Genomic DNA, 144,179 nt, shown 5'->3' with positions numbered 1-144,179 from the left:
GTACCCCTCAGAACCGGCGGCTGTAATAACTGAAACTCTTTCATCTTTTCTTCTAGCTGAGTTTCTGATGCATCTATCTGTTCAGACGAAGTACTACCCCTTTCTGGAAATCTCCGAGGCGGTATATCTGAATATCAAACAAATCAATGTACAATATGTATAATCTGTCTCAGCCATCCTCTGATCATATACCTCTGATTCAGACGCGGTTCTGATCCAGGCTTAGTAATTACATGCTGCAATCAACTCAGATACAAACATGTAATAGGGAAAACAGTAAATCATGCTAGCACCCATAATGTAATTCAACATTATAATAAATCTCATGCTAGCAATCACATGCAAGGAAGAAAATTCAATCTACCCCGCTCATTCTCTACTATCTCAGTCTAAAAGATCTATCAATTCTGACTATCTCAATCTAAAGGATCTATAGCTCTGATACCACCTGTTGTGGGGACCCGGACGCTAATCTTTTCTTAATCATCTTTTGGGATTTAATTATCAGTTCTGATAAACAGGGTCTAAAAATTTTTCTTTTTAAAATATAACTGCGGAAGGTAATGGAATCTAAATCATATACATGTCTGTATAACAACTATAATTCATTAGAAAAGTACAATACTGTACAACCTAAGTCTAAGGTTCGGTTACTAATTCAGTTAATAAACCAAGTCTGCTACAAGTCCGGAATCACCACGCTAACTCGTCTTCTCTCATCGTCATCTCGACCCTGATCCAGCCCCACCTGTTGTCATGCACACATACAAAACAAGACAACAGCCGGATAACTCCGGTGAGAATAAATCCCAGTATAAAACATGGTAAACATGCATATACACATAATAATTCATGAAACATGCTGTCATGAAGAAATTAAAACAATAGTAATAGATTCCATAATCTATGACATCTAATCTAACTAAACATGCATCTCAAATCAGATAAACATGCACATACACCATCTAAATCATAAAACATGCTATCATGACTGAAGGCAATAACAATGGGTTCCATAATCTATGAATCCCATTCATATAAGCATGCAGTTCTAGTCAAATCATGTCTAGACTCGACTCAACTATAACTCTAGGGATCCCGGTGTGAATAAGACGTCAATGGCTGTCACCTACTCTCCCAATCGGGGTGACTGTACGTCTTATTCCTAGACTTCGGTCTGAGCTGTATCAACGGCTGGCAATAGGAGTAATGGCTACTCCTAAGTTGAGATACACCGAACGTCTAGAAGTCTGACAATGGCTGTCAAGACTTTCCTATCTTAAATGCAATGAATAACAATCTGTAAACAAAGCATAAACATCTTAACATGCAATGTATAACCATCTGTAAACAAAGCATAATCATATTCATATCTGAATATGGCAATAATCTTATACATTTGAATACGATGCTAAAATCAAAGCATAAACATATCAAAGTATAAAGAGCAGTATAGTATGTGATTTTGTTGGGAAACTCAAATGAAATCTGGTTTGAGTTGTAGCTTCCCGAATATCACATGAATTATACCTTTGTCTTCCTGGTCTGACGAAGACGAAGTCTCGAATCTGTCCATATCAAATGTCCAGTTGTAGTCTGCGTTGATAGGAACACAGTACTGTAGTCGGATTTAAAATCAGACGGACGGATTGCACAAAATCACAATAATAGTCTTCGAAGGAACTTGAAGCTTTCTCCCTACGCTTTCCTCGTTTCCCTCGGCTGAAATCTGAAGAATTTCATGCTTAAACATATATATATACACATTCCCGCATGTAAGGCAAGTGGCTTATTCTTCTTACTGCACGTCTCTCGCTAGGGCGGTCAAAACCTACCGCTAGGGCGAGGCAGTTTCGGTCGAGATCCTCGGCTGAACATCTCCTGGCGCTCGGGCGGTCAAAAGTTTCCGCCCGGGCGAGCAATTCTCGGCCCTCGGCAATTAAACAATCGCGCTCGGGCGGTGCTTTTCTACCGCTCGGGCGCGAGATGTTCGGTCTAACATCTTGAGATGTTCGGTTCAACATCTTGGTTTAAAATAAACCACGCCCGGCTTCGTCATTTTTTTTTTTTTTAATAAGAAACATATTTTATTAAGCAATGAAATTAAGTTACATATAGTGGACCAGTGATCCACCGAAAAGATAATTAAAGTTCGAACCACAACTTAGCAGTAAACATAAGTCAAATCCCTAAGAAGATCTGATGTTGACAAACTCCTGAATTCTTTGTGCATCCCAATCCAGTTCACTATGCTGATTTTTATTTTATCCCAACAATCTTCCGCACTATATTCCACATCTTGAAAGATTCTTCGATTCCTCTCTAGCCATATGCCCTAGCACATACCATGTATCAATACTCTCCAAAAAAGTCTTCTCTTTTTCCAACGCAATGCCCCAAGTCTGTGTTGTACAAATCTTTAGTTGTGTTCGGTAGTACCCAACAAAACTTCAATTCTGTCAAGGCCTTCGACCACAACTGGTTGCTGAAAGAACAGTGCAGCAGCATATGATCTTGCGATTCCAACCCGTTGCGACACAACACACACCACCCGGGAGATATAGCACAATTAGGCAATCTCTTTTGCATCAACTCCGAAGTTGGTAATTTTCCAAGAATAGCAGTCCAAGAAAAAATTTGAATCTTCGAAGGAATTGGAGTCTTCCAAATGATTTTTTGAAAAGAAAAATTATGATTGGCGAAGAACGAACGAAAGAAAGACTTGACCGTGAACTTTCTAGATGGATCCCCTTCCCAAACTATAAAATCATCAACCCCCTCTACAATCCTAACCGTTTCTAACTTTTCTACCAAAGATGGCAGCAAGACAGACTCCTCCTCACGAAGTTGGCGTCGAAAATGAAAGTTCCAAGAATTAGCATTTGAGACACTGTCGAAACTGAAGAAATGTGAAATATTGGAGTTCCTGGCCGAAGAGATATTATATAAAGTAGGATATAACTCCCGGAGAGAAACATCCCCCCACCAAACATCCTCCCAGAACCTGAATTTATTACCCCCTCTAACCTCTAATTTTACTAGGTGGTGATAAGTCGGGTAAATACTCGAGATAAATTTCCACGGACATCTAAACGTGACATTCTTCGCCAAACCCGCGTCCCAACCATTATCTTGCAGCCCATATTTACTCCGTATAACTCTTTTCCACAGCGAGTCATTCTCGTCGGTGAACCTCCACCACCATTCTGCCAGTAGCGACTTGTTCCTCAAACAAATGTTTCCAATACCCAATCCTCCTTTCTCTTTTGGTCTACAAACCTGTTCCCACCTTACCATATGACAATGCGATTCATCCTCGTTTCCATCCCACAAAAAATCTCTCATTGTCTTTTCTATCTTCCCTGCGACTCCTTTTGGAACCCTGAACAGTGATAGAAAGTAAATAGGAAGTGCATTTAGCACCGAGGCAATCAATACACTTCTTCCTCCTTTTGACAAAAAAGCCTTTTTCCACGATGCCAATTTTCTTCTAATCCCTACCAATATAGGTTCCCAAAATACAGCAGCCAGTGGGTTACCCCCTAAAGGCACTCCCAAATAATTGATCGGCCATTTTTCCCTTTTACAACCAATCATCCGTGCTATCTCCTCCTCTTCAACTTCATCTTGACATACTCCCAGTAATGCACTCTTTTCCCAGTTTATCCTAAGTCCTGACATGTCACAGAATGATTTTAAAATTTTGACCAGAAATTCAAGATGTGCCTTATTTTGAACGAAGAACAATGTGTCATCCGCAAACTGTATATGCGTTACCTCCACCTTATCTCGGCCCACCTCGAACCCTCTTATTAATTTTTCGTCTTTTGCTTTGTCAACCAAACTTCCTAAAACATCAACTACCATGTTGAACAAAAATGGTGACATTGGATCTCCCTGACGAAGCCCTCGGCTTGATCCAAATTTCCCCCTTGGTCTCCCATTGATCATTATCGAAAAAGTAACGTTGGATACGCATCCTCTTATCCATCTTCTCCATCTTTCTCCGAATCCCTTTTTCCGTAGCACGAAATCCAAGAAATCCCACTCTACATTGTCATATGCCTTTTCGAAATCAATCTTAAAAACCCACCCCTTCTTTTTCTTCTTCTTCCCTTCGTCCACCAACTCATTCGCAATCAAGCAACAATCTAAAATTTGTTTACCTTCTGTGAATGCATTTTGGGCCTCTGAAATTGTTTGTCTCAATACTTTTTTCATCCTCGTGGCCAACACTTTAGCGATTATTTTGTATAAGCTCGTTGTAAGGCTAATGGGTCTGAAATCTTTAACTCGTAGTGAGTCCTTTTTCTTTGGTATCAAAGAAATATACGATTCATTTGTAATTCCGTTGATAATCCCCCCTTGGTAGAATTCCTCAAAAACTTTCATTAAATCCCCCTTGACCACTTCCCAACAGTCCTGGTAAGCTGCCAATGTATAACCATCCGGTCCCGGTGCTTTGCATCTATCACAATCGAAAACAGCTTTCTTAACTTCATCCTCGAGAAACGGTTGTTCAATTTCTGCCCTCATGCCATCGTCAATGGTCCTCCACTCTACACCTTCAATCCCGAATCCATGTGTGTCTGTCTTTTTGTACAAATTCTGGAAATAATCTACAATGCATTTGAAAATTTCACCTTCTTCCTCCACAACCACCCCGTCTTCTTTTTCCAATCTACTTATTATACCGTTGCTTCTTCGATGATTAAGCAGAGAGTGGAAGAACTTTGTGTTTTGATCTCCATCTTTTAACCACTTCACCTTTGCTTTTTGATATAGCATCTGATTTCTTCGGCACAGCAGCTGTTCCAGCTCACATTTGATCAATTTTTTTTCCATCACCCCTTCATCATTGCTCCTCCCTCGACCCTCCATCTCGTCCAACACAATAATTCTGTTTTTCAGTTCAGCTTCCCTCAACTCAGTTTGTCCAAACACCTCTTCATTCCATAACTTGATATTTTCCTTGACAGATTTCAGTTTCCTCATAAATTTGTAGCCTTCCCAACCTTGACATTGTGTATTATTCCACCATTCCGTAAAATATTTTTTGAAACTCTTATGCTGCAACCACATGTTCTCAAATCGGAATGGAGTCGGTCCCCATTTCATTTTTTGTGTATCCAAAACAATAGGGAAATGGTCGGATGTTACTCGAGGCAGAACATATTGTCTATGGACTGGAAACATCTCCATCCATCCTCCCAAAAACAAAAACCTGTCGAGTCTGCAGCATATAGGATTTGCCCTCAAATTTGACCATGTAAATTTCGCATTCAATAATGTCGGATCAATCAACTCTAATTCCTGCACCAACATATCGAAGCAATCCATGCTTGTTGTTTGAGTGTAGCTGTTTATTTTTTCATTCAAAGATCGCACCACGTTGAAATCACCTCCCAAACACCATCTTGTCCCACACAACACTCTCAAACCTGCCAATTCATCCCAAAAGAAATTCCTTAGTCGTGCTTTACATGGCCCGTATACTGCTGTAAACCACCAAGATCCTAAAGCATTATCATTTTCAATGCAAATCGAAACCGTGAATTCCCCAATCAAATTCTCTTTAACATTAACCACTCTTGGATCCCACATCACTAGAATCCCACCCGATCTACCAATGGAAGGTAGATGAATCCACTCAACGAACCTTGATTTCCATACGCTTGAAATGAAACTTCTTCCTACAAATTCCTTTTTGGTTTCTTGTAGAACTACTAAATCAGGCTTTTCTTTTCGTAACATATCACGAATGAAGCCCCTCCTCGTCGCCGACCCTCCCCCTCTTATGTTCCAAGAAAGAATCTTCATCGAAAAATTTTTCCTCCCCCTGCATTTTTCCCAGCCGTCTTCCATTCATCCCTAAATTCAACCATGTGTACACGCCCGGCTTCGTCATTTGAGTTCCTATAACCTCAATTATGTCAATTAATCAACATCTGATTACAGTAATTAAATCTCGGGCAGTACACATGTGTTGGCTCAACGATACATATAAGCTTGAGTGCGCCATGCACTTCAATAACCATAGGCCTAAATTACTTGTAACTATTGCTGTTTTTCAAACCTTTTTTCAGATTTAAGTATTTGTTCCTCTTTCTACATATGTATGCAGCAACTAACTCTTTCAATATGTGTACAAGCTGCCTCAGTCCTCACTAAGGTTAACGTTGTTTAAGTTTTATGGAAGGGTTTCCAATTTGATTTTTGAAATGTCTAGGATTAAAGATTTAAGGTTTTATTTTAGAAGCCTCCATACTAGGTTTGGCGAATGAATGGATGACAGGTTTTGGGTTGGTGGTCTTTCATATAATTGCAGTTTCCATCATTCATTCATTTTAAAACTGTATCTGATAATTAAAATTGCAACCTATGTGATTTTCTCTACATTTTTGCAGCATGGAAAAATTAAAACCAGAGAAGGAACTCCAACACGCAAAATCTCATATTTCATCTTACAAATTGAGTATCAGGGAATTATTTCGAGCATCTTGAACTGTCACTTTCTATGGGAAAACTTCCAGAATCTCTCTCCGACTTTGTTAGAGAGATAGACAGCGAAGATGTAGGGAATTGTGTTATTTGTTGCTTTACTATTTTTTACCCTTTATGGCTGACGTTGAACTATGCCTGTCTTAGGTTGATCCAGTGTGGCTCAGCTGACTGTTGACATTTTCTTTTTGACCTAAAACAGACCTCAAAAATAATGTGGGGACCTTTTCTATCTAAATTTAATGTGAATGAATTAGTACGTTTTGGATTATGTGCTTAATTGCGGAAGCTTCGTAAATGTAGAGAACACTTTTTCCTAATGATGATGACCTTTATTTCAACAAGACTAGTCGTTTACCTCAACTTCGCATAATTGTCATTCAGAAATGCTTGAGCATCCTCGTTCTTTTGTAGATTTTCTGCGCAAAATGTGGCTCAAGGGATTTATCACTTGATAATGATGTAATCCCGTGTGATGGTACCTGTGAACGTGGATTTCATCAGTTTTGCTTGGAACCACCTCTGTTAAAAGCGGAGAGTAAGTTCTATGGTGGATTTTAGTTTTTGTTTAGCATTTCCTGGTTATACCCTGTTATCGGCTTTTAATTTAAAACAAAGAATGGTAAAGAAAAGAATTTCTTATGTCCAACAATTGATTACAATGTTACATATAAGTAAGAGCCTAATCCTCTAAATCTAATAACGAGATCCCAACAAATCTGGGATAAAATATTCAATATACAACATGACCTTCAGGATTTATCTACAAGAATCAAGATTAAATCAAATCACATATTATCTACATAATATGACAACCCTGGAAGCCGATTAATGGATATCAGCCATTTTAAGCTTGATAACAGTATCTTTGAAAAAATTACTGGATAGTGCTTTTGTGAATGTATCTGCCCATGGATCATTGGAAGAGACAGACAGAGTGCATATTAATCCTCTTTCCAGTTCTCTTTGATGAAATGTCTCCTTCAACATGCTTCGTTCAGTCATGTTGCACTGGATTGCGAGCTATACTAATGGTCGATTTATCTCACAATATAACTTCATGGGTGGCTTCCACTTAATTCCCAAATCATCAAGAATCATTTTCAACCATAGCAATTCACATATTCCCATAGCCATAGCGTGAAATTCTGATTCAGCGTTTGATCTTGTAACCACATTTTGTTTTTTACTTCTCCACGTCACTAGGTTCCTCCCAAGAATGTACAATAACCGTAAGGGGCCTTCTATGATGCAAAGAGCCTACATAGTTGACGTCTATATAGGCTTCAAGAGTCATAACATCCCTCTTTTTGAAATATGCCTTTTCCCGAACTACCCTTGAGGTACTGCAAGATCTTGTGAACTGCCTTGAGGTGTTTTCTCTCGGATTTTGCATATTACTGCTAACTACACTTACAACATACAAAATGTCTGGTCTAGATTAAGTTTAATGTATTAACCTCTCAACCAGCCTACGACAAGAACCTCTATCTACCACTGGGTCATTCAGTGCATCACATAGGTCATGATTGACTTCAATAGGGGTTTCCACAGGCTTGCATTGTGAGAACCCAAATTTTTGGGCATGTAATTAATTAAATATAGACATGTATAAGAATTTATTTTCGAGTTATAATAAATTTGAAAATATTAAATAATACATGGTATTGGAAATTTTATGCCAATAAATACATGAGATTCAAAATTCAGTACAAACCATGTATTAATTTCGAAATAAGGCTGAATATCAATCAAATTGGAAGGAAATATTACATACAAGGCAGTTTTTCTCAAGAAGTAATCATATCAATAATTATGGAAGGAGTATCTCGATATTTATGGAAGGAGCATCTCCCAATTTTGGAAAGAATATCAATCAATTATGGTAGGATTTTCACTTCACCCCTATAAATAGGAGAGACCTCTCATTCAGAATTTACACTCTAATTTTCGAAATTTCCTCTCCAATTTTCGAAATTTTCTCCCAAAAATTCTGCACAAGTCATCAAAATTCTGTCCAGGTTCAGAAATTCGTTTCTCTCTCTCGGGTTCTAGGAATCCGATCTCCACCGTTCAGAATATGATTTCATGTGTGTTGTACAACATATTCAAATTTCAGCAAAATCCAACGGTTAGTTTTTCGTTTATAGCCTTTGCAAGAAAACTGCTTAGATTTTAGGCGAGAAACAGCATACCTACGGTTTTTCATCAATAAGCAGGTTAAAACGACTTCAAACTCGATATCCACCGTTCATAGTTTGATTAACGTACATGGTAACGTACTGTAAAAGTTTGAGCCCGATCCAACGGTTCAATAAGGTGCAAGTAATTTTACAAGACAGCTCATTTTTCGGTAGATGTGTTGTTGCGGTTTCGAAACATGATTCTTCTATGATTTCTGAGTTCTTCACGTTTTCTTCCAATCTAAGGTAAGTGGGCTTGTTTTAAAGATTAAATTTCGTTATGCATGTTTCTTCGTTTTTTTTAAAATACGATCGAGTACACATTCTTTCTTCTACTCTTTTCTTGTGTTATGTCATTCGGTTTTAAGCACTGTGAGGAGTCGACTGTATATGGGTGGGAATCCCAACCATGACGTACCCTTACGCGGTGGGGGATTAACCGCTCTACGGCCTCGCCCCCTTAGAGGAGTAAAAATTAGGGACTGACGTCAGTAAACCATAGAAAGTTAGATAAATCACAGTGGCTAGTAAAGTTTATGCATGTGTTATGAAGTACGTATGAACTCATGATTTATGATTCGAATTTTATGCATGTTGTATTTATTGTGCTCGATATTTCCCCCACTTGCTGAGTATTTCCCAAAATACTCACCCCTTACTCTACCCTCCCCAGATAAATCAGAAGAAGAAATAGAGAAAGAAGAATCGGACACCAGTTTTTGGACTGATAGTGGACGCATGAAGAATTTTAATTAAGAATAGGTTCTTGTGAGTTTTTAATTCAAGTTACAAACGCTTCCGCATATTTTCATCATTTTAAGAATCTATGTTGTAAAGACAATCTTTTGATTGATTATGAGTAATAAACTGGTTTTGGTTTATACTGTACTACGAGGCTTGTTGTTGAGCAATTATGTGATTGTTGAATAACGCCGGTGTCGACTAACTCCGGTCTCGGGGCGTGACATTTAAGTGGTATCAGAGCCAGGTTCATAATCCAGTTGGGAAGAAAAAATTTGTCAGATTATGGCAAAATGCTGATGTAGTCCCCTTCGGAATGACCAACGAGTAATACTACAAGCTTGTCGTGAGGCGTGGTCCGAAAACGTGCAAATCCTTCGTTTAGACTTTCGAAATCGCGTTTTTGCTATTTTAAGAAAGTTTCGTAGAACTCATAACTTTTCGTAGAAAACTCAGAATTTAATTCCGTCGACTGTTCTAGAATCCTCTCGACGTATTTTTCTATCCATTAGTCAAAGTCCAAACTTTCTACTTTTGAAAACTTTCTCGATAAATCCCGTTCAAAGTGTTTCTTGAACTACTTGTCGAATTTTTATGGAATTTTATTACGAGGACAATTAGTATTTGTATTTATTTTTGGGAATATACCTAACAAAGATAAGTTGACATAAGCTTCTGATTTAAGAGGAAATATTTGACTCGAGGATGATAAGTTATTTTTGAAAACTAATATGAGAAAATTTGATGTAAGAATTATATATAAGTTTTGGGTATTCCAATAAAGAAGTTGATTTTGTGGTAACAGTTAACTGTGTAGGCATTAAGTTTGGATTATTAAAATGTTAAGTGCTAACTTTAAATATGTAGGACCTTGGAATATTTTGTGAGACAATATCTCCAGGTTAAGAAATTTATATTTTTTTAGGATAACAAGTAGGCTACGACCTTACGTAAATAAAATAAGTTATGAGATATTGATGAGTATCAAGGAAAATATAGTACAATAAGTTTTGAATTTTATGGTACTAAGAATGATTCAAAGAGAATGACATTCAATGAATTCTTTTGTGTTAGAGTGTGATAGGCTCATGGTCTTGATGAAAGTAAGATTTAGTAAAAGAAAAATTATTTGAGGTAACGACTAGGTTATAATTTTTGGGATTTAAGTCAATAAGATGTAGATCGATACTGAGTTAAGTTTCAATATTCTATATGGGTTTTAAGTTTTGAGATAGTAATCGGGATAATTTCAAGATAAGAAAAAAAATTAGTATCAAGTTGCATATATTTAGTGCCGACTTGATTCAACTCACTTCAGTATATTTCGACTCCATCCTAAGGATAAACTTATTAGCTAATAGTCGTGTGATAGTAGAAGGTCAGAGTAAGAATGTCACACTCTGAACCCAAAACCAAGAAGAAATCAGGTACCATGGCGATGCCAAGGAACAGAAATACATTTTTTCTGTTACCTAGACTTGGAAAGTTATAATATCGGGAGAAGAAGTTTACCTAGCAATGGTGAATAAAGTGCAAGAAGGAGATAAGCTGAAGTTGGAAGATATTCAAGTAATACGAAAATTTTCAGACGTTTTTCCTGAAAGGCTTCTTGGAATGTTCTCGGACTAAGAAGTAGAGTTCGAGATAAATTTGGTACCGGTGATGCATTAATCTCCAATACACTGTACTGAATGGCTCCAGATGAACTCAAGGAGCTAAAAGAACAACTTCAAGAGCTGTTAGGCAAAAAACAGATAAGGACAAGTGCATCCTCCTGGGGAGCTGCAGTCCTTTTTGTAAATAGGGATGATGGAAGTATGAGATTGTATATAGATTATCGAGAACTCAATAATATCACAATCAAGAATAAATATCATCTTCCAATTATAGACAATTTTTTTTTTTCAACTTAAAGGAGCTACGATCTTCTTCAAGCTTGACCTGAGGACATGCTATCATCAGCTAAAGGTCAGAAAGAAGACACCACAATGTCAGCATTCAGAATAAGGTGATGTAAGATCGAAATCAGGAGTATTAGTGGACCCAAAGAAAGTAGAGGCAAATCTAATTAGCCGAGACAAAAGAATGCAACCAAAATTAAAAGCTTCTTTGGCTATTAGCAGAAATTCGTCGAGGGCTTCTCTTCAGTAGGCTGTATCACTGACGAGACTCACAGAAAAGAACTATGAATTCAACTGAAGAGAAAGATGCGAAAGAGCTTTTAAACATTAAAGGAGAAGCTAACATCTACACCAATGTTGGTATTATCTACTGAGTACAAGGATTTTACCATCAGTAAAGCATCATATGAAGATATCATATGGGTATTCATGCGAGACAGGCGAGTCAACTGAAGCCACATGAGCAAACCTACGCTACCCACGATCTCGAGTTGGCAACAGTGATCGTTGCTTTGAAAATTTGGAGATGCTACCTCCATGGTGCCAAGTGTGGAATATTCACAGACAACCTATTCAAAAACCACCAAATCTTGAGTATTTGTTCATTCAAAAAGAATTAAAAATGAGGCAAAGAATGTGGATAGAGTTACTCAAGGACTATGACTTGACAATAAGCTACCACCCCGACAAGGCAAAGAAGGTTGTCGGTGCTTTAAACTCGGAAAAACCTGGGTAAGATAACCTAACATCACTCTCCACGCAACCATGCCTTCCAGAAGCAGTCAAGTTAAATCAGAGTCGAGACATGACACTAGAAAAGTTCAAAGAACAAGTTAAGGAAAAAAAGTTGTCAGATTTTCAAGTGGATCCAGACGGAATCCTAGGGATGAGAGGACGATTGTGTGTGCAAGACATCGATAGTCTTCGATAAGAAGTGATGTAAGAGGCGCATAAGTCAACATTCCAGATCTATACCGTCAGTACAAAGATGTATATGGATTTGAAAGAAATTTTCTGACAAAGCAGAATAAATATAGATGTCGCCAAGTTTATATTTAAGTTACAAGTATGCCAACAAGTGAAAGTCGAGTATCAACGACTGGAAGGACTACTACAACCTTTAGAATCCTAGAATGGAAATGAGAAAATATTTTCATGGATTTCGTTGTAGAATTGCCATAGTCAATACAGAGTCACGACGAGGTACAGATGATCGTAGATAGAATCATAAAATCTACGTACTTTCTGCTTGTTCGAAGGAATTATAATATTGACAAGTTGGCTACTCTATACATGGATAACATTATACGGATACATGAAGTGCCAGCAATCATAATGTCGGATGGATATCCAAGATTTGTGTCACGTTTGTGGTAGAGCTTTCGAAAAGCCACAAAACAAAAGTTACTCATAGTACAGCTTATCACCCTCAAACTGATGACCAAACAGAGAGAATGATTCAACCCCTAGAGAATTTGGTAAGGGCATGTGCCATAGACTTCGATAGTAATTGGAATAAAGATCTACCACCGATAGAGTTCTCTTACAATAATAGTTATTACAACAATATTGGAATGACTCCATTTGAAGTCTTTTACGGACGAAAGTATCGATCACCACTGTACTAGGAAAAATAGAAGAAACAGTCATAACTGGGCTAGAACTAATCCAAGAGACAATGGAAAAGTGGCCTTCATTAGAGACAGACTCAAGGCTGCATAGACCAGCAAAAGAGTTAGGTTGATCTTGAAAAGAGACCAATGGGATTCACATTGGGTGAAAAACCTTATATAAGGGTCTCACTAATGAAAGAATCATTAGATTCAGTAAAGTTGAAAAAGTGAATCCTCGGTACATAGGACCATTCAAAATTCTGGACAGATTGACACATTGACTTACAGAATAACATTGCCACCAGATATATCTAGAATCCACAATATATTTCACAAGTCCAAACTAAGAAAATACATCACGAACCCAAGTCATGTTGTGGAGATTAAACCGCTCACGATCAAAGGTAACTTGGGGAAAGAGCTGAAATATAAATATGTCTATATTCATATTATGGACACCAAGGACCAAATACTGAGACGACGTATCATTCACTACGTCAAGGTGCAATGGTCAAACCACACAGAACGAGAAAACTACATGGAAGTTGGAAGGGAAAATGTGCAAGCAATATCCCTACCTTTTCCAAGGTCAAGCCGACTCAAGTTTCGAGGACGAAACTTCCAATAAGGAGGGAGGGATGTGAGAACCCAAATTTTTGGGCATGTAATTAATTAAATATAGACATGTATAAGAATTTATTTTCGAGTTATAATAAATTTGAAAATATTAAATAATACATGGTATTGGAAATTTTATGCCAATAAATACATGAGATTCAAAATTCAGTACAAACCATGTATTAATTTCGAAATAAGGCTGAATATCAATCAAATTGGAAGGAAATATTACATACAAGGCAGTTTTTCTCAAGAAGTAATCATATCAATAATTATGGAAGGAGTATCTCGATATTTATGGAAGGAGCATCTCCCAATTTTGGAAAGAATATCAATCAATTATGGTAGGATTTTCACTTCACCCCTATAAATAGGAGAGACCTCTCATTCAGAATTTACACTCTAATTTTCGAAATTTCCTCTCCAATTTTCGAAATTTTCTCCCAAAAATTCTGCACAAGTCATCAAAATTCTGTCCAGGTTCAGAAATTCGTTTCTCTCTCTCGGGTTCTAGGAATCCGATCTCCACCGTTCAGAATATGATTTCATGTGTGTTGTACAACATATTCAAATTTCAGCAAAATCCAACGGTTAGTTTTTCGTTTATAGCCTTTGCAAGAAAACTGCTTAGATTTTAGGCGAGCAACAGCATACCTACGGTTTTTCATCAATAAGCAGGTTAAAACGACTTCAAACTCGATCTCCACCGTTCATAGTTTGATTAACGTACATGGTAACGTACTGTAAAAGTTTGAGCCCGATCCAACGATTCAATAAGGTGCAAGTAATTTTACAAGACAGCTCATTTTTCGGTAGATGTGTTGTTGCGGTTTCGAAACATGATTCTTCTATGATTTCTGAGTTCTTCACGTTTTCTTCCAATCTAAGGTAAGTGGGCTTGTTTTAAAGATTAAATTTCGTTATGCATGTTTCTTCGTTTTTTTTAAAATACGATCGAGTACACATTCTTTCTTCTACTCTTTTCTTGTGTTATGTCATTCGGTTTTAAGCACTGTGAGGAGTCGACTGTATATGGGTGGGAATCTCAACCATGACGTACCTTTACGCGGTGGGGGATATAACCGCTCTACGGCCTCGCCCCCTTAGAGGAGTAAAAATTAGGGACTGACGTCAGTAAACCATAGAAAGTTAGATAAATCACAGTGGCTAGTAAAGTTTATGCATGTGTTATGAAGTACGTATGAACTCATGATTTATGATTCGAATTTTATGCATGTTGTATTTATTGTGCTCGATATTTCCCCCACTTGCTGAGTATTTCCCAAAATACTCACCCCTTACTCTACCCTCCCCAGATAAATCAGAAGAAGAAATAGAGAAAGAAGAATCGGACACCAGTTTTTGGACTGATAGTGGACGCATGATGAATTTTAATTAAGAATAGGTTCTTGTGAGTTTTTAATTCAAGTTACAAACGCTTCCGCATATTTTCATCATTTTAAGAATCTATGTTGTAAAGACAATCTTTTGATTGATTATGAGTAATAAACTGGTTTTGGTTTATACTGTACTACGAGGCTTGTTGTTGAGCAATTATGTGATTGTTGAATAACGCCGGTGTCGACTAACTCCGGTCTCGGGGCGTGACATGCATCCCATCTTTCCCGAGTCCTTCAGCGAATCCAACATGTATTTTTGTTGGGAAATGAATATCCCATTCCATGAGTGAGCCACTTCAATTCCTAGAAAGTATTTTAATATCCCAAGTTCTTTGATATCAAATTCTTTGAGTAAGCGTTACTTCAGTTCTTGTATTCTTTCTATATCATTCCCGGATATTATCATGTCATCAACATACACCAGCATAATAGTCGCTCCCCTTGAAGCCGAGTGCTTCACTGACTAAGAATTATCCTATTTGCCATGTTGTATCCCAACTATTTCCAAGGTAATCATTGTCTTGGTGAGTCTTCCAAACCGAGCCCTTGTTGATTGTTTGGTGCCATAGTGTGCCTTCTTCTGCCTACACACATCCCTTCTTTAGATTCAAAACCCGGTGGGAATGGATCTCCATATAAACTTCTTCTGCAAGGCCACTATGAAGAAATGCATTCTTAACATCAAATTGAAACAAATTCCATCCAAAATTTGCAGCTAATGACAAAATGATGGACATTGTGTTCATGCAACAGGTGCAAAGGTTTACCAATAGTTGAGTCCATATGTTTGAGTGTATCTTTTTCAACAGTGATCGCCTTATGTCGTTCAAGTGTTCCATCTGATTTATATTTGATTGGGAATACCCATCAACAACCAACTGGTTTAACATCCTTTGGCAATCTAAACAGTTCCCATGTTTTATTTCGTTCAAGAGCTCCATTTCTAATTTCATGGCATGTTCCCACTTCTTGTCTCTTAATGGCTCTGATAGATTTCTCGGAATGGATATGTTGTGAAGATTGGTTAATTAGGCTTTATGGCTTTGGTATGGATTTGGTATGGATTCTGGTAGGTCATAAATAGGTGCAAGGTATATTTGGTACAGGTTCTGATCCCTTTTCTTAGAGGAATTGGCAAGTTTATGTCCTGGTCAACACCATCTAAGGGCTTAGGATCAGTTAAGAGTCCATGGTCAACAATTGGTACACTCTCTGCTATGGCTTAGCCGCTTGGATTTTTTCTGCTGGTTGTGTGGAAATTTCAGGAAGTTATTCAGGAACCTGGAATACGTTTTGAGTGGCTGCGATTGGGTTTCTTTTTCCCTATCCGCGATCATATCGCTTTGTTGAACTGATATTTTAGTTTGATCTAGAAGTGTAGATGGTGGGCCGTGTAGGGGAAAATGAGGAAAAAGGGAGTCACGGAAGAGTTTATTAAGAAAAAGGGAGTCAATGTAATTTACTTTTTTATCCTTTGTTTATAATTTATTTAAAAACTAATTTTTTCATTAGTGTATTTTAATTTTATATATAATAAAATTTATAATTTAATTAAATAAAAAAACTTATCCGATTCAATTTTTCTAACTTACCCGATTCAATTTTTCTATCTTTTCCGACTCAATTCTAAATTTCATTTCATTCTTCACAAAAAATATTTTTCTTCTTAACTTTCCATCCTCTCATTTTTTGGCTAACAATTAACCACGAACAACAAATCCAAAAAAAAAAAAAAACCATATATTTAAAAAAAATATTATTTTGAGATATAAAATTTATTGGATCTCGTCAGTGTTCACGACCTAGGAATGAAAAGATTCACCCTAAGTCGTGAAAACAAAAGATGTATCACGACCCACGACTTCATGACCCTGGGTCGCGAAGCACAAGTCTTCACGAGACCCATGGGTCGTGAAGCACTTGTGCTTCACAGTGAAGCACAAGTGCTGCTTCACGACCCAACACTTTGTTGGGTCGTGAAGCAGTGCTTCACAGTGAAGCACACAAGTGTGTGCTTCACTGTGAAGCACTGGTCGTGAAGCACTTGTGCTTCAGTGCACAAGTGCTTCACGACCCAACACTTGTGCTTCACGACCCAACTTTGGGTCGTGAAGCACAAGACCTAGTGTTGTGGTCTTCACGACCCAGGGTCGTGAGTTCACGATTTCGGGAGTCGTGACGTGAAGATTCCACGATATATGGCTCGTGACACGATCCATTAATTTTAAATTTTTATAATTAATAATTTTTTTTTTGTTTTAAATTTATATAACTAATAATCTTTTTATTTCTTATATGTTTACTTTCCCGCTAAATTTGGAAGGAATCAATTTTTTGAATGTAAGTTAATTTTAGGATCAAGATACGTTGAGATCTGTAAGAAGCTTGTATCATTTTTAAATCCGAAAGAGATAGAATATTTGGTGCAGTACACTCAATTTGGTAATTTCAATTTTATGTGCTAAGATTATAACAATTTCAATCAAACTGAGGCCGAGACAAACAAAATTGGGTCGAAGATTCATACTCGACCCACGCGAACCACCCACCAAAGTTGGGTCGCGTGGGTAGAGATGGGTATGTATATATAATATATATATATATATATATATATATATATATATATCTATAATTATATATATATATGTAACTTTGGATCGGAAGTATATTCATTAATAAAATTTGTTAAAAATTTAGTATACTTATAAAATTTGTTATGTTTAAACATACAATAAACATAATTTCATATGCCTTTGATATACATTCATTCATAAAGTGACTAATGTATGAAATTTGTTCATGTAATGAATTTGGTATGATTATTTTTAGTTTTTTATATAAATTTGTCAGAATTTTAGTAGAATTATAAAATTTGTTAATGTTTATTACAATAAACATTAAATTTCCATTATTCATATCTTCGATAGACATTATAAAGTGAATATGTAATGAAATTTGTTATGAATTTTTTTAGTTCTATTATTATAAAATTTGTTATGACTTTTAGTGGAATTATAAAATTTGTTAAGATTTTTAGTCGAGTATAAATTCAACCCACATTGTTAGAATAAGAGATACATTCTTCTACTTGTTATGAATTTTTTAACTAACATACTTAAATTAACATATAAATAATGTTTACATAAATAAATTTTTTTATATATATTTACATTCTAATCATATATAAAGTGAATTATATATTATAAAATGATCAAAACTCAAAAATATCAAAAATTTCTACCCACTCGACCCATCTCGACCCAAACTCGACCCAAACCCTAAACCCTAAACAAAACCCTAAACCAAAACTCTAACATTATCACTCGACCAACTCTTGTTATTTTTTTATTTAAAAAACATAAAAAATAAAAAAAATAAAAGAGAGGGTCGAGCACTCTTCATTTTTTTATTTTAAAAAAAATAATTTAAAAAAAATAAAAAAATTAGAAGTACTCTTCATTTTTTTATTTTTTTTAAAAAAATTATTTAAAAAAATAGAAATAGAAGAGTGGGTCGTGCTCTTCGCGACCCACTCTTCCATTTTTTTATTTTTTTAAAAAAATAATAAAAAATTAAAAGTAGAAGAGTGACCCACTTTTCATTTTTTTAACGAGCTAATTAATGATCTTATCTAACTAACATATTCAACTCCCTTTTCTCGATTTAAAAAAGTCAAAATCCCTTTTATTTAATTAAATTTTAAATGGATCTTAAATTTTTTATTGACCCCTTATCTAACTAACATATTCAACTCCCTTTTCTCGATTTAAAAAAGTCAAAATCCCTTTTATTTAATTAAATTTTAAATGGATCTTAAATTTTTTATTGACCCGGCTGTGTAGTGGGGGGCAGTGTACTAGACTCAATGGGAAGCTCAAATGACAGACCTTTATCCTCTCCATCTGTATTTGTTTTGTTTTCTGAAAAGTTTGAATGAAAATAACTCATTTTTGACAAAGGTGACATTAGTAAAAACAAAAGTTTTTCGAGTAGAGGAGTACAAGATTATGAGACGCTGTAAAATGGGGGAAAATTTTGGTGGTTATTTCTATTGGGGTTTTAAATCAAGAACACTAGTGGGAAGTCTATCAATAAGGTGTTCAACGGTAACAACTTCTCCCTTGTATTGTTTAAGAACATTTTTGTGGAATAGTAATGCTCTTGTGATATTTAGGAGGTGACCGTTCTTTTGTTCGACCAATTTGTTTTGTTGTGGTGTATTAAGACATGAGGATTCATGTAAAATTCCCCCATTTTGAAAGAATGAACAAAGGATTGCTTAAAGTAATATTTGATATTGTCAGACCTAATTCTTTTAATTTTGAAATCAAATTACATCTTAACCGTGTTATAGAATTTTGGAAAAACTGATAACTTCGGATTCCATGTAACGCGAGTGCAATCATCGATAAAACAAAAAAACCACTTGGCACCAGAAATATTGAGAACACTAGATGAATCTCATATATCGCTTTGGATAAAGGAGAGTAATAGAAAGGGAACACGTTTGTGTTTTGCAAATTCAAACTCATACAATGAAAATACTCTAATTTATTTTCTTTAAAGTTTAAACCATAAAGGAACATTAACTTAAGGACCCTAAAAGACGGATGGCCTATACGACGATGAAAAAGCTAAATATTTTTTAGTTGACAAAACAGACTCAGAAAAAAATGATGCGGATAAGGATCCCTCCACCCTATAAAGACCATTCCTTTCATTCGCATGTACAATCATCCTTTTCATCTTGAAACTCACAATGTGAAGAGGAGAATGTTACACATCAACAACTCTATGTATTCCTCTATCCGTAGACTACATTGAATGTGCAGAAATGGCTAATGGAGACTAAGTTTGCAAACGACTTTGGAACGTAGAGGACATTTTTCAAAATAAGGGATGAGCTTGCATAGATATCACCTTGACCAGCAATGGTAGTGAAAGATAATTGGATGGAAGAATCTCAACACTGTGCCCTTGCTAATACTACATTTTTAACTAATTCTTGCTCCAAAATGGAACTAAAAATTTTACTTGAGCATGTTGATATGTTGGACGAGTGTTAAACCAGGGAAGCTCCCAAATAGACTTTGCAAAAGGAACAAATTAGAAACCCAAATGAGAGGAAAAAACTATTGATGATTATAAAATATCAGCCCTACGCCGAATTTTGGACTGCAAAAAATAAAGTACATTTTCATATCTTGCCAAATTGTCATTGGAATAGGCAAATGAGTCTAGAGTCCAGTATTTTAGTTTTTGAGCAAGACCATTTTTTTTTTGTTTTAAGGTTAGTTTCATTCAAACTTAAGGGTCATACAAAATATCCATGTTTACACTGAGTGAAACAAACCACACTAAGCTTATTACGAAAAGCACGAGTCGCTTAGCGAGCCTGTGTGCACTCTGTTTGTTATACGTGGGCAATATTGAACTATGCCAGAACTATGTTGACTACAAATACCCTGAACACGTTAATTATCGATCCAGCAGGAGCCTTAGGACAACCACAGAAGAATCCGTCTCCAGTATATCTAGTTGCCAAGGCCTTATCTTTTTTGATACACTGGACCTTTTATTGTTGTCTTTCTCCTACAAATCACCAAAATCTTCGTTTTCATTAGAAGTATCTTACAAAGAATCAACTTTGGAGAAAGCTTTTTAGAGATATTAACGAAGCAAGAAGTAGGAGCTTTACCTGAAAAAGCCCGTGGGATAGTACCCGACGAGGAGAGTTTCTGCAGCAAGTTTTGTGTGCTTCCTTCATTGAATCCTGAGAAAATTTTCAGGGCCTGAGATAGTACCGGACGAGGATAGTACCTGAAAAATATTTCAGCCCGTGGGATAGTACCTGAGAATTTTTCAGGGCCTTAAGCTCGTGCTCACTGAATCCTGCAGCAAGTTTTGTGTGCTTCCTTCATTGTTCGATGATGCACTTGCCATATGAGCCGTACCTCCTTCATCAGTATTGGTGTGACCATTATTTCTCAGTAAGTGCAATATAGAGATTCACTGATATTGAATCTTTATTTTTTGTGCTCAGTGTTGAATTTGGATTCTTTTATTCCAGCCGCATTAGCAACAAGAGTAGATCCTTTCTCTCCACGGGTCTCGACTCTCGAGCATCACCCTTCCGCGACCCTCTTCTGCCCGAATGATTGATATAGTTTCATTTAAGGAAGGCAGATCCGCCTTTCCTAAAATTTGCACTCTGACTGCATCGAACTCCATTTTGAGTCCAATAAAAAATTCATAGATTGTTCCCTTTCAATAAACCGCTTTAAGATTGTAGCATCGTGTGCACAAGTCATCTTAATGCACCGATATTGATCCAGCTCTTGCCATAGTCCTTGTAAGAGATTAGCCTACTCTGTTGTGATCTGATATTCTTGCTTTTTTGCTGCAATCTTTGACCTAACTCATAATCTGGGTTGTGTCATTAGCCCTGGTGTAAGTCTTGTTGCATGGTCTCCCAAATTTCTTTGGCCGATCCAAGGAACATTCAAGTATCGCTAATCTCAGGCAGCATCGAATTCCACTGGCATGACATTACCATGGAATCTTGTTCATCCCACGATGCAAATTAGGATCTTTCTCTGTAGGTCTAGTACCCACTAAATGATCTAGTCGACCTCGACCTTTCAAAAAGGTCTTGACAAGTTTGGATCATTTCAAGTATTTTTTTCCATTCAATCTATTGAGCGAGAGTGAAGATTTTGTAACTCCCTTGTTGCCACAATATGTTCAACAACGGCAACATCGGATTTAGGGTTTGTCACAGTAGTATAGGAAATTTTGCTGGACATGGATGAATCGAGCTCTGATACCAACACAAGGAGTGGGAAAGAATAAAATTTCTTATGTTAAACAATTGATTACAATGTTACATATAAATAAGAACATAATCCTATAAATCTAGTAATGAGATCCCTACAAATCTAGGATAAAATATTCAACATACAACTGACATAATTGGCAGAATTTATCTACCGTGTCACAAGATTAATCAAATCACATATTATCTAATAATCTGACAGTTTATCCACGGTTTGATGGTGTTATTTGCAGTTCCCCCGGATGATGTAGGCTGGCTTTGCCCTGGATGTGGTTGTAAAGTTGATTGCATTGATATGCTGAAGAATTTTCAGTGAGCAAATCTTGACATTGACGATGGTTGGGAGGTCTCTCTATTCGTTATGCACTATGCTTTCTATAACTTAACCTTAGCCACTAATTATAATATGTTGTCTCTTTGTGCAGAAGATCTTTCCAGAGGCTGTTGCAGCTGGAAAGAAACTGGATGTCGTTTATGGGTCGTCAGATGATTCTCAGGATGATGATTTTGACCCTGATAAGCCGCAGACAGTAGAGATTCAAGGGGATGAATCCAGTTCTGATGAATCAAGTTATTGTTCAGCATCAGATGGCTTGGCAGCTGCTCCGGATAAGGACAATTATCTGGAGCTTCCTTCTGATGATTCAGCTGACAATGATTTTGATCCCACCGCTCCAGATCATAGTTATAGAAGGCGAGCGCCTAGTTGAGCCTAGGTGACAGACGCAGCTAGGAGCATCCCCAGACGCAACACTTTAAACAGCGCGCTTCTGTCCAGGCGCTTTATTGTTTAAAAAGGCCCTACAATATGCATGCATACGTTTCATCTCCCTTGCAGCTTCGCTCAAATTCTTTATGCGTCTCTGCCTCAAATTCTTTCTGCGTCTGTAATCTGCATCTCCCTCTCTGTTGCCAAACGTTCCAATCTCTGGAGCTTGAGATGATGATGATACAATTGAGGAGGATGAAGATGAATTTGATGATTTAGTTTGAAGCTTTTTTCTTAATAAACTATGGTGATCTTATATCGAATGAATTTTAGATGATAGAAGTTTGTTTTTTGTTATGATTTATGCTATATTATCTATTAATGCATTTGTATTTATATTGTTTGTTATCTTTGTGAAAAATATTTAATTTCAATAAAATGTTGAATTTTAAAACTTGTGCCAAATGCACTATACTCGATAAAGCTTGTGTTTCAGGCCCCAGGACACCTTAGTTTTTTAGTGCGACTTGCGCCCCAAAAAACTATGCTCCATATAAAAATGAACAGGTCAAGCAGAGTAATCCAGGTTCTGATTTTACCTCCGACTCAGAGGATCTTGGTGTTCTACTTGATGATGCCACCACTCCAGATCAAGATAAGCAGGTGAAGCAGAGTAGTTCAAGTACTGATTTTACCTCCGACTCAGAGGATCTTGCTGCTCTGCTTGACGATGCCACCATGACTGATAAAGATCCAGAACACATTTCGCCCACATCAGACTGCAAATTGCCCTCCGAAGCCACTGAAGAAGAAAATGCTGCAGTGGGTAAAATGAAGGGACTAAAACCCGAGCTGGATTACCTTCTCCACACTAGTGACCAGTCTATGTCTGACAAAAGACATGTAGAACGGTTAGACTACAAAAAATTGCTTGAAGTGATTTTCTCTGTGTGCACTCTTGTAGAATGCGTAGACACAATAATACAACATTCATACATGCACTCTCAATTTTCAATTTGCAAATCTTTGAAATAGTGTGGTGTTAGTTGCCTAGTTGAGGTTTATGGCATGGTCCATGTGTTACTCCCTTTTATGGCAATCTTTATTTTTGGTTGCTGGATAATTAAAGTACCATGCGGGTTTTCTCATCCTTTGTACCCATCTATATAAATGGAGTCATTCATAAAAATTCTCATGTTTTCCAAAGATGAATTTAAGCTTTGTTTAATTTATGGTAATATTTCTATTATCATGGGTTTTGAGTTTCTATGTCAATTATTCCATGTAGTTTACTGTAATTATTTGAATTGCAGAAAATAAATATTTGACTAGAGCATAAAAAGTTACCTTATGTACCGTACAGTTTATTCAATCACATTTTTGTTGATGCAAAAATCTGCAGTGTTCTTTGATTATCTTTATGTTATAATTTCTTTATGCTATCATTGACGAGAATAGACTGCTAGAATAAAGGATTTTGTTTCTTGACTTGTGTCCATTCTTTGTATTTGTGTTGACTATTGGTGTAACGATCATGTATGTGCTGAAGGAAACATATGGAAACTCTTCTTCTGATTCAAGTGATGAGGAATTTGGTGCAAGTTCTTCTGATTCAAGTGATGGAGATTTCGATGATACTGCTCCTCCCAAGTGGAGGAGGATTACTTGTGACAAAACCATGGTTTCGTCTACTTAATAAAACTCCAATTACAAAGAGCATGGTAGACACCAAGGATGAAAACCAAGAAGAACTTTATCGTTTGCCAAAAAAACTCGTAAAAACACAAATAAGTCATCAGCTGAAAATGTTTCTTCTGGTACTGGTACTAAGAGATCAGCTCATAACCGGCTTGGAGAAGCTGTAACACAAGTCCTTCCGCTCAACTGGCAGGCTTTCCCCTTTGATTTAATGAACAAAATTTTTCAATTGTGAAATTGTTTAAAAAAATTATTATATAGGTGAGGCATGACGTGAGAATTCTTGCTTTACCCACATAGAAGTATTCATATCAATAATTTGTATACGTATGGAATGTGCTTACATAGCCCAGAAAGTAGCTACTCAGTTATTCTTCTGCTGTTTGCCTTTTCTACCAGAATGATATTATCTCAGTTTTGGTAATTTGGTTGTTGATTTATTAAATTGATGTTGTGTCATGCAGAGACTCTATCAAAATCAATACCCCAAAAAAGATGTAAAAGAAAACTTTGCTAAAGAACTAGGCCTCACACTTCAGCTGGTCTGCACATGTATCCCTTGCTATATTTCATTTATTTCCAATCCACAGTTCAGTGTGGGCATTTTGCAGGCATTATATCTTGTCACATTGTACGAACATTTGTTATGCAGGTTAGTAAATGATTTGAGAATGCCCGATGGAGCAATATCCATCGACCACAGATGGAATCAAATACACCTGAGAAGCCACACTGAGTCTCAATCTCCTATTATAACAGAAAGTACGCAATCCAATCAGATGTTAATCCTGGAGCAGGTGTGGAAATTCTGGTAACCAACACAAATGTAGAGAAGTCTGGAATTGGGAAATCCAGAAAGGGGAAAGTTGAGAAACATCGGGCAACAGCTGTACTATTGAGCAGAACGTTCGAGTTGATGCACCGTCTTTACAACTTCACACTAGTAGAAGACAGACAAGAAACAGCAAATATGTTACTTGATTCCTGGCAAATCGTTTGAGATTCATTTTAAACTTGTCACCTTAATTAAAGATTTGTTCGTGCTACATGGACCGTCTTCTCAGCTAGGTGACCAAAGGGATTTGAAATTCGGGGTTGCTAGCAGTACTTTTTTCAACTTTCTTCTTCAGGGTTAAAATCTGGAGGTGGATAACACACGGATCACAGAGTCTTCTTGATGGGATTTATGTCCTGATTTGTAATTTTATCACTCATAGAGTTTACTCTTTTCGATGTATTGTTGCAGCGAATCATTTCTCTAGTTTCTTCTTTCAAATTATATCTTGTCATTGTTATGAAACACACAAATCGGAATCCATCAAGAAGAATCAAAAATCGAATTGATAATAACAGGCTTTATCACTAGTAACTACCTAACATCACAAATATGATTTAAAACATATTAAAAGATAATAAATAACATCTGTTACCAAATTCGAACTAAATCTACAAACTTCGATTCTCGAAATCAAAATCAAGATTAACAAATCGTTTTGACATAGAGATCAACAATCATTTCATTGTCGCAACCTGAAGTAAGAGTGATTTTCTGAAATATGAATATATTTTTACCTTTTTCATCATTTCATCGTTATTATAAGCACCTGGCAAACTGAAGTAAGATTGTGAATGAAAGATGAATCACATTTTTATATTTCAATAATTATAAATTTAACAATTTATTTATATGATTAATTGTTACAATGATTAAAACACGATAGAGTTGTTGGATCATGAACGGTCCACGTGCTTTAAAATTATAAGCGTTTCACCATCTACACGATTTAAGTCGATAACACGATTTTAGGTGGAACCTCAATTCAACGGATATGAAAATCAAGAGTTCAACAAAGGATAAAGCAGAGCAGAGAAAGCAATGGCGGAGTTAACTTGACGATCTGACGTCCATCGGTATATGACTGCGAGGATGGTGGGAATCGAGTCTCGCAAACAGCAATTGTTTAGTTCCTCCACTTCCTCCTGCCTCGGTTCGTGTTTGTGTTGGATACTGAGTATGTGGAAGTGCTATTACATGTCTTGGAAACAGGTGATTCACGTAATTAATGATGTTTCTGCTGAAAATCATCCTATGACTTTTATCTGCCTGTCTGAGTTATTGCTTTTTCATTGGCTCGACCGTAAGCTTCTATATTTCAGTGGTGAGGTGAAGTTTCAGCAGCTGCTAAATGGAAATTTCGTGGTTATTATCTATCAAATCTCTAAAACTTTTATTTGAGTAATGCGTCCAATGGTTTGTGATGAGAAACTGACACAAAATTCTTCGATTTTGTGAATAGCTTTCTTTTTCTTGTGTAGGAGCCGTTGCTTCTCGAGATTTTAATTTTTACTTTTTTTTCTTTGGGCTTAATCTTCAGTTCAAAGATTTGGAGATTGTTAACTTTTGTAAAGAACGTGCTGTCAATGTGGTCCGTAGAGGGGGAAACTTGTAAGACATGTTGAAAATGTTATGTTATTCTGGGAATGTTCATGCATGTTATGTCACGCACCGAGATCGGAGTTAGTCGACACCTGTGTTATTCAACAATAACGTAATCGTCAAACAAGTCTCGTAGTAAAGTATAAACCAAAACTAGTTTATATCATAATTTCCATTGAAATAGCATTGTGGTTACAACGGAATTAAGCGTTTTACAACTTAATTAAACGTAAACTTAAATTAAATATTTTTGTGCGTCTATCACTAGTCCCAAAACTGGTCTGACTTTTCTTCCTCGATCTGTTCTTCAGACTTATCTGTGAAAGTTGGAGTAAGAGGTGAGTAATATAGTCGTCACTCAGTAAAAAGGGGTCGTTCGAGCACATACATAGCAATATACATGAATTTCGAATAAAAACATACCATGCACAATTCATATCATAAGCATATTTTTGACCTAGGTACTGAGATTCCTCTACTTTCTATGGTTTACTGATATCATTCCCTAATTTTTACTCTTCTTCTAAGAGAGCGAAACCATATAACGGTTATAATCTGACAGTGTAAGAGTCTTACTTATCATATTTTGGAGTTACACTCATATCCAGTTGAATACTCAGAAATCAAAACACATAACGTACGATAATCGTATCAAGAGGGGTAAAAACAGAATAACGTTGCTCGATTGAAACTTTCAAAAAATGAAATAATTTATACACATCATATTTTAAAACAAGCCAACTTATCTCACATCTGGATGCAAAAAAAAAAAGTGAAGGTCAGTCCATCCTGACTAGGATTTTCGAATCTTGCCTGGACCTATACTGCAGCAGAGCTTCTCTACTCGACAGAACTTGAAGTGCGAAAATTCGAAAATTCTTCAGCAGCACTTAGAGAGCAACTTTTCGAAAATATTGAGTGTTTGAATGGTGTAGTTCAAATGACCTAGGTGTGGTATTTATAGGGGTGGAGTGAAAATCTTATCAAAATTCGTTGATATTCCTTCCAACATTTCGAGACTGCTCCTTCCATAATTTGAGATGCTTCTTCCATAGATAATATCATGCCATAATTGAAAAATGTGTCCACCTAGTATTATAAATTTCGAAATTTATACTTGGACTGGATAATTGAATGTAGACTGTTTTCTTGTACAAATTCATAATTTATCTGGACTGCACTGAAATTTGTTATCTTCCTTGTTGAGAAAAGACTCAACAAATGTCTTTTATGCAATATCTCCAATTAGATTGATATTCAGCCTAAATTTTTGAAATTTCTATGTGTCTTGCACTAGATTTCGAATTTCATGTATTTATTGGCTTGGTAATTTTGAATGCACTGTATTATTTATTATTTCCTAATTTCTTATTATTTAACATAATACGAAGAATTCGAAAAATAATATACTATACATGTTTGTGGTCAATTAATATTTACATCTCCAAGAATATTTGGGTTCTCACATAAAGGTTTCCTTCAAACTAGAATTGTTACTCTGAAACAAGCACACAAAGATTCGATTGAACAAATGTGCTCTAAATTCAGGGAAAAATGCACGAGCACTTGAGCCAATTTATGTATAACTAACTGTACAGAAAGTTGGGAGAAGAGGAATAAAGTAATTTGTAGAATGTTGATAGCAAAGGAAAAGTAGATATTTGGGATCATGAGTTTATTAATCGGTCACTGGAGAACTGGCAGTTGCCGTCCTAATAAATCAGTCTCTATGCCTGAGTATTTCAATTACCTATGGATAGTGAAGCTGGCCTTGGCATTTAAAATTTGACAAATTGTTACTTTCTCAATGTCTTTGTGGGAAAGGATTCATACAGTATCCATTATAATCATTCTTACTCTTCTCTCTCTTTGTTGTCTCTGATTTTCGTAAATCCTGCACAAGCCTATTGGATGACACTGGACTATGATTATACCTTCACAATACATACTAAGGAAGTGCTTCTATTGAGAAAAGTCCTTAGTGTTTCCTTTTTTCTCCAATGCTTCTGAGCTTGAATTTTCTCAAATTTTAGAGTTTCAGTTAGCGTTGCCATAGATTTGAGACATAAAGGATATTTAGTAAAGTTTGTATATCTTCCTCATCTCTTGCTCTGCCACCTTTGAGCCTTACAATGAAGAATTTTATATGCAGATTTTTACCTACCCTCTATAAAGTGAAGTCTCGTTTCTTCCAAATATGTGGAAGATAATATACATCTTGTTTATCTTTATTTTTTCCAGTTTGGGAAGTAACCCAGAGAGATGTAAATGTGATCTTCATAGGGAAGATCTCCAGGAGCAAACCGATTCAGTTGCACTGGCGTCCAAAGAGCCTATTATTTTCTGTGATGAGGTTTGTTAATGACTGATTCGTTATTCCTCGTGCATTTAGACAGATCCTTAGCATTAGATTTTTTCCCTTGGTTTGCGTTTTTACGCAATGACTCCGTCATGTTACAACAGGTAATATTGTATGAAGATGAATTGGCTGATAACGTTGTCTGTCTTTACAGTTAGTTATATTGGTAATTTAATCTTTTTTCACTGTTTTTTTCCTATTTTGTGAACCCTTTTTTCATGTATAAGAGTTTTCCAGATTTTACATTTATATTGTTCTTATATATTATCTGCAACGCATGGCGGTTTAAAGATGTTCTTATGCCATTCTGTATGTATTGTTTATCATCACTCATGTTACAGCTATTTCTTTCACTATTTATTCATTGCTAATTTCTTCTTTCAGCACAGTCCGGTTATTCTTCGAAAAAGTTGTCGGAGAGAAGCTATTTTCCCTGCCTTGTCATCTGTAAGTTGTATGCTATATTTTTTCATCTACTGGTACATTAAATTATGTTTTTCCAAGTTGAATTTGCCACATCTTAAATGCATATAACTCTTGAACTTAATTAAAGTGGAGATTCATGCATTTAAAACATAATTTTAAAGTTCGAATTTGTCTATCCATTTTATGATTAACATGGAGCAATCATGGCTTGTATATCATTATTATAATTAACAACAAAATAAATTTATTAAATTATGCAGTGTAATCGGTACAGTTTTTTCCTTCAAGCTGTCACCGCATGTTGCACGTAGTGAGGTTTGAGAAATTTTTGAAATCATAGTTTATTTAAAAAAATTATATATAACTGTGTGATTCGGTTTGGTTTACTTTGGTTGCTTGGGCAAGTTTTTGAGAAAATTTTATAAGACCTAATTGAAATAGAGCTTTTATGTATTGAAGAAATAATAAAAGGGCAATTATTTGTAACTCTCAAGAGCGTAAATCATTATAAGGTACACCAAAACAAGTTAGAAACTTGTGTAAGTCATCGGCTAGTGAAGTTGGTGCAGTTGTAAGTGGCTATCTTAGGAGTGTGTGTGACTTGCTTGGTGGCAGTAAGTGTTTACTGCATCCCTCGGCCAAGGAAATTATTACCGAGAAGAGGAGACATAAACATGCTATTGTCAAATATGGATAAGCAATTTTTGTGTTTGTATAGCATTCATTTACTTTTTGCATTTAAACCATTCGCATTATTACTCATGATTTATTTGATGGATTGAAACCTATTCTTCCACAGTAAAAAGTCGAAAAGCGAAATCACATTAAAAATATTCAGCTCTTGGGTTCTAACAGAACTCTTTAAATTTAGCTGTTCTCCTGAAATCCACTGGGATGCTCTCTTTTTTTCTTTCATTTCCATCACCATAAGCTGCTACAGTTTGGTTTCTTTAGCAACAACTGACTTGATTGTGTGGATTGCTCCACATTTTACTAGTCCTTGAACTGTCTTTCCTTGTGAATTAAATTTTGTATTCTCTGTGAATTGGATTCATTTCTCTAATTAACTGTTTCAGAAAGGATATCCCTCCGATTCTGCTGCATTTGGCGGTCCTGGTGTCATAAGTGAAGGGCTCACAATTGTCAAACACAAGAACCAAAAGCTTAGGCAAGATGATAAGTCGTTATGAATATCATGATTATTTTCACTTGAGAAATCATAATGAATCTTCATGAAGAATTAGGAGCAATTTGTAATGTGGACGTGATTTTAAACTTGGGAAGTCAGTATCCATTAATGAAAAAAAAAATTATTTAAGATTATAATTTTCTGTTACTATTCAAATTAGAATTTTCAGGCAAATGCATTATTTTTTAGATTTTGGGATTGTATGGAGGGTTTTGGCGTTGCTCTGTGTATTTAATTTCTGAGAAATGATTGACAAAGATTACATGTTTTTACAATTTTTGTGGTCTTTGTGATCCTGCAATGAGTTAATCCATAGTATAGGTGTCTGAAACTACTCATTCTTCTAAGATGATCCGTAAAATAAATCTAGAGGAAAATTGTGGTGGAGATTCTGTTAGGCTGATGGTTCCAAAATAAGCGTTATGGCTCGTAAAAGTGTATGATTTTCTGTCATTGGTTGATATAGTTCTTTCATGCTTCACCAAAACAGCGAGGTCGAAACTGATTGCAGAAATAACTGAATTGGAAGACCAGTGGAATTAATTGATTTTACTTTACTGTTTTCTTTTCTGTGTATAAGATGCCTAAATTCATCGGATATGCCTTTACTATGGTCATTCAAGTGCTTGAGAATCAGAGCATTTCAGCTTTTAGGTAATTCAAGAGCTGGAAGTTCTCAGAAGCTGAGAACTAAATCCTCATGAACCTGTTCCTAATTAATAAGATTGCAAATCCTATTCTATTGGAATTCAAATAATGCCGAGCCTGCCTTTTAAATGGATTTTAACTGGTTGGCAAATCACAAGAAGGCACAACAGTATGTTACAATGAAAAAGGTAACTACTTTAATAAACTGATTACAGTTTGAGACTCAGGTCAAGCATATTTAGATTTGATGATTGCTGCTCGGGTTGCTGCGGATCCAACCGGAAACTTCCGGGCCACATCAAATCTGCTGCTTCCTCCACTGGGCCAGGTTGCCACGCTGTCCCAAATCTTACATTAGACTCATTAGATCTTGCCAGAAATGAAGTTGCATCTCGGCCTGGTTTGTGGACTAGTGAGTGGGGTTGGACACCAAGTGATCTGAACATTGAAGTATGGATAGGCAGAGCCATCAATGACATCATCTTCTGTGATTGGTAATGCTTTGCTGCACCTCTTTCCCTTTTGTGAGCATTTTGATGACCGCCCAGTGCTTGCGAGCTGTAAAATTTCCTCATGCAGAAGTTGCATGAGAAGACCTTGGTTGAGACAGGTCTTGATTGGGACTCGGGCTCTTTGGCTTCAGATGGATTTCGTCCGAGGCTCAAATTCAACCACTCTCCGGGAGTTTGCATTGACATTTCTTGATCATCACTTTCTTGACTATGCATCTCTTTGTTCGAGCTGCCAATTTTCTGTGCAGAAGAGAGTCTGCTCTTTTTGATTCTTGGTTCTCTGGGTGAAGGTACTCTTTTGAATCCTTATCTTGACTCATTAAACAATGCTATATAGAGGGGTGGAATAAATTGAGCCAGACAACTGAAGCAGTATGATATAAGACATCATAGATCTATCATGTGTCTTTGTTCACCGTCCCCACCCAGTGATGCTTGGGTTTCCCAAAGGAGAATGATTACGTAATCTTTCAATATTTGCCTCTTTCAAGCTTGTGATTCCCCACTCACCATATTTCTCCTTATCAGTTGAGACCACATCAACTTTAATTGGTTTTCATTGGAGCAGTTAAAAGTAAACAAAGGTTGACAATCCAACGACGATTCCATTCGCGTTCGAATCAAGGTCTCGTGGTATGTTTTCATTGCCTGCCATGATTTCTGTCTTCTTAAAGTTTATCATCAACCATCTACTTTTAGCACGACTTTCGGTCAATGTTTTTGGATAAATTTCCACTGTTATTCTTGATCTGATGTGAGAATCTAAGGTAACTTTTCTTCACTGTTTTCCTTGAGCTCACGTAGTAGTGAGTTGTGAAAGGTTTCAAGGCAGGTATGGATTTTATTGAAGATGGAACCCACCAGAAAAAAAAGAGTGTTTCCTCTATATTTTAAATGTGTGAATGGCAAGTTTCTACGCAGAATATAAATGTTTAAGCTAGTGGTTGCAGAATTATATCAGATAGGCTGTGTTTAAATTTTGATACCTACAAAAGTCTAGAGGAAAGTGGTGGGGTCTAGATCTATAGCAATAATGGTGATGAAAATAGGAATTTAGAGGGTATCTTAACCAGTTTTTTTTTAGATTTTTTGTGAGAACATGGGTGTGTAAGTGGGTGTCTTCATGTTCTTGGATTTTACTATCTTGCTTGAGTTGTGCATCTGGTGTACAAGTGCATTAAAGATCTCTTTGTACTTTGATCTGAATTTCCACACTATGGGCAAAGGTCAGTCAGAAGTGCAAAACTCCAGTTGCCCACTTTAGATTTTCGCCTTAATTTTATATTTATTTACAAGATAGACGTTTTACGTGCGCCTAACAATTAGTACATATATTTATGAAAAATAAAAAATTTGTATGAACGGACAGACAACATACGAAATGTTGAAAGTTTCATCATCGGTAGATTTTACAAATCCACATATCTTATATTTTAGTTATCATTTTTTCATACACTTGCTTTATTGGAACGACATATAGACGAGGTACGTGCTGAACACTCGTGTGTGATTTTGCGCTTGAATTGGATAAATTATGGCATGAAAGTTGTTTGTTTGTTTGTTTTTTTAGAAAAGTTGCAAGCAAGTTAAGTTGATAATCGAGAAGTTTTCGGTTGACTGGTGAACTAACTTTTCTAGTCATCTTTTGGATTCATAGCAAAGTTTTGTAATGTAAACTTCTTATCTTAGTACTTTCCTAGGAATTTTAATTTTAAAGGATTTCTAAGTAGTGAGGATGTCCTCATATGCACGTACCTAAATGCCTTTTTGGTAATATATATATATATATATATATATATATATATATATATATATATATATATATATATATATATATATATATATATATATATATATATATATACAAAGAGTGTTTGTTTGACTAAAGGCACTTTAAATAGCTTATTAATCTCTTGTATATCCTATAAATCATTAAGTTGTTTTAGAAACTTATTTGTGGTAGGGTCATATTAAAATAGACTTTTAAAATGTTTAAATAAAATAAGATATTGGAGCTTATAGATGTCTATATGTACGATTTCATAATATCTTTTTATTATAATAATTAAAACATTCGGACATTATAATATATAAAAAATAATGTAACACAAAAAATTTTGTGAGATTCTCTCACTCATCAATTATGTGAGAAGAATTTCTGATCTAATCTAACTCATTTAAAATATTGTTTTTCATGGTAATATGGATTGGATCAATATGTCTCGCTGATATAAATCTATGAGACCATCTCATAAGATACATGTTTATAATGTAATTAACAATACACTTTTGGATTATTTTTTTAGGGAAACTTTTGGATATATTTGAGGATATGTTTTATATTTTGAGAATATATTTGGAAAATAATAAGACTCGTGAACATATTTTGATTGTTTAGATATTAAAATAAAATCTTAAAAATAAGTTAGGATGATCCATTTTTTTAAACACCTTATTTTGACATATGTTCGTTCTTTTAAAAATTCTTGACCAAATACTTTGTCAGATTTTATGAGCTCTCAATCTATTGTCTTGGATTGGCGCTACATACCTGAACTATAGAGATTCAAAAAATAGAAATAGAATAACAAATAAGGAAGAATTAAAAAAAATCGAATTTTTAATCGATAATGTATTTCATCTATATAAGTGGAATAAGCAAGCTTTAATCCTTATTGGTTAGTCAAATTGTAATGAAAAAAACACAACCGAAGGAAATGTCCGATAATAATTCTACTTCATTTTTTCATTGAATATAGATTTTTGTTTGATAAAAGACGACCAGGGTTGTTCCGAATAGAAGGTACTAAAATAAAAGAGAAGTCCAATATTATAGTCATCTGCGTACATGTTTAATAAATGCAAGGCCAAAATGTTAATAGTGAGATCTCAAATCAACTAATTGATCTTATGATATATTTCAGTATCGAAGTGATACTAAGGAGCTGTATTTTTATAGTTGTTTTCAAATATGTTATATGCTCAGTTAAAGATAATATTAAATAATGATTCTCAGTTTATGTTTCTTTTTTGGTTTCGATCATTAATTTTCCTCTATTGAAAACCGTACAATTTCTCGAGTCATTGTTCAAACTAGTCATTTAGGCGGGTGTATAGGTTATAGATTTTTAATGACTTTTATGAAGTTTAAAAGTTTAGAGGTATTCAAACTAGGCTTTTATATACTCCATAAAAGTTTAGTGGTATTCAATGTAAACTTTTGTAGAATTTTAAAAAGTCATGTGGTATTCAAATTTGACTTTTAAAAACTCTACAAAATTCTATAGGTATTCAAAATGTCAATAGACTTTTAATGACTCTATGAAATTCTATTAAGTACAAGAATTATAGCTTAAAGTACAACAATAAAATGTCAACAAAAAGTCTTTGATTCAACCTAAAGATTCGGATGTACATTTAATACAAACTTTCATTCTTTTCTCATCTATTTATTTTTCCTTTTATTTGTACTTTTTAAAAACTAAAATTTAATTTTTTTATTAATTATTATATAACATTTTATTTTTAATTATTTTCTTTAATTTTAGTTAATATATCTTAAATTATTGTATAAGCAAATTCATACCGATACTATACCAATATTTTCGGTATACCGAACCAAAAAAACCTTACATTTTAAAATATTTATAATTTATTGTTTTAAAATATTATATATTTTAAATTTTTTTGTATATTTTTCTGATATTTCGGTATATACCAAACTTTTCAAATTGGATATCGTTACCGTACCGAAATCTTCGGTATACTTAAAATTCGGTAAATTCAATATTTTTTTGTTACGGTAATCTCGGTATACCGAAAATTCAGTATTTTTTCCCACCTCTAACAGGGCTTGTATGGGCATGTGCTATATTACACAATTTTCTTTGAAAGAAGTGTCAATTTGATGAATTTCAAATTGAACTAGATAATGAAGCTCAATTGTCTTTATCAGCACAAGTTTATGAAGGTGACAACTTTGATCAGTTATTTAATACTCAAAAACAACAACGAGCAAATGCTAATGCATGGACGGATATCATAGCCAATGGAATATAGAACGATGTTGATCAAATTGTCAGTAATGATTAGATTTTTTTTATAAAAGACTATTCATTATTTTGGGTGTTTTTTTAATAAAATTTTATGAACTTATAAAATTATTATTCATTAATATGTTGAATTGACATAAAGAATTGAAATTTTGATTTTAATAAATTGGATAGTTCATTTGTCGTTTTTCACAAATTAAATTGATTTAACTTTTAAGTAAGTAAAATTCATTTACATTCATAAATAAAAATAATAATTTAAAATTGAAGAGGTTATCTATGTCCAATAATTATTTTAAAAAAATTAATAAAAAAATAAATCACAATTATAAACTACAAAATTCACATAATTCTATGAAAAAGTTTACAAAAGTCTACAAAAATCTTGAAAAAAGTCTATAAGAGTCTATGAAATTTGTTTTACAATTCTATGAGATTCCATAAAAGTCAATAAAAATCCATCAACTCCACAAAAGTCCATCATTTAAAAAAAGTCATTAAAAATCTTTGAAAGTATAGAATGAATACACACTCCTTATTCTAGAGTGTTGAGCTAGCTATTATAATATAATAAAGCAAAGATATACAAGCTATCCTCCAAGAAGCTAACTACAATTGTCTAATTTTTTAGTCCACCCTTAATTCGGTGCGAATTCTTTTTCATTGTGGTGAAATAATGGGCGATGATTGATTGAAAAAGAAAAAAGAAAAATAAAAAATAAAAAATCTCAAGAGAGTGGATAAATTGAAGAAGAAAAGTGTTAGCACAAGGTTACATTCTCATAATAAGAAAATGGATGGTACTGCAAACTTTGAGGTTGGCTTTAATTTTTAGGCCAACACTTTGTGAACTGAAGAAATAAAGAGAAAAGAAGCAAAGAGATGAAAATTTCATATTAGGAATGGATTGAGAATATGAATATTAGAGGACCACTGACTACCACCTTGTTCCAGAGGATCGGATAGGTTTTTTTTTTTATCATAACAGGAAGTTGACATTAAATTATTCTAAGATGCACGCAACGATGAGCACGGTGGAAACGCGAGCGAGCGTGACAGTATTTGTATTTATAATTAACATGAATTTAAAATTTCGAATCCTCTTTAAAATTTCCAGATCGGGATAGGGTTTCGGGATGTTCTTCTAGTCGTCGTCTAAAGCCGGATCAGCTGAAGCTCATGTATATATCGAAAAGAAAACCGGCAAAATTTTCTGATTGAGTTTGTGTTTCTTCGAAATTCATTTGACAACATGTATAATAATATATAATGGTACTTGATGTTGGAGGGCAAGAAGAATATTGATTGGCCCTCAGCAAACAAGATTTATTAAATAATTTGGGCATCTGAAAGGGCCAATTCAAAGAAGTTTGCCAAGCACTTCTGTTCGGCCGACATAAACCATTATAATGGGATCAGTTCCTCGAGTAACTAGGACATATAGCAATTGGATTGTGGCCCCCTAAATTATTGGAGATGCAAACTGGAAAGAGAGCCACTTACTTTTGAGTTGTGGCACAATAAAGTTTTATTCATATATTTTTTCTAGATATCATAACTTCACATATATCTAAATTAACAGCACGAGCTAAGTTCACATATATCTAAATTAACAGTACAGTTTTTGTGCCAGGTCCGTGCGTCCCGCGGTTGTGAGTATGTACAAAGTGAGGCGATCTCACGCCACGTTAAGTCCAGTAGCACAAACTAGCCACGGGTTCATGTTGGTGTACGATTAACTGTGTATGCACGTTAGATTGCACATGGGTTCGTGCATATATTTAGCAAGGCATCTTTGTGTGCCAGGTAGGAATTTGCCACGAACTAGATATGAACAGGCCACGAGTGTTAGAGTAGATGTTCAGCGAGCTAACTTGTGTTTGAGCTTTATTGATTGTAATATAAAAACAATCTTTATTTTAATAATATTTTACGATTTTATCCAATTATGATATTTACTTTATTTGTATACTCATGCAAGCTGCATAGATAAAGTCCTTGAATATATAATAGGTATCATGAGGTCTGTCTCTCAATGTAAGATTGTAAAACTCATTAGAAAGTGTACCATATATTTTAAGCATATTCTTAGTCGAATCAGCGGTCTAAAATAAGGATGAATGTCGTTTGAGCTTGATACTAACATCTGTGATGTAAATGGCATGTTTTATTAATAAGGGTATATAGATGTTCATTCATTCAGATGGGTGATCATTTGATGATTCACTGAACAACCCTCACTTGGACTGTCCAAGTGGTTATAATCATTTATCTAGTAAAATAATCAATTGTTATGTTTGTACATCATTAGTCCTTTGACCCAGAAAAACGTAGAAGCTATGTGTTTGATCTGTTTATCTACTCCAATGAGGGTCATCAGATAGCGAGGTTGGGTGTAGTTTCGAAATACGTAGGAGCAAATACATTGTAGTCTTGGATTCACCGTTTTCCTACGAGTAAAGATATCATACGTGTGGGTGAAGATATCATATGTGATATGATGAGTTAATAGTATAACGAATCTCTTGCTAGAGTAAGACATGTGCATTTTGAAAATGTGTTTTCTCAGTTGCACATACCATGTCATTATTATTACTCAAAGTACATCACATCGTTATCGAATTCATGTGCAACTCTCGATATACTAATAGTTACAGATTTGATCAAGATATATTAATATAAGGCATCGTATTGTATGCTAACCATAGCTTACTGGTTCTTGCAAGAACTATCAGTGATACATATGGTATTATGGGGCGATTCTAATAGAGACTCTTACCATGATCCGATAGATACAATCAGACTTGAGTTCTGACATTTTTGATCAAGAGGTTGATGAAAAGAAGGAGGCTAGTTATCATAAACCTGAATAAGAACAAATGTTATTCTAAACCACATGATTTTGTGAACCCATGATTAGTTATATATATGAATCATTGAGGGTCACACAAGTATTGTATTATGTGTTCTCGTTGAGGTAGTCAAATTCAAGTAGTTAAATTTAACGATGATTTTAGGGCCAACATAATTTTTGAGGAAAAAAAATATTCGGCCTGAATCATTGAGGGCCAACATAATTTTTGAGAAAAAAAAATTCCACAGAGCACTTCCCGCCGCCGCCCCGTCACCGTCGTCTCGTCGCCACAGTACCGACTCCGGATTTCTGAAATTCAGGTATCCTCGTCTCGACGTAAAAAATTGTTTGAGATATCTAGTGTGATCCAAACAAGGAACAAAGTCTCCGATTGTTGACTTAATTTGACGATCAAATGAGGGAGATCTGTTCGAAAAATATACAAGAATGACTATTTCCGCTTAAAATCCGGAATAGTTTGGAGTCAGCGTTGAATACGCAAAGGTAACAATTCTAAACACCCTATAGATATCTATATGCATACGACGCCAAAGGAGCCTCTCGAATGTCTAAACAAAATTTCAAAACTCCCGCTGCGACTTGAGTACGAAAAAACAGTACTCGAACAACGAGCTCGTCATATTTTAGAGTGTGTTTGTGTAGGTCAGTACACGGATCCGGGCTTGTGGCAAGCGCGCGAGGCATGACCTTAAGTAGGTCTATACACGAGCCTGGCATGGAGGAGTATGGTGGCAAATATATTAGGTAACACATGGATATGCGTATGAAACATGTGAGATCTCTGTGTTATCCAGCAAACTACGGAAAATTTCAACGTTGCCTTTATGTTCGATCCAATGGTCCCAATATATTTGAGATTGTATACTATGTGAACCTCATGAAACCAAATGAATTGGAACACTTGGATTATGCATGAGAGCAGTATTCTTATAATATAATATTCTATTAAAAAAGATCAGTTAAATTGGGTATTGTTCAAATGGTCCTAGTGTTTAATTTATTATCTTAAATTGGTGTTTAATTTGTTGTTAAGTGTTTAATTTATTGTGTATCTTTTATATTATTATTAGTTTTATGTTTGATTTATTGTGTTTATTTTTATATTATTATCAATTTTAATTTATTTTGTTTATTTTATGTTTAAAATGGTGATTTATTTATGAATTGTGTATTGTCCAAATTGTCCTTGTGTTTAATTTATTTTCTTAAATTGGCATTTAATTTGTGTTTGATTTATTGTGTGTGTTAAATTTGTGTTTAAGTGTTTATTTTATTGTTTGATTTATGGTAAATTTCTTTTAAATCTCCAAATTCAAATTTAACTTTACATTCAGTCACTATCAGAAAAAATATATATTTGCACTCCCTGATCGACAAAAAAAATGTTTATGCACTCTTCTGAGCCCACATGTTTTTTTCTCTAAAATATGATATTTGAGCGTCAATTGTTTCAAATATGATACTATTATATGATGTTTGCGTACTAAAACATGTATGCAAGTATTGATATTAATGATAAATTTGTCATTATTAGATGAAAATCAGTACAAAATATTGGAAATATGGTACTATCATATGATATTTGAATACAATTGTTTTAGATATGATAATAATATATGATTTTTGAGAAACAAAATATGTATCGCAAGTGTTGATATTAATAAAATTGTTCAAAATTTATACTCAACATCTTAACTTTTGTATCAGATCTAAATCATTTTGTGCTCAAATATCATATATTATAATCACATATTTAATATTTTGTATCGATTTTCACCCATAAAAAGATATGTGGACTCAGGGAGTGCAAAAATATTTTTTTGTAGATCTGGAAGTGCAAACACATATTTTTCTAAAAAGGACTGAATGTTTGAGTTTGAGAAATTAATAGAAATTTACCCTTGATTTATTATGTTTATTTTTTAGATTATTACGAGTTGTAAGTTTGATTTATTGTATATCTTACACACAATTATTGTACTAATTTTTTATTTTAAGATAATGTTTGCAAGAGATTATTTTAAGCGCTATCATGCTTCAAACCAGTTAAATTTTTAAAAATTGTACATATAACCTAGAACGGAAAACACTACTTTATTCCAAAAAAAAATAGTTTTATGGTTTCAAATTTTACTTTAAATTTTTTCATCAATGTGTAAAACCAAAAAATTATCATTTTTATATTTGAGTAGCAAGAGTATTTAAAAACTATGCATGCTCCAAACCTTCTGACATTTTCGTGATTTCATATATGGGTTTTCGATCATTATTGTAGCATTAAACAAAAGTCCAATGTAAATTATATTTTTATTTATGTTATTAATATTTTATTATTTCATTTACTGTAAATATATATTTTTGCATTTTCCAATGTCTGTTTTTATTTTTGCTGCTATATTTCATGTTCTTGGCTCTTTTTTTTTGTTGTTATGTTATTTTTCGATGATGTGTTTCAAGGTATATTTCTTTTTTTTTTCTTTTCTTTTCTTTTTTTTTTCTGTTTTTCCCTTCTATGTTTTGTGAAGTTGTCAATAGGAAATTGTGAACTATCTATGTTGTGTTATTTAAAAACTATGCATGTTCACATACTCATGTTATGTTATGTGAGTTATCTTTTTTGTGTTTTCTTGTTTCGTAGTTATTCTATATGTTATTATGTGATCTGATTTCTAGTAATATATTATGTCTTTTCTTTTTAAAATGTTTATATTTTCTTCTATGTGTTACTCTCTATGTCAGCTAACTTATCAGTTTTTTTTTCCTTTTTAAAAATTTAAATTTTCGTATTGAAATTTAAATCTCAAAATTCAGGAGAAAACATAATTTTTTTTTTATAGAAACTTGAAATATAATAAATTATATGTTCATGCATTATTCTACCACAAAATATTTATAAACAATTTTAATATGAGATGAGAAACAAATGTTTTATTTTTAAAAAAATACCCTCCTCTATGGCTCCTTGGCAAAAAAAATATATATTTCATATTGTTCTTTCTTGCAAATAGCTTACTACTTTAAATTAAAGTTTAAAACTTCAATGCTAAAAAACAAAACAAAAAAAAAATGAGTTGTTCTCATGTGAGACTGTCTCACGGATCTTAATCCGTGAGACGGGTCAACCCTACCCATATTCACAATAAAAAGTAATACTTTTAGCATAAAAAGTAATATTTTTTCATGGATGACCCAAATAAGAGATATGTCTCACAGATACGACCCGTGAGACCGTCTCGCACAAGTTTTTGCCAAAAAAAATACAATTTCATTACCTACTAAGATAAATAGAATACGAATCTACAAAATATACAAATTAACATTGAAAATACTCATGAATATGAACATATAGACATGCAAACGGGGGTGGACCAAAGAATTTATTTTGGTGTATGCTAAGAAAAAATAATTCTAAACTTTTATTTTAATAAAAAAAACCATTCTAAAAATTTAATATATCAGCAAAATATTATAGCATACCGTAATCAATAATTGTTAGGATTGAATTAAAGTTTAGAATAGGTAAGTAAACTCTTTTTAAAATTTTCTCTACAACATTAAATAGTGTTTCCGGTCTCGATAGAGTTATTTATAAAAGATTTAATTTTTTCAACACTTAAAGTGATGATCAGACCACAACAATCTGATGGTTCTTAAGATGATTTATCAGATCTTATTGATGGAATAAAAAAGTTCACAATCCATTTTTTTTTTTAAAAAATGGTAAAATTGAAAGAATAAAGTAATATTAATGTGAAACCAGTGATTGGTAATCATTATTTTCGACGATGGATGGTTATTACTTTATATAATTATGAATATTATTTTGAATATTTTCAAATCGTATGATAAATACAATAGTGACACGACGTCACACATCCTACCAAATCAAGATTTTGGCTTATTATTATTTACATAAAATGCACTTATGTATATAATTTTTATTAATTTTATTAAATACTTAATTTTATATTTAATTTAATAATAATTGACAGAAATTAGTTAAAGGTTATAGTGTAATTTAAATGTATAATATTGAAAAATATGTTGCATTTACAATATTAAGAAAAATGTTGGTGTAAGGACAATTTTGAAAACAAAATAAGATATCCTTCAGGTAACATATTCTTTATATATATACACACATACACACACACAGGTAACATATTCTTTATATATATACACACATACACACACGTGTGTGTGTATGTGTTTTTCAATGCAAAACAGCTAGTCATGCAACTCTTCAAAATATATTAAATATTATGAGTGACAATTAATCCAAATGGGATGAGCAATACACATCAAAGCACTACAAATTTAGGTTGATTGTGACAACCACCAAGTGTTGCAACTAGCAAACATCTGTAACAGTTTTTAACAAGTGATCTACTAAAACATGAAAATGAGTGCTCAATTCTTTACATACATTTTCTTTATTTCTCGAGAGTTACTGCAGGAGACAACTTTTGCCAAGATCCGATCTTCTAGTACCCACTCTGTTGATCCAACAATAAATATGTTTTAAGTACCTGCCACAATGTAAGATTTACATGGTTATATGAAATGTGTACTATCTGTATCTCTAAATAGTTGAAAAAAAGCAAACTCGGACCATTTTCGAGTGTCGTATTATTGCAGTCAACTAGTCAATCTTAGTATTGTACGGATTGTAGTATACAACTGACACATTAGTCTTTTCAAAATGTTAAACAATTTGGGCGTACTCGTAGCAAATGGAGCATTGATTTGGGTAAGAGGAGAGTAATTAAGAATACTTAATCTACTTCGTATATGCTTGGTGAGTTGTCATTCACTTCATAGACCACGACTCTGGAGAGCCACTTGTTTCTTCAGCACTAATTTAGTGGGGAACTGTACAGACATCCAAAAGTTGACAATCGAACTCCCACCCAATCCAAGTAAATTTGATGGTTCTAACACATGACGGTGATACCATATCTTACTATGCAACTGATGTAGCAAAGAATGCGTTACACATTTAACGCATCAGTTTGCCAAATACCAAATTCAAATGGAAGAGGATCTATTTTCAATCTTTTGTAATTTCAAACAAGTCAGTTTTTTGGATATGTTGGGATGAGAGGGGACTCGAACTTGGAAAACAACTCTATTTCCAGTTCTAAGACAGCAATATTTGGATATCAAACCTATATTAGCTCCATCAAACTAGATTGACCTAGGGTCATGTCAACATGGCTCAATCTGTTGATAGCCTGAATTCTATTGAATAGGTAGCCATTTAGCTGAGTCTCTTTTTAATATGCCACTACCTTTCTAAGTCTATCTATATCCATGTCCCTGAGAAAACAACTAAACACCATGAGGGACCGTGTGGCCAACTAAAACAATAATATACATATTATATATTCTATATTACTATGTCAAGATATAGACTACGCCACTCACCCTTATGACAGGTGATCCTTTAATTGACCAATGGTGGCCCTCTTAATCACATCTGATATAGCAGGATTCGCACTCATACCAGCAGAATTGACTAAGGATTAATAGTTTAATTTACATATCTATCACCTTGATATAGAACTAGAGAATTACTCGACTTTACCTAAGATTAGTGGTCTTCTCATTCCCAATGTAAAAGATAAATCTTTAGTTTTTTTGTTTAATGCTTGAAAAGGGCGGCACACTAAGAATTTCAAGTGAATTAAAGTAGCATAAACATGAAACATTAGTATCATCATTTGTTATTTGACACGAGAATAGTAGATAACCTCTGAAGAAGTGCATTGTTGCAGAGATATTGAAATTTGATGGCAACACATAATAAGGAATAGTGAATCAAGAAGTAAAATAATAAATATTTTCCATAAAAGAGCAGGTTCAAGATAAACCTAAATAGGCTAAATTTAAAAGTACAGAAGTCAAAATAACAACTACAAACAACAACAGTGGTTCAAGAACACAAAATCAAGAGTTGGGGGGTGGGGTGTCAAAGGCCAAAAAGAGCCGGTCATATATAACAGAAGCACGAGTCAGCTTAAATAAAACTTTACGAGCTACTTCAGTTCCGAAAGGCCTTCAGTCTCCTACATTCTTTCAAATTTTTTATATCAACGAAAGAAAGAGACGATGCAATCATGCTTAGCTTCTTCTCATATTAGCAAATTATTGCATTTTATGCTATTTGATGAATTCCAAAGTGAAAGCAAGATGAAAACACAATGAGAGAACACCTCAGAAGTCAGAACCATTGTTTAATTGGATCAAGAACAACATAAACTATTTATAACATACACTTAAAAATGGATAATATTAGGAGAATCTACCAGTTTACAGTTTTCTCGTTCATAGAGGTTGTCTTACTCTGCACTACAACCTAAATTATCATTTTTTCTTCTATTCATTTAATTAAAAAAAATAAACCTACACTGGACCGAACTGCAATTGAAAGGAAAAATTAACCTACAATTCAGTGTCTGAATCCTGCCATTGCTTGCCGAGAAGAGCTGCTGACATCACCCATCTGTTCCATTCCTCCCTATCAATCCCAATAATCCCAATTCTTTTTTATCAACCAATTTTCACAAAGCTAACACATAATTTAACTTCTTCACCCCTTACTGGAACAAATATATAAGTAAACCACATTTGGCAAACTCAATTATAAAATTCTACTAGAAAAATAAACGAGCTTCCAATTTCCTACAGAGCATTTATCACCAGGACTATATCCTTATAACAAATGCATCGGACTCACAAAGAAACTACTAGCGATCCTGACAAGTACGGCAGAAGGTACCATTGTACAGCTCACAGCACGCCCGCGCATTGGCTGCCAAGTGAGATGTCAGCCGTGCTCCGGCCATTACATTATGCAATGGCAACAGTGATTGAATACATCCCAGTTCCCCCAATGTCCTGCACCACATAACTTGGTGAATATCTACAAAGAATCCAATTTACCGCGAGCATCATGATATACAAGTGATGAAAAAACGCGTGATAGTATAGGATAATTAAATTGAAAAAAACTAAAATTAATTACAATCTAATTATTAAGTATCGAAAATTTAGGACCTGGGATTGGAAAACGAGAGGCGGCGGGGATGGAGGGAAGACGGGCGAACACGCCGAGCCGATGAGAGCGGTGGCGACGAGCGGAAAGCGGAAGCCCTGGCCGTGGAGATGAAAGATCTGGAAAACGAACCACGCCAAGCCATACTGCTGCGTCGTTCGGAATCGGGAGTGGAGCTGGTAGGGTTTTGGCCAGGGTTTTGGAGAAGTGATACGCTGCTACGCAGGAGATGGTGCAGTCATTTTTTGGGCCGTATTCACATGTAGCAAATCAAGCCCAATTGTAGGCCCATATTTTCATGAGCAAATAGAAACCGGATATAGACACATTTTTTTTTTGTTTTATAATTATAACCGTGTGTTTGGCAACCAGAGTTTGGGAGGATTTCATGGGATTTGGATTTCAAAATCCTATTTTTATTGTTTGGCAAGATGTTAAAAAAAAAATTGATTCGGATTTGCTTAGGATTTCAAGGGATTTCCACAAGTATATCCAAATCCCATCAAACTTGATAAGATTTGGTGGGATTTGGATTTTAAAAACATAAAATTACTTTTTTACCCAACACATCATTCTCCACCAAAAGTTTCTAAATGGTTAGACTTTTTTTTGCCTTTTAACTTTTTTAGAACTTGAAAGATTTCGTTTAAATTTTATAAATTTATTGTGTTATTTACTGATTAATATAATAGAAATTATAGTAATTACCAAAGCCTCTTTTTACGTTTAATAATTAATTTCATGTTAAAGTTTGAAGTTGTTTGATGATTATTTAATTATTATTTTATGTGCACTATTTTCCCAAGTTTGTTATGCAGCATATGGTTTTTTTCATTAATAAATGAAAGATATTTTTTATGTTTGTATAAGGATTTTACTACCAGATGAGAACGTTTTCAGGAGGTTATTGGATATTTGATATTGATTATGTTAAGGGATTTATTAATCTGTTAAGCCTAATTTTTTTAGTATTTTAGAGTATTAACGGTTATGTGATAATTGAACAATTGATGAGAATACTTAAAGTAAATATTACTAGAAGATGTTTGAGGATTTCTTTACTTCAAATTTAAGACCTTAGGTGATATATTTATTAGCCTTGCCACTTTATTTTTTGAAGATATGAAAATATAGAATTTTATTGAATTTGTAGAACCATCGATAACAACAGTGTAACAAGAGGCTAATTAAAAAAAAAAACTAAAAGATATGAATAGAATTATCTTAACTCTCATGGCAAGGAAAAAGCAAATTTTAGTATGTTATGTATAAAATGGATTTACAGAGGGGGTAAATGTATTACAAGGCAAAAAAAATTCATAGAAATAAGAAATGAAAAACAACTTTTATATATGTAGATTAGATATATTATAAACTAAAATTCTTAATAATTATGCAGCATAAGGAAAACATTTGCTTATTTATTTAGTGGAGAATCGGTTGATGTTGATGCATGCATATCTTTGATATCTAATTCTTTCTCAATATCAGTTGCATATTCTAGCAAAAGAGAAAGCTTTGCTTCCATTGTAAGAACTCGCCGGAAGATGACCGTCCATACTGGTTTGGAGTAAAATCTTTTCATCATAACTTCAACTTCTTTTTGAAATAGATAGTTGTAGTAACATTGTTCACAATCGATACAAGTACAGTATGTGTTGTTTTTCATTAGATTTGATGATGAACAAAAGATATAGCTAATAATGAGAGAGAATGTGTGGTAAAATAATTAACTAACTTTGAAGCAATAAATAAGGTAAGTAGATATCTATATACGGCAATAGGTGGTTTTTTAGATGAGTCGTTAATAACTATTGATACGTGCTAGATTAAAAACTATTATTTCCAATAAAAAAGAAAGGTTAGTCATCACATGATTTATTTTTTATATTTGTAACATTGAAGCAAGCTTAGTCATCATTTTTCTGTGTTGTGTGTCAAAAAAATGAACCCGGTTACAAACAATAAAACAATTTTCAAATGGGAAGGAATTCAAATTTTTTTTGTCAAACAAGAGTTTGTACTGTATATCGTAATGCAAAACTAAACATATAAAATAACATTTGGTTGATAAAAAAAGTGAGATAAGATATAGTTAATTTTTTTAAGATTTGAAAATTTTAAAATTTTGAGTAGTAAAAAACGAAGTTTGATGAAAGAAATAAATATAGTATATGAAGTTATATCTGAAAAAAGACAGTAGGGAAATTGATTTCAATATTTAAATGAATAACTTTAAAGCATATTTCAATTAATTTATGTGGGTAGTTTTAACTATATGGTTCATGATGATGTTCTTGTTCTAATTTTATATGTTCTCATATTATTTAGTAGAATTTTTAACATATTCGTGGAACCAAAAGAAAAATTGAGGTAGCAAAGGTTGTGTTGAAGACAATTTGTCATTCAAGAGATTTGGATGGCAAAAAAGCAATAGTACACATCAGATAAGTACAACAAGAAATTAAAATTGCTTGATGCAATTCAGAGTACTCAGCTTTCAAGTGGAATTGAATTGAAGATAACTTGTCATTTAAGAGAATTGGATGGGAAAAAAGAAACAGTACACATCATATAAGTACAACAAAAAATTAAAATTGCTTAATGCAATTCATAGTGCTCAGCCTTCAAGTGGAAATGAATGGATCGGTGGGGGCTACAAAACTGATGTAAAGCCAGATATATAAGGAACCTTTTTTCCCTAGGTTTCTCCATCATTTATATGTGTGAGAATCTCTTACAAAGGAACTTTATGCAGAATATTTTTTTTATCTAAATAAACTTTTATTAAATGAGTGTTTTTCTTCTAATTTTTATTGAGTAACGAGTTTTTTTTTTTTACTAAAACTAAACGATTAAGATATAATCAAGTCACCTGAAATGAAATTTCATTTCAATTGTGCATTGCAGCAGCTGAATATAGAAAACAGTAGTATATTAACTCAGCAAGTATAACATGAATGCAAATCATAGTGATAACATGTGCATAGTATTGGTCTGCTGATTATTTTGTCTATAGTTTTGCATTCAGCTTAAGGTTTACGAGTTAGCGGAGTATTGGCTTGTTACAAAGAGAACATTACATGAAGCATATTATATCTGGCAGTGCACTCATTGGAGGCGAAACATTGTCTTGAAAATTCATTCATAGTTTGAAATATACAGAATTCACAAAATACAACAATTTAACTTATTTGAGGAAACCACAAAATTTCTGGCAGAAATCTATAGATATACTAAGAGGCTTAAAAGCAACAACATAGAATACTAATTGCAATGGGCATAAGAATCTGAATTAATTGAAGCATGCAATTCACCTAATATTCAAGAACATCAACTCTTAGCCGGAAGAGAGTGCATTTTAGTAAGGGTTGTACCTCATAAACAATGGATGGCTTTGAAGCTGCAGAAAGGCTAGAGATCTTGTTTCCCAATTTATTGTTGCGACTTTTCCTTTGTTGCTTGAACTGCGTAGCAAGAAGGTTATGGTATTTATCGACTCCGAGTTAAATGAATGAATACTGTGGAAATAACTGTAGTCTCCAACATAAATAAGATACAATGTTCTGTAATAACATGTATTGCATGGTTAGCAATAAAAACATATCACATATACATAAGAGTTTCTAGTGGGATTCTATACGTATATACATTTCAAAAAAATTTCTTGTCTTGTTTACGACAAAACATTTAAAAGAAACTTGATGCGTAGTAGTTTTAAAACTGAGTACATTATAAGTATCTCAGTCTTCTGATAGGGGGTGTTTTTACGTGTTTATTGCATTAGTTTTAATTGTGTTTACATTGCGCATGCATGAATTTCATTTACTTTTTGTTCATTTTATAGTAATTAATTGCTTTTGATTATGTCTCACTTGTGTGTGATGGATCTGCAGGAAAAATGATCGGAGAACGAAAATCAGAGCGAAAGGTGGAAAGCTCAAGAATATTGGACAGAACAAGCGGCGCCTGAGCGGTACATTTCTACCGCCCGGGCGCGAGATGTGAATAAATTAAGGGCCAAGACAGAAAGTTGGCGCTCGGGCGGTGCTTTTCTACCGCCCGAGCGCGAGAAAATGCCTCCGAAGTCAGCCTTACAGAATCTTGGCGCTCGGGCGGTGCTCTTCTATCGCCCGAGCGCGAATGCCGCATCAGCCGAGGGAACTTACAGAAAGTTGGCGCTCAAGCGGTACTTTTCTACCGCCCGAGCGCCACTTATTTTTGGCAAGATTTGTTCAGCCGATTCTTTCCTTAATTTCTGAACAAGACTGATATGGTATGCGGGGGGGACGAATGGTAGACCTATTCAGACATAATTCGACAGCCGTCAAGGAGCTTTGGAGAGAACTTTGCGCTTGGAGTGAAGATTTGAAGTTTTCCGGGCATCGTTCTTCGCAGATTTCGTCACGTCTCGTATTTCTAGTTTATTTTTCGTTATTTAAATATTGTTTTGCTTATTTTCATTATGAATTCTAGTAGCTAACTTTAATATTTGTTGGGATTAAAGGGGATCCTACCCCAAACTTTCAGTTAGTTAATTTATATTTCGGTTTGTGATTTATTCTTGATTATTCTACGATTTTCATTGTGTCGTTGAGCGTAGCTAACTTTTACGACAATTTTATATCACGAGTGAGTTCGAGAGAATAACTAGTGATAGGATCGAGTAGTATAATCTGCAGATCTACAATTTGCATAGACATATGAAATTGGATACGTGTCGATAGTCATAGTCCTTAGGGTCGAAAACTAGGGGATTTCATCAATCGAAATGCAGTTCATTCTTGATAAATAATTAAAGACATTTAATTACTTCATTAAGTGAATTAGTTTGGCATAGCTCGAGAGAGTGTGTTCAATTGAATAGGAAATCCTGTCGGAAGCGTAGAATACAATCGAACGAATTAATTAATTAATAAGGGGTAGGTGAACCAGAATTCCCAACAAATTCTTTTATCATTTGAAATTTAATCCATTGATTTAGCATTCATATTTCATCATTTAATCTTTGAGCTTGTTTATTTAAATTTTCTTGACTTTTATTAGTCATAAAACAAACAATCAAATTTCGTCGCTAAAGTTTTAATAACTAAAATAATAATTGTGAAACATAGTCTTCAGTGGAACGATACTTGTACTCACGTACACTATATTATAACTTGACATCGTGCACTTGCGATTTATTTTGAGCATACAAAATCATATTTTTATTGGGGATTTTACTGTGCAAGTTTTGCTATATCAAGTTTTTGGCGCCGTTGCCGGGGACTGTTAATCTACAATTATATTTTTAGTCATTTTCTTTAGTGTATTTTATTTTTACTGAACTAACACTCCATATTTTGATTCAGATATCTCTTCCGGTGCATGCCAAAGTCACTTGACTTGAAGCTTGAGTGTGACCCTGAAATTGAAAGGACTTTCCGCAGGCGAAGACAACAGCAAAGACTTAAGGAACTAATGGAGAGGCACGAACAAGAGCAGGAGGCAGAGCGCCAAAACGAGAGACGAATTGAGATGCCACGCCGCATACCCATGTTAGAGTATGCCCAGCCTTCTTTGGATGGTGCACGCCCCAGCATTGTGAGGCCGATTGTGCGGGCAAACCAATTCGAAATCAAACCAGCCATTATCCAGATGATTCAGAACACCGTCTAATTTGGAGGAACTGCTGTGGACGATCCAAACACACACATCGCGGATTTTCTTGAGATCTGCGATACTTTTAAATTCAATGGAGTTTCTGATGATGCTGTTAGACTGCGTTTATTTCCTTTCTCTTTGCGTGATAAAGCTAAAGCTTGGTTGAATTGTTTACCTGTAGGTTCGATCGCTACATGGGAGGACATGGCGAAGGCGTTTCATATCAAATACTTCCCTCCATCAAAAACCATGAAGCTGCGAGCAGACATTACAACATTTGCTCAATTCGATCAAGAATCTTTATATGAGGCATGGGAACGCTTCAAGGACCTACTACGAAGATGCCCACATCATGAGTTACCACTTGGGTTAGTCGTTCAAACATTTTATTACGGTTTGCTTACTCCTAACCGTACTATGATAGATGCTGCTGCGTGTGGGAACCTTTTGAGGAAGACTGCGGAAGAAGGATATGAGTTGTTGGAGGAGATGGCTGCTAGCAGCTATCATCCTCAATCTGACAGGAACAACCAGCGGAGAAGTGCCGGAGTTCACCAGGTAACTGATTTTTCTGTTATTACTGCACAACTTGACGCTTTAAACAGGAAAATAGACGGCTTGAACGTGGGTGGCACGGCTATGCGTCTTCAAGAGATATTCTGTGAGAAGTGTGGAGGGGAACACTGTGTGAAAGACTGTCAAGATGGAAATCCCTTCTATGTGCAAGATGAGGCACCGGTGAATCAAGTGGGAGTCCAAAACCGCCCAAGGAATGACCCTTACTCGAACACATATAATCCTGGGTGGAGGCAACATCCCAACTTCTCATGGGGCGGTCAAAACAGTCATAATAGGCCGCAAGGAGGACAACAATATGGGAAACAACCGATGTACAGATCCGATCCTCCTAGAGAAGAAAAGTCCAACTTGGAACAAAAGATGTCTAAGTTTATCTCATCCACTGAAACTCGACTCCAAAACCAAGATGCATCAATAAAGGGGCTCGAGAATCAAATTGGACAGTTGGCCAAAATGATAGCAAGTAGAGAGCCGGGCACCTTGCCAAGTAATACCGAGACTAATCCAAAAGAGCAAGTGAAGGCCATTGAGTTGAAGAGCGGAAAAGTTTTGGAGCCTAGAGAAAAAGAGAAAAGACAAGTGCCGGATGAACATGCTGCGACGTCTCAAGGTAAGTCATTTAACTCTACACCAGCACTCACTGCACAACCTAAGATTGTTATCCCTCCACCTTTTCCTGCAGCATTAAAAAAGGCAAAACTAGATGCACAATTCGGTAAGTTCTTAGAGGTGTTTAAAAAATCGCATATTAATATTCCTTTTGCCGATGCTTTGATGCAAATGCCTAGTTATGCTAAATTTTTGAAGGACATTTTAGCCAACAAGAGAAAATTGGAGGATCACATGACGGTGAACTTGACTGAGAGTTGCTCTGCTTTGGTGCAAAACAAAATCCCACCGAAACTAAAAGACCCAGGGAGTTTTTCTATCCCTTGCATGATTGGTGATGTTGTTTTTCGTAAAGCGTTGTGTGATCTTGATGCAAGTATTAATCTGATGCCCTTATCTGTTTTCAGGAAACTCGGATTAGGAGAGCCTAAGCCGACGAGGATGTCTTTACAACTGGCTGACAGGTCTGTCAAGTACCCCCGCGGAGTGATTGAGGATGTGCTAGTGAAAGTGGACAAGTTTATCTTTCCTGCGGACTTCGTGGTGCTTGATATGGATGAGGATGAGGAGATGCCTCTGATTTTGGGTAGACTGTTCCTTGCGACTAGAAAGGCACTGATTGATGTGCAAGAAGGGAAGTTGCGATTGAGAGTGGGCGACGAAGAGATTACTTTTGATGTGTTTAATGCACTTAAGCACACACTGCATTCTGATAGTTGTTTTAGAATTGATGCTTTTGACTCTCTTGCGTCTAACTATTTGCAGGATTCTCTTAGGGACCCTTTGGAGGCCACTATCGATACTGAATTGGGAGAAGAGGAATTGGATGAGGAAAGAGCCGAAATTGTGGCACACTTTAATGCCAACCAACCATGGAGAAGGCCAATGAGGATGCGACTAGAGGATCTAGGAGAACGAAGAGATTTGACCCCTCAAAGGTCAAGCATCGAGGATCCCCCAACACTTGAGCTGAAGCCGTTGCCTCCACACCTCAAATATGTGTACTTAGGTGAGAATAACACTTTACCTGTCATTATTTCTGCTGCTTTGACAGATGTGATGGAGGACAAACTGTTGGAAGTATTGAAAGCACACAAGAGTGCATTTGGGTGGAAGGTAGCGGATATCAAAGGGATCAATCCATCAGTCTGCATGCACAAGATCTTGATGGAAGAGAAGTACTCACCTCTTGTGCAACCTCAGCGAAGATTGAATCCTAAGATGCAAGAGGTAGTGAAAGCTGAAACGATTAAGCTTCTCGATGCAGGTATTATCTATCCTATATCTGATAGTGCATGGGTAAGTCCCGTTCAATGTGTGCCAAAGAAAGGTGGGATTACTGTTGTCACAAATGAAAATAATGAATTAATACCCACTAGGACTGGTACGGGATGGCGTGTGTGCATTGATTATAGAAAATTGAATGATGCCACCCGTAAAGACCACTTTCCTCTTCCCTTTATTGATCAGATGCTTGAGAGGTTAGCGGGTCATGAGTTTTATTGCTTTTTGGATGGGTATTCGGGGTACAACCAAATTATGATTGCGCCGGAGGACCAAGAGAAAACCACTTTCACTTGTCCTTATGGCACTTTTGCTTTTCGCCGCATGCCGTTTGCTCTATGTAATGCCCCTGCCACATTTCAACGTTGCATGACCGCTATATTCCATGATATGATAGAAACTTTTCTTGAAATTTTTATGGATGATTTCTCGATATTTGGCTCGTCTTTTGATGATTGTTTGCAGAATCTGACGGTAGTGTTGAGGAGATGTGAGGAGACAAACTTGGTGCTTAATTGGGAAAAATGCCACTTCATGGTACAAGAGGGAATTGTCCTAGGGCACAAGGTTTCGGGGAACGGAATCGAGGTGGACAAGGCGAAAGTATAAGTGATTAAGAACTTGCCACCTCTGGCGTCCATAAAGGGAGTTAGAAGTTTTCTAGGCCACGCCGGTTTTTACCGGCGTTTTATCAAAGATTTTTCTAAAGTTGCCAAACCTCTATCTTCTTTACTCATGAAAGATGTACCTTTTGACTTTAATTCTGATTGTTCGCAGGCATACGAGAAGTTGAAGGAGCGCTTGGTGACGGCTCCTGTCTTGGTAGCACCGGATTGGGATCTACCTTTCGAGATCATGTGCGACGCTAGTGATACTGCGGTAGGTGTTGTCCTCGGCCAAAGACAGAACAAGGTATTCCACACTATATACTATGCAAGTAAGACTCTAGATGAGGCACAATTGAATTATGCTACCACCGAAAAAGAGTTACTTGCAGTAGTGTTTGCACTTGACAAGTTTCATGCATATCTTGTTTTGTCTAAAGTCATTGTCTACACTGACCACTCTGCACTGAAACATTTACTTGCTAAGAAAGATGCCAAACCACGCCTACTTCGGTGGATTCTATTGTTGCAAGAATTTGATTTAGAAATAAAAGATAATAAGGGTGTTGAGAATGTGGTTGCAGATCATTTGTCTAGATTAGAGTGTATTTGTAATGATTCTGTTGATCATGCTATCGATGATTGGTTCCCGGACGAGAAACTATTTGAGGTGAGAAATTGTCCATGGTATGCAAAATTTCGCTAACTTTCTTGTCACAGGCACACCTCCACCGAACCTATCTTTTCACCAACGAAAGAAATTCTTTTCTGACGTGAAATACTATTTTTGGGAGGAACCGTTCTTGTTTAAGATTTGTGCAGATTCCATGATAAGACGGTGTGTTGCGGAGGAAGAGTTTTATAAGATTCTCAACCATTGCCATGACCGTGAGGTAGGTGGTCACTTTGGACCAACGAGGACGGCATCTAAGGTACTCGAATGTGGCTTTTGTTGGCCAACCCTCTTTAAAGATGCTCGTTCTTATGTGCTACATTGTGATAAATGCCAACGGTCAGGTAACATCTCTAACCGTCACGAAATGCCTTTAAATAATATCATTGAGTGTGAGGTTTTTGATGTATGGGGGATAGATTTCATAGGACCATTTCCTAGTTCTTTCACAAAAAAATACATTTTGGTGGCGGTGGATTATGTGTCTAAGTGGGTAGAGGCGGAAGCATACGCCACTAATGATGCTCAAGTGGTTCTAAAATTTTTGAAGAAAAACATTTTTAACCGCTTTGGAACACCACGAGCAATCATTAGTGATGGTGGCACTCATTTTTGCAACAAACTCTTTGAAAAACTTTTAAGCAAATATGGTGTCACACATAAGATCTCTACCCCTTATCACCCCCAGACGAGTGGTCAAGTGGAAGTGTCGAATCGTGAGATTAAGCGAATTTTGGAGAAAGTAGTAGGTGTCAGTAGGAAAGATTGGTCGGTGAGGTTAGATGATGCTCTTTGGGCGTATAGGACTGCTTTTAAAACACCTATAGGCACTACACCGTATAGGCTTTTGTTTGGTAAAGCATGTCATCTACCTGTTGAATTAGAGCATCGAGCATACTGGGCCACAAAAGCGCTAAACTTTAATTTTACTGATGCAGGTGAACAGCGGTTGCTTCAATTGGACCAGTTGGAGGAATTCCGAAATTTGGCCTATGATCTTGCACTGTCTTACAAAGAGAAAACCAAAAAGGACGCATGACAAGAGAATCATCGAGAGAGAGTTTAAGGAGGGTGAAAGTGTTCTGCTCTACAACTCCCGGTTGCGCTTGTTTCCCGGTAAATTGAAGTCGCGATGGTCCGGTCCATTCGTGATCTCGAAAGTTTATCCATCGGGAGCTGTCGAATTGAAAGATGGGAAGGACGGGACATTCACGGTCAATGCCCAGCGCCTCAAGCACTACATGGGTGGCACAGTTGAGCCACAACTTGGAATCACACGGTTCCAAGATCATCCGAACTGAGACGGACCGACAGTCAAGCTCTCGACTATAAATTGAGAACTATTCTTTTTCCCTTCATCTTGCATTTAATTTGATTTTAGTGTTAGTTTAAGTTTATGTTTTCATATTAAAAAAAAAAAAAACTTAAGCGTTTTAGGCAGCGAGGTTGGCGCTCGGGCGGTATTTTTGTACCGCTCGAGCGCGAAATTTACCTTGGCGTACAGAAACTTGGCGCTCGGGCGGTGATTTCCTACCGCTCGAGCGCGCTCGCTTACCTCTGTTTTTTACGTCCAGAGAGGTTGGCGCTCGAGTGGTAACTTTTTACCGCTCGAGCGCGATTACTTTATAAGCGCAATTCCCTTTCCTTTTCTTCATTCTGCGCGACATCTCCCCCAATTTCTCCCCAAAATCCCTAACCCTCTTCCACTCTACTCTCAAATTTTTGCAGGGAATCACTCCAACCGTCAAGGTTCAAGCTTCGTGGGTACAATCATCCTTCGGAATTCAAGCGGTCATCTTCTCCGATTCACCCCACATCTCTCTCCTCACCTACCATGGCTCCAAAGAAGAAACAACGAGGTACTTCCGGCTCTTCTTCTTCTTCGACTTTTGATAGGCATCGATTTGTTAGTGAGGGAGCTCGGGCTAGATATGAGCATGCCAAGATGCATAGAAATCCGATAATAGAGAGGGGATTCCGAAAAGAATCGGCCGATAGGCACCTAGGACCTCAGATAGAATTGGAACGGCGCGGATGGGAAACTTTTTCCAATCATCCTAAGGCAGCGGTAGTTTCGGTGGTGCGTGAATTTTACGCAAATGCTATGGAGGGGAGAAATGGGACGGTGTTTGTTCGGGGTGTACATGTCCCGTGTGACTCGGCAACTATCAATGCACTGTTGGAAACGGCGGAGGTCGACAACTCTCGTTTTGAGGCTTTAGCTGCTGACCCGAACTATGACTTTATTATCACCGCGCTATGCCATCCGGGTGCGGGTGCTATGTGGAAACCAGTGGGCGGACCGCCGAGCTATTTCGACGAGAAATTCTTGACCGTTGACGCTGCCATGTGGTACTTATTTGTGGCCCGACGGATGATGCCGGTCTCGCATAAGAGCGAGGTCCAAAAGGAACGAGCGGTTCTCTTTTTTGCGTTAACTCACAGCTACGACGTGAATGTGGGCACACTTATCCACTCTCAAATCATGTTGTGTGCTCGCAACAGTCACGTCGGTCTGTTCTTCCCGACAATTATCTCCGAGTTGTGTGCCCGGGCGGGAGTTCTATTCCAGGACGACGAGGAGCGGATTCAACCCATGAAGCCGATTTCCATCGAAGACGATAAGCGAAAGTATGCCAAGCGACAGGTTGACTTCCCCACTGAGGAGGAAAATTTAGGTGGCTCTAGCGCCGCCGCTCCACGCCGCCGTCCACCACCACCCCGCCGGCGAACTCACACCGATATGATGGCCGAGAATCTCGCCTTCCAAACGCATCAAGGTCAATTCAACTCATATGTCACCGACCATCTGTCTCACATTGACTCCATGATGCGCTCGCTGCTTGTGCAAGGGGGCGTTGACCCATCGACCGTGCCGCCGTCTCCGCTACGTCCTCCCCCATTCCAGTTCCAGTATGATTATTACCAGCATGGGGAGGCCGCAGGAGTGCCACCGCCGGAGCAGGATGAGGATGACACTTGATCAGGGGAGTTTACTGTTTCCCCTTTCTTTTTATTTTGCATATTCTCTTTTGCATTTGCATTCATGGTTCTTTTTGTTCTTAGTTTTTGTTTCGTTTTGTGCAATGAGGGCATTGCACAACTCTAGTATGAGGGGGGGGTAGAATGTTTTGTTAGGTTGTTTTGCGTGTTTAGTTAATTGGTTTTTAAGTCGTTGCATTTATGGTGAGAAGACATGTTTATGAGCCAATGATGATGGTGAATTGATAGTTTACAAAAATATTGATTGGGTCACGTCGTGAATGATACTCGTGATTGTTAAAGCATGAATTATGGTACAAATTTTGAACTTTTTGAGCACATATGTGTGGGGGCTAGAATTTTGTAGGAATAATGGTGGAATTTGAAAGTTTTATGTGGTTAACTTGAAAGGCACCACTTATGAGTTGATTTAGCATGCAAACCCGTGAAAATAAGTCGCTATGTGGGACCTTGAATGAGAAAATTTGATTTGCCTTGAACTTTACATTTACCTCTGTTCCAATGCACTCATTAAAAGATCATACTCCCAACCGGCTGTAATCCAAAGTTATATTATATTCTTAGCCTAGGGAGTACATGTGTGAAAATTGTGCATTAAAAAAAAAACAAAAAAGGAAAAAAGAATAAAGAAGGAGATGTAAGGTGAGGGGGAGCCGAAATAAAAGGAATGAAATTCTATTCCTAGGCTAAAAGTTGGAGATGTAAGGAGATGAGGAAAGTCAGACGATAAGTCTTGACGATTGCACAATGAAAATGATCGGTGTACTCCCAACTTTTAGCCATTTGAGCTTATTTTCCTTCTTTTCGACACCTTTATATGCACCTAAAAGTTGAATAAAGTTCAATTTATGGCTAGTGATAAATGGACACGGGGATGCATGCTAGTGAGACTTGTATTGAAGTGTTGATTGAGTGACTCGCATGATTTGATGATTGGTCTATTTGACGTACGAATGACTAGACCCATCATGACACACACACACACGTTCAAATTAGTGTCGATATTTATGTGTAGACGAGAATGAGTATTCGTTGCGACTTGACTTGATTATGATGGGTAGTGGGAAAGTAAACTGAGGCATGAACATAAACGTGTCACTTCACCATTGGTATTTAATTGTGTTGGTTAGTTCTTGTTTGAGTCTTTTACTTTTGTTGTGTTTGTTTAGAGTCTCGTGTTTTAACCTGTTTTGCTTGAGGGCAAGCAAAAGGTTAGTATGAGGGGGTTGATAGGGGGTGTTTTTACGTGTTTATTGCATTAGTTTTAATTGTGTTTACATTGCGCATGCATGCATTTCATTTACTTTTTGTTCATTTTATAGTAATTAATTGCTTTTGATTATGTCTCACTTGTGTGTGATGGATCTGCAGGAAAAATGATCGGAGAACGAAAATCAGAGCGAAAGGTGGAAAGCTCAAGAATATTGGACAGAACAAGCGGCGCCTGAGCGGTACATTTCTACCGCCCGGGCGCGAGAAGTGAATAAATTAAGGGCCAAGACAGAAAGTTGGCGCTCGGGCGGTGCTTTTCTACCGCCCGAGCGCGAGAAAATGCCTCCGAAGTCAGTCTTACAGAATCTTGGCGCTCGGGCGGTGCTCTTCTACCGCCCGAGCGCGAATGCCGCATCAGCCGAGGGAACTTACAGAAAGTTGGCGCTCGAGCGGTACTTTTCTACCGCCCGAGCGCCACTTATTTTTGGCAAGATTTGTTCAGCCGATTCTTTCCTTAATTTCTGAACAAGACTGATATGGTATGCGGGGGGGACGAATTGTAGACCTATTCAGACATAATTCGACAGCCGTCAAGGAGCTTTGGAGAGAACTTTGCGCTTGGAGTGAAGATTTGAAGTTTTCCGGGCATCGTTCTTTGCAGATTTCGTCACGTCTCGTATTTCTAGTTTATTTTTCGTTATTTAAATATTGTTTTGCTTATTTTCATTATGAATTCTAGTAGCTAACTTTAATATTTGTTGGGATTAAAGGGGATCCTACCCCAAACTTTCAGTTAGTTAATTTATATTTCGGTTTGTGATTTATTCTTGATTATTCTACGATTTTCATTGTGTCGTTGAGCGTAGCTAACTTTTACGACAATTTTATATCACGAGTGAGTTCGAGAGAATAACTAGTGATAGGATCGAGTAGTATAATCTGCGGATCTACAATTTGCATAGACATATGAAATTGGATACGTGTCGATAGTCATAGTCCTTAGGGTCGAAAACTAGGGGATTTCATCAATCGAAATGCGGTTCATTCTTGATAAATAATTAAAGACATTTAATTACTTCATTGAGTGAATTAGTTTGGCATAGCTCGAGAGAGTGTGTTCAATTGAATAGGAAATCCTGTCGGAAGCGTAGAACACAATCGAACGAATTAATTAATTAATAAGGGGTAGGTGAACCAGAATTCCCAACAAATTCTTTTATCATTTGAAATTTAATCCATTGATTTAGCATTCATATTTCATCATTTAATCTTTGAGCTTGTTTATTTAAATTTTCTTGACTTTTATTAGTCATAAAACAAACAATCAAATTTTGTCGCTAAAGTTTTAATAACTAAAATAATAATTGTGAAACACAGTCTTCAGTGGAACGATACTTGTACTCACGTACACTATATTATAACTTGACATCGTGCACTTGCGATTTATTTTGAGCATACAAAATCATATTTTTATTGGGGATTTTACTGTGCAAGTTTTGCTCGATCATCTTCTTTAGCATATTTCAGATCTCTCTGTACTATATCTTCTTTGGAATTGAGTTTTCTTTTAACAGTTGTACTGGGATGATGTTCAATATGATTTGTTGGAAGATGTGCATTCTGTACTGTTGAGGAGCTTCCTTGAGAATCAAGTGTGGTAACATCTGGAGTAACTCTTTGTGCACATGTAAAGATGAGCTCTTTTCATCAAAAGTGTGCGATGTTGATGATGGTTCAATTGGCGGAAGACATGCTATAACTGTGTTCCTGACAAAACTTCTACCCCTTGCTTCATTTCTGGACGTTCTAATTTGGAAGAGAAATTGCAAATCTTTGATTTTTCGTTGATTTCGTAAGATTTAAGTTGTCTTTCTTGTTGTATGTAAGTTAAATAAAATATAAAAGATATGGAGAGTTTTGTGTTGAAGAAAACTGTGTCTTAATCAATTTTACCTCGTGTTCAGCTGTAATGATCTCTTCTGCTGACAAGCCTAACAAGATTGTAGCTTCCTTGTGTTCCACGTAGGCATTCAGACTCCCAGTCCCGTCAAATAATTCTACCTGAAAACGTAATCTATATGGAAATAGTTGGTGACAATGTAAGGTTTTTACAATTTGGAGTAAAAGTATTAGATATTATTATGTTAATATCTTAGGTATTTAAAGTATATAGATAACTAACAGTGGTTTTGGACTTGGAAAATCACGATTGCAGTAGAATCACGTGAATTTGTATGTATACGAATCTCCACAAGGTCTAGAACAGCTTGGGCATGCTAAAAAATATAGAATGCGCTCTAGATTAGTAATCTTTAGTCTAGCCCTAACCCAGAAAGATTTAACATGTGAGTAAAAATCTAGTGATATTAGGGTGTACTCATGAAATTTATAGAAATGCAAAGTAGTGTTTGAATGAGTAAGATATTACCATTTCAGTCAGGCTTAGAATTTGACTGATTTTGCAAATATGATATTCAAATGGTTGGTATATGCTCTGCTTTTCTTTCTCATACTGCCTCTGGGAAATAACAGTCTCTATATATTCTTTGTTAGATTTCATCCTATGAAAGTTTTGGTGTGTAAGTTACTTTTTTGTATTTATAGAAAGCTAGCATACTTAAAGATAAACATAAACAAACTATGTGTTAAGCAAAAAAAAAAAAAAAAACCGCTCCAAAGTTTGATTTGGTTTACTTGTAATGTAAGTAGTAGAAGTTTTGAAAAGCAGACAATGATAATGAATGAAAATATCTTTGAATTATGAGAAGAATATAAGGTTCAAGAATATGAAAAGTTAACATGGTTATACTCACAAATTGCCTGACTATGTACTTTGAAGTCTGAAAGAACAATATGTAAAGTAAGACTGTGGCTAAGAATAGGATGGAAATCAATTGTAGATTTCAGTTTATGCTGGCACCACGTAAAGGGTTCTAATGTGTTAGCTATACAAGAAATGCAACAATAACTAATAAAAGTGGCTAAAATTAGGCCTTGGTAATAGTACTTTATGTTGTTTTGTTGTAGTTAATAAGTTAAAACAAAAGCTACAAGTGTAAATTAGATGACAGGAAAATATGCAAACATTTATTTTTGTTTCAGCTCTAGAAGAACAATATGTAAAATGAGAGTGTGGTTATGAATATGGTGGATATCAATTGTAGATTTCAGTTTATGCTGCACACTTCTTAAAGAGGTGTAAGGTTTTAGTTTTACAACAAATTAAATAATGGCTAACAAAAGTGACTAAAATTAGGTAATGTAACAATATCTCATCTTATTTTGTTGTAGATAATGAATTATGAGCAAAAATAAGCAAGAAAAAAAAGATTTTTTTTTTCTGAAAGAGCAAGGAGTAATCGTAAAACTCTATACAAAATAACAAATAGTGAATTTTTCATTTATCATATTTTTTAATGTTTGTAAACTTTATCATGTGAATTATGCTCAGACGATGAATAATGTTAGAAAATACAAGATAAGAAAAAAAAAACAAATGTAGCTAAAATATCAAGCTGAAATTGTTAAACGTTTCACATATCAACAATAAAAAAAAAAGAGTACGTGGATTAAAAAGAATTTTTGGGAACAAATTGTCGTATTATACTTCGAAGATGAATAACCGATTTTTAAAGCAAAAGTATAAAGATTTCAGTTTATGTTTGAGATCTGCCGAGGTCTAAGTTGGTGGTGGTACAAGAGTTGTAGTAATGGATAACATAATGAGTTATAGTTTGGCAGAAATAACTATAATGTTGTTTGTTTTCGATATAAATAATAAGTTAAATGAATGCGATATGTGCAAATAAAAAAATGTGCAAAATATAAGCATCTGAATAACGAAATATGAGAATGGTAAACCATGCGTTAAATATAGTAGTTTGTTGGTCAAAGAATAAGTAGTTGTGAAACTTTAAAAAACATATTAATGGTGAAGTTGTAAATTACCATAATTTCAACTGCTTTGTCTGTGGTATTGGAGGATCAAATAAAATAGTGCTATTGGGAAATGTTCCAATGGACAGCCCTACAATAATACATTTCCTGTGAGAATGTACTTTTAAAATGATTCTTAGCGTCATCTGGATACGACAAAATAATTGTATTAGATCGAATGTGAACATTTAGCAACAACATATATTAAGTTATGAATCATTTTAACAAGCCATTTTCATTTTTTGATAGGTTAATAAAAAAGAAATTTTACCATAAAAGGTGTTGACAGAAAGCCGCATTCCTAAAATTATGGGCATATAGTGAACATTTTCAGCTAAATAGGTTGCCTCGCTTTGAAGAAATTCCTCCCACAATGTAAGGATTAAGGGTGTACACTTGTGCACATAATAAAACTCTAATTGTGAATTCAATAGATTTGGATAAAGTTTTGAATCGTACAAGTTTACATTATGTGTTTTGAGCTAAAGTGGCTTACTCTTCATTGACAACTACAAAATCATGTAAGTTTCTTTTAGTTCGACATAGCGTGCTGGGAAGACATGTATGACGCTGAATAACAAATCTGGTAAAAAAATTAATCAAGTCAGAATTAAAAGTAATGTTATAACTATACAGAGGAGAAAAACCTGAGGATGATCATAACTGATTTGTTTGTTTGCAGCATCTGCTAATTCATGACATTGTGCAAATGGTTTCAACTGATAGGTAGGGGCAACAGGTAACCGATTTTCCTCAGCGGTAAGCTTGATGTAGGCAGTCCTATTAAGGATCATTTGATATTTGGAAGCTGCCAGAATTGGGGTGTTGCCACTTATTTCTTTAATTTTTGCATTGCCCACACAGTATGTTTTGTACAACGTAAGCAATTTGTCAAATTGGTCGACATCATTTTCGTAAATGATGCACTGCATGCTTGTATTCTGCTGACATAAATTATAGAAGTAACAGATATGCAACATCAATAAGTTTTTGGGAAAAAATATAAATGAATGAACCTCTTTGTCAATGAAAACAAGTTTTTGTTGTCTTCCTCATTTTGCAAAGTGGATTGGTGTTTACTCTGACACAAAAAATTTGACGAACCAGTTGTGAAGATCAGGTTTTAGATGTTCAAGCGTTGTGCACTTATCTTCCATTAACCTAAATGGGAACAAAAATGGAGAAGAATCAGTACGCGCAATTTAGAAAATTGTAGCAGTTAATTTTAGGTGAAGAAATTGATTACTATAACAATAATAATTGTAGTTTATGTGGTAGGAATTTCCAAACAATTTTAATTACTGGAGATTTCATTGGAGTTTTGAGGATGTAAAACCTGAAACTAAAAGTATTGCTTTATTTTAAGTAACGTGAAATTAAATGTAGCAGCCTTAGATATGAAGGTTTTTAAAATAACGATGCACAATTCAAATAAGAGGTTAGTGCATTTAACCATCCAAAAAAGCATAAGAAACGGGCATGTAATATGTATAAAGAAAGTAGGTTAAGAGCTTGCCTATGCTAGCGTATATTAGCAGACTCTAACACCTTACGATACACGATGTTTTAGTCTAATTTGTACTTCGAACAAATGGGATTGATGGTCTAAGCAGCACGGTCAATTGATCGATGGTTTCGGATCTTGATAGCACAACATAAAGTTGTCAATGTGAGAAAACAGGCTCTTTTAAATACACACCAACATAATCTAAAGTTTGCCCTTGTGCTTTATTAATGGTCATTGCATAACATAGTCGTATTGGAAATTGCTTTCTTTTAAATGGAATAGATGAGAAGTTATCGATTGGAGTTTTAGTGTTATACGGGTAATAAACACAGGCTTTCTTGCATGGGTACCGACTGAAATCTCAGCGTAAATAACATTGTTGTTAAAACCTTTGCAAAGAAGATGTGTACCATTACAAAGCCCTTCTGTTGGATTATTGTTTCTCAGCAATATGATGGATAAATTTGCTTTCAAAGTTAAGTTCTTTACTAGTTTGGGTGCTAAAACATTGAAGGTATGTGAGTTACAAAAGATTGAATCCCAAATTCCGATTACTCTTTTCAAGTTGAAACAAGTTTTCCTCCCTTTGTTTTTTGATGTGATGGTGCATTTGCCTGTTCATTTGGCTAAGGAGTCTATAATTGGTGAACTTGTACAATATCGATGGATGTACCCTATTGAGCATATGTTGTATGAGTTAAAACAACTGATTCGAAACATTGCTCATCTGGAAGGCTCAATAACAAAGGGCTATATAGCAAAGGAGTGTATGACTCTTTGCTCAAGATACTTGAAAGACATTGAGACAAAATTCAGTAGACTTGAGCGAAACCATGACAGTGGCTTTCATAAATATAAAGGTGAAATATCCATATTTTCGCAATGTGGACGAGCATTAGGAGCTGGTATAAGTCGTATTCTCGATGACAATGCATGGGAAAAAGCTCATATCTATATTTTAAAGAAATGCGATGAAGTACAACCTTTCCTCGAGTAAGCTCAAATACATCTAAACAACCATTTCTTTTTTCTTTTATATATATGCATTTCTCATTAACGTTGTAACTCAGAGAGTACTCAAACAATGAGAAAAATAATACACCACAACTATCGGATGACGAATGGAATAACAATTTTATTGGTTGGTTTAAACAACAAGTAAGTGATTCTATTGTTATAAATTATTTTGTGTTGAACAAGATTATTTGTTCGAGTTGTTTACATTGTAATTTATTGTAGGTTGACAAAATGAAAATGCAAGACCAACACAGTAAATATCATGACCTGCTATCGTTGTGTTGTGATCCTTCAATGTATGTTACATTCTTTAGTTGTTATGTTGTCAACGGATATAGGTTTCGGATTGAAGCTCGTGACAACGGATGTAAAACACAAAATTCTGGGGTGTGTGTAATCGGTGATATAGGTAGTGAGAAGAATTATGTTGACTATCATGGAGTGGGAGTGTCGACAGAGATTCTTGAACTGCAGTATCTTGATGGAAAACTAGTGGTTTTATTTCGATGTAGATGGTTCGATGTGCATGATAATGAGAAAGGAGCCAAAGTAGATGAATATGGATTCACTAGCATCAATTGCCATCGTTTTTGGAAAACAAACGAGCCCTTATTCTCGCCAATCAAGATTCACAAGTGTTTTATGCCATTGACAACATCAATAATGGTTGGAATTCAAAGGCTACAGGTTGAAGAGCAAGAAGCTTAGGGAGAATTCAAAGACTACAGGTTAAAGAGCAAGAAGCTCAATATAGCGGCTATCAACGAAGAATTGGTAAACCTCTAAACTTTATGTATACATTGTAATTTATAACTCATGCAATTTTTTAGGTCGCTCCCTCTATTTTTAAGTGAAAATATATTGATATAATTGTAAAAAGTGTTTTTTTTTTCTTCCAAAAGGTGGAATTTCACCCCATACTCTTATTGTGCATTTTGGGGAAGATGAATGGAAATAAAGTGATTTTACGGATGATAGTTCTTTCTTAGAAATCTTGAACATAGGTAAAAAGTTCATTGGCATATATTCTGTTGGTTTCAAAGTCATGGATGAGGATGGTAAGACTTTGAGAAATGATAAAGATTTATTGGCTATGTTGAAAGAACATGAGTACGTGGAGAACATAGACATTTATGTAGATGTGGATGAAACTGCTCAACCATTGCTCTTCAAACTGCCTGAAGACAATCCAACATCTGGTAGCGTTAATAAAGAGTTATTTATTTTGAGTTTTTCTTGTTTTTCTGTATCATTTATTTATTTTCTTTAAATTTGTACAGATTATATCCCAATCTCAATAGTTCCAAAAATGAGAGATACTGAAATATTGGGTGATTATAAGACAAATGAAAAGGTCATTGTACCGGGGGGGGGGGGGGGGGGGGGGGGGTGTGGTAAATGGAAGTGAACAAGCTAATACAGTTCAGTGGTTCATAACTATTTCGAAGAACTCTGATATCGAGACTGACTTGCAATCTATCAGGGAATGTACGATCAACAATGCAAGTTCTTTGGCTAAAATAATATTATATGCTCCATGAACCATAATTTATTATTGTAATATTATTTATTTAAGATTTTCAAATACCAATTGAGGCTGTTGGTTATTATCTTGTTGCTAAATTTACTCCCATGACTGAAGATGGGGCAAGTGGTGAATCGAGCTATGTTGTTACAGACGAATATGTTGATGGTAAGTATAATATATTTGAAATGTAGCGTATTATGCATTTTCTATTGATTTCAAATTAAAATCTTGATACAATTATTTATTACTTCAATTCAATTAATAGATTCAGCAACTCAAAAAGAGAGAAAAGTTAGAGGAAAAAATATGAATAAGAAAATCGCAACTTTAAAAAGCAGAGAAATGATGGAGATCGAATTCTACAACAATCGTGCAGTGGGAAAAAAACATAGATATTGGTCAAGACACTTGGGGAAAATCGTGCACGACAAGCATATCTGCCCTATACAAGTGAAAACATGGAAAGAGTTGAATGAATTTGAAAAGCAACACATGTGGGATTCGGTGAAGGTAAAAGAATTATTTTCAGGTGAATTTATTGTTAGCATAGAGATAATAACATATTCTAATATATTTTAAATTTTAGTAAATCTACCATTAAAAATAGAGATAACATGTCATTTGCTATTGTTGTATCATGAATATGTTGCATGAATACTTTTTCAGTCCTAGTATAGAGTTATATCGTGAGCATATGGGGGCTTTGTGGACAACATGGAGGTCATCCTTGAATGTTGATTATGTGAGACCTTGTAAAACTAAAGCTGAAGTTTTAAAAAATGTGTTGCAAGGGTTTAGTTCTAAAGAATGGGACTGACTTGTAACTAATAAGTTCTTAACTGATGAGTTTCAGGTATAATATATTGGTTCAGAGTGTAATCAGAAATATCTTCATTTTGCAGTTAAATTGCACTCATGGAAGTGATTATTGTGATTTGGTTTGTGATTTATGTAGAAAACCAGTAACCAGAATTCTAATAATCAGGTAAATGGAGTAATGCCTCATCGAACTGGAACCAAGCCACACATATATATGAAATGGTCATAAACATCTATATGTTTATTATTTATGATTTTTTTGCTTACTAAACATATGTATGTATATATTCATATATCTTAATCTTTAACATAAATATCTGTTTGTATATCTTTCAGGGAGATACCCACTGATATTGCAAAAATTTTATTTAAATGAACAATGGAACTTGTGAGCCAAAAGCGAGAAAATATGAAATACATACTTAATCTTTTAACAAAATGGGTTTACATTATTTAATGACTGATGATGGACTTGAGGAGATTGTGAAGACTGTTCAATCTAATGCATCACTCTCACATATTGAGGTTGTTGAAAAGTGTTTGGACCACAGTGCCATAGTCATGTCTTTGGTTTTGAAGGTGGAATGAAAAGAACGTTTTAAATATTCACAAGCTGCTTATATAAAAAGATCTTGAGATGGCTACGCTCCATGAGACAGGAAGAAGAAAATAATAACCTTAAGACGCATGGATGGAATTGAAAAAGTAGGTTATCAAAATCGAGAATGAAAACCAAGCAACTTTAGAAGCACCTACAATGTCTGGTGAAGGTGGTGGTCTGCTACCTTGAATGTTTTACTACAAATAGTTTACTTTCAGGTTTATACATTATTCTGCATTTATTCCTTTTTGAGAGTTTGCTAGTTGTGTGTATTAGGCGTCTCCCCATGATATAATGCCCCTTTAACTTGGCATACATTTCTAGTAAATTACCCAAAATCAAGGTGAGCTAATAATGAAGCAAATTGTTACGGACAAGTGGACTTGTAAGATCAAAGGTCATGGATTTATTAGTTTCTTCCCATGATATAATACCCCTTTGTGTATCTCCCTTTTTTCTTGTAGACATTTTGATCCATTTTAGTGAATCCAACAACATCGCTTTGTCTTTTATGTGGGTTTTTAGTTGAGGATTGATGTGCTGAAGAGTTGGAATCAAAGGATCATTTAAGCAACTCAAAATTGTGTTTGTGGCTTCTAAAAATTTTCTCAATAAAAAGTTGTGCACTTGTTTAACATCAATATTCCAGGCTTCATGTGTTTGGTTTATCTGCATAATTTTCTGGCATTCGCTTTTTGTATGAGAATAATATTTTTGATAAGAGGTTTTTTTTCTGTGGAATTTGCGATTTTGTGTTGACATGTATATAGACTTTATTTTTTAATTATTTAAAAATTCACTTCACATGTATTTGACATAATATATCATTGTTTTCAGAATATCTTGTTTACAAATTTCGACATCCATAAAATTTTTACTCTTACTTTATATTTGGATTACATCTTTATTTAATTTTTTTTTTTCTAATTTTGTTTTACAGATGATACACTGCCTTAATCTGATTTCATGCTTCAAAGAAGAATTCAAGCATTGATTAGGGAATTAGTACATGATATTTTGAAGCAACTACTAAGTGATCATCATTTATGGTCCTCAAATATTTTTGTACTCCAAGGGGTAGATATTAGGAAATACTTCAAGTATCCATCAAAATAGAACTCATGTTCTGGAACAAATTGCAATTCTGTATATTTTGAATATATGAATAGATATGGATGGAGTTGTTTATATAAAATATTTTGTTCAAAAAAATTACTTGTTCCAGATTTCATATTTTTTTATTAATGTTATCTTTTAATATAATGACAAATTCATATAAAATAATTATTATAAATTTCATCACAATTAAAAATTTTTTAACGAGGGTAATTAATGATTTAATGAGAGGTAATTTCATAGTTAAATCGATTTTTAGTGAGGGGCTAATAACTAATAATTACAGTAAATTTCATCAATAAAATAACATATAGTGAGGGCTAAATAATGATATAACGAGGAGATGTGTTGTCATTAAAATATTATTTAATGAGAGGCAAATGGTAGTATAATGAAGAAAAATTCGGTCATTTATATTCATTTTAATGACGGTATAATCTCATCATTAAATATGTTATAACAATAATGACGACATCTCTTTACCGTTATTAATTACTTTTACCCAGAATGGCAGTAATTAAGGTATATGATGGGAAATTTCCCGTCATTAAAATTTATTTATGACAGGTTTTGGACATTTAATGACGATATTTCCCGTCACTATAGATCAATTTTCTTGTAGTGATTAAAATATTTTAGTAATTTAACAATTTTCATGCATGCGGTTCAGGTAGACTGATTTTCAGACGTTACAAATAGATATGAGTATTAGGTTTCCCTTCCACCATATTATCCAAAAAATGTACTAACATTATTGTTTTTTCCCATCCAATTAACCCCAAACTCCCACTCTACTTTCCTCTCCCTGGGAGTTTTTTTAGCTACTTTAGAATTCTTATTAGCTCAACTCTTCTTCTTAAATTTTTACATATTACAAGAGTTTCCTCAGGCCGTTTCTATATAAACACCCGAATAGACCACCAGTTTCTAGGAGGAGTCTCAATCTCTCATAAAGGGATGGTCGAACAAGTTTTTCTTTGTTCATTCTCCTAAGCCCTGAGTCTGCAAAATGGACTGGGCTGAGAAGGTGATTGCTCAGCCATCTTCTGATCTTGATCTGAATCCCGTCATTCCCAGTTGGAGTACATCTTATGAACCAACAAGTTGTTGACATCTTCATTAAGTCATTACCAGATGCTAAATTTTCTAATATTCTTGGTTTAATTGTTTAAATTAGTGCATAAATTTAGGAGGAACAAAAGTCGAGCATATAAAACAATATATCAAACTGCTACACAACTCCGAGCGCTCTAGATGGAGTTTTTAAAAGTTTGATTTTATCATATGCTATGACCGTTTCTCTTTGGAACATATTAATCTTATTGAACGGTCCGATATTAAATAATATGAATTATTTTAAATCCTAATTATTGCTTAATCAGTTTTTATTAGTCGGATTTTGTCACCCAAATATATAAACCGACATTTTTTGACTTTTAAAAATTTCAAGATTCACCAGTGACATACAGACACATGAACTGTCATATATATAAAATCGAATCATATATATGTTCAATGTTAAACGCATTTAATTCCTTCCAATTTTTCCACATTTTATGCATTTCATTTTATCTTCATTTCTTGTGTTCGAGCACTCTAACCGTTTCACATAGCCATTCAAGCCATTTATTCAAATAATCTGAAAATGACAAGATGCTCCAACAACACCTTCGCCATCAACTTTTTTCATCTTCTATGTTTAACTATTTGTAATTTTGGTTTGTTATGTTATAAGAATTGAGTTTTAGTATTTCTATTTTTTTTTGGTCAATTTTGGTAATTTATTTTACAATGTTATTTGTTTTTCCTCTTCATGTAAGTGCTTGTTTGGATGCATGGACAATTTCTTACCAATATGAAGCACTTGATATCTGAAACATATACATTTGTGTTATAATCTCAACTATATATTTGTGTGTGTAAAAAAAAATATAGCATTTTATACTTAAAAATTATATTTAATTAATACTTAAAATTTGTATTTGTATAATGTGTTGAGACTTCAATAAAACTATTTTTTTAGTACTACGTTTACACGTTTTTTCTTGAAAAGCGAACCACCTTCCCGCCTCGCCACGCGGCTCGCTATCCATAGGGAGCAACCAGAAAGGATGTTTTGCTTGAAAGAGCAGTGGGATCTCTCTCTCTTCCGCACTTTCACTTATCAAATATCAAGGCATCTCACTGTGTTATTCAGGCCCCCTTTTCTCTGTAAGTAGGAATTACGATTGGGGAATTCCGTTCGATTCCAAGCATTTTTTTAAAATATTTGGGAGCCCATTTGATTAGTTAAGTCGAAACTTGATCAATGATCTTGTTATAAAAAAATTGGTATACCATCGATTAGGAACGTGATGATTTTGTCACATTCGGCTGTTTCGAGCAACTACTGCCCCTCTGTTCGCTCCAACCATATGATGAGGTAAGATTAGCTAACCATTCTTATGGACTTCAGTTTTGTTTTTTCCACCTATCTGTTTATGTATGTGTCGTGCATACCATGGGCTTCTTTTGTAGGAGTTTTACTTGCAGATCAAATTCAGGTGATCGAGCGTCATATGCTTCCAGGTGTATGCCTATATCTTCTTGGAATGTAAGCTCCATTGCTACCTTTTTTTTTATTTATTTTTATTTTTTATCATAGTATAGTGGCAATAGTTTTCATTAAAGAAGTATCATTATTTGCTTTAAATAAATGGCTCAGGCAAGGCCGGAATTGGGTGTAAGGAGCCAAAGGAATGTTTTAGTTTATGCAAGTACAGCAGGAGAAAGAATGGACGTTGTTGTTGAGGAGGTTTGTCTATAGGATGCTCGCACTCGCATCCTTGCAATTTTAATAGCATAATTGTTTCTGATTTCAACATTTACTGTTTGATGAAATGCTGTGATGGAGGAGGATACAGTGATATATGTCATTTTTTTTAGTTCACGTACTGTATCATGTGTAGACTACATGTTTAGTAATCATATTTCAGGTTACTGTTGGCATGGCATGTCATTGTTTTTTTTGGAATATATACCTTTCTATTAGAGTATTTGATGTTATTTTCTTTGAATGGGAATTAATTTACTTGTATGGTAGTTTTATCTCTGGCTGATATTTGTATGCGACATTTTTGTATATCTGAAAGCATATGACCTATTTCTTTTGGGGCGATGTGCCGACACGAAATCAATTGTTCGTTTTTTTACTTGTATCTACTACATTTATTACCATTGTAGCCTAGTTATTTTGTCCGTTACTTCCTTCAAATTTTCAGTGAGTGTCTTTTGATCAACAAATGTGATTGACCATGATCACCTGACACCTAGTTTGTTTGGCAGTAGATTTTTTTTTATTTGAAAATGTATATGCAAAATTGAAGCTCTAAGACTTCTTTTTCATGATTATGATAAACAAGTGTTTTTCTATATTGTATCAGGCTCTTGTTTGTGAATAAATACTTTTCCTCCTCTTGTTTCTCTACTCTAGGAAGAATCATCCCAGTTAGAGGTGCCATCGCTTAAAGTTTTTCCAGGTCAGGCACAACCCCTAGGAGTGTCAGAGGTTGAAAGTGGAATCAATTTTGCTATTTTCTCCCAAAATGCTACAGCTGTTACACTTTGCTTGTTTCCTCAAAAGAGGTTTGAATGGATTTTTTCTTCTCATACCAGGAACTTTCTGTTTTTCCATGTTCTATGTTTGTTTCATATCTCATTATGTGATGTTTGGTTCATAAGTTATGTGCCATTTTCTGTTGGAAGCCAATTTTGTCTTTTTCCTTTTTGATATTGGGTCGAACAAAATTATTTGACCGAGTTTCCTTTATCATCTATATAATACAAAATTTTGTCATTGTTTAATTTTTGCTCTGAAATTTTGGTGAACTAGTTTGGTATTTAAACTGTAGTAGCCATGTCACGGATACTTCAAATATATGTTTATGACATCGAAACTTCCTGGACAAGCTAGGCAGCATAGCCTAAAAAATTCAAATTGGCAAAATTTTATGGTGTCAATTATATACTTGGGGATGTATTTGACAGATTTTGAAACCAGCGGAGGGTTTTTTGCTGTATCTTAAATTTCAAAGATGAGAAATATGTCGATGTTACTTTCTTCTTTCATTCAGCCCGTTTCTTTAGATATGTAGCCTCACAAGCTGTATCTCTCACAGTCTACTTACTATCACTTCCTATCACAAACACTTTAGTATGTATGTGGACAATCCATTGTAATAATCCATATATTTTTATTTCATATTGTATACTTGAAGAGATCTTTATGGAGAATCTAATACTTCAATTGTACTTTAATAGCCAAAGTTCTGTTCGATAAACTACAATACATTCACGAGTGCATCCTGTCTCAAACTTTAATGCGATTTAGCGTCGTTGGTTTTCTGATATATCAGTAATGTTGATGTACATGTTCATTTCATGTACTATCTCTGTTAGTGTCTGTTCATATCTCGATTCTATGTAATTATGTTTTAAACATATATGTTTTTCTGTAAAAAAACTAAGTGGCCAACATTGTTCATGACAGAGGAGATCCATCTCTAAAATGTGGCTTTCACTTGAAAACCTTTTATATGTGTGTTCAGAGAAAACCAGAACATAGATGATCAAGGGATGATTACAATATCATTGGACCCACTGGTCAATAAAACTGGAGACATATGGCACATCTGTGTTGAGGTAGTTTATTTATTAATATAGTCTTTGTTTCCATGACCTTGTTAAACTGTATTTTTCACGAGTAAATTTATGTATTGACTTCAGATATGTCGGATAATTTTATTTCTGTAAATGAGGAATGAATCAATGAAAGTGGGAATTAATGCCGGACAAGCCAAATAAAATCGAGCTAAAATGATTGAAATCATAAAAGACTTTGTATCAAGCACGTAGGGCTCACTTTCAAGTTAATACTGTCATCCCAATGTTATCGGGTCTATACTTATATTTTCTCATAAGTCCCTTTTAGGTATTCAGCTTAATCTCATCTTCAACTGCAAGTACTTCAACATTTTCCTTGATTGCTTATTTCAAAATCAATAAAAACCTGAATAGAGTTTTTGAAGATCATGGTTCAATATAATAAGGTTGATTAACATTAATGGTTGCTTAATAATGCTTTTAATTCATTCTTACTTACCAGTGCAATGTAATGGTAACTTAACAAACTTTTTTACTAGTTAAATACGCCTATGAACAAAAAGAAAGTAATTCTGATATTGTTATTCATCACAAATTATCCTAGAATATGTACAATGACAGTGAACAAAAGAAGTGGGAAAAAATCCTCTAAAAAGGAAAGAAGTTAAATCATAGTACAAATTTTTTTGACAATCCCAAATATTTTCTAAATATATATATCGTACTTCCTGATAGTCCCCTTCAAGCTGGTGAGTGGGATGCCTTTCATTCCAAGCTTACTTTATAATCTTTGACAAACCACATTAGGCTATCCTATGGCTAGAAACTGCTACTTGATCACTTGTAGACACATATTTAGAAGAAAATAAGCCGCTATCAAACTTCTCCATTGTCGAGTGTCTATCAGCCTCGACTTCTTTTGTCCTATCAAGTTTTATAGGGTTGTAGGCAAATTACCACTATAAGCTTTAGTGACACTTTCCATTTGATTTCAAACTTCCAAGTTGATCACAGCCTCAACATATTTCCCAAGCTATTGACCTAAACTCTGCTACAACACTTGCTTGAGCCATCACAGTTTGCTTTTTACTCCCCCATGCTACCAGATTTTGCACGAGATAAATGCAATATTCAAAATTGGATCTCTTATCTTTTTTTTTTTTTTGTTATGAAACTAAAAAGTAAAAATTTATTAAAAAAAGTAGGCCGGATTACAAAAGAGATTTAAAAAACAATTCTAAACTAATATCAGCAGCATACAAACTTCCAATCCCTAACTAAATCAGAAATAAATAAGTGGTTAAATTCCGGCAATTTCGTGGTCCAAGTCTCAACCTTGAATTTGATTTTCGCCCATACATCGTCCAAAGACTCCGCTGAATCTGTGAATATTCTATTGTTCCTCTCCAACCATATCGACCAAAAATGCCGTGAACTACCAAAAGCTTTTATTCCTTTTCCCGTTGTGGAATACTGTCTCCATAAGAAACAAGTCCCGGGCTCTTTTGGAAAGGTCCAGTCGAAACCCAGCTCTTGTAGTACTTTTGTCCAAATTCCAGTCGAGAAAGAACAATGCAACAAAAGATGGTCTTGATTCTCCTCATGTTTCTGGCATAAACTACACCATTGAGGGCATAATGCACAGCTAGACCACTTTTTTTGCAATGAATCGCAACTGGGCAGTTTCCCCAAAGCCACTATCCACGAGAAGACTTGAACGTTGTACGGGACCGGTATCTTCCAAATATTATAGTAATACGGTAATAAAGGGAAAATTGAACCCGGGAAGAAAAAATCATAGAAAGACCGAACAGAAAAAGACCCGGAAGAGTCCCCCATCCAAACTCTAAAATCATCCGTGCCCCGCTCCAACCTAACCGCATCTAACGACCCTAAAAGATCACCGAATTCATCTAATTCTACCTCATTTAAAGCTCTCCTGAAACGCACATCCCAATGAAAGTCAGGATTGACTCGAAGATCGTTGACATCTAAAAAGGAACTGATCGGTTTATTAGTAGAGGTGGAAATGTGAAACAGGGATGGAAAACGCTCTTTGAACGACAAGACCCCTCCCCCCCAAAATGTCTTCCCAAAAGCGAATGATATTCCCCCCTTTTAACACTGCCCTAATCAGAAGATGAAAAATCGAGTAAGAACGAGAGATAAATTTCCATGGGCTTTTAGAAGTTGCGTTCCTAGCCAACCTCACATCCCACTCGTTCTCTTGTAGACCATAAATGCTCTTGATTACTGTCTTCCACAAAGATTCTTTTTCCACTGAGCATCTCCACCACCATTTCCCAAGAATCGCCTTTTTCGTCAAACAAATATTCCCCAACCCCAGTCCTCCCCGATCCTTTGATTTACAAAGTTGATCCCACCCAACGACATGGCAATGTGTCTCCTCATCGGCTCCGTCCCACAAGAAATCCCTTATCAATTTTTCCATCCTTTTCGCCACCCTTATTGCACTTTGAAGAGAGACATTTAATAGGTCGGCATCGCACTTAATGCTGTCTTGATCAACATAAGTCGACCTTCCCTTTAGAGAAAAGACTTCTTCCAACTCGATAATTTCTTGGACATTTTGGATACCACGGGTTCCCAAAAGTCAACGATATTAGGATCGTCTCCCAAAGGAGCCCCGAGATACTTGATCGGCCAATTCTCTCTTTGCACCCAATTGCTAATGCCAAGGCAGCAACTTCCTCTTCCAAAACATTTAATCCCAAAACCACACTTCTATCCAAATTGATTTTCAATCCCGATTTAAGAATGAAGAAGTTGAGAATTTCCACCAGTGCCATTAGATGCCTTTCAGATTGGACAAAGAACAATGTATCATCTGCGAATTGGATATGTGAAATTTCAATTTTGTCTCTCCCTACTTTCAATCCTCTTATTTCATTCACTGTCTTGGCCCTATCGACCAACCGCCCCAATCCGTCGATCACTAAATTAAAGAGGATAGTGGATCCCCTTGTCGAATGCCTCTCTCCCCATGAAATTTCCCCCGTGGTCTACCGTTGATAAAGATCTAAAAGGAAACATTCGAAACACACCCCTTAATCCATGACGTCCATCTTGTCCCAAACCTTTTCTTTTGCATCACAAAATCCCGAAATCTCCAATCAACGTTGTCGTACTCTAAATAAACTTTAAAGACCCAGCCTTTTTTTTTCCGGCAGTGTTCCTTTACTATTTCATTCGCGATCAAGCAGCAATCCAAAATTTGTCTTCCTTTAATAAATGCGCAAAGGCTCTCTGCAATTGTATGTCCCAAAACATTCTTCAATCTGTTCGCCAAAACTTCAGCCAGAATCTTATACAAACTCGTTGTCAAACTGATTGGTCTAAAATCTTTAATCTTAATTGTTTCTTGTTTCTTTGGGATTAGGCAAATGTAGGTTTCATAACTTTCATTTGTAATAGCATTAACAATGCCACCATCAAAAAATTCTGCAAACACCTTCATTAAATCTGCTTTGACCGTATCCCAGCACTTTTGATAAAAGGCCATCCTAAACCCATCCGGCCCTGGCACTTTGTTCCATCGCAATCGAACACCGTTTTCTTAATCTCATCCTTAGAAAATGGATTCTCCAACTCCCCAGCTTTACTCGTATCTAAGGGACTCCACTCCAACCCGTCGAAACCCCTATCCTCACCATCAGATTTCCTGTAAAGATGTCTGTAGAAACTGATAATGTTCTCCTCAATCTGTTTCTCTTCCGTAACCACAGACCCATCTTCCAACTCCACTATATCTATCATTGATCTATTCCTTCGATTATTGAGTAATGAATGGAAAAATTTTGAGTTCTGATCTCCTTCCCTCAGCCATTTCACTTTTGCTTTTTGACTTGCCATCATAAATCTTCTAAACGACAACACTTCCAATTCATACCTCACTTCCTTTCTTTCCTCTTGCAGATTTTCAGACCAAGATCCCCTAGCCTCTAACTCATCCAACCGCTTAATCCTATTAACCACCTCCGTGTATCTAACACCCACATCTCCGAAAACCTCTCTGTTCCATTTAGAAGCTTCAACTTTGATTCCTTTGAGTTTCGTCTATACTTATACCCTTCCCACCCCGTGTGACCTCATTGTTCACCATGACATAACCAAATCTTTGAACTTGTGATGGGACAGCCATGTATTCTCAAATCTGAACGGAGCAGGACCCCACTTCAACTTAACGGTATCAAGCAAGATTGGGCAGTGATCCGAGGTGATTCTGGCAGTACCGTTTGTCTGAATGTTGGAAAAATGTCCATCCAGCCCCTCGAAATAAGATATCTATCTAGTCGGCAGCAGATCGGATCAGCCCTAAATTTGACCACGTGTACTTCTCGTTCAACAAAAAAGGGTCATGTAATCCCAATTCCCCAATCAGAGTATCGAAACATGACATACTTGTGGTATTGGAAAGGCTGTTCATCTTTTCTCATGTATTTCTGACCACATTAAAGTCACCTCCCAAGCACCATTTATCTCCTCAAATAGAATGCAACCCTGCTAATTCATCCCAAAATAATTCTCTCTTCTTGATTGAACCGGTCCATAGACGGCCGAGAACTACCATTTGATCTGATCATTCCCTCGAATTTCAATCGACACCGAAAAATCCCCTATCAAATTGTTACTAACCCCCACCACTCTAGAATCCCACATCACTAAAATACCTCCAGATCTCCCTAGTGACGGTAGACCGACCCAATCAACAAATCTTGATTTCCACAAAATTGCAACGAACCGTCTGTCTACCACTTGTTGCTTAGTTTCTAAAAGTACGACGATATCCGGTTTTTCCTTTCGAATGATTGTTCGTACCAGTTCCCTCCTTCTTGCTGCACACTACCCCTAATGTTCCAAGAGCAAATTTTCATAAAACCGTCTTAGGACCCTTCGAGGTCGAACCTTTCTCGTAGTTAACCCCAAATCTTAGCTTGTGTAATTCTCTGCTCAAAAGACCTGTTGATTTCTTAACCCATCCCCAACAATTCACTTCTGGATTTTTTCCCAGAAACTCCATTTCGGTGCCCAAATTGTCAGCTACTGCAGCCCCTTTAGAAATCTCTCCCTCGGAACTCGACTTATCATCTAACCTCGTTGCCCCTCCACCTAAAAGCCACTAGACAACCCCGGAACAGAAAACGACGCTGGAAAATTGGAATGAAGTTTGGAAGAATGGTTAAGGATCGATGAGTGAAGTCTGGAAAATACCTGTCCCGCTGAAGGTATCTCATCTTCATGTTGAAGTGACTTGGAGTTAGACGGATACTCATATGATGATGAAAACAACCCCTCAATATCCTTTAGCACTCCTTCGGTGTGAACTGAATCTTCAGATTGTTCAGAGACATGACTATCTGAGTCGGACAATTCGAATTCTTCCTCCAGCAAGTCATCTTGTGAGTCGTTGAACACACATTCTTCTCTATCATCCATATCAAATTCCCCCAGCTTGCTAACTTCTTCATGATTCAATAGCCCTGAATTTGTTATCCCACCATCGTCATTGGCAGCCTCATCCTCAATATTTCTATTCTTTTGTCTTCGAGTGTATATTTTTCCATATGTAGGCAATTGTGACTTCTTGCTTTCATTATCCACCCTCTTATCTTGCTCCTCGGCTCCTTTGATATTCATGGATTGAACGGGTGAGCTGCTGAATCTCGTGACTTCCTTCGGAGTTATCTTTCTTAATATTTTGAAAGCCTTTCCCCCTGAAAGAGGTGCTGACATCGCACATTTTTATGCTAGACCAGTTTGCTTATTCTTCAAATGCACATTCCCTTGCACTTCTTCCATCCTCTCCCTTTTATTGCCAGATCCGACTCCTACCCTCCCATATGCCGTGCTTGTTGCTTGATGCAATATAACCCATGATTCGATCTTCCCATCAGTATGGCAACTGTTGAGGTCTTCATTTCGATTTGTTTCCGGCGCATAATTGAGTTACCCCACCCCGCCAAGGTCCGTTTACCATTAACCACCACCTGTGCGTATGATTGCCGTCCGTATTGCTCGTAAGCTGTAAGATCGATGGATTCTACCCTAATTCGAATCTTTATGGTCTCCTCCTTCAACGGAATCTGCATCCTAGTGCAAACAAACCCTCCTTCCTTACCTTTCACCTTAATCTTTGCTGCCCCCAATTCTTTGAAGAGTAATGTATCCACACTGATGTCTATCAAAACCTTGCACTGATCCTCTATGCTTTTGAAAGTTCCTGTCGACCATAGATTCCATGGTAAGCCAAGGATCCTAACCCAGCTGTTGCAGCATTTTTCCACCGTATCAGCTGTATTGATATCCGGTCTCCATGCCTCAAAAGTCAAAGTCACCCCATTGTCAAAGAAACCTCTCTTCAACTTTAGATAATATGAAAATTCGGAAGAGTTGGAAGGCCACCATACGGCTTTGTTAGCTTGGAACGGAAATAATTCAACTCTCCTGTTTGTGTATTTGGCAAGACTGGTCTGAATCTGATCCCACGAACCGTTCATCCTACCTCTAGTAACAATAAGTGCTTCATTCCACTTCCTACCCATCGTCGTCCTACCACAGCCCTCCTTCTCTTTCAGCGACCCTCGGCTAAACTCCTCTTCCTTATTGCTATCATCCCGGATTAATGTATTAGATCTTGTCTTTGCTGACCCGTACCCAATGGCAGGTTGATGCAGTTTCCTCTGAGAATTCCCTGACAGTAGCATTACCAACGTATTCGAGATATTTTTCCACCCCCTGAATTATAGCCGCTGGGAACAATTGTGACCTGCTTTCTACCTCGCAAACTGAACTTGGTAACCTCTAAGAACCGTCGACGCTTGTTTGAGAATCGCTGTATAGTGAAGACCGTTGTCCTTGCCCCTAAAACGAAAGAAGCCCGAGCCCGAATAAGGATTGTTGATGAAATCATTGAGTTTAAACTGAGCCAACTTGCCTTTTCTCTGTCTAAATCCAGCAAATAAGTAGCATTCCTAGTTTTTTCAGACCACCATATAGAGAATCCCTCATTACCCAATCTCAGAGTGAACACTTTATGTTCAATATTAATGACTTCATCTCTGGAAGCATTCCTAAGGACAGAAAGTGCTCTCGTACTGGTCCGTGCGTTCATATCCGTGCCGATGAAAAGGACGATGGTTAGTGTCGAGGGAAGCAACAAAAGAATTCCGGTGTGCTGAAACCGCTAAACTGGATACAGACGAAGACCAGCGATAATGCACTTCCGTGAAGAAGAAACGAGCGTCGCGGGAGTAGGGTGAGGAAAGAGAAAGGAAGGAAAAGGTTAAAGGACCACCGGTGACTTTGTTATCCGGCGTCGGCTGTCGATGCCGGTAGGATTCTCAGGTGTGGTCGTCGGTGTTGAAAGATCGATGGTTGGTGATTGGAGAAAGGGTGTGAACAATGGGGCGATTATCAGACGAGGGGGAGAGCATTTTGAAAAATTATCTCACTAAAACTAGAATACTCACCGTTATTTTTAAAATTGGATCTCTTATCAACAACAAATATTGCAAGTCTACATTTGTGTTGATCTCTAAAGATAAATTCCCTCATGCATCTTTTTATCATATATTTAAATATTGCATATACCACTTTTGAAGTTTGTGAAAAGTGGCAAATAAATCCAATTATTTTCTTATATTTAATCATAAAAAATGTAAGATAAATAGGAACTCAATGGTGTAAAATGTAAGATAAATACAAGGGTGTATTTCCATTTATAAAAGGCTCACATATTTCTCCTGAATAAAGATACAAGTGTTTGGAAGTTGTGATATCTAAAACCTTAGCGAGAGTAAATCGGTTTAACATCTTAACATAATTAAGAACTCGCCTTTTTTTTTAATTAATCTTCATTTCGTGGTTAGTATTGTTTGTGTCAAGTTAATACTTGATGGTAAATTGTTTGCTAATAAGATCAAGTCAAGTTAATACCTTGACGGTAAATTATTCTTTTTTATTTATTAGGATTTGCCGCGTCACGATATCCTCTATGGCTACCGAGTTGATGGTCCCCATGATTGGCATAAAGGGCATCGTTTTGATATTGAAAATATTTTAATTGATCCATATGCGAAGCTCATTGAAGGACGCAGGGTATTTGGTGATACCAACAATAAGATGTCTGCATTCTTCGGAACTTATGATTTTGACAGCTTGCCATTTGACTGGGGGGAAGACTACAAGGCTCCTGGCATACCTGAGGTAATCAATATGAACAAAGTGAATGGTGCTCTCCCTATTTGTTTTGTTGGAGATACTAATTGGTTTTCATAATTGGAGGACGCCGGTTCTTCTTGTAGTCGCTTGGTATATCTGCAGAAATGTATCGAGCAAGATAGGGAAGAGAAAACCCTAGATTTCTTATTATTTTCTGATAATAATTTTAGTACTAAGTGTCAATTACATAGGAAAAGAAGCAGAAAATAAATCCCAATGAATCAGAAAATCACATCTTATTTTACCATATTTAGTTCTATCTAATCAAAATCTAATCTAATCACTTGTTTAAAATATTAAATCACATTTATCGACAATATCCATTTGAGTTAAGGCTGGGCAGGAGGTTAAAGTATCTAAAATGACTCTTTTTCCTTGGTATAATATGCTTTACAATAGATTTCACATTGCACATTTTTGGGTTGAGGTTTTGGTGTGGGTGGGTTGGTTCCATGGGTTTAGTTAAATAAACAACATTATGGACAGTCTGATTTTACTTTACGAAGTTGTCACTGTGAAAGTTGTGAAATTCTTATTTGTAGGATCTTTCTTAATCTTCTGTTCTAAACAAATGGGAATTGTTATTGTCCAGTTAAACTATTGCACAAATAGCTGTTTTTGTATTTTATGAAACTGATTGGTTGTGTTCATCCAGAGTCCTCAACCTTCCATTACTGGTATTGCCTAATTGGGGTGATGTTTCTGGTATGTTAATTCAAAAAAGCTACACCCCCGTTCATGTCACTAGATCGTCTTGAACCTATCATTAGTGATGGTGCCTGTTGGGTTCTACTGTGCTAGTTTTGGTGTGTTTGTTCACGATAAATTGCAACCCCAGTGTGTCACTTGATTGCCTTGAAACTGCCATAACTGGTGGTGCAGCTTGGTGTCTCGGTTCTGATGTGTTATTCATAATAAATGCCATCTATGTCCGTCCTTTGATGGCATCACATTAGTAAATAAAATATTTTTAGTTTGTCTCTGAGGTTTGCATTAGTACTTCGTATATTTTCACATATTTGACTGCAGGACATTGCCCACTGGTTTTGCAGAAGGATCTTGTTATATATGAAATGAATGTCCGTGCTTTTACAGCTGATAAATCTAGTGGGCTGGATCCAAGTATTTGTGGAAGCTACCTTGGTGTGATTGAGAAGGTATTATTAACATGCAATTATAAACGATATTTCAACATTTAATTTTGTACATCATGCTAACATTTTATAGGTCGTATTTTTGGTGTGTTTGCCTTATCCTTTTAAAGAGACAATGTTATTGCAGTACCCTTTTGTTTGCATTGTTAAGGCTTACCATTGCTTTGAATGAGCATTATTTTTCTTTCCAACAATCCTACATTTGTGTCTCCATCCCAGATCAGTTTCAACTTGCACTGATATTTTCGTTATCAATGTAGTGTTCCTAGTGAGACTTGCTACTACATAATAATCATCGCAGCAAAATAAGGACAGAAAATCCTTCAAGTCGTTAGGAAAGCAAAATAAATCTCCGATCATTTTAAGTAGCATACCTCTATCAGCTATGAAGAGGCAAGCCTAGGGTCAATACCATTCTTAATAGTATCACAAAAGAGCTAGGGAGTTTTCACCTCTACTGTTTGGTTGCGATGTAACGGAAATAAATAATTGGCAGTCTGGGACATGCTGTTGTTTAGCTTTGCGAGCATAGTTTTAGTGCATCAAGGATTAAGAGTTAGAGAAGATATTGAAACGTTGAAAGGGGCAGTGAATATGGCAGTGACGAGGTTCCCTAGTTGGGTTTATGACTGGATGAAGCCTCATTGAGCAATGCTAAAAATAATCGATGAAAAATATTGTTTTATTTTTCTCCCTTTTTTCAATAACTAGAAGCATATGACTTTTTACTCTCTCTCATAGGATGATGCAGATTGATTTTCAAATGGTCTGCACTAGTTTCTAAGTTAAATGGTTATGGACTTTTTAAAATGTCTTTCGATTATTAGATACTTGTTCTGTGTAAAACTGAAACTATGCATTTTTATCGAACATGTTTATATTTGTCATATACCGTGCTGCCTGTGATAACTTAATTGGTTTCCAAAATTTGCAAATGCGTAATTTCATTTCCTGCAAGATACCCCACCTTGTGGAGCTGGGAATCAATGCAGTTGAGTTGTTACCTGTCTTTGAGTTTGATGAAATGGAGTTCCAAAGGCGCCCTAATCCAAGAGATCACTTGGTATGCTTAACTGAGGTCTTCTGTTTTTTTTACTCCTGAAAATCTTTGTCTTGGGCTTCATTGAGTTTGTTTTTAGTGTCACTGCAGTAATTCTTTATTGATCACAAGTCTGTTTTTTGAACTATGTTACATTATTTATACATAAATACAAGTTGCCTTTTACTTTGAGATTGCTTTCTGATGAATCCTTGTTGAATGTTTTCAAATTGGATTCTAAAAAAGATCAACACTTGGGGTTATTCAACTATAAATTTCTTTGCTCCTATGAGTCGGTATGTGAGTAATGGTGGAGGACCCCTTAATGCTTCTCGAGAATTTAAAGCAATGGTTAAGGCGTTTCACAATGTTGGAATCGAGGTATTCTTCTTCCATTTTATGACTTTTCAATTTGAAAATCTATTTCATGCTCGTAATGCCTCTGTGCTGCTTGTCCTACCTATCAATTTGAAATCTTTGACATGGCATATGGCGCTCTTGCTTTTTCAGGTGATTTTAGACGTTGTATATAATCACACAAATGAGGCTGACGATGAGTATCCGTATACCACTTCATTTCGTGGTATTGACAACAAGGTGATTAAGCTGTTCACTGCAGCTGAGTAACATGTTCTTTTTAATGACTATTTCCTTCCCTTTTTTGTTGAATGGCCCCTGATTTGGAATTTTTTTTGGAATTGTCATGACATTCTGGAGAACTGCTGATTCTCTGTCCATGCAATCCCATTTACATTTTAAATGAGTTTCTCGCAAAAATGTTGAAGCTTTAAATAGATTTGTCGAATGCTTTCATATGCCGTTAGTTTGTTCATGATATAAGAGATATGTAGTGAGCAGAATACATGGGCACTGGACGTGTATTGGTCGCCTCATGAGAATTATGACACTTTAAGTTTTTAACTGCTTAGAAGAGGTAAGGCACTCGTATTCAGTAGTAAATATTCAACAATTTATAGAGCATTAAATATTTTCTCACTGGTGTTACGGTGACTTGGGCAAGAAAATCCTGATAGCCTTATGACGACCTGGCTAGTAAATCTTTACCAGAAATCTTTGAGTTTAGGATGTAGCTGTCTCCATGCAGTTTGGGCATACTACTTCATTTAGCAAAATCTTGGAATAAATGTTGTCTCACTGGTGTTGGGATAACTCGGGCAAGAAAATCCTGATAGCCTTATGACGACCAGGCTAATAATATTTACCAGGAATCTTTGAGTTTAGGAGGTGGCAGTCTCCATGCAGTTTGGGTGTACTACCTCATTCAGTAAAGTCTTTGCTCTTAACTTCCAACAATTTATATAAAGTAGCTTCCTTTTGTCATCCCCAGGCTGATTACTCGAGCCACTATGTGCTTTGCCAGGAATTTAAGCCTTGAAAAATTTGCAAACAATTTTGCTTTTAAGCAAGCTATGGTAGATCACAATCTGTTTCTGTGTGAAATAATGCATTGTTGTATAAGAGTACAAATATTTTTCATTACAGTTGGAATGTGTTTCTCTTTGTTTATAGTTAATTCATACAAAGAAGTGCCTACAGGAACGGATTAACGAATTGGTCTGATCATTTTCATGTATCACAAGATGTATTTATACGTAAGTATTCACAGCCTATTCCAATAAAGTCAAATATACACTTCAGAATCAATTAAGTAATTAATATATTAATTCTAATACATCGAAACCTATATAAAAAGGGAATATAATAATACAAATATCATCCCAGCTGTGTGTACCGACTCTCCCCCTAAAATTGGTGCAGAGATATCACACATGTCCAACTTGGATAGCGTTACATAGAATGGTGACAGGGAATAACATGAGTCATCATATCAACTACATGATCCGCACTCTTAATGTGAAGAACCATTATCTTACCAGAATCTACGGTATTTTTAATGTACTTCCTGTCAAGCTTAAAATGCTCTGTCCAACCGAGTAGCCCGGGATTATTAGCTATCTAAATAACTTATGTGTAATCACAGATGACCATCATAGGTTTTTATAAACCAAAGCCAAGTTCATTTTAGAAAATAGGGGCAGTTTTAAAAAAGGACCCACTGCGTTTTTTTTGGGGAAAAAAATTAGCCCTCCCTCTGTATTGAAAAAACACACAGTGGTCCTTTGACCAAAATTTTCCCTAGAAATATTGGACCAGGTAAGCTCAGTCGCATGATGAAGAGCATGGTATTCATCTTTCGACCCAGACAATAAAACTATATTCCATTTCTTGCTTCTAAAATCATCAGAGAATGCACAACCAGAAATATCCAGATGACCACATCTAGAGAAACAAAAGTATATATAATCTAAGACCTGCATGTTACAGTGAGAAATGGATGTTCGAATTTGACCTTGTATTTGAAATTGATTCTGTCTAATATTGTGTACCTCAATAGAAAATTCTTTACAGCAGGCGTGTTATGTTTCAAAAGTAGAATTATTGCTGCTAAACTACTTAATACATTTTGTTGTAAGAGAATCTTACTAATGTAAATATTTACGGAACTAAAATATTTGTTACAGAGCTTACTTGGTGTTTACTCAAGCAATTTTGTTTACGTGACATTGTAAGAGTCAATTTAAGTGGCTAGATTTTTATTATAATGTGCCAAACTCAGTTTCCAGATACCGAAGATCATCTGTTTATAGTCTTTGAAGTTTATCAGGACTTTATTTTTCTAAGAATTGATCTGGAAATTTGTGTCTGTTTCCTTAAATTGTTATTGCATCTTACTCCTCTCTCACTTGCATGCTAAACGTTATGTAGGTTTATTACATGTTAGACTTGAACAATAAAGCTCAGCTGTTGAACTACTCCGGTTGTGGTAATCTCTAATCATTTTCTCTTTCATAGAAGTTCTATGTATTTGATTCTTTTGAAGTCAACTTTAAATAACCGTGTGTTCAAATTCAATGAACTTTTTTAAGGATGCTATCTGGTACTTGTATCATTTGTTATCTCACTCTTTGTTCTGTATGAGAGTGAACCGGTCAATGCACTGTGCATTTCATTGGGAACAATATTAGTTGTAATAATAATGATATACACCAGGTCCCACATTTAACTTGAATGATTACTGAAAATAAAACATTTATTTTTTCTCATCATTGTTGATAATTATTTTGGCAATAGATTTCTTCTTCGGACACATTTGACATGGTGCTAGAACCTTGTTCAGAGATGTTTTTTGCTGGCAATTCATGACGATGCTAGAATTCACGATGATAGGCAGCAAGAAATCTCGTATAATCGAAATCTTGAACCAAATTAATTCATTAGTAAATTGCAGTTGCTTCCCAGTTTATAGGAAGTTGGTTGCTAGAGAAATCATATCACACACTATTTCTGGGCAAAGGATTTTTGGTCTTTGATAGTGGTATTTTAAGATCTTTGAAACAAAATTTCAGCTTGAAAAATAATTATATTTTGGTAAAAGGGGTTGTTCACATTCCCTTATGTTTAACAAATTGTTTGCACATTGGGAGATGTTTTAATTCCGTAACAATTTGCATTCTGCATCATGCAGCCAAGTATATTTCCCCAAGGACCCGAAGAGATCATAATTAGCAAATCAAAGACAAATTTAAGTATAAAACATTAATCATCTCTTAGTTCATGGGCTACCTCAGCATCAAATCAAGGCCCATATGAAGGTCCTATGTGGTCCACCAGTCCTCTTGTGACATCCTTTTCAGTGACATGATCTCTTAATTGAGATTGTGTCTATCTTGACTATACATTTTTAACCAGTCTACTGTTTCTAGTTCAGAGTCTCAACATTTCTTATATTTTTAACAGAATATTTTAATTGAATCTTTATTTTTAATATTTTCTATGACAACAGAGATCCTTCGTTAATTTTATTTAGGAGCTTTTCTCAATATTGTTGATGAGTTTGATAGACAATCTTTTGCTAGTGGTTTCAAATTGAATTGTTGCCACATTGTCGATTGGATCTAGATGAAAAATACCTGGATAACACGGTTATATTGCATCATCTAAGGTGAGTCAAGATTGAGCTAAGATTGTCTAACTAAATTTAGTTTATAATCTCGAAGTAGAAAACACAGTAGTCAAAGCCATAACAATGAAATTGAAAAGGAAAATATGTAAATATCTGCATAGCCCTGTTGGAAATCTGATATCCTGCGTAAAATTATTGCTTGAATGACAAGAAGCTTAAAGATTTATATGCTTTTTATTCAAAAGTTCAGCTCTGACAAAAAATAAATTTATCTAATTATACCTGAGTGTAAAATGCAGCTTTCTGGCGTAAGATCCAGAAACAACAACATACGAGCCTTTATCCTTAAGTGGAGTCAGTTATATGGATCCCCTACACCATTGTGTTCTATCTCTTATTATATTCTCATCTATATTTATATAATGTATATCATGTATGATCATTATTATACAAGTCTTTTTTGGTCTTTCTCTTCGTCTATCAATATGGATACTAGTCATGGTCTCGCATCTCTTACCTGGAGCCTCTATTGGTCTGGTCACCTTTGTACGTGTCCATATCATCTGAGGCATGTCTCCTTCAATTTTTCTTCAACAACCCCAATTTTTTTTCTCTGATATACTCTTTTTTTAGCCTATCATTTATTGTACGTCTTCACATCCACCTTAGCATCCTTATCTCCACGACTCTAAATATTTTGTTCATGTGTCTGCTTTAATGAACAACATTTGGATCCATATAACTTAGCAGACCTAACCGTTATTCTCCAAAACTTCCCTTTGAGTTTCTGGGTACCTTACGATCTCACAGACTATCAGATTCACTTATCTAGTTTGACCATCCTACTTGTATTAAATGTGATATATCTCAATCAACCCCCACATCTTTCTATGAAAACGATTTTAGATATTAAAGGTCTCACTCATCGTTAAGACATAAATCGAGTGAGACTCTACCATAATTTTTCCTTGAATAAGTCCTCATGAGAACTGAACTCGTATACAGTTTGTGGCCATGACGGTGGTTCCTATTTGCCTTCCAAGCATGAGTACGATGCCATGGTCATCCATGTAAGCTCGACACATTTTCATGAATTGTTTTCGTGGTCCGTCATAATGCGATGATTAGTGTGTCAAACTGAGCGTTGAGGGGGCAAAGATTACACATACTTGGTCACATAGTTTCTTTGGTTCTTTGGGTGTCTTTCAGAGCCAATATATTTGACACAATTTTTGTTGGTTATTTTGTCTTTTAACCAAATTTGTATCTGTAGCCAACCTATAAATCAAATGAACATCAAGGCGAAGCCTGCAATGCTTAGAATAAAACATGCCAAGTAAGCATCAACACAACTATTAAGTACAAATAAAATGGCAAGTGTGATATCCATAAAAATTGATTAAACCTTGAAATCTAGTGGATCACATTTCATTCTTGTATTTTAAGTTTTTAGAGTTACAATCATATCCTGGAAAGTGCGATACTAGAAAGTTTAGGATAGACATAGTTGCAACTTAGTTCGAATCGAGTTTCAAGCTTGAGTGAGTTATTATTTATTTGTTCTCATGTATTGCTTGGGCTTGCAATACATACTTGTGGTGATATATCCTAGAGTGCTGTGTAGGGGTGCGATAAGTTCTGTATTTGGCTTATCCCTCTTCTTTTAATTTGAATGGAAGGACTTCATTCATATATTGCATGGACAGGGAGATTGATGCGTATTTCTCATTCGAATTGCATTCTCCCTTTAACTTCATGCCCAAAATTATTAGCTTGTTTAATTATGGATATTTGGTCATGAAAGTTTCATGAATTATTATAGCATTAAGAAAGGAAAAAAATGCATCTGTACTTAATACTGGTTTTTTGTCTTTATTCACAATTTTATAAAATAATTTGGATAAAAAAAGAGGTAAATTTGTCACTTATTGGGCCCACGAACCTACCTAAAAGACGACATACATAAAGGAACTTTCAACTTGCAAATATTTCTGATTAATTCAAGAGGTTGGTATACTCCTCTCATATTCTATAGATCCATATGTGAAAGGCACTACTATCATGTTTTTGCCAAAGAATACACTCTTATCTCAATGTAGGATAGACCCAATAGGACCTCAAGGCAGCTTCCATATTTTCAACAGGTTGCCCTCAAATATATAGTATTTCGTTTAATAGCTTCAAGATTTGACTCTTACATCCTTGGCTCCCAAAGATGCAACTAACAGTTTGCTTTTATACTATTTCGTCACATCTCTATTTCCTGGGCACAATCAACTAAGACTGTACGTAATGGGCTATACTAGCAGCTATGTTGCATCTACCGCACTTGGAAAGATGATAAACCGTTGTTGCAAAAGTATTTATTTCATAGGCTTATAAAAACCTACAAACTTCTCCCACTAGCTCAATGTCGGATTGGGTATTAGAGTCACATCTGAATTTGGTTTATTCTTTACTTTTGCCTAAAATTTATGGATGTTCTGATTTAAAAATCAACAAAAGTGAGAGTAAGAGATTATTTATAGTTTTTGACTGGGGGAACTTATTATAATTTTTTTTTCTGGGAAACAATAATTGTTTTATTTTTGAAGATGTGCAGTGCTCTCAGTCATGGTCTTTGTAACAGGTAATACATTGAATTGTAACCATCCTGTTGTCATGGAATTGATACTTGACAGCCTGAGACACTGGTAAATTCCGATTATCACCATCATGATACTTTGGTTGATGCTTTATTCTGCGGTCTTCTACATGTGAATTAATCTACAGTATGGAAATTCTTTTAAAGTGAATCGCTTTTTTTTAATCTTTAAATTGTCACCATGTTATAAAAACTGTTATGTGTATATCTAGTTTGATGTTGAACATTAGCATAGATATGTTACTATTAAAGAAACTTCATTGTTTGATGGTTGCATTTGAATCATGTTTATTGTGAATGTGGAAACACTGAAATCACGATCTTGGTGGAACTAATTGATCTCTTTAACATCTTGAAATGAATATTGGGTAGCGGACTAGCGGTTGTTAAATCGGGTCGAATACTATATGAAATAGGTGGAGTAACTGAAAATATAGCTAAAAGGGCTATTTTGACAGCAGCATCGAAAATGCCTATACGAACTCAATTTATTAGTTCGGGATAAAAGAAGAACCCAGAGAAATTGATCTCTTTAACATATTGAAATGAACTATGTAGATTATTGTCGAGAAATTAGGATTTGATAGAGTGCAATTGAGACTTGGATTTTATATTATAGGAAAGATATGATATTTCCCAGATTTGTTGGGATTTGATTTTGTTCCTTTGATCTATATAAAGTATACCAATCAGTATCTTTATTATTAGAAAATAAGAGGATATGTTCTTGAATGCCAGACATATTATTCTGCATGGTCTCGGAGACAGGGATCGAGCATGAATTTTAAAGCAGCCATGGTTGGCGCCAGTTCCAGTGATGACAGTTGTGCAATCTAATAAACTATCGCTCCCTCATATTCTCTCTTCAAATGACGATCCAAAAATACAATGAGAAGAATTATTTGGAGTGGGATCAACCAGTCTGACTTGTTATTGATGACAAAGGCAAACTAGGGTTTATAAACGGCGAAGTGAAGCCCCGAGTTTGACCTGACTCGAAATACAAGCAGTGTTGTTCCGAGAATTCGCTGGTCACGACATGATTAATCAATTCTATGGAGCCGGCTATCGGAAAACCTTTCATGTTTTTACCCACGGCCCGTGAAGTTTGGGAGCCGGTCTGAGAAACTCCGATGCTGAAAATTACTCCCAACTGTACGAGCTAAATACTCGTTTATGGCAGATGCAACGAGGCAACAATGATGTCACGACATATTACAACGAGTTCATGGTTCTATGGCCGGAATTGAACCTTCTTGATGTTGACGAGTGGGAGAGCAACAAGAACTGTTCGTGATACAAGACAAATCTGGGTTGCAACGGAATGTTTGTCTTACTTGCGGGTTTAAATAAGGAATTGGATGAGGTTCGCGGCCGGCTACTTGGGCGAAACCTCTGCTCAGCCTTTGGGAACAGTTTGCCGAGGTCTGCTGTGAGAAAACTTGTCGTCAAGTGATGCTGAAACATGTTGAACCCACCATGGAATCTGAAGGTTTGGCCCTTGTGAGTCGAGATGGGATCCGAGGGAAGACCGTTTTGTGAGAAGTGTAAGAAACTGTGGCACACTGCCATATGGTTCAAAGTGCCCTGCTAGGCCTTGATTGTATTGGAGGAGAAGAGGAAGAGTTAGCTCGAGAGATTGGTTGTAGGAAGGAAAGTTGGCCTATTACATATTTGGGGGTTCCACTTGGTGGAAATCCGATGAAAATTTCGTTCTGGGAACTTGTTTTTATCTAAAGATGTCTAAGAAGCTGATAAATAGACTTCCATCCAAGATTTTGTCTAACAAGGGGATCCATTTGGCAGTGTGCTTGATAGTAGTACCTTTCAAAATCATCTATTTGATAGGAATCCCAAGGTACTTAATAGGCTGTCAAAATTCTCTTGTTTTTGTCCAAAGGTATCCCAAGGTACTTAATAGGCCACGATTCTTTTGTGCATCCAATTGTAATTGCTAAATCATCGACTTCCTCATCCGAACAATTCAAACCCAATACGACACTTTTTCCCAAATTAATTTTCAACCCTGAGTTAGAGCCAAATGTTGAACAACATATCTTATCATAATAGGATCTTTATTATCTTTAATTAGTTTCATAGGATCTTTTATTATTGTTATCTTTGTAATCTTTTTAATTAGTTTCATAGGATCTTTTATTATTGTTATCTTTGTATTTTGAATTCTTAGGATTGGTTCAGCTTATCGCTTTATTTTCTTTATTTAATCCTTGTAACCTAATCATTTTAGAGAAAGAAGAATTACGGTGCTTTTCCCACCGACCCTCCATCTCTCTTCGATTTCATGGTATCAGAGCCTGCGGGATATACATGACCAAACACGGCATGGCAACGCCAAAAATATCCCTACCACCAGAATCCAACCCTTCGGCAATCGATTTCCCGTCGGGACCAATCACTTGCCATCGATTGAATGGCAAGAATTATTTACAGTGGTCTCAATCTGTCAGACTCTTTATCTGTGGCCGTGGAAAGGATGCATTCTTGTCCGGTGAATCACCATGTCCAGCCTCTGAGGATCCGAAATCTCGGACGTGGAATTCAGAGAATTGCATGGTCATGTCCTGGTTGATAAATTCCATGACAACCGAGATAGGAGAGAATTTCCTCCTTTATCGTAGTGCCAAGGAAATTTGGGATGCTGCAAGAGATACATACTCCAGCAAAGATAATACCTCTGAATTGTTTGCTATCGAATGCCGGTTGCAAGATCTTCGCCAAGGCGAGTCCTCGGTAACTGATTTCTTTAATAATCTTACCCGTCTGTGGCAGCAACTAGATCTCTTCGAAGTATATGAATGGGAGTGTCCAGCAGATGGTGACCTATTTCGTGGTGGTGTTGAGCAACGACGGATATTCAGATTTTTGTCTGGCCTCAACCCATCACTCGACGACGTACGGGGGCGAATTCTGGGCACTAAACCCTTACCAAGCCTTCGAGGTGTTTTTTCCGTTGTTCGGCATGAAGAGAGCCGTCGGAAGATTATGTTGACAGCAGCAGATCTTCCTTCCTCTGTTGACGCATCCGCCCTAGCTGCCCAACATCGATTCCCACCACCAAACGATGACTCTACTGGGGGTATGCGTATGAATCCAAATTTACCCGGCACTGGCCAATTCAAGCAAAGCCGTCTATGGTGTCCTAAATGCCGAAAATCTACACATACACTGGATACATGCTGGAAAATTCATGGGAAACCTGCCGATTGGAAACCAGCAAGACAGCAACGTGCAAACACAGCTACCGTGGATCCTCCAACGTCAGAGCAGCAACCATTCACTAAGGAGCAACTTGATGCTCTCCAGAAATTGTTTGGACAGCCTTCTGTCACATCCAATCCATCTCTCAGCTGCACCGGTAATGTGGCTCATTCAGGTATTGCTTCATTTACATCTTCACAGCATGATATGTCATCCTATTGGATAATCGACTCAGGCGCATCCGACCGTATGACTGGGTGCCTCAACTACCTTCACAATTTTCAGCAGTGCAACGCCCCTAACACAGTACGAATAGCCAATGGTTCTCTATCCACCGTGACTGGTTGTGGCTCCATTCAATTAACTAAGGATATATGTCTTCATTCAGTCTTGTTTGTGCCAGACCTTGCTTGTAATTTGCTGTCTGTTAGTAAACTGAATCATGAGCTTGGCTGCCTAACTAAGTTTTTGGGTAATTCGTGTGTTTTCCAGGATGTGGCATCGGGGAAGACGATTGGCAGTGCTGAACTTTCTGCGGGATTGTACATTCTCAAGACTGATGCTACCTCGGACCTACCTTCTGCCCCTCAACCAGTACCTCACTTTGTTTCCGCTTTAAGATCTAATAAGATCAAGGATATTGTTTTATGGCACTACCGTTTAGGTCATCCAAATCCGTTGTATCTTCAAAAATTGTTTCCAGACTTATTTTGCAATAAAATTTCCATTCCATTTAATTGTGATATATGTCAGTTCTCAAAACATATTCGTACAACGTTTAGACCCAATTGTTATAAACCATCTTCGCCATTCTCCCTGATCCATAGTGATATTTGGGGGCCATCCAACACCCCCAACCTTAACGGGACTCGCTGGTTTATCTTATTTATCGATGACCACACTCGGCTATCATGGGTCTTCCTCATGAAAAATAAATCCGAAAGTACTCAGATTTGTAAACATTTCCATTCAATGATCAAAACCCAATTCTCGTCTCATATTCGTGTGCTACGCACTGATAGGGCCCGTGATTATTTCAACTCTGTGTTGGGGAGTTATCTACAATCACATGGGATTATTCACCAAAGCTCGTGTGTGTATACCCCTCAACAAAATGGAGTCTCTGAGCGCAAAAATCGACATCTTCTTGAGGTTGCCCGTGCATTACTCTTTACCTCAAATGTTCCTCATTACCATTGGGGTGATGCAATATTAACCGCCACTTACCTCATAAATAGAATGCCCTCAAGGATACTGCAATTTAAAACTCCCATCCAGACCCTCGTAGAAACTTATCATTCTCCTCATTTAATTCATGATATTCCTCTTAAAGTGTTTGGTTGTTCGTCCTTTGTCCACATACACTCGCATCTCCGTAATAAACTTGAGCCAAGAAAGATACCGTCACCAAACAATACTACACCTCTATGGATGTCACGTTCTTTGAATCTCAGCGATTCTACCCTGGATCTTTCTTTCAGGGGGAGTCAACCATCAATGAACAAAGCAGCTGGGAACCCACAATCCCATCCATCCCTCATATAGAGCCTCTCACATCTATTACTACACCAATAGACTCACCTCCGGATCATAGAAATCTTAACCTCCATGAGCCAATTCACACATATTCTCGTAGAAAGCATCATCATCAAGAGACTATACAAATGCCCGCACAAATTCAGGCTGCTGCTGACATCTCCCCAAGGACAAATCCAGGTACACACTCACAAGAATTGACCCTTACTGATACTCATATGATGAACAACAGTGAATTTGTTGATAACCTTGATGAAAGACCTATTGCTTTGCGAAAAGGAACTCGATCATGCACACAACATCCTATAGGCAACTTCATCTCATTTAAACGGTTTTCACCTGCACATTGTGCCTTTCTTTCCAATCTTGATCAGGTTCAGATTCCCTCCACTATAGAAGATGCCTTAAATGATCCAGAATGGAAAATTGCTGTCCTTGATGAAATAAAGGCATTGGAATAGAACAATACATGGGACATCACTGATCTTCCATCAGGAAAAAAACCGGTTGGGTGCAAATGGATTTTCACAGTTAAATATAAGTCTGATGGGAGTATAGAACGACTAAAAGCTAGACTTGTAGCCAAGGGATACACTCAGTCATACGGCATTGACTACCAAGAAACCTTTGCTCCTGTTGCTAGACAACACTGTCCGAGTTCTCCTATCACTCGCTGTTAACCTCGACTGGCCATTGTACCAACTTGATGTCAAAAATGCATTTCTTAATGGTGATCTTGAGGAAGAAGTCTTCATGAAAATACCTCCTGGCTTTGAATCTCAAATACCAGTAAACAAGGTGTGCAGGCTGCGGAAGTCCCTGTATGGACTTAAACAATCTCCTAGAGCTTGGTTTTATCGATTCATGAAAGTGTTAAAGAACTGATGGCTACTCTCAATGTCAGACCGATCACACCTTATTTGTGAAACACTCTGGGGAAGGTAAAAGTGCAATTCTTATTGTTTATGTGGATGGCATTGTACTTACAGGGGATCATATAGAAGAAATCAATCATGTGAAACTTCTCCTCAGTAGGGAATTTGAGATGAAAGATCGCGGACATCTAAAATATTTTCTGGGAATGGAAGTAGCCAGATCTTCTGATGGCATATTTATTTCTCAACGCAAATATGTTACTGATCTTCTGCAAGAAACAGGAATGTTAGGGTGTAAGCCTACAGACACGCCGATGGATCCGAATGTCAAAATTGGTGAGAAAGGGGACCATCTCTTAGTCGACAAAGGAAGATATCAAAGACTAGTGGGAAAATTAATATATCTGGCACATACACGACCAGATATTGGATTTGTGGTAAGTGTTATCAGTCAATTCATGCACAACCCGACCGAGGAACATATGGCTGCCACATATCGCGTGTTGAGGTACCTCAAAGGGTCCACTGGTAAAGGAATCCTATTTAGAAAGACTACAGACCGAAGAACTAGAGTATACAGCGATGCTGACTGGGCTGGATCCACTACTGATCGACGTTCGACATCAGGGTATTGTACATTTGTGTGGGGAAACCTAGTGACATGGAGGAGTAAGAAGCAACCTGTCGTTGCCCGCAGTAGTGCTGAAGAAGAATTTCGGGCACTGGCCCTTGGGGTATGTGAGGGGATGTGGCTCAAAAGATTGTTAACAGAATTAAAAGTGGAAGAAATTTCGCCAGTTGAAGTATTATATGACAATCAAGCAGCCATCAGCATATCAAAGAATCCGGTACACCATGATAGGACGAAACATGTCGAGGTAGACCGTTACTTCATTAGCGAGAAGATTGAAGATGGGATTATCACTATCACCTATGTTCCTTCTCAACTTCAGCTAGCTGACATACTGACAAAGGCTATGTTCCGCCCGACATTTGCTGAATTATCTTCCAAGCTGGGACTGATAAATCCATACGACCCACCTTGAGGGAGAGTGTTGAACAACATATCTTATCATAATAGGATCTTTATTATCTTTAATTAGTTTCATAGGATCTTATATTATTGTTATCTTTGTAATCTTTAATTAGTTTCATAGGATCTTTTATTATTGTTATCTTTGTATTTTGAATTCTTAGGATTGTTAGCTTATCGCTTTATTTTCTTTATTTAATCCTTGTAACCTAATCATTTTAGAGAAAGAAGAATTACGGTGCTTTTCCCACCGACCCTCCATTTCTCTTCGATTTCACCAAACATATTGAGTAAGTTAACAATTTCCAAAACATCCCCTTGTGATTTTACAAAGAACAGAATGTCATCCGCGAATTGTAAATGCGAAACTACGATTTTTTCTTTCCCAACTTCGAGCCCCATCGCCCCATTAGCTGCCCTTGCCTTATCCACCATTCTTCCCAACACATCGACGACTATATTGAATAGAAACGGTGACAATGGATCCCCTTGTTAGACAAAATTTTGACAGCCACCTATTTGATAAATAGACTTCCATCCAAGATTTTTAATTTCCAATCTCCTATAAATATTTTTCAAAAAGGCTTTCCCAATACGTGCTTTATCACCAAAATTCCTCTAAAATATTTTGTAGTCTAGCATTTGTTCACAACTTTGATCATAGCATTTTGAAACACGACCCAAAGGCAAGGAAATGTATCTTTGTTGGTTATCCTGCAAACCTATGGTCATATGACTTTGACCTTGTGGCGGAATCCAAAGTTAGTGAAGATGACCACTTAATTGATTCTTATTTTAACATAGAACTTGGAAACTATGAAATATTTGGCTTGTCTAGATTTGAAGCAATTTTTTTATCCCTCTAGCATAACAGTGGAGACAAGTGAGAAACAATCAAAAGGTTAGTTTATACAAGGAAGATGGCCCCAAAGAAATGGGGAAAACATGTCATGCAACAACGCCATGAGTCAACTCATTCAAAATGATTTCTTGACAATGCGCAAAACACCTTGAAGCTGTATATCGAATTCTGGGATATCTAAAGAGAACTCCATGGAAGGGATTGCTCATTGAAAAACTAGAAATGAGAAGTCGAAGCGTATACAAACTCTGGATATTGCACATTTGTGCGGGGCAACTTGGTAACATGGAGAAGCAAAAAGCAAGAAGTAGTTGCAAGAAGCAGTGCGGCGGCAGAATTTAGGCCCATGGCAAAAGGAGTGTCTGAAATATTGTGGCTCAAAAGAGTCATGGAGTGATGGAGGATCTAAAATTGGCTGAATTCCCATGAAGCTGTACTGTGATAACAAGGCAGCCATTGTGAAAAAATACGGATTAATATGTATTCCTTTTGTTCTAAGCTTACTACAAGTTGCTGACTTCCTTAACCAAAGGCTTATCCAAACAAACCTTTGAAGAACAAGTTAGCAAGTTGGCATGATGGATATCATCACAACAACTTGAGGTGGAGTGTTGAGCAGTTAGGATTTCATAGGGTTTAAATGAGACTAGAATTTTAGGCTGCCTTTGGTTGGAAGGATATGATAAACTAATGATTAGTATGTAAATGATAAAGAAAATGATTGTGGTAGGATTGTAATATATGGTGTAAAATAATATTATGTTTGGTAAGATTTTTAAGTGTAGGATAATTTTGAATTTTTTGACGAAAAGACAAAATTGCCCTTCTCCTTCGCGACGGCGACGGCGATACTGGCGGCGGCCGGCGGCCGGAAACAGCAGGCGGGAGGCGGCGGCCAGAAACGGCCGGCCGGAAATGTCGACCGGCGCCGGAAATAGTCGGCGGCGGGCGATCGGCCGGCGGTCCGTCGGCGGTCGGCCGGCGGCGATCGTGGCGGCGGAGGCGGCAGTCGGTGGTGGGAAGTGGTGGTGAGTTTGAATATAAGAGAAGGGTAAAATTGAAAAAATAGGAGGTATTAAGAGTTGGATAAATAATCCTAGGGGGTGAGGAGTTATTATTTTAACCTACCTAATATAACCTAATAATTCATAGGAGGGATTGACTTGGTTAAATAATCACGCGTACCAAACAGCTGACTAAGTAGGATAAAATAATCTATCCCGGCTAATCATCCGAACCAAACGCGGCCTTATAGTATTGGTAAGATAAGATATTTCCAATATTTGTTGGGATTTGATTTTGTTCCTTTTATCTGTATGAAGTTTACCAACCAATAACTATATCATTAGAAAATAAGAGGATATATTTTTTTTGAATGTCAGGCATATTATTCTGCCATTACATATGAATTCGGTTTTTCCTTCTATTTCTTTTTAATGTGTTGTCACCTCTTGTGCACATTTTAATTAGGAAGGCATTTTCTAATAAATGATCGGTGACTCGTTCCTCTTTGTCGAATGTATCACATTTCATTCTTCAAATGTATTTCTAGTATGTTAATTGATTTGATAGCACTTTTAGCAATGTAGTTAACCACAAAACCGATAAAATTTTGTTATGTTTTGAGTTTAGTTCATCGTTTTTTAAATGTGGAAATATTTAATTTCCCACTTGAATATATTATCTTTTTTTTGTTGTAGAACAATATATTTTGATTCTGGAAACCCCTTTGACTTGTTTAGTTTTAGCTGCGATCTATATACAAATGAATTTTACTCTAATTGAAGGGCACTTCATTATCATGTGGATGGATTCCGCTTTGATCTTGCTAGTGTGCTCTGCCGGGGAACTGATGGTTCTCCTTTGAATGCTCCCCCACTGATCCGAGTAAGTTGTTGAACACTTGCAATTATAGTTGTCACAGGAATGACATCTGAATGATGTCAAGGCATGTTTCAGTAAAATTTTGCTGTTTTATTCAATGGATTAAAAAACAGCTATCACTTTCTTTAATTTTGATCCCCCCTTCTATTGGTCGTTTATCCTTCGTCTTTTCGGTTTTCAACGTCTGCGTGCATTTTTCCTTGTACCATAAAATTTGATATCCCTTTCCATTTGAAAAGTGAAAAAACAACGAAAAGTTCGAGGAAAATTAAAGACGTGTATTCCTCTTATTTTCTAAACGCTTAATTCTGTACAAGATACATATATTTTTGAAGGAAAGATACTTACAAAATTAATTTGGTTTATAGATGTCAAATAACCCACAACCTACAATCCAAAGTAGACATATTTGCTTGTGAATAGAACTATTTTCTGACTATCACATAAGCAATAGAGTTTAGCTATTTGCTGCCTTAATATTATTAAATGGTGCAGGAAATTGCCAAAGATGCAATTTTATCAAGGTGTAAAATCATTGCCGAGCCTTGGGATTGTGGCGGTCTTTATCTTGTTGGAAGATTTCCAAATTGGGATAGGTAATCTATGAGATATTTTTTATTTAGTCTCTAGGAACTCTATAGATGTTGGCATATTTGGCCTTGCATTAGCCGCAGTATATATATGGAAAAATGAAAGAGAGGAGAAAATGTTGATTTTATTGATGTATGTACAATAAGTAATAACTTGTGCAATAGAAATTTAAATCCTAAGAATTGAGACATAATAAAATCCTACCTTAGCAAAAATAGAGAACAGAAACATCCTATCAAATCACCTAAATGTATAGTAATTTAAATTATAAACATTTTCTACCCTTCCCTTCAAGCTTCGTAAATGTTGACGAGACCAAGCTTGTCTACAAGAAACTCAAGTGTTTGCTCTGACAATTCTTTTGTAAGATCTGCTAATTGGTTTGATGTAGGCTCATACTCCACACATAGAATCCTTCATCCATATTTTCTCTAAAGAGGTGACAATCAACCAATGTATGTTTAGTCCTGTCACGGTGAACTAGATTGTGAGCTATATTGATAGCTTACTTGTTATCACAACGAATTCTCATTGGGTCTTCACACTGAATTTTACACTCCATTACAATTTTTCTATCCACATGAGTTTACATACCCCATGAGTCATAGCTCTGTACTCGACTTTTGCACTGATTCTTGCAACAACTGATTGTTTATTGCTCCGCCATATTACTAAATTTCCCCACACCATTGTACAATAACCAGAAGTTAACTTTCGATCCATGATTGGTCCGGTCCAATCATTATCAGAGGAAGCATTCACTTTTTTATCATCATTTTTCGCAAAGAATAACCCTCTTGTAGGAGTTGATTTATTTATCATGAAGTTTGAAAGAGTGGTTAAGAATTGATGAGTGAAAGCCGGAAAATACCTGTCCCACTAAAGGTTTCTCATCTTTAGGTTGAAATGACTCGGTGTTAAGAAGGATGCTCATATGATGGTGAAAACAGCCCCTCAATGTCCTCTATCACTCCTTCGGTGTGAGCTGAATCTTCAGATTGTTCAGAGACCTGACTATCTGAGTCGGATTATTCGAATTCTTCCTCCAGCAAGTCATCTTGTGAATCATTGAACATACATTCTTTTGTGTCTTCCAAATCAAATTCCCCCAGCTTACTAACTTCGTCATTATTCAAGAGCCCTGAATTTGTTCCCACCATCGTCATGGGCAGCCTTATCCTCGAAGTTCTTCTCTTTTGTCTTCGAATTTATATTTCCCATAGGTAGGCAGTTGTGTATTTATGTTTACAAGATCCACCCTATTATCTTGCTCGTCGGCTACTTTGTTATTCATGGATTGAACGGATGAGTTTCTGAATTTTGTGACTTCTTTTGGGACGACCTTCCTGAATATTTTATAAACCTTACCCCCCAATAGAGGTGCTGACATCGCACTATTTTCTGCTGGACCTTTTTGCTGATCCTTCAAATGCACAGTCCCCTTGCACTTCTTCCATTATCCCCTTTATTGCCAGATCCGAATCCTAGGCTCCCGTCTTCCGTTCTTGTTGCTTGATGTAATCTAACCCCTGATTCGATCTTGCCATCGGTATGGCAGCAAGTGAGGTGTTCATTTTCTATTTGTTTCCTGCGCATATTTGAATTACCCCACCCCGTCAAGGTCCGCTTACCATTAACCACCACCTGTGCGTATGATTGCTGTTCGTAGTGCTCGTAAGCTGTAAGGTCGAAAATTTCTAACCGAATTCGAATCTCTATGGTCCCCCCTCAACGGAATCCTCATCCTAGTTTGAATAAACCTTCCTTCCGTGCCTTTCACCTTGATCTTAGTTGCCCCTAGGTCTCTGAAGAGTTATATATCCACGCTGATGTCCATCAATCCCCCGCACTGATCCCCGATGATTTTGAATGTTTCCGGCGACCATAGATTTCACGGTAATCCAAAGATCCTTACTCAACTGTTGCAGCATTTATCTACCATATCAGTTGTATTGATATCCTGTCTCCATGGCTTAAAGTCAGAGATACCCCATTGTCAAAGAATACTGTCTTCAGCTTTAGATAATATGAAAATTCGGAAAAATTGGAGGGCCACCAAACCGCTTTGTTAGATTGGAACGAAAATAATTCAACTCTCCTGTTTGCAGAGTTGCCAAGACCGGTATGAATATGTCCCCACGAGCTGTTCAACCTGCCTCTGGTAACAATGAGTGCTTCGTTCCACTTCCTATCTTTCCTCATCCTACCACTGCCCTCCTTAACTTTCAGCGACCCTCGACTAAGCTCCTTCTCAATATTGCTATCATCCCGGTGTATTGTATTAATTCTTGTCGTTTCTGACCCGTAACCAATGATAGGTTGATGAAGTTTCCTCTGACGATTCCCTGACAGTAGCTTTACCAAAATATTCGATATGTTTTTCCACATGAATTATAGCCGCTGGGAACAATTGTGATCTGCTTTATGCCCCGCAACTGAACTTGGTCACCTCTAAGAACCGTCCACGTTTGTTTGAGAATCTCGGTATAGTAAAGACCGCGTTCCTGCTCCTATAACAAAAGAAGTCCGAGCCCGAACAAGGATTGTTGACGAAGTCCTTGAATCTTAGACTGAGCCAGCTTGCCTCTTCTCGGTCTAGATCCAGCAAATAAGTCGCGTTCCTAGTTTTTTCATACCACCATATCGAGAAGCCCCCATTACCCAATCTCATAGTGAACACTTTATGTTCAATATTAATGACTTCATCCTTGGCAGCATTCCTAAGAACAGAAGGTGCTCTCCTACTGGTCTGTGTATTCATCTCCGTGCCGATGTAAAGTACGATGGTTAGCGTCGAAAAAACAAGAAGAGAAATTCGGCGGCCTGATACCAATGACTGGATACAGAAGCCCTCCAATGTGAAGGCACTCCTGTGAAGAAGAAAATGTGACTAGCGCGATTAGGGCGAGGAGAGAGAAAGAGAGGAAAAGCGTAGAGGGCCAACGACAATTGGCAGCCGGTGACAGGGTGAAAATGCGATCATCGATGTTCAGGAAGTGAGAATGCCGATTGAAAACGGGAAGGTGTCTGGGCAGCAGATGTGAGGAGAGAGCATTTTTCAAAAATCTCTCTCAATACCAGGAAAATTAACACTTCTGAGCTTGTTTATTTATCCTAAAATCAAAATATATTCATAATATCATCTTAAATTTCGAGCTATGTAGATATTATACACACGATTTAATTATCCTACACAACTTTAGATAGACTTGATAATCTTTAATGATAAAATAAAAAAATCTTGGATAATATCTTACAACTTTCAATTACAAAATAACATTCAAGTCTAGAATTTGTGGGTTTTACAATGTACGTTAGTGTAGATTCGTGTATTTTTACGAAGTTAGCATAGGCCAAAAAGCCATTAGTCGACCACGTCCACCCCTATGATGTATGGCATCTCTAGGGCCCTCGACTAGCCTCATTCCTTTTCAGGGATATTATATTTTATTGAAGCGAAAAAAATAAAGTTCTAGATTGTTGGCTGAAAAAATACCATTTTTTTGCAGCCCACGTAGTATTGGTCCAATGCATAATCAAGTTCCTAGAATACTGGATTTAATTTGTTCGAATAGTCTACAAGAGGACGACTTCCTTGGCGGCGTTGGTAATTTCTTCATCAGTCCATATACTTGACAAGAATCTGATGCATCTAGATCCTCTTGATTATATCCCAAATTTCTCTTCAGTTGTTCCTCAAAGCACAAAATTACATCAGCCCGTTGGCCATGAAATTGATTAGACAAGATTTGTCCTGTGCAACTTTTGCATTCAATTCATCATAATGTGGGTCATTCTCTCTAGATGCAGCCTTCCATCCTGTAATATATTTCTTCCTGCAATTTGCATCTCTATAATTTAAGACCACATAAAATAATAAGTTCCATCCAACTTGATTGAAATCGATGAAAGGAAGCTTTGTGAACGGTCTCTGTGGATGATTTCTTGATGTCAGGTGTCAAAAATCATAGAATAATTTCATTGTATTATTTCCAATAGCTACATGGTATCTATACAACGTATTAAACTATTTAAAATGGAAACCCTAGATCTTAATCCTAGAAATCTACTGACTAAAGAAAACCAAATATACACCTAAGTCAATCTAAGATACATAATATCAATTAAAGATCTACAAGATATTATTTATACAATCTTCCAACATAGTCACAATATATTCAGTGTTTTAATACTCCCCCTCAAACTGGGAAGTAGACATCTTCCATTCGCAGCTTGGAAATCTTTTTTTTTTTTTTGGATAAGAAACTTGATAATATAATTAAGAAAAAGATAGATTGTTTCTTTTACAAGAAGTGGACTAGTGGTCCATTACGAGTAAAGATGAAATCATGAAAGTAACAATAAACATAAGTCCAATCTCTTAAAAGATCAAGTATCGATAAGCTCTGAAACTCTGTAATATTTCCAACCCAGTTTTCTATCCTGATCTTGATTTTTTCCCAACAGTCTTCTGCGCTGTCTTCCAAGTCTTCAAATATTCTTCTATTTTTCTCTAGCCAAATACCCTAACAAATGCCATGAATCACCACCCTCCAAAAAATTCTGCCTCTTTTGCCCATCCATTGTCCAAGATCCATTAAAAACAAATCTTTTGTTGATTTCGGTATGACCCAAACCAGATTCATTTCTTCCAACGCCCTAGCCCACAATTCATTAGCAAGCTTACAGTGAATGAGCATATGATCTTGAGTTTCCAAATCATTACGACACAACACGCACCAACTTGGAGAAAGAGCACAGTTTGGCCATCTCTGTTGCATCATCTCGGATGTAGGTAATTTTCCAAGGATTGCTGTCCACGAGAATATTTGAATCTTTGATGGAATAGGAGTTTTCCAAATGATATAGTAGAATTCGAATTTTTTGACACAAATATTCGGGGAGAAGAATGAATGGAAAAAAGACTTGACTGTGAACTTCCCCGACGGATCCCCGTCCCAAACTCGATAATCATCGACCCCTTCGACCAAGTTAACCCCATCCAAAATGCCTAAAAACAAAGACAACTGAACGACCTCCTCCTCTCGGAGAGACCTACGAAAATGCAAATCCCACGAATACTCATGTGACACAGAGTCGAAAACAACAAAAAAAGATATCGGCAAATTATGGACCGAACTAATACGAAATAAAGAAGGGAACAAATCCCGGAAAGCTATTTCCCCCCACCAAATATCCTCCCAAAACGCGACTCTTGTACCCCCTCTAACCACTAATCTCAGTAGTCGGTGATATGTCGGGTAAGTTCTAGAGATGAATTTCCACGGACATCTAAACGTCACATTTGTAGCCAACCCTGCATCCCAACCATTTTCTTGTAACCCATATTGACTCTTTATTATTTTTTTCCACAACGACTCATTTCAACGTTAAACCTCCACCACCATTTTCCCAAGAGTGCTTTGTTTCTCAAGCAAATGTTACCAATGCCTAAGCCACCTCTCTCTTTCGGTCGACAAACTTGTTCCCACCCAACCATATGACAATGTGATTCACCCTCATTTCCATCCCACAGAAAATCTCTCATTATCTTCTCCATCTTCTCTGCTACTCCTTTCGGTATCCTGAAAAGTGACAGAAAGTATATAGGCAAAGCATTCAATACCGCAACATTCAATGTAACTCTTCCCCCTTTGGACAAAAAAGCCTTTTTCCAAGTTGCCAATTTTCTAGTAATCCTGATTAGGATAGGTTCCCAAAAAGACACTTTAAGTGGATTACCCCCTAAAGGGACTCCCAAGTATGTAATTGGCCATCGATCCCTTCGACATCCAATCCTCTGGGCCATCTCCTCCTCTTCAACTTCATTTTGACATAAACCCAATAAAGCACTCTTTTCCCAATTGATTCTAAGTCCTGACACATCACAAAACAACTTCAAGATTTGCACCAAAAAGCTTAAGTGAACCTCCTTTTGAACGAAAAACAATGTGTCGTCCGCAAATTATATATGTGATACTTCCACCTTTTCTCGGCCCACTTCAATTCCTTGGATTAATTTCTCCTCTTTTGCTTTATCAATCAAACTTCCCAAAACGTTGACTACCATATTGAACAGAAATGGTGATAAAGGATCTCCCTGTCGAAGCCGTCTATTTGCTTTAAATTTCCCCCTCGGTCTCCCATTTATCATGATGGAAACCCTCTATTTGCTTTAAATTTCCTCCTCGGTCTCCCATTTATCATGATGGAAAATGATACGTTAGATACGCATCCTCTTATCCATCTTCTCCTTCTCTCTCCGAATCCCTTTTTCCTTAACACGAAATCCAAGAAGTCTCATTCCACATTGTCATATGCTTTTTCAAATCAATTTTCAAGACCCAACCTTTTTTTTCTTTTTCTTCCCTTCTTCCACCAACTCATTAGCAATCAAACAACAATCCAAAATTTTTTTTCCTTCGATAAATGCATTTTGAGATTCGGACAATGTATGTGACAACTTTTTTCATCCTTGTAGCCTACACTTTTGCAATTATCTTGTATAAGCTAGTTGTGAGGCTAATGGGTCTGAAATCTTTAACCTTTAATGAGTCATGTTTCTTTGGTATCAAGCATATGTACGATTCATTAGTCATCCGGTTTATGATCCCTCATTCGTAAAATTCCTCAAAAACCTTCATTAACTCCCCTTTGACCACATCCCAACAATCCTGATAAAGTGCTAATGTATAACCTGTCAGGCCCCGGTGCTTTGCATCTATCACACTCAAAAATGGCCTTCTTAACCTCTTCCTCGAGAAATGGTTGTTCAACCTCATCCCTCATATCGACATCGATACCTCATATCGACATCGATAGGCCTCCATTCTACACCTTCAACCCAAATCTTCTTACCTCTCTTTTACCGTACAACTGTTGAAAGTAATCGACAATGACTTTAATTATTTGACCTTCATCCTCTACAACCACTCCATCCTCCTTTTCCAGTCTACTAATCATTCCTTTGCTTCTTCGGTGATTAAGTAAAGAGTGTAAGAATTTGGTATTGTGATCTCCTTCTTTTAGCCATTTCATTTTTGCTTTTTGATATAACATTGTGTTTCGTCGACACACCAATTCTTCCAACTCACATTTTATCAACTTTTTTTCATTCACCCCTTCTGCATTCTCCCCCCCTCACTCTCCATCTCATCCAATGTAATGATTCTGTTTTTCAATTCTGCCTCCCTCATCTCAGTCATCCCAAACTCCTCGGCATTCCATAATTTGATCTCTTCCTTAATATACTTGAGTTTTGTCATGAATTTATATCCCTCCCAACCTTGAAGTTGTGGGCAATTCCACCATCTCAATAAATTTCCTTCAAAGGTCTTATGTTTCAGCCACATGTTCTCGAATCTGAATGGACTTCGGCCCCCATTTGAGTTTCTGTGTTTTCAAAACAATTGGAAAATGATATGATGTTATTCGAGGCAAAACAGATTGCCTATGGTATGGAAATAACTCCATCCACCATCCCAAAAACATGAATATGTCTAGTCTGCTGCAGATTGGTGTAGCCCTCAAATTTGATCATGTAAATTTTGCATTCAATAATGGGGGATCATACAACTCCAATTCCTGTACCAACATATCAAAGCAATCCATACTTGTTGTATGCGAATGACTGTTCATTTTCTCTGTCAAAGATCTCACAACATTAAAATCCCCGCCCAAACACCACCTATCCCCATACAAGACTCGCAGACCCGCCAATTCATCCAGAACATATTTCTCAATCGTGCTTTGCATGGGCCATAAACTGCAGTGAACCATCAACTTTCTATGTCTTTCTCCTTTTCTATACAAACCGAAACCGTAAATTCCCCAACCATATTATCTTTGATGGATAACACTCTTGGGTCCCACATAACCAAAATACCACCTGATCTGCCAATTGAAGGTAGATGCACACATTCAACGAACCTCGATTTCCATGCACTGGATATAAACTTCTGCCCACAACTTCTTTTTTCGTTTCTTGTAGAATAACTAAGTCAGGCTTCTCCTTGCGTAACATATCACGAATAAATCCCCTCCTCGTTGTCGAACCTTCCCCTCTTATATTCCAAGTTAGAATCTTCATCTAGAAACCTTTTCTCCCCTTGCACTTATTCCAACCGTATTCAAACCAGCCCCCAGTTCCACCCTTTGTGCCTCCCAAAATTTCCAAACATGCATTTCCTGTGTCATGTTCGGACAGTATCCGCATCCCCCCGCTGTTGTTATCACCCTTGTGGATTTTGATCTCCGACATACCCGACTTATCACTAACCACTATATCTTCCTTAACCTCTATAACCCTCCCCACCCCCGAAATTCGTTTGAAAGAAAAAGACGAAGAAGAATGAGGTGAAAGATTGGAAAACTGGTTGTGGGAGTGAGTATTTTTTTTGTGTACCTTATTCGAATTTGATGCGAAGAGATCTCCTATGTCCTCCAATCCCAAGCTGGTGTGTGTCGTCGTGTCCGTACTTCCAGAAATATGCGTTTCGACGTCGCTATAATCACTTTCATCTTCCGACGCAAGACCTCGATCCATTGTGAAATCCCTATCCTCCCATGCACCATCATGCCCATGTGCAATGATCCATTATCCATCCGCTGTGTATTTGTCTTTGTCACATCATCATCATCTATAATACAACCAACATAATTCGTCCTTGATTTTTTCCTTGTGTAAACCACCTCGAATTTCCGTTCTTGTTTGCTTGTATCATCTAAACTACCATATCGCTGTGACTTTTCATTATCTACTTTGCTCATTGTTTGAACCAATCCCTTGTCGAAAACATCCACTCCTTTCGGACTGACCCTTTGGAGAATCCTGATATGCTTTCCTCCGCGCACTGGTTCTGACCCAATTGCTTTAGAACCCTTAAGCCCTTTCCTTCTCGCTATGTAAGCACTTTCCTGTTGATCTCCAACAAACACTTCCATCCCTTGAATGACTCGAGTATTACTGTATTTCCGTTCTTTGTCTGTTGAAGGGAATTCTCCCCCCAATACCATATCTGTACCATCCATTTTCTGTTGGGCAGCTTGTCCATCACTTTTAATCTGCTGGTATTCTATTGCGGCCATCGAATCCTTCGCTACACCATCTTTTTTAAGATGTCCAGTATCTTCATCAATTGGTTTTTTAACTCTACCCCAGCCAACTATCACTCTTGCACCATCAACTACTACTTGTGCTTAGGATCTTTTTTCGTAGATATCATAAGCTGAAATGTTGATCGAATCAACATAAATGCAAACATTCAGAGGACCGCGTGGTGTCTGTATTACCAAAGAGCTATTAATGAATCCCCTTTCTAATCCCACCACTTTGATTTTAGCAGCTGCCAAATCCTTGAGGAAAATAGTATCTTGACTAATATCCACCAATCCCCCACAATAGTCCCCTATATTTTTGAGCACATCTGTTGTCCACATATCCCATGGTAATCCAATAATCATGATCCAACTGTTGCAACACTCAAAGACTTCCTCTTCCATGTTGATGTCTCTCGTCCATCGTTCAAAAGTCAAAGAAATCGTCTTCTCCAAAAAGCATCTATTAATTTTAACGTAGATGTATGTTCTGCCGTGTTGAACCACATTATGAGTAATATTTATGGTAGATTTTTTATCGAAAAAATAATCTTATCGGTCCTTCCTATTTAATTTTTAAGTCACCCAAAATTATCTCGATCCATAAAAGTTCACATATTCCCAATGTCATTGCTCTAAACTCAAGCCTCTGAACTTGACCGAGCCACTACACCTTGCTTCTTGCTTCTCTACATCACTAGGTTACCTTCTAGAAAAGTAAATATCCTGAAGTTAGCCTTCTATCAACAAGAGAACCTTCATAATCAGCGTCAGTATATGCCTCAAGGCTTAATCCAGCATTTCTCTTGAATAAAATGTCTTTGCCTGGGTTCGCTTTTAGGTAATGAAGTACCCTATAGACTGCATGTAGGTGTACTTCTCTAGGGTCATGCGTAAATTGACTTATAACCCTCAAAGTATATGTAATATCTAGTCTGGTATGAGCAAGATAGATAAGCTTACCAACCAGCCTTTGATACCTCTCTTTGTTGACCACAGGTCCATCATTGTCATTACCAAGTTTGTGGGTAACATCAATTGGTGTAGGGGCTGGTTTGCAAGCTAGAATTCCAGTTTCATTCAGTAGGTCCATAACATACTTTTGTTGTGAGATAAAGATCCCTTTATTGGATTGAGCTACTTCTATTCCAAGAAAATACTTCAATCTCCCAAGTTCTTTCATCTCAAACTCTTTTGCCAAAGAGCTCCTCAAAACTTGTTTTTCATCTTCATTGTTTCGAGTCATGACTATATCATCCACATATACCAATAGGATTGTGACTCCCCCTGAGTTTGGCTTTGTCTGTATCCATAAGCAAGCATTGCTTATGTGAACCTCCCAAACGAGGCCCTTGGTAATTGGTTAAGGCGATATAATGCCTTCTTTAATGTGCAAACTTTAGAGCCCTCGAAATTTTTATCGAATCCTGAAGGAACATCCATGTATATTTCTTCTTCCAGGTCATCGTGAAGGAATGCGTTCTTTACATCAAACTGCTCTAAGTTCCAGTTAAAGTTTGCTGCTAAAGACAATAGGATTCAGAATGTATCCATCTTGGCAACTGGAGCGAATGTCTCTTGATAATCAACACCATAGGTTTGTGTATAGCTTTTTGCAACAAGTCTGGCCTTGTCCCTCTCCAGTGAGTCATCATATTTGTACTTTATTGTAAACACCCATTTGCAACCCACAACCTGCTTTCCTGGTGGAAGATCAACAATCTCCCATGTTTTGTGTTTTTTAGCGCTTGCATTTCAATTTTCATAGCCACTCTCCGATTCTTGTTAGATAACGTCTCAGATAAAATATTAAGAATGTGAATAGTGTTTAAATTTACTAGGAATGTTTAATGTGACACAGAGAAATTAAAGGTTTTCAAAATTGGCAGTTGGGTAAAGAGATTTTTTAGTGCATTCCCTTGTTCCTTTTCGAGCAGGAATAGACAGATCATAATCACAATAAATAGCATTTTCTGGACATACCTCATTTTCAGAATTAGGTTTGGATTCTTGAATTTGCTCACGGGTAGCTTCAGGCCTTTTTCTTCTTGAATATACATGGTCAAATTGCTTGCTATTAGGAGACTTATTCGAAGAGTGACTTGGCTCAACAGAGGCTGGAATGGAAGGAGTTGGGGCTGCCAGAGTGGCTGAAAGTAACTCAAGTAAGAAAGAATCTCTATCCTTATCTTCAAGAACATGTACAGCTTCCTCTTGAAGATATGGTTGGGTATAAAGTATGATGCATCTTCATCAAAAGTAACATCCATATAAACAAAAAATTCCTTGGTAGGAGAATGATAACACTATAGCCCTTTTTGGTTGATGAATACCCAACAAAGATACACTTAAGAGCTCTTGTTATGAACATGAACAAATGCAGTGCAGTCAAAAAATTTTGGGTTGAGATGAGAATCCTTGTCAAGGTTAGGGAAAAATTCAGACAGTACATGGATTGGACTTCTAAAACCTAATGTTTTTTAGGGCAGACAATATATGATATATGCAGCTGTAGTACGGCTCCTCCCCGATAATTTTTTGGAACATTTTTAGGGAAAGAGCTCGGGTTGTAGCTAGTAAATGGCCATTTTTCCTCTCCGCCACTCTGTTTTGTGGTGGGGTATAGGAGCAAGATGATTCATGGATAATTTCTTCCTTTTCAAAATTAGAAGACAAGGTGTGATTTAAATATTCTCTTGCATTATCGGATCTATTTTTTATCCTCCAAATTGATTCTGGATCCTAGAATGAAAATTCTGAAACACAGTACTAACATCCGACTTATTTTTTAGAAGGAATATACATGAAATCCGAGTGCAATCATCAATTAATGGGACAAACCATCGAGGTCCAGAAATATTAGGAGTAATTGAGAGTCCCCAAACATCAGTATGGATTAGATAAAAAAGAGTAGCACATCTTTTATTGCTTGTTGGAAAGTTTACACGTTATGTTTTTCAAAACTCACAAACATCTCAATGAAGACGTTCATTTCCTAACACCACAAACAACAACGAAAACATAGATTTTAAAACTCCAAAAGATGTATGACCTAATCGGAAATGATGAAGCCAAATGTTATCCTTATTTGAATATGACAAAAAAGGCGATGACACTTTATTCCTAACGCTGTTCAAGTTGCCAATATCCTCAAGAAAATATATCCCGTTTTTTTCCCTAGCACGTCCAATTCTCCTCCCCGAATCCTGGTCCTGAAATACATAATGAGATGGATAAAAAAGCACATTACTTCAGGTCAAGGGTAAGTTTTCTTATAATAGATATTAGGCTAGTGGATAATCATGGCACTTGAAGAACATCGTGAAGTATTATTGTGGGCTGAACTGGATACTGCCTATCCCTGCAACAGTGGTAAGAGAACCATCAGCGATGGTTATCTTTCGGTTGCTTGGACAAGGTGTTTAGTTGTTGAATTTAAGGGAAGAATTGGTCATATGGTATGTGGCTCCTGAATCGACAATCTACAAATTTCTAACAGCAATATCTGAAGCATTTAATCCTAGAGAGATAAAAAACTTACCTGAATGGGCTAAGGAATAATACCCATGTTTTTTCTTCATGCCCAAGGAGTTTTCGAAGTCTGTCAACCTTTTCCTCGCCTAGTTCATTCAGTCTTGGGTCACCTTCTTGGCTTGACTGATTAACCGTAAAGTTGGCTTGGTTTATGTTTCTGGCCTGTCCCCATCGTTGATTCCAGTCCTTGTTTCTACCATGTAATTTCCAGCACTTGTCCATAGTGTGTCCCGTCTTTCTACAATACGTGCACCATAAATCTTTCTTACCCTCTCGGCTTTCAAATTTTGATATTTATGCCCTTCCATACTCTTTAGCTTGAGGTTGTTCTGGCACCGACCCCTCTGAATTTTGAGGCTCGAGAATCACACTTCTCCAACTTTCTTTAGCTTGAATGAAAGAGATTGTTTCTCCCAAAGATGGTATCTCATCTTTTCCTAGAATTTGGACCGTTACTTGATCGAATTTTGGGTTCAATCCAGCTAAGAAATCATAAACTTTGTTCTTATCAATGAATTGTTTTAGAGTTGAGGCATCTTCCGGACAGTTCATCAAAATGACCCGATAGTGATCAAGTACCTGCCAAAGATTTTGAAGTTCGTTGGCGTACTCAGTGATCGGTTTATTTCCTTGCTTGGCCGATCCCACCTTTATATTGATTTTATAAACATGGACAGTATCATGAGCCTTCGAATAAGTTCGTTTGATCGACTCCCAAGTTCCAAATGGCCTTTGCAGATGTCAAAAACATGACGGTGTCACTAATCCTTGGATCCATCGACTCCCACAGTCACGACATGACCAGAATCAGCTTCATCCCACGCGTCGAAGCCTTCTTCTCCTGGTTTGGGTCCAGTCCCAAGAAGTTGACTAATTCTCCCTTTTCCTTTCAAATAAGTCTACACAAATCGGGACAAAGCATCCAAACGATAGTTCGTCCGAATGTTTTGCAAGTCACCAGGTCGTTGGATTGAGATTTACATCCTCCAATTTGTCAGATTGCTTCACAACTACAGTTTTTTTTTAAGGTTAAGTATCTGACATGATTAAGAAATGAAGAAAACGATAGAGTTATTGGGTAGAAAAAAACGTGAATTTAGAAAAATCCTGGCTCTGATACCATGTCAAAAATCAGAGAATAATTTCATTGTATTATTTTCCAATAGCTATATGGATAATAAAAACCCTATATCTTAATCCTATCAATCTCCTGACTTAAAGAAACCAAATATACACCTATATCAATACATAATATCAATTAAAGATTAATAAGATATTATTTATACAATCTTTAAACATAGTCACATTATCTTCAGTGTTTAACATCAGGAATGTTTGTATTTGTTTTCTCAGACATGGTGTAAGAACTAAGAGGAGGAAAGATAAAGGAGGCACCCAGGGTTTCAGCCGAAAAATAAAGAATAGCGGCCAAATTTTTATTTATTTTTTTATTCTTGGCCTGTGATACTAAATTGATAAATTGGCTGAATCAATTTCATATATCTTAAGGGGTTATATTATACAAATATACACTTCATATTCTAGGAAAGTAAACATACAATCAATCAGACAACAAATGTCCTGATTCTAATATTTCAAATCATATTTAAAAGGAAATATAACAATGTACATGCTATCTGACCACTTCAAATGATGTTTTATCTTGAACTTGGCTGGTGTGGACCATTTACAAGATGTGGAGGTATGTTATGCGCTTGTGGGTGGGAATTGTGTTTTCATGAGAATAGATTAAGTAATCATAATAGCCATTTCATTTATCAAGAGCTTTGGACATATGCCATTATCTAACCGTTGAATGCTTTTGCTTTATTCGCTCCTATTGTTTTGTTTTTATTTTCTTGTTTGTTAATTTATTCACGTGCATGTGTGCATACGAAATTAATGTGCCGATTTATTTGGGTTATAGGTGGGCTGAATGGAACGGGATGTACCGAGATGATGTTAGAAGATTTATAAAGGTGATACAAGCAGAGAAACTTGCACCAATAAGATAATTACAATTTTTTAACAAAAATCCCCATGGACTCATTTTAAAAACATGTTCACATTTTTTGTGAAGCTGGATGGCTCTCTGTTTCGTTAAATGGACGATAGGCTGCTGGAAAATTCATATAAAAATTATGGCAATTTGTGGCAGATATTAAATCAATTCAATTATACTCTCTAATGACTTCAACTGATATGTACTTATTATTATATTGGTGCGAGAATCACACAAAAATCAAGTTGTAGTGTCATCCATTTATAAATTCCCACATTCCCTGGTCTGTGAAGTTCTGCGTCCTTGGCTTAATTGGAGAATCCTGTTTTAAGTGAGGTTTTTATTCAACAGCTACCAGCAGATAAAATTTCTGTAATATTTAAAGAATATTCAAAAAGTCAATTCCATATGGTTTCATAAACTGTATTTTTGTCATTCTCAGATTTATTTTCATCTCATCCTTTGACAACCTTTCCTTCAGGAAAATTTGTTAGACTTTTGAATGAACCAACAGCACGTTCTTCGTTGAATAAAATGAACCTGGACCAGTCATTTTCTGCCATTATTCTATTGTATTATTTGAACTGCGTGCATAATTTCTCTTGGAGTTGCAAAAAATGGATTTTTAATAAGTTCTGTTCTCTTGATAAAATTCAATATGGTTTCAGATTAGAAGATAGGAAGAGGATTTCGGGTTTGGTACAATTTTTATGTCGCCGTCGCGCAATCCCCAAAGAAATCCAATATGCATTCTCAGTATATTACAGTGCCTTCATTTTAATTTTTTATTTTATTTTATACTGAGGAGTGCTTGTCGTGTTTGTTATACTGTTCATTCTTCCTACTTAGAGACTGGCTCTATCATGAAAGCAGTTCTATGAATATATTTCTAACACTACATTTTATATATGGCAATGGACACTAAATCTGATAATAGGAGGCTTTGTGATTGAAAATTATAGATCTTCTTTCCCCTAATCATTAAAGGTCATATTTGTACAGGGTGACTACGGTGTGAAAGGAAGATTTGCTACTAGGATTGCAGGTTCTGCTGACCTTTACAAAGTAAGTGTCATTTAATGTTACTGATTTTTTTACGGTTATCTGTCTAGCTGTTATTTGTAGTGTTTGTGCCCACAAGATCATACTTTTCTTTGCCACTTTGTCCATGCCTTGATTCTTAGTTATCCTTCTTTTCATGTTGTAATAGTTATTGTTAGTTTTATTTGACTGTGCAAGTGTGATGTCTTTTTCTTATTGGTGAGTTCTGCAAATGGATTAGTATTCTTGTGTTTTGAGATATTTTGACATCAGGAAAAGGTGCCAAAAGCAAATATTCAAATATCAATTTTTTATGATGATGAGAGAGCTAAGAATAACAGTAATCATACAAGGTTATCATGCCTTCAAAACGTTGATTTACAAACATGGAGTTGAGCAACGGATTTGTGCAACATAATCTCAACAATGAAACTGTTAAAGCTTTCAAATGTACGAATGAGCCCAAGAAGATGGGTAGCATAATTGAGTAGGATATATGATGCAACCTTGTGATTGAAAAAGAGTCTTAATATTAAATTCTTAAGTTAGGCTTTAGTTTAATAGGGTCAAATCAGGTTAGCTTGACCTAATTTCATATGTATGATTCCGAGGTTTGATTTATATAGGAGTGAGTTTGATGGAGTTAACCTCTTCTATAAGATAAATGATGACAAAAATCGTCAATCCACTTGTACCAACAAGATAAATGATGATAAGAATCATCAAACCACTTGTACCAACCATAGCTAACAAAGCAATATTAAATAGTATTCGTTATTTTATGTATCTGTTTTGATGACCATGAAAGCTTTGGAAATGTAAATATAAATGTAAGAAACGACAGTACAACGCTAAAAATTATTGCATTTCCAGGATTTTTTATGTGAATTTATGATTTTTTTGATGTTTTGTACTTCTGTTGGATATTTAGATTGGACATTTTAACTTACGAATTTGTTCATTTGTTGAATGCTTGGACTTATACGTTGGCCACTTGCCATCTGTTAGATGCTGTTTTTAATGATTTTGTTTCGACTTGAAATATCTAGAATCATGTTTCTGCGATAAATTAAATGATTGTGTGGTAATCCATACTTTACATGTACTCAGTTCCGATTATTGTATATTGAATCACGTTTATCAGAATTTTGTGTGTAAAATCATGAATCCATCAAATAGTTCTGAAGCTAGTTGATTTCAATTCAAATAGTGAGGAAAGACTATATTGTATAGCTTTTGTGTCATGCCCCGAGACTGGGATTAGTCGACATCGGCGCTGTTTTATAACCACACAATTGAAAACAACAAGGCTCATAGTACAGTATAAACCAAAAACCAGTTTATTACTCATAAGCAATCATAAAATTGTCTTTACAACGTAAATTCTTAAAATGATAAAAATATGCGGAAGCGATCATAATTTACATTAAGTTTAATCTTAAACTGATAATCTTGAAAATCACCAGCCCAAAACCGGTCCGACTCTTCTTCTTCGAGTTGTTCCTCAGGCTTATCTGAGAAAGATGAGTGATATGGTCGTCAATCAGCAAGTGAGGGCCGTTCGAGCACAACATAGCAACATGCATAAGTTTTGAAACACATACCATGTCCAATGTGACCCATATCACATGCATAACATTAATTAGGCATTGAGATTACTTTCCATGGTTTACTGAAATCAGTCCCTAATTTTTATTCCTCTAAGGGTGCGATGCCATATAGCTGTTACATCCCCACCGCGTAAGGGTTCTCTCATATATTTGGGATTCCTTCCTATATCCAGTTGAATCTCACAGTGCCCACACACACCTTATGATAATCGTATCAAAAATGGAGTAGAAGAAGAATTTGCATTCGACCGAATTTTCGAAAACGAAAAATGTATAAAAGAAAAATAAAACTTTAAAACAAGCCCACTTACCTTAGACTAGAAGAAAACGTGAAGAATTTGGAAACCATGGAAGAATCATGCAACAGACACTTCGAAAACGCAGCAGCACATCTAACCGAAAAATCATCCGCCTTGTAAAATTCTTTTCGCCTTATTCCACCGTTGGATCGGTCTCAAACTTGGACATTACGTTCACAAATAAGTTAAATAAATTATGAACGGTAGAGATCGAGTTTGGAAATCGTTTTAACCTTTTCATGTACGAAAAACCGTAGGTATGTTGTTCTCGCCTAGAATCTGAGCAGTTCTCTTACGAAGGTTATAAACAAAAACTAACCGTTGGATTTAGCTAAAATTTGGATATATTCAAAATATATGAAAGCATATTCTGAATGGTGGAGATCGGATTCCGAGTACCCGAGCGAGAAACGAAATTCTAAACTTGGAAAGAATTTTGATGACTCGTGCAGAATTTTTTCGAGGAAATTTCGAAAATTGGAGAGGAAACTCGAAAATTTTAGTGTAAGTTCTGAAGGAGAGGTTCCTCCTATTTGTAGGGGAGGGATGAAAATTTTACCATAGTTTGATAGATATTCTTTCCAAAATTTGGAGATGCTCATTCCATAAGTTTCGAGATACTCCTTTCATAAATATTGATATGCTTCCTTGTTGAGAAAAGTTGTCTTGTATCTAATATTTCATTCCAATTAAGTGGATATCCAGCTTAATTTCAAATTTACTGTGTATCTGCACTGGATTTCGAATTACATATATTTATTGGCTTGGAATTTCAAATACCATGTATTATTTAATATTTTCGAATTTATTATAAATCGAAAATAAATTCTTATACATGTCTATATTTAATTAATTACATGCCCAAAAATTTGGGTTATCACATTATGTATTTTTCTATGTAATCAATTTCAGTGCAATTTAATGATAGAATCAATTAAAATGTCGATTAACATGCGTAGTGAGTTGGGGGTTGTAGTAATAGCTTATAAGAGTTTGTGTATCTGTTTTTTTCTTTATGGTTTTATCTTTATGAAGTTTCACTCATGCCCATTCCCTTTTATCAGGGATGGAGCCAAAAAATTCAATCAGTGGAGGCAAAAATAAATTTTAAATTAGTAATTATAAAAAATATAAATATAATAAGTGGAAAGCACGCATGTTATGAATTATGATAACTATTATTAGATCCGCATATATATTCTAACAGAATTATCATAATAACAAAATAATTGCCGCTTTTCCCGAAATGGTCCATTTTCTGTCTCATGCGCCTGATTCGTTTCTTAACATTAAATTCTCTCATTTTAGTCTACACTTCAGTTTTTAGTGGAGAAAAACTCGTACAAGTTACATGACTCTCCCCTAATATTTTTTTAAAAAAAAAAAACCTCGCATAATTTCCCAATTTTAACCATAATTTCTCCTGAAACCTCTTTGCAATTGAAGGATTGTTCTTTTTCTTCGATTTGTTCTTTTGATTTGGCCTTAGTTTGAATGGATCATTCAAAAGAATGTCATCTCCAACTATTTTTGCCTCTAAACCAAAGTCCAAGTACAAGATATATGGTTATTCTCAGCTTATGGTTATATTTTGATTTTGTTGCGCAGTTTTGGTATGGCATTGGTATTGCTACTCGGATGGGTTGATGGAAATGAGTACTTGGTGTCATTTCTTGAGCTGCGTCCCCACACCGTTTTGAAATTGTGAATTCGGTGAGAGATTTAAAAATAAATCCAACTATTGAAATCACGTAATCCACTCGGTTGAAGTGCTTGGCAATTAGCAAATATTTGTACACAATTTTTGAAATAATTTGGCTAACTAACATAAAACTTCATAATCATACCAAATGAAAGCCTTTACCATGAGGAGTCCAAATATATCCCTCAGTCAACCATGAGATGAAACAGATGACGAATATTTGATATTAATTAAAGCACAACCTTATACTCTGCGATTTTAACTGAAGAAACAAGGTGAGGGAATCGCTTTTCTCTTCCCCGAAGAAAGGCAGTGGGAGCTGATCGGGCCAGGGGGGAAGGGGAAATTTTTAAGAAGGGAATGAAACTGTTGGGGGATTTGAGTAATTTAGGAGAAAATTCCTCGTGACTATCACGTGCTCAAATATATTAGTTCTAGTGCTTTGCTAACATCGAGGATTTAATCAGAGGCTAAATTCCGTAATTTTAAGGACCCTTTTGGCACGTTAGGAACAAAAAAAAACCAAATTAAGAAGTCACTAAAATTTAGGGACGAAAATGGGTTTTAACCCCTTGTAGAATAATCTTCATTGATCAAAATTTTAAATAGTTTCCAAACTTCTCACCTGTTATAGGTGTCTTGTAAGATAGGTGGCTCATCTTAGCAGTGTAAACAAATCGATCTGGTTAACTAGCTTTTCGAACTGTCTCAAATGATATTTGATTTATATTTGAAATTATCAAATTCGAGTCAAATTCGAACATGTTCAATCTTTTGTCGAGCCAAATTTGAGCGCAAATTATTTTGTTCGTTAGTTTGTGAACCGCTCATGAGCTTTAATATTTTATTTGTATAATATAATTATATATTAAATAAATGTATTTCAAGGTTTTATTTTTAAACAATAGTTCAAATAGCTCGCAAACATGCTCAAATATTTTCAGCTATCCTCAAACTCGAACTTTTTCTTGATATTTCCTCGATTTGGTCCTTTTACACCCTAGCTCATCCTATTTGTTGTAGACAATTCCAATCTAGTCATGTATTTCTTTCTCAATTTTGCCACTAATGTTTTAGTTAAATGTCTTCCCTGCATATGAATTTAAAACTTACCGTTTGTAAAATGTAATTGGATTAATTTACTAATTTTCTCTTGGTAAAAGATTGGATTGTATTAGGAAGTTAATAATGACACTGATATGGAGTTTCTCTTATTTCCTTTTGACATGTAAGACTTGAGATACATGGTTTCCTTTAAAACTTGCATTTAACTAATTAATAAGGTCATAGTTTTATTTTCCTAACTAGTACCGCTTTGTTGTTTTGATTTTCGCCCAAAGTACGCATACAAACAACATTGACTTCTCTCAGTACCATACATAGCAAGTACCCATGGTCATCTTAGTAAGTTGTTATGATTGTGTGAGATCATACTGTCAAATAACAATCGATGTTCGTTTCCTCTTTAGGTCAATAAGCGCAAGCCATACCACAGTATTAATTTTGTGATTGCACACTGACGGGTTTACATTATACGACCTTGTGTCATACAACAACAAGGTAAAACATATTTTGATGGTTTCTATCTCCATTGTAACATTTTTTTGTCAATTCCTCGTGATTTTCTTCTCTTGCTTGAAACCATAGCATAATGATGCCAATGGAGAAGGTGGAAATGATGGATGCAACGATAATTTTAGCTGGAATTGTGGATTTGAAGGTAGATTATAGTAAATTTGAATTTTCCTTTCATAGAACTCATTGACCTGCTTCTTAAAAGTAGCTTTTCACTTTTTCATGGTACTTTGCATGTATGTTATCAAACGAGTGGCTGATATTGGCTATAAGCAGTGCCTGATTATGCTTATCAAACCATCTAATGTAATCTGATGCAGAAATGGAGTAACCATTGTATCTTAAGATACAAACCAACTGTCAGTTTTTTGTTTCATGATCTTTACGTTCTGTCCAGAGTCGAAGGCAGCAGGGGGCGGGTTGTTGCACTTCCCCACCCCAATTTTTCAGCTTGGGGTTGGCTCCCCAATAGTTTAAAAAAAATTATTTTTAAAAAATATTGAATTATGAAACAATCGAAACACAATATGTAAACCAAGACCTACTCTTCTACTACTATTTCTCCTATTTTTAAATCTTCTCTCTACTGTGTTGCCATCTTTAAATTCGCGTCTTCCATATTTTAAAGTGTTTTATCACATTTAAACTATTATGAGATTAAAATTTTATGAAAAATATGTAATTACTAATGTACATTAAAATAGAGATTGCTCAAACTTTAGTTATTGACTCAATTATTGATGGGCTTGAAGTTATGAATTAATGTCGAGCACAACTTAAAACGATTAAACATGATAAATAAGTCAGCACATTGATTTTATTTATATCTTTTGTTACTATGGTTTTTATATTATTAACAGAATTACACCTATTAAAGTATTATTTTTCGTCATTTTTTGCAAGCTGTGAAACTTGTTATAGATGAAACATTTGAAAACTTTGGTATTGTAACTTGTTGCACTTATTTTACGTATTTTAAAAATAAATAATTACAAGATATAATCTGAATATGATCATTGACTTAGATGCAAAAAATAATGGCCATTACCATATTTGCACGTTTATTTTATGAAGAAGGTCATTATAATCTTAATTTAGTACAATAAAACTTTAAAAACTATGGTTTAAAAATAAATTGTCCCACCCCCTGATTAATTTTTCTAGCTATGTCTGTGGTTTTGTGATCGTAATTTAAAGCAAATGCCTTTTTTTCATGCATATAGAACTAGGAATTTGATGTATATTTAGAATATGAATTTTGGTTACTTCCACAGTAGTTTTATGTACACCATCTAGATTACAAATCCTTAGACCAACGCGTTGTAGTTATTCAGTACAACAGGGGGTCTCTATGAGGTAGCAAAAGAAAATGGTTTATGTGGTTTCAAATATAGAAGTGAAGATCAAACAAAAAGTGTTCTTGATTAGGTTGGGTTGTGAGGCCCGGGGCCGAAGAGGGCGGGGGGTGATCGCCGGTGCCATCAGTTGCACGGACAATGAACGGCTCCTGGCAGGCTTCTAGGTGGAGGGAACATGAATGAACCGACCCACACGGGAATGAGAGGGATTCCGAGACTGTTCAATGTAATGGACTGTACAGTTGAAGAGGGCTTAAAAGATTTGATTGGTACTACTCATATCACGAAGGTGCATTTTCTTTTCGGTAGCTCATCACATAAGAACTCCAAAGTTAAGCGTGCTTGACTTGGGGCAATTTTGGGATGGGTGACCTCCTGGGAAGTTTCCTAGGGTGCGTGTGAGTGAGGACATAAGCACGCTGGAAAGACTCGTCTTGGTACAGTGAGGACAGTCTTCGAATCTGGGGCGTTACATGGGTTGTGGGGGGTCTTCGATTTGTTGGTCAGAGAGAACCAGGAATGCGAGTTTTTTGCTTGAATTAGATCGAGTAGGGCATATTGGACCTGCTCCATGTTAAAGGATTTAATCTACTCTCCATCTTCGTGTCTGCCTTTCAATCGGTTCAGTGGTACTAATGCTGTGTTTACCATCCAAATATATAACAACAAATGAGAAAGTTCCCTGGAAGTGTCCAAATATAACCATCTCACCAGAAAACATCGCGCCATAGTGCCAAGCGGTCTTAATTTGTGGGATTGGTATATTGGCTATATTATTTGTTGGAAAAAATCAGATGAAGGTCAAGCCTATTCTTGATCGCGATATTGCTCGAGGAAGAGTTAACAACACTTCTGAGAAAAACAAAAAAGTTGAGTGGCAGCAATCATCGAGAGAGGAAGGAAGTCGAGGATAGTAGTAGGCAGAGGCTGGTTAAGAACTGGTATGAAGCACTTATTGTTACAAACGGAAGGGTTAACACTTCGTGGGAGCAGATTCAGACTGTTTTTGGTAACTCTGTCAATAGGAGAATTGAGCTCTTTCATTTTCTAGCTAATAAGGCAGTGTGGTGGCCTTCCAATCAGCCAGAGTATTCATATTTTTTAAACCTCAAGTGAGGTTTCTTGATGGAAGGGCTGTATTTAGTTTTGAGGAGTGGAGACCAGAAATCAATAAGGACATGGTTTACGAATGTTGCAGCAATTGAGTCAGGATTTTTAATCTACCTTGGAATTTTTGGTCTTCTGATACTTTTAAAATCATCGGGGATCTATGCAGTGGTTTGTTGGATATAAGTGATGACAGTGCATGCTTGAGAGATCTTGTGGCATCAAAGATTAAGGTGAGAGGTACTGAAAGAGGATATATTAGCAATGGGATGCAAATTCAGTTGAAAGAAGGGATTATAGAGATTAGAATCGAGGTTGATTCTATTGATTTACCAGCCTATATGAGTATTATGAACATCAATCGTACGCTTAGGTCGTGGTAAATGGTAAGAGGATGTTGGCACGATGGGGGAAGTCAAATATTCGTAGAAAATAAGTCGAAGTTGCGGGATCCACCAGTCGCTCTATTATCGTCGTCAAGGAATCTAGTGTAAGGCGAGAGCATGGACCTTATTTAGGAGATAGAGTGGGAGCTATAGGGTTTGGCATCAATGAGGTAGTGGTGAAAGATAAGAAGACTCTTGTTCTTCCTAAGAGGTCGAGCATCGACCAGTTACTTCTAATGTTATGTCGGCTCCTCCATTAGGGGGAAATGTAGTTAAGATATTAAAAAGAATCGCCCCTAAAGAGGTTAGTGATTTCAGAAGATCACCTATCTATAGAGGAGCTGATGGTGTGAAGACCCAAAATTTTACTATACAAAGAGACAAAGTATCAAGTTGATTTTTGTTTTGCATTGAAGATGAATTATGGCATGGAGGAGAATAAATTACATGCAACCTTTGGTATGGAGGGAGAAGACCTAAAGTCACATTGGTGATTAATGTCATAAACCATGCAACCTTTGGTATGGAGGGGGAAGGCCTAAAGTCAATTGGTGCCTATAAATAATGGCAAAAGAATGAGTGAAATCACACCAAAACATCAAAAGTTTTCACCAAAAGTTGCAATTTTCGAGTACCAAAAATTCTACCGAATTTCAGAAAGTTTTTCTCCTTGTTTTACACGTCCAAATTCGATCTCCACCGTTCAGAATATACCTACACGTGTTTGGAGCAACATATCCAAAATTCAGATTGATCCAGTGGTTCAACTAAGCGCAAACATTTTTGCAAGGTGACTGGTTTTTTAGTGTCAACCTTCAACTTTCATTCCAAGATTTTTGGAATAAACTTTCAGGTAAGTAGGTTTATATGTTTTAAAGATTATGTATGTTTTAAAATTCGATCGTCTATTGCATGATGTGAATAAGTGTGGATTTCGAAAATCACTAAATTACTTCAAATCGTTTCGTTTTGTTACGTCTGTTTGTTCGTTTATGCTTCTCCGTTCCGTTCTATGTTGGTGTCATTCTGTTCGAACCAATTTGTCTTTGAATGATTAGTTATTTGTTTGAATCTGATAATGGTGCATCGGGAAAGCCTGTGAGGGAAAAGGCCCCAGAGTGAGCCTGTCTATAGGAGAAAGCCCCAGACGGAACCCGAATACGGGAAAAAGCCCCAGAGAGAGCCCATTTACAAGAGAAGGCCCCAGAGAGAGCCCAAGATCATGGATAGCTCATGATCATTATAATATGTTTGTCTGAGAAGTTATGTTCTGAAATGTTCTGATTCGAAGTTCTGATTGTTCTAAATCTGGTTTCTGTTCATCCAACTCTGAAACTCTGATTTGTTCAATGATTAACTTATGTTCATCCAACTTTGATATACTATGTTATGTAAAAGAAGAAGGTTTTAAAAGTATTATGTATCAAATGTTTTCTGGTATTCGATCGGCCCTACTTGCTGAGTGTTTCCCAAAACGCTCACCCCCTTTACGTCCCTCTCCAGATGAGAATGAAGAACAGGTAGAAGAAAATGAGCAGGAGCAATTCCGGTGCTGGTAAAGAATTAGAAAGAAGTAATTCAAGTTCTGGATATTCAAGTCCATTAGTGTTCCTTCGTCTTTCTTAGTAATGTTTGTACTTCGCTTCTGCAACCTCTGTATTTTTCTTCATTTGTAAAAACAATGGAAAATTTATGAAATAGACTGGTATTTGGCTATTTGCTACGAGGCTTATTGTTATTTTATTAACAATGCCGGATGTCACCGACGTCGCAGTCTCGGGGCATGGCAAATGGTATAAAAGATATATTGCCTACCTTTGAGAAAACGTACAGAAGAAGAAAATTCAAGAAGAAAACGTACAGAAGAAGAAAATTCAAGAATATTATTGAGAACAAAGTTGGTCTCAAAAAGGGTGCTTGACCAAAATCCAAGTTTCTTGAACCAGGAGGACTTTTTGTTGGGGGAGGTTGACTTGGGAGATAGGGAAGATCTATTTTCAGCAACTTAGGAGATGATTCCTCGGAGGAAGGAGATGAATCTTTTGTTTCAGACAGCCATGTTTCATGCCATTTAGATTTTTCAGTACATACTGAAGATGAGGTCGCAGATTTAAAGGGGATGTTCTCGTCTTCACCTGGTCCTATGCAAAATACCAGGGCACTTCAGCAGGAAAATGTGTAACCTTTAGTGGAAGAGGTACTCTCTTGTATTCAATCATCATTTCTTTTCAATCTTCATTTTATTCTTCATGCATCGTTCTCCGTTCTGGGGATGTCTAGCGGTCTTTTAAGGGGAGGAGGGCAACCGAGGAGGGCTCAATGTTGAGCTAGGTAAAGAGAGATCAAATTTTACAGGGGCTGAGACGGGGAATAAGTCCCAAGATGTGGATGAAGCTTCGGCAGTGCATTCAAATTATAAGTGTTGGGAAGGTGTTTATCAGTTAACATTTTAAGTTGAGAACTAAAAAGATTGAAGTTCAGGATTAATTACGAGAAAGGCTTGGTTTTCAAGGGTTCAAATGCTTTTTATGAAGATATGCTCATGGAATATTAGGGGGTGGGCAGCAAGAAAGAAGGGATTAATTCGTACCGTATTACGTAAGGAAAAACCGGACATTGCGGTGCTTTTATAAGTCAGAGAGAGACGCTGGATGGTAGATTTGTTGCAAGTTAGTGGAAGACTAGATTTTTTGACTGGGTTTTCTTACCCGCGATAGGAAGATCAGGGATTTTTCTAGTGATGTGGGATCCCAGAGTGATGGTGGTCAGTTATAACTTGATAGGGGAGTTTTTGGTCTCGATAGAGATCCAACTTAATGATGATATCAAATGGTGGTTCTCAACTATTTACGGACTGTGTAAGCCAAGAAAAAGATAACTATTTTGGGATGAATTGGCGGGTTTGAGAACAATGTGGTGACAAGTGGTGCTTGGGAGGAGATTTTAATTTTGTTAGAGCTTTGAACGAAAAGATGAACAATATATCCATAACTACGAGCATGTCGTGTTTCGATAAATTGATCAATGAGTTGGAACTGATCATCGGGGATATACCGATTTGTTGTAGGCTAGACAGATATATGTTCTCAAGGGGTTGGATGGACATCTTTCCCACTTTTAGAGAAACGATGTTCCTCAAAATTACCTCAGATCACTTTCCAGTTTTGCTAGATACTTCCAAGGTTACTCGGGGTCCATCTCCGTTCAGATTCGAGAATGCTTGGCTGACTCATAAAAACTTAAAAGATACAGTTTCTTCCTGGTGGAAATGTGGAATAATGGGGATTGTCAAGGGTGGGATGGGTAGAAGTTCATGAAGAAACTTAATCCAAAGTTCAGGTATACAAATGGAACAAAAAGGTCTTTGGGTGTGTGGATGTGAATTATGTGGAGTTAGTTAAAAAAATTAGATAGCTGGATGAGCTAGAGACGGAGGGGGATTGGTCGGATGTTTTGCTGAGGAAAAAGGGTAATGAGGTGCGAAATGGAAGAAATGTTGTTTAGAAGGTTTCAAATGGAAAGTCTAAAAGCTAAAGTGAGATGATTGAGGCAAGAGGACCAGATCTCGAAATTTTTTCATGTCTTGCTGATTTATCGAAGGAATAGATCACTGATAGATAAATTGGAATTGGAAGATGGGTCTGTGGTTATCAGATTGAAGAGTCTATAATCTGATTATTATAGGAATCTTTATAGGAAATCTGATGGTATGGTGAGGTGGGGTGTAGGGGTTTGACAGGCTAGAGTGGAGCCCTATCGGTAAGGTGGATGCAGAGGAGTTGGAGATTCCGTTTTCAGAGGGGGAGATTAAAAAAGCGAAGGCTCCAAGCCCGGATGGGTTTACATTGGTTTATTATCAAAGTTGTTGGGAAACGGTCAAAGAGGATTTACTGAAGGTGTTTAACGAATTCTTTGAAGGAGGCGTGGTAACTGAGATTACCAATGAGACTTACATTTGTCTAATCCCTAATAAACAAGATGCAGTCAAGGTGAAGGACTTTAGGCCAATCTTTCTGATAACGAGCATGTATAAGATTTTGGCTAAGGTCTTAAACGAATAGGTTGAAGAAAGTCTTGAGCGAAACGATTGCGGAAAATCAATGTGCATTTATACAAGGGAGACAGGTTCTATATTGTTGTCTTATAGTTAATGAAATAGTCGAGGAGTGTAGATGAAAAAAAAGAAAGGGCGGGTGTTCAAAGTTGATTTGGAAAAGGCGAATGATAATATGGATTGGAGATTTCTAGATTTCTTGCAACAAAAGAAAGGTTTCAGTGATAGTTGAATGTCTCTTTTTCGATTTTTATTAATGGAAGGTCAAGGGATAAAATAAAAAAGGTAAGAGGTCTTAGGCAAGGGGATCCATTATCCCTTTTCCTGTTTAATCTTGTGATTGATGTATTGGGGCGGTTAGTGGATAGGGCTAAGGGTTGCGAATGAAGTCTGGGAGTTGGAAGTTGGTAGAGATAAAATAGAGATCTCACATCCAATTTGCGGATGATACTTTGTTTTTTGTTAAATCTGAGAAGCATTTTATCTCCACTCTTTTAGCTAGAAGTTGGGGCTGAAGATTAACTTCGAAAAAAGTGTTTTGTTGGGTCTAAATTGTTCGAAGATGGAAGTAGAAGGGTTGGCTTCAGGGATTGGGTGTAAAAAAAAATATAGGTGGAGATGTTCTGTGGATAGGGAACCTTTGTGGAAAAAAGTATTTGCTTGAGGAATAAGGCATTTTTAGGGAAATGGTGGTGGAGATGTTCTGTGGATAGGGGACTTTTGTTGAAACAAGTTGTTAAGAGCATTTATGGATTGCAAGATAATGGTTGGGACGTGGGGTTGGTAAGGAATAGAACTTTTAGAAATCCCTAGAAATTTATCTCTCGATCTTACCCGGCTTTTCATCTTTTAGTTGGAGCGGTGCTCAAAGGGGGGACTATCGTTCGTTTTTGAAAGAATACTTGGTCAAGGGTTTCGTCGTTCAAAGATATTTTTCCCTCTCTTTTCCGGATTTCCTCAAGTCATAACAAACCTATTAACAGTTTTATCAGTGAGGTAGGTCTTCCGGTTAATTCCACATATGCCTGGGGTCTGCGCTTCAGAAGGGTTTTGAATGAGGTTGAAATTGATGAGTTGAGTACTTTTTTAGGGGTTTTAGATATTGTTCATTTGGAGTTAGGAATGGTGGATGTTAGGGTTTGGTTGGAGGACCCTTCAGGGACTTTTTCTGTCAGATCTTTTTATGATTTTTTTCTTGTCAGTAATTTTCTTAATTTCCGTTATTATTCTAACATCTGAAGAGAACCTATCCAACATAAAGTTTAAGTTTTCTCGTGGACTGTGGCTTTGGGAAAATTGCCGACTTGCGATTCTTTGCAAAGAAGATGGCCTAACTGTGCATTATGTCCGAACTGGTGTACACGTAGACGGAACAAAGAGGAGAATCAAGTTTGCATTGTTCGTTCACGAGTTGAATTTGGAACAGAGCATTGCAAGAATTTGGTATGGAGTGGATATTTTCAAGAGCGGCGCATGGTATGTTTCTTTTGGACCCCGAATTACCTAACAGATGGAAATGTCGACTTTTCGGAATGTCCGGTAGTTCATTACCTTTTTTGGTCAATCTAGTGGGAGCGGAACAGAAGAATCTTCAACGATATAGCAAAGTCTATAGACCGGGTTTGGAAAAGGATTAGATTTAGGGTTGCTAGTTGGACGAGAAAGCTTGCAGAGTTTAATTATTTCTCTATCTAAGATCTAGTCAGAGATTGGAAATTTTTATGTTATTGATGATAGTGTTGTCTTTTTTGTATTGTGTTTTTGTGGGTATCTTGTCCGCCTCCCTGTAATTTGTTTTCCTATTTTGATATAATTTTGTTTCAAAAAAAAAGTTTAGAAGAGCTACTTTTGATCTTATTCCTTGTGTTTTAGTGTTACTGATTGTTTCACATAATGCTTTCGGCCAATAGAAAGTTATTCCATATCCTTCCCTAATTTTTAAAACCTGTGTCTGTTTCCACAAAATTTCATGTTTCAGTGGTAGAATTGTTTCTTTCCATCTAATTTACGAACTCGGTATTCTTTTGATGTGTGACTATTAGGAGAAACCTCAGATATGAACGTCAAGGCACTACGTTCGCGGCAAATGAAGAACTATCATTTAGCTCTCATGATATCCCAGGTAAACATGCATGAAGATTTGTCTAGTAGCAGTGTAATTGTCTTTTAATTTCTAACTGGAATATCATGAAATATGTTCTACTAAAATAATATGCTTGTCTGGTTCTATTGCAGAACGCTCATCTTAGAGAAACAAGTTGCTTGCAGCTAAACTTATATTGTTTAGCTACCCGCCAAGTAGATAATTCAATGTTTTACTTTGACAAATGATCTCAATGAGGGAACAACTGTAGAAAGTATTGTGGAAAATCATGATTAGTTTATTATGACGGTTGCCACCATTTTATTACTTTTATCGGTATCTCTTTATAAAATGAGTCGAATAATTGATGTGTGGCTGTTAACTTCAAAATACTGAATATTGATATTTTGTATTAGAAAGATCAATTTCTTTACAATCACAAATGGAAGAGCTTTTCTGCTGAATTATCAAAAGAATATTGTGTCAATGTCCCTTGCACATTCTTCGAAGTTAGTTATCAAGCTAGATAATATAGATGAATGTTTTTTATTCAACTTAAGAATGACAAGTGTTGATAAAGGTTAGCGGCTGTTTACTTAGTGTTGGACGTTTAGTAATAGAAATATAGCTAAGAGAGAGCGCACACAACATAAAATTTATGTGGTTTGGTCATGAAGGCCTATGTTCTTGAGGTAATAACCAAAGATCTGCATTCTTTTAAATCTCTTCTATACACGAGAGTTGAAACTCTTACTAATCTCTCCTAAACTCAGGGATTAAAACTCTAATTGATTTTTCTATATTAAGAGCAATCATCATCTTCTTTATATATGAGAAAATATTGGGATAATTATGGTAGGAAATCTTTTGATATATGCAAAATAAATTATAAATTGAATTATATCAAATCTAATTCTAGAATATATATTCCTTAATTTCTAACACTAATGTCAAGTTGAACATGGAAATCTAAGTTGGATTGTTCAACATGGAACATAAAAATGTCCTGAAGAAAGTCTTGCACGATGTTGTAACAAAAATAAAGATATAGACAGCAGATAGCCGGATATGTTTGATTCCCTCGGAAAATTTCAGTTGTTGTTATGAGAAGTTCAACTTGTGACCATGATAATCTGTAATTGGAATGGATAGTTAGAATTATGCTTATTCTTGACTGCGGAACTATTGTTTATGTGAACAGTCACATAAACATTTGTGTTGCTACTATTCACATGAATAGTAAAAGAATAGGACAACACGCTGCACACCAGACAGAAAAAACTAAACCTAGGTTAAGATTCTCGCAAAAGGCCTATATAGACAATACAATACCCAGAAAACTAAAACTCCTATGATCTATTTTAGTTTAGATTACAATCATTACTTAAGTTTGAGAAAATATATTAGGTTAAATATGGTTGGAAATTTTTACCAGCTAAATATCAATGAATTCACGTCAAATATATATTATAATCTTAATAATTTGAAATATGATTTTTGAATATGTTATTTAAATTCCAGCGTTCCTTTTACTAGACAACCTTCCCATATAAACTCATGTTTTTGGTTATTATGCTACTAATCTTTATAACATGGCCTTTGACCGGACAGTTGCATGCTTCATGCCTCAGATGAATCTATGTATTAATAAATTCTTAATTATTTTTGCTGTCTGGAAATTATGTAGAGTAAAAAATGGAGTGTCAACACACTATTAATGTTTTCTTGTGTTTTTTCACCTTTTCTTTTGATTGTTCAATTCATGTTTTGATTGCTCCAATAACATAATTTATTTTGAGAAACTTCGTAATATTCACAACCCAGACTCATAAGTGTCAGCCATTTTTTCTGCAATTCAGTTAACAGATACGCATTTATTGTGCTCACTCATTGTTTTCTGATGCTGTAGTTTCATAATTCCATCGTTTACGTTCTACTAAATATTCTGATTTCAATAAGAGTTCTCCATGTGAGATGCATTTTCATAATATGGATTAGTTTTCCCCAATGGCTGGGCTCTAAACTTTGTTGATACATCTGTAATATGCATTTTCATTGTTTTATGTTTTAGGGAACTCCAATGATGCTAATGGGGGATGAATATGGCCATACTCGTCATGGAAATAATAATAGTTATGGGCATGATACTGCTCTTAATCATTTCCAATGGGGACAAGTATGTGCTACATAAACTATTTCTTTACTTCTTATTTATCTTTAGTGTAAAAATTGTAATGTCAAAATTGAAATTTTATGAAACAGTTGGAGTCCAAGAAAGATGATCATTTTAGGTTTTTCTCGGAGATGATAAAGTTTAGGCAGAGCCATCATGTCTTCAGAAGAGAGAACTTCCTTGGGAAGGTAAAATTTTAGATTTCAGAGGCCTAGTTCATGTCTTGCATGTGCGCAGTTTGTGTCTGACTGTTAGCTTCATTCAAGTTAATTTAATATTAAATAAATTTAACTGTTAGTCTTGCCCCTTGACCTAAGTACTTCAAATAGGTAGATGTGACACTAGCTCATTGAAATATTCTACACATTGGGAAGTCTAATGTTTGGCAAAATGTGATTCTAAGAATGGTTTGGGATTGAAATTGTTTCTTAGTTCTCTAATTGGAGCTGCTAACACTACCGACTAGCTAATAGTCATTTTATGCAGGATCGAGCTCTTGGAAAATACCAAAAGGAGTCTTATCAATTTGTTAACCATGCCGTATCATGTTCAATAAACTTAACCATAGATCATTAATAACTAAATGAAAATTTTAAGTTGCTGTTAGTCTTCAAATATCATCCGCTCTGGATACTCATTATTCCATTGGTCAAATAGTGAGGCTGATCCAGTAGGATAAAAAGTAGCTGCGATCCAGAAAATCTTATTCTAAATTACCAAGGAGAAGCTGCTAATTTATTTATACTTTATTATCTCATGTAAGCCTATGTTATGACGATCTTTTGACCTAAATGATCAATAATCTTTATTTGAATTCCAAAGATTTATGATGTTCCATGTGGCCAAAATTTATATATTGAGTGGCTTGGGACATTGCTCGTCCCTTGTGTGATATTTCCTCAATACGTACGCAACACTATTTTAGAGGGCACACAAATATGTGTTCGGAACAAGGGTTGGAATTTGTGGCATTACAAGAACAAAGACTTTGTGTGCTTTTGTAATTTCTAGCTTGTATAAGATGATCTTTTTAAGAATCATTCTTTCATGTGATACTTGAACTTAACAAATTATCCGGTCAATTTTTATTTAACACTCCTTGCAATGCAGAATGATGTGACATGGCACGAGGACAACTGGGACAATTCTGAGAGTAAATTTATTGCATTCACGTAAGGAATCACTCATTTGAATCTGCCATAATATGGATTCTTTTACCGTTCCTCATTTTTAAACATGTTATGCTTTCACGCATGCCAAATCTTGTGTGAATTCTACTTTTCTTTAATGTAGGGAAAATAACAAAAATCTTTAAACTGAGTGTCTATCTAGAAAACCACAAATTTGTATAATCGAAAAAAATCTTGTATTCATTTTTTATTCCAAGGGTCTTAGCATTGTTACCTTTACATTTATTTGATTTAGACGATATAAATTTTCCGAAACCATATGTTAATGTGGCTAAAGTATATTTTACACATGTTAACACAAATTGATATTCTCGAAAAAGTAATTTCGAAAAAAATCAATATTCCAAGGGTCTTAGCATTGTTACCTTTACATTTATTTGATTTAGACGGTATAAATTTTCCGAAACCATATGTTAATGTGGCTAAAGTATATTTACACATGCCCGACAAACCAACACGACTTACATCATGAGGAATATCTTTTTCAAGCATTTGAATTATGCATGATTGCTTTTGTATGAATTGATAGCATAATGATTGTCAAAAAAAATTAATTCCATCGTGTTTTCCCTCGGCTCTCCTGGGAACCCCAACACAAATTTTAACTGATTTTAAATTTATGATTACATTCATGCTGACAAATGTGATGGTTTCAGACTTCATGATGAAACTGGTGGTGATGTATATGTCGCATTCAATGCACATGACTATTTTGTCGAGGCTATTATACCGACGCCACCACAAGGAAGACAATGGTATCGGGTGGTTAGTTCCTAAACTCAGTAGTTCCTGATGGTTTAAGATAATTTTGCTCAGATGCCATCACATGTTGTGCTAGTTACTGGTTAAGCTATTTACATACTTTATTGGAAATCCATATTTTTATATGCTTCTTACCGTCAGACTGCCGTTAACAGTCTGTTCTCATTGGCTTCAATAGCTAAGAATTTGCATGATTCTTTGTTAGAAGAATTCGAGCCTTGATTTTGTTATTATCCATATGCAATCTTAACTTTTCCCCTAAGTGGATTGTAGTGGTCTCCCTGTAATTGCAATCCACGCAGAAAAATGTATTGGTAAGATAATCAACCGCTGTTACGAAACACAAACGCACTTTCTTTCACTCCATGCACACATTGGCTTATCTGTTGAACACAAACAAGTGTCTTCCCTACGTACTGGTGCTTGCATTTATCTCAACTTATAACGGAGATCAGCTTTGTTGCTTCAAAAATTTCCAACTATATCTGAACCAACTCATCGCCCATTAAATTCCAAATACGTTTTTTTTTTTTGCTTTCAATGACTTGAGTAAATTATTTACAATTCACCCTCAAACGTCTTTTGCTTTAGACATTAGATAGCATCTGTCCAGGATCAGACTAAGTTTCTCTTCGTTCAGTGTGTTTTACTTGAATGTTCTATGTTTTTCCTTACCCTTGAAAAAATGAAATATATTATGCCGGGTGGTATTAAATTCTACTTTGATTATCGATGTGTTGTTCGTTCATCGCTCAATTATGAGGCATAAACGAAAATGACTGCAGGTTGACACTAATTTGGTTTCTCCCGGCGACATCGTTCCTGAAGGTGTTCCTGGCAGTAGAGAGACGTATAACATAGCACCTTACTCTTCCATTCTCCTCGAGGCCAAGCTGTAAATGCTCTGAATTCAGTTTGTCATAATAAATCGATGAAAGACCAAGTGCTACCTTTAAACTAGTAACTTGTATACGTTGAATTGAGTTGGCCCAGAAACAGCTTGGAACCTAACCATGATAATTTATTTCGGGTTTTCGCCTGGTTCAGCGGCGTAGTAGGTCGAATCGAGTTTATAAACTTGGTATTGGAAACTTGAGGGTCAGGTCCACATCTGTACTTTAAAGTAGAAGAAATCTACTCTGAAACTATCATGGACTCATATTTTCTTTAACCAAATTTCTCTTCATCTAATGTAGATTTCATGGGCATGGTTTCATGAAAATGAATGGGTAAAGCCAACTATTAGTTAATTGCTAGCACTTGTTTTTTTCTGGTTTTTCAATCTCTGGGTGATAACATATTTTACGTTTTTTTGTCTTCAGATCCAAAAGTTTTTGAAATACATGCATATTGTAGATATTACTAATGTGTTTTCTGAAAAATAAAAATAAGACTATTTAATTGTTATAATATAAATGCATATCATAAAGTAAATTAATTATTTTCGTATGACGTGAATTGATTGCTATTTAAAATGGACTAACATCCATTTAAGATATTTTAATTTTATAATTGAAGATTTCAATACATAGCTTTATCTGTACTACTACTATTTGTCTCTCAATTTTTACTATCCATGCAAAAAAATTTCATGAAAATATTTGGCTCAGATTGAAGCATTATTTTATGTTGAGCCAACTATGTACGATTAGGAATTACAGATATATAAAAATGTGACAATTTTCATAAATAAACTAAAAAATATTTCCGATTGAATTTGTATTATATACATTATATATTGTATACTTAAAAAGTTGAAATATTATCCATTATGCTATTTTATCATATTTGCTATTTTTTTATATACATTTCAGTTTTACTAATGAATATTTTAAATAAAAACTCATTAGTTATGTTTAATTTAGTCCACACAGGTACAAAATTTTGATTTTCACCAATAAATATATATTATCTGAATACTATGTATGTATCAAATCTCATCTATATTTAAAAAAAAATTATTTGATTGCTTTGATGTTTGGCTGAACATGATGAAAAATGACTGATGGCAGGCATGCAGCACCTGTGGGCCACGTTCACTCGGGTAGATCCCACCTTCGCACACGTCCACAGATCAATCTTTTTACATGCACTAATACACCACCATTTCCTCGTAACTTTGCCCCGTCTGTCTTCCTGTCAGCACCAACTCCTTTTGCTCCAAGATTTTGCCTCACGAAATCCTAAATAATGTGTGTTCATAGAGAGACAGAAACCGAGACTTGGCAGCAGAAGCAACAATATAATGATTGAAACTTAATTTGAAGAAAGGCTAGCTTATATGTACTCTTAATTCTAGGCTTCTAGCTTCTTGAAAAACAAAACAAAAAAATGACTGGTGCAGCTGGTGGATTGGACGAGGACCCTTTAGTTCTCAGGTGCTTTCCACAGCTGGTTTTTGCTGAAGAAACCGCCGATCTCAAAGATAAAATAATGGCTCACGAGTGTTTCAGTTTCGGTTCTTCTTTTGCATGCAATGATCCGAAAATGCTGTGTTTTGGTGGCTTTAATGGCGGCGATGCCACGAATTCGGGTCAGGAATCATGGTCAATTTGCATGGATTGTACTCCACTTTCTTCAACATTGCCTAAATCCAATGTCAGTGCTAGTAAATCTGCATGCAATTCTTGGGTTTGTTTTGTTTCTGTGTTTTGTTTCATTTTTTTGTTCCTGAGATTGCAGAAGAAGAGAAAATGGTCGGGGGATGAACCGGGTACGAATCCGGGTTGTCTTTCCGGGGCCCCGACTGGAAGTCGAAGGAGCAGCAAGAAGGCCAAGTCGAGCGACTTTACTGCCGGCCATCATGCAAAGGTCAAATTCCATGTTTGGATGTTTAAATTTGATTATCATTTAATTCCCAATTAATTCTTTGTTATTTAATTATTAATAATTAATTAATGTACTAATACACTTCTAATTTTGAGTATTTAGATTGTTAAGAAAGAGAAGCTTGGGGAAAGAATCACTGCATTGCAACAACTTGTGTCACCCTTTGGCAAGGTGGATTCCATAATTTTTTAATCAAAGCATATTTTAATTTTTTTTAATAATATTTTTTGGATTCAAATTGTTTAATATATTAGGGTGATATTTAGATCAAGTTTGTGATTTCCATTCTATTTTATTTGTTTGGATACATATTTTTTTATATCAAATCAATATATTATTTGCTTAAATTAGCAATTATATATATACAATCCATATTTTTCTAATTTGAGTAAATAAAATAGTAATTGAGATGAATTTAAAATACATAATAAGTGGATGTTATTTCAAAACCATTTATTCAAACATAACATAAATGATTTAGAAAATTTATATTAAAGTTAAGAATTTTCATAAGAACTCTTTTGGAGATTTTTTACAGGAATATTGTTTCTTAGTTAGAATAGTTTTTTACAAAATATAATTCATTTCAATCTGTATAATATTCTATGGATTTTATATATAGATCTATGTATATATATTTAGAATATTTAATTTTTATTGTATAATAAATTTTCTTTCTAGAACCATAATTTTATAAAAATTATAAGTACGTAGGGTGTCAGAAAAATGAACTAGCAAGCTCTGTGGCGCCATATTTAACGTGGATGAGTTGTGCAGACCGATACAGCATCGGTGCTACATGAAGCATTAGGTTACATAAGATTCCTGCAAGATCAAGTGCAAGTCCTCTGTACTCCATACTTGCACCGCCACAATCGTCCGGCGGTAACTACCTCTAGTGATCTTTTCCTCCGGCGTTTGGTGTTTGTATTTTGTAACCCTGATCAGATCCAGTTTCATTTTTCACTTATAGGGAAATGACCGAAAGGCCGTAAATTGTCGAGAAAAAAAAATGGATCTAAGAAGCAAAGGACTGTGCCTTGTTCCGATTGAGCTAACATTGCACGTAGCCGACGAGTCTAATGGTGCTGATTTGTGGTCATCTGTAGCAATGGTCGACAATTTGTCTCTTTTTAGGCTGTAAATACTTTTTGACATTATTGTTGTAATTAATTAAGTGCTTCACTAAAAGCTGCATAAATGGAAGATGTAATGTATATATCTATATAGTTTGTCTATCTTTGTGTTCTGCGCAGAAGTATCTATATATTGTTTTGATATAGGGGACATCTCTATATAGTTTTGAATATATATAGTTTTGATATATTGTCCATCGATTATGATTTTCTTAGATATAAAATATTTTTAGATATAAATGATTGGCTATTTTTTTTTGTGAGTTACTTTTTGTGTTTGACTTATTTCACCTTTTATTAATTTCATTTATTACCAGGTCCATTCATTTTGTATGCATGCCATGTATCTTGGATCTTCTACTTATAAAATATCAGGTTACCCGGTTCGAACATGATTTCCACCTACTAACTTGTCCAAACATTAACATGTTTTTCAACACACTAGCGGTAACATAATATCTAACTCGTCCAAATAATTTTTCAACACAATTGAGGTAACATAATATCTTACTCGTCTAAACATCTTTTTTATACTTCATGGGAAAAACATAAACCGCAAAATCTATCAAGATAAATCATTAAGAATTTGACTGAAAACTTAAGCGCAAGCTTACCTGAAGTCATAATTATGAATTTTTTAAAATGAGTCTTGATTTTCTAGATCTACGCGTTTTTTCTTGAGAGAATCATTTAGTTTTTTTTCTGAAATATTTTCTTAACGGGGAAGAGAATATAGAACGTGATGCCACACGATCTAGGTATCATGACTCATATATAGATAATATCTATCATTATCTTATGATATTTCTGTTTTAACTCATCATAAAAACAAAAATTATAGTTATGTCTTTACACATTAAAAGCCATAGCCTATTAGATAAATTAAAGACAATAACTCGAAACCTTAGTTGATTGCTTTATTTTGGGCTTAAATCAATAGACAACTCACAACACATAATCATCCACATATAAACTCGGGTTTTTTTATAATTAATTTTAAAAATAAAAAAATTCAGAAATAATTTTTTAAAAAAATCAAAACTACTTTAATTTGTGCTTGGTAAGCACGGACGGTGCCATGTCGCTACCTTATCCCCTTCTCCCTTATTCCTCCCATCACATGCCTTATCATCCCATCACTCTTTCATTTTCATTAACTCTGTTGCTCGTCCATTTTCATTTGCTCTCGCTCTCTCCTTTTCTCCTTTTCAGAAGATCGATAACCTTTTTAAGAATGGCAGATAACACCAGAAGATTCCAGTGTCCTCTATTTACAAGCGACGCATATGTCGTCAACAATTTCTTCCGTAACAGTTGATATATGACATTGTCAAAGTGAAGAGGTCGGACAATTTGATTTGGAAATTATACACCAATAATTACATACACAATCGTGTACTTGCATACTTGATTGATATGGGTTTTTATGGATTTTTAGAATGTGGTTCACAAATTTTTTATAATCATTTGATTAGTACTCTTGTTGAACGTTGGCGACGCGAGAAACACTTTTCATTTTACATGTGGTGAAGCAACAGTCACGTTACAAGATGTTTCAATAATTTGGAGTCTGACAATTGATGGTGAAGCAGTCACTGGAATAGATGTGTCACATAAAGTTGAGGAATGACAACACATCTGTTTGGATTTATTGGGATTTTGGCCATCATCAAAACATTTGAAAGGTGGTCATTTGTCTATGACTGCACTATACGATCATTTCATATCTAACCTTGTTAATGATGATACTTTAGAAGTAGATGTTGTCAAATATACTCGGTGTGTAGCGTTAATGATTATTGTAGGAATAATGTTCCCTGATTATTAAGGAGGGTATGCTAGACTAATATTTTTGCAACTGCTACGGGATATTGATAACGTGAAGTCATATAGTTGGGGTAGTGCAGTTTTAACATTTCTATACTGTGATTTGTGTAACGCTTCACGTATAGAGAAGACTACAATGGCTGGACCTTTATATATCATGCGTGTATAATTAATGTAATGTGATTTTTTATCCTATTTATTTATTAATATAGCATTTCTATATTAATGTCTGGATTTTTATATATCATTTTTATTATTATAAGAAGATATGGGCATGGAGCATGATTAAATGTGTTAACCGCAACCGAGATGAGTTAACATTAATTGTGCCTCCCATTGATCCAGATGCTATTATTCCAGTTTCTCCATATGGTGCACGGTAATATTTTAAAATTATTGTGGTAATATCAAATTTATCTGCTATAATATTTTGATATGTAATTGTTTTTGTTAAATTGTAGGTGGAAAATTGGATTTAGCTACACACTCGCCAACACATGCTGTAAGAATTATCAGAGATTCTCTAGATCGTATGAGTCATAATGAGATATTATATAATTTTAATATTTAATAGTGATCAAATGAATATATTTTTTGTTTTGATTAATTGATTTTGTAATTTGAAAATTTCTTTTTTTTTAGTTTAATTGGATCATTTACGTGAAGAATGACACAAATGTGAAGACGATAATTGATTCATACGACAACAAATTTTTGCGATGTGTTTGTCCCCTTAATTGCTTTGACATCGTGGAGATGCATCGCCCAAATCGGGTGATGCGACAATTTCGTAGACGACAATCAATTCCAGTGCCTGCCGTGGACAACGATGACATGCATAATATCACGATAATAGGTCATCGAAATACAAATTGGAGAGAATATCATCAAAATTCAATTGAGTTGTGGAATAGTAGGTTGAGGTATGTTGCTAAAGGGGTACGTCACGGGCGATCGATGCAAACTGACGAAGACTACTTCTAATGGTATAATCGAATAATCGTACGCACAATATCACCTACAGTTAATGTCGACGGTTTTCAGCCATCTCCGTACATTAATTTTCCCGGACAATTTAATGTCCCACAAAATTTCAGTACACCTTCTCATTTTTCGCAATAGTCATCATTGGTGCGTGGAAGTAATATATTTAGGCAACCAAGTGAATTTGCAGGAACCTCTAATACTATTCCGTCTATTGAGTTGAATATTGCAGGAACCTCTACTACTCGACCTGGTTTGTTCAGTGAGTCAGAGATTGCTGACTATCATTCATTTGGTCAGCAGGAATTTCGAACTCCGTCTTGGCCGAACATACAAAGTTTTACAAATTTGCTTAATGTTGGTCCTCAACATCTTTTGCATGACAGTCGATCACAGAGGGATGTTATTTCACCTATCACCTTTTCAGATTACTCGAATGAGGAAAATCCTGAAAATGTAGGATTGCATAGAGGGACGAGAATACGCAATCCACCTGATTGTGGAACAGGGAGTCATTTGTATCATTGTAATTACGACGATGATTCTTCTGTTTAATTGTAACTATATCATTTATATTCTTTAACCGTTTGTATTGTTGTATCGTGTAATTTTTATTTTTTTGATTTGTATCATTTTAATTATGACGATGTACAAAAAAATTTGTACCGAAAAAAAAACAAATATACACAATTAAACAAAGCTAAAATAAAATGATACAAACAAACATGACCAAAAAAAAGTTATAACATTTAAACATCTCAACACAAGAAAATACACAAGCGAAAGTTAAGACGAAAAAAACATAAGTGACGTCCATGTCCTCCAATTTGTTGATTTTCTTTGTTCCGTGCTCATTTGCGAAAAGTACGTTAAAAATAAAGAATCCCTAACTACAGTACATGCAATGTCTCAAATGTACAGTAGGTAACAAAGAAAAGCATGAGATCACATACCTCATTAAGTTATCATCATGAATCGTTGATCACAACTCATCATCGTCATTTTCTGGTGGTGGCACTCCCGATTCATCCCCTTGCTGCTGATAGTCATACTGAAAATGGAACGGAGGAATGAACGGCGGAGGTGTAGGGATGGTCCCTGGGTCAACGCCCATGTGTATTAGCATTGTGTGCATCATGGACTCAACATAAGCGATATGTTCATTGTAGTTCAAGTTGACTTGTTCCTGATGAGCCATGAAGGCAAGAGCATCATCTATTTTGTCGTTTTGGGACCGCCTGTGCAGTTGTGGGCGACGCGGACGGCGGTGCTCGATCCACATGTATCTCCCGCATGCGTCCTAAATTCCGCCTGTCGTTTAGCGTATTTACGCTGCAAGTCCTGTCCACAAAGGGGCTTCATTGGTTGCAGCCACTCCTCATCATCATGGAACACAACCCCTGCCATCGCACACAACTTTGATATGATAGTAGGAAAGAAAAGTCTGATGTGTCTATTATGAATGCTCATCGTTATTTGAGAATTGATGAACTTTCCCACGTTGATGCTGTAACCCTCACATAACATATATAGCACCACAGGACCGCTCTTTTTGTACTTCACTCTTGTGTGATACCGGCATCAATCTCCTTGACAAAAACAAATACCAAAGGGCATTATCGGCAGTCAGATACTTCTCGTCAAAACAACTAGGTGACCCCTACTGGTTTTCAGATAGCCCATGGATGACACAGGGTGTCGATTATCACAGCGTAATCAGGGTCAACAACCAAAGTTTGGAAAGCGGGATCATCGACTTCGGGTGTTTCTAAAAATGCATTGATTGTACCCGAATCGAACGACACAAGTTTACCCCGAACAAAGGCCTTGTCATCCGTCCT

The 144,179-nt window shown here is 36.0% G+C and overlaps 5 protein-coding genes, 1 long non-coding RNA gene, 1 other non-coding gene and 1 pseudogene across 11 annotated transcripts; 4 read left to right on the top strand and 4 right to left on the bottom strand.

Moving 5' to 3' along the window:
• Positions 1-6,284: 6,284 nt before the first annotated feature.
• Positions 6,285-30,743, top strand: LOC140804850 (pathogenesis-related homeodomain protein-like; annotated as a pseudogene).
• On the bottom strand, positions 30,322-33,494 carry LOC140828286 (zinc finger protein 1-like). The gene has a single exon (XM_073191276.1). The coding sequence runs from the start codon at positions 31,984-31,986 to the stop codon at positions 31,468-31,470; it is 519 nt and encodes a 172-aa protein (XP_073047377.1). The 5' UTR covers positions 31,987-33,494; the 3' UTR covers positions 30,322-31,467.
• A 9,431-nt stretch (positions 33,495-42,925) lies between these two features.
• LOC140828261 (uncharacterized) lies at positions 42,926-45,988 on the bottom strand. 4 transcript variants are annotated; one of them, XR_012117151.1, is made up of 4 exons: positions 45,757-45,987; positions 45,437-45,597; positions 45,146-45,217; positions 42,926-43,226 (listed from the first exon to the last, which is right to left on the bottom strand). XR_012117151.1 is itself a non-coding variant. In XM_073191261.1 (4 exons), exons 1-3 carry the CDS (start codon positions 45,897-45,899, stop codon positions 45,195-45,197), a joined length of 285 nt encoding a protein of 94 aa, XP_073047362.1. In that variant the 5' UTR covers positions 45,900-45,988; the 3' UTR covers positions 42,926-43,226; positions 45,146-45,194. The 4 variants fall into 4 exon arrangements, 3 of the variants coding, with proteins under 3 accessions (XP_073047362.1, XP_073047352.1, XP_073047369.1); XM_073191261.1 differs by having other exon boundaries at positions 45,479-45,597; positions 45,757-45,988; XM_073191251.1 differs by lacking the exon at positions 45,146-45,217.
• A 5,662-nt stretch (positions 45,989-51,650) lies between these two features.
• On the bottom strand, positions 51,651-51,756 carry LOC140814996 (small nucleolar RNA R71). Its single transcript, XR_012114231.1, has one exon. It is a non-coding gene; the product is annotated as a small nucleolar RNA R71 (small nucleolar RNA).
• A 10,021-nt stretch (positions 51,757-61,777) lies between these two features.
• Positions 61,778-63,695, bottom strand: LOC140811650 (uncharacterized). The gene is made up of 3 exons (XR_012113501.1): positions 63,570-63,695; positions 63,311-63,389; positions 61,778-61,923 (listed from the first exon to the last, which is right to left on the bottom strand). It is a non-coding gene; the product is annotated as an uncharacterized lncRNA (long non-coding RNA).
• An 8,211-nt stretch (positions 63,696-71,906) lies between these two features.
• Positions 71,907-136,733, top strand: LOC140828251 (isoamylase 3, chloroplastic-like). The gene is given in 26 exon segments (XM_073191240.1): positions 71,907-72,097; positions 72,234-72,308; positions 72,404-72,479; positions 72,591-72,680; positions 73,359-73,510; positions 74,473-74,566; positions 82,517-82,753; positions 83,821-83,925; positions 84,881-84,985; positions 85,208-85,342; positions 85,472-85,558; positions 87,749-87,806; positions 91,576-91,639; positions 100,903-101,002; positions 101,495-101,595; positions 116,148-116,199; positions 117,225-117,287; positions 122,344-122,391; positions 122,393-122,434; positions 122,522-122,594; positions 131,397-131,476; positions 133,509-133,613; positions 133,700-133,798; positions 134,721-134,782; positions 135,457-135,565; positions 136,348-136,733. Coding segments are annotated over 25 exon segments (2,319 nt in total). The 5' UTR covers positions 71,907-72,097; positions 72,234-72,240; the 3' UTR covers positions 136,462-136,733.
• On the top strand, positions 93,821-95,420 carry LOC140811639 (uncharacterized). 2 transcript variants are annotated; one of them, XM_073169658.1, is made up of 2 exons: positions 93,821-95,152; positions 95,302-95,420. In XM_073169658.1, the coding sequence occupies exons 1-2, from the start codon at positions 93,919-93,921 to the stop codon at positions 95,334-95,336; spliced, it is 1,269 nt and encodes a 422-aa protein (XP_073025759.1). In that variant the 5' UTR covers positions 93,821-93,918; the 3' UTR covers positions 95,337-95,420. The 2 variants fall into 2 exon arrangements, with proteins under 2 accessions (XP_073025759.1, XP_073025769.1); XM_073169668.1 differs by having other exon boundaries at positions 93,821-94,984; positions 95,302-95,394.
• Positions 136,734-137,569: 836 nt separating the features above from the next.
• Positions 137,570-139,620, top strand: LOC140811631 (transcription factor bHLH113-like). The gene is made up of 5 exons (XM_073169646.1): positions 137,570-138,160; positions 138,245-138,373; positions 138,494-138,562; positions 139,169-139,276; positions 139,365-139,620. Exons 1-5 carry the CDS (start codon positions 137,894-137,896, stop codon positions 139,533-139,535), a joined length of 744 nt encoding a protein of 247 aa, XP_073025747.1. The 5' UTR covers positions 137,570-137,893; the 3' UTR covers positions 139,536-139,620.
• Positions 139,621-144,179: the final 4,559 nt, after the last annotated feature.

This window comes from Primulina eburnea, chromosome 1 (genome assembly GCF_022965805.1).
Source record: "Primulina eburnea isolate SZY01 chromosome 1, ASM2296580v1, whole genome shotgun sequence".
Lineage (NCBI taxonomy): Eukaryota > Viridiplantae > Streptophyta > Magnoliopsida > Lamiales > Gesneriaceae > Primulina > Primulina eburnea.
The sequence above is the reverse complement of the archived record's forward strand: the minus strand, read 5'-3'. Positions and strand labels throughout refer to the sequence as shown.

Excerpts from the sequence above, each read along its gene's own strand:
- LOC140828286 (XM_073191276.1), bottom strand. The coding sequence starts at position 31,986 with ATGCATAGTCAAGAAAGTGATGATCAAGAAATGTCAATGCAAACTCCC.
- LOC140828261 (XM_073191251.1), bottom strand. The coding sequence starts at position 45,899 with ATGGCTTGGCGTGGTTCGTTTTCCAGATCTTTCATCTCCACGGCCAGG. Across the intron at positions 45,598-45,756 it reads CTCTCGTTTTCCAATCCCAG|GACATTGGGGGAACTGGGAT; the intron begins GTCCTAAATTTT and ends TATGTGGTGCAG.
- LOC140811639 (XM_073169658.1), top strand. The coding sequence starts at position 93,919 with ATGACCAAACACGGCATGGCAACGCCAAAAATATCCCTACCACCAGAA. Across the intron at positions 95,153-95,301 it reads TTCTCTATCCACCGTGACTG|GATGTGGCATCGGGGAAGAC; the intron begins GTTGTGGCTCCA and ends TGTGTTTTCCAG.
- LOC140811631 (XM_073169646.1), top strand. The coding sequence starts at position 137,894 with ATGACTGGTGCAGCTGGTGGATTGGACGAGGACCCTTTAGTTCTCAGG. Across the intron at positions 138,161-138,244 it reads CAACATTGCCTAAATCCAAT|AAGAAGAGAAAATGGTCGGG; the intron begins GTCAGTGCTAGT and ends CTGAGATTGCAG. Across the intron at positions 138,374-138,493 it reads CTGCCGGCCATCATGCAAAG|ATTGTTAAGAAAGAGAAGCT; the intron begins GTCAAATTCCAT and ends TTGAGTATTTAG.